This window comes from Meles meles, chromosome X (assembly GCF_922984935.1).
Source record: "Meles meles chromosome X, mMelMel3.1 paternal haplotype, whole genome shotgun sequence".
Lineage (NCBI taxonomy): Eukaryota > Metazoa > Chordata > Mammalia > Carnivora > Mustelidae > Meles > Meles meles.
The window spans coordinates 6,690,027-6,817,190 of NC_060087.1; the positions used below are offsets into that span (position 1 = coordinate 6,690,027).

At 51.9% G+C, this 127,164-nt stretch overlaps 1 protein-coding gene across 1 annotated transcript; it reads left to right on the forward strand.

Moving 5' to 3' along the window:
- Positions 1–2,724: 2,724 nt before the first annotated feature.
- On the forward strand, positions 2,725–114,489 carry WWC3 (WWC family member 3). The gene is given in 24 exon segments (XM_045996117.1): positions 2,725–3,156; positions 3,158–3,333; positions 42,527–42,636; positions 47,575–47,778; positions 56,685–56,761; positions 57,887–57,966; positions 69,007–69,136; positions 71,522–71,668; positions 74,466–74,539; positions 85,459–85,701; positions 88,325–88,414; positions 89,657–90,222; positions 95,479–95,599; positions 96,375–96,449; positions 96,810–96,896; positions 97,659–97,851; positions 98,963–99,130; positions 99,477–99,628; positions 100,433–100,598; positions 104,352–104,516; positions 107,131–107,223; positions 109,316–109,543; positions 109,976–110,103; positions 111,881–114,489. Coding segments are annotated over 24 exon segments (3,648 nt in total). The 5' UTR covers positions 2,725–3,048; the 3' UTR covers positions 111,948–114,489.
- Positions 114,490–127,164: the final 12,675 nt, after the last annotated feature.

Sequence of the window (127,164 nt, forward strand, 5' to 3'; positions counted from 1 at the left end):
CTCACTGTGCCCCCCTTTCCCGAACTCTTCTCCAGGGACGTGCACACGAAATGAGGAATATCCGCGGGTGTCGTCATGATGGTCAAATGATTTATATTTGCCAAGTGCTTGGAAGAGAGCAAGCACGTCTGACTCTCTCGGGTCAGGCTCCCTAGAAGTAGCGCCTGCGGGGACCATCACCTTGCGAGTGACAGGGGGGTGTGGACTGAAGGGGTTTGGGAGGCCGGCAAGGGTGAGGGATAGCTAGCAAAGCCACAGTAGCCCACGGGGAGCTCTGGAGTGTGGTGGCTTGGACTTTGTCCCCCGAAGGCAAGAGGCAGGACTGTCCTGCTGCAGAATCAGTCCCTGGGTGGGGGACATAAACCTCTCAGACGTCTGTCAGCCAAGGGTGAGCCTCCATGAATGGTGTGTGCCCAGCCAGGGAGATCTGGGTGGGATGCCGCCATCTGCTACGGGAATCAAGTGTTTGGGGTCAGCAGATCCACATGCCAAGGGGACAGGGCTCAGAACCAGGGAATCTGAAGACACGAGCCTCAGTTTCTGCACCCAAGATGTCTTCCTTTGACTCTCACGGGCCTCTCTGCATCCTCAGTTTGGGGTCGGAACCCGAACTTCATCTGTAGACAAATCATAGTTGTACGCGCATTGTGGCCCAGGCGGGGGGCACGCAGAATCTTATTCTCTGCAGCACGCCCGTCCCCAGCCCGGGGCTTGTACACAGCAGGTGTGCAGCGCGGTTCCACCGGTACGCGAGACCTCCCACCCGCAGGGAAGGCTAGTCCACGCCTGCCTCTCGGCACCTAACTGGATGGAACTCCCCCCCCCCCCCACCCCGCCCTTACTCTTTACCTGATGCTTTTCTCTTCTTGCCTTTCCTTGTACGAGTCCTTTGATGTGTGGGTGTTCTTCCTCTCTCTGGAGAGGCTGGCTTCACTGACACCCCGCAACTCCATTCAGGGCAGATTTGAGCGACAGTACCCAGATCTGTGAAATTCTGAAAGAACATGATGCCTGGGAAGGCGGGAAGGCAGCTTCAGCCCCGGCACGCTGGGTGGCAAAGTGACTGCGGGTGGGTGGGAAGAGAGAGAAAAGGCAGCGGCGGCTCCCTTGGCAATAACTCATGCCAATCAGGAGGGAAGATGTCAGAGCAGGGAGACTTGGCATCTGGGCATCCTCTGGAATGTGCAAGATCAGGAAGTATTTGCTTTTCTGTTCCTCTCCCTGCCTTTCTCTGGGACATCCAATAATCATCCATGTTTCACTAAAAGGACTCTAGTGGTGGGATTTCTGGCATATAAGTTTCGGGTGGGGGCAGATACTTGGGGAGCAAGGAAGTTTCTGTGTAGTGGTGAGAAGAGGGGAGGAAAAGACCTTCCTTAGGTGTTTCCCAGTTAGCAGTCTCCGTGCCTTCACAGTCTTTAAAAACGTTTCCCCCTCATAAAAGTAATATTGCCATTTTACAAACACTTTGGAGGGTAAATAGTTTTTTAAAAAACCATCTCACTGAAGGATTGCCAACTACTGTGAGCTGTTTGAAAGGTTTTCCTTTACTTTCTTCTATGTATCTAGATTTGGATCGCTGTTTGACTTTTTACTAGCTATTTTTATATCATCATAACAGTGTTTTAAAACCTTCCTGATACTTTCCTGCGTTTCCTGGCATTAAGTCTTGTGGCCAGGGAACTGGAGTACTGAGTAGCTGGGACACTTGGAGCAAGAGAGAACCCTAAAGTTGGACTTCAGCTTCCGTAGCTTGAGATGCGAGCAGAACGTAATTACCACGGAGGTTTCGAGGTTTCGGAATTGACCTGGCTTCCTCCCCAGCAGTGGCCGACTTGGGTCTCTGCTCAAACTGTCAGATCCTCCAGTCGGGAAGGTGGAAGAGCTCAAGGCAGGTCAGGTGGCCTGGTCCAGAGCGGGGACTCCGGATCAGCCCTTCTGGGGCTGTCCTGGCAGGGACGCATAAGCGCGCACCTGCCCAGTTCCCCGTTTCCAGGTGTGTCCTCCCAGCTCCACCGGAGATGCCCGGCCACGGGTACCTCTTCCAGCTACCCGAGCTCCCTCGCCCTCCCTTCCGGGGCTTTACCCCACTTCGCGGGACCATCTTGGGTATTCGGGAGACCCAGGGCACACTTCCCCGCATCCCAAGTGGGCGGAGGGGGGCCGCGCCCGAACTTCCAAGGCCTGGGAGTGGGTAAAGGGAGGTGGCCGCCCTCTCCCCCGGGAATTGTTTGGGTCCCAGGAGTCAGCCCTAGGCCGGGCGCGCCTGCTGCTCGGGTGGGGTGCCGTCCTCACGGCCCTCCTTCTTTTCCGCGGTGGCCCGGGGGCGGACGGACGCGACGGCGCCCATCCTGGCCCCCGCGCGGTTTCCCGGCGAGGCCGGAGGAGGGAGGTGATGGAATGGGAAGAGGGAGGAGCGCGCGGGGCGGGAGGGGAAGGAGAAGGAGGGGCAGCGGCTGGGGGGAGAAGGAGCCTCCGGCTGGGGAGCCGGAGGAGGAGCAGCAGGAGGAGGTGGGGGTCTGGGGGTAGAGGAGCGGGGAGCCGAGAAGCCCCGGGGGAGCCCCGGGGGAGCTTGGAGGCGGAGCGGCGGAGGGAGACTGCAGGACTAGCATTGAGCGCAGGCCGTGCCGCCGAGGGCTCCGGGCGGAGGGGGCGGAGCAGCGGGAGGGGCGGGGCCTGCGGGCGCCCCGCCCCTCCCGCCCCGGCCGCGCGGAGGAACGAAGATGGCCGGGCGCGCCGCGGGAATTGAGGGGCCGCTGGCAGCAGCGGCTGTGCCGGCGGCGGCGGCGGCTCCGGGGCTGTGACTCCACGCGTGGCGGCGATCCGAGCGACCCGGGCGAGCGGGCGGGAGACGCGGGCGACGACGCGGAGAGCCGGGCGGGCGGCGGGCGGACGCCGGTGCGCGGGCGCCGGGCGGAGGATGCACCGGGTGCGGCGGGCGGCTCCCCGCGGCTGCCCCCGCGCCCCGGGCGCCGGGCCTTAGTGCTGGCGGAGGAGGCGGCGCGCGCGGGGCGGCCGGGCGGCGGCGGCAGCGGGGCTCGTGCGGTCATGCCATGGCTGAGCGGCGGCCGGCGGCGGCGGCGGGGAGAGCCGCGGGAGGCCCCGCGGGAGCCGCCGCCGCCCGCGCAGCCCCCTCGGGAGCCACCGCCGCCCGCGCCCCCCCGCCGTGGCCCCCGCACCCCCCGCGCCCTCCGCGCCGCCGCCGTCGCGGGCCCGGGAGAGCGCCGAGCTGCCGCTGCCAGCCGGCTGGGAGGAGGCGCGCGACTACGACGGCCGCGTCTTCTACATCGACCACAACACGCGCCAGACGTCGTGGATCGACCCCCGCGACCGGTAAGGGCGGGGGGCGCGGGCCGGGGCTGGGATCCGGGCGCTCCATCCCTTGGGCTCTGGGAGGGGATCGAGGCCGCCCGGAGGCCTGCGGGTCCGGGCTAAGATTGCGTGTCTTCGGGGCCCCGGCGGGGCTCACGGCGCCCCTCGCCCCCACCCTGGGGCCTTGGACGAGGATCGAGGCGCCCCCTCTCCGGCCTCGAGGCCCCGGAGTGCGGAGCCCTGGCCGCCTCCCGGCCCCGGCTGCTGGGCCGGCACAGTGACTTGGTTCCCTCACGTCACCCGCTGACCGGCGCCTGGAAGCTGGGCGCCTGGAATTTCCTCTCCCAGGGCTGACGGATGGCCCTCTTTTCCTTTTTCCGCCGGGGCCTCGCCCATCCCTCCCGGGCCCCGGCGGCCCACCGCCCCCGGCCCCGCGGCGGCCAGATGAGCTGTCATCTTGGAGCAGAAACGTGCGCTCCAGCTTCGTGGTGTGGGTTCCTTGTCTGGCGGGCTCAGCCTAGTTTCCAACCAAAGACTGCTGCCAGATGGGCCACTTGAGGGATTCCCAGTTCTTTCGGAGCTGGGAGAGCCTGCTCCCAGACCGTGCTCGTTGCTCTTTAGCGCCTTTTAAACAACCGACTTGAAATTCTGATTGAAATAGCCTTGCGTACTGCAGCCAGAATGGAGTATGATTAGACCCATATGCTTTTGGAGTAAACGCAAAACAAAAGTTGAATTTCAGGTTTCCTTTTTGTGCAAGACGTGAATGGGGCATTAAGTTGTCTTATAATTCATGTGAATCTATCCCGTGGAGTAAAAAATGGATTCTTCTAAAAGCACTACCAGATTCCATTTAATTAAGTTCATGTAATGTGCTTTTCCTTAACTTTCTGTGTGATTGCTGCTTTCAGTGGTTCCGCTTTTTTGGAGAGATGCTTTTTGCGTGTGTGTGTGGGGGGGGCAGGGGAGGGATTGGGAATTCTGTTGAAACCGAGTGTTTCTAGTGGTTACCTGATATCTTGTGCTGTTGGGAGCAACTTTCTCACTGCGCTGGGCCTGGATGCTGGAAAGGAAATACTGCAGGCTTCCCAGTGATTTAAAGACTTGAAAAGGCTCAGTGTGATGACATTGCTCCTGCCTCCTCCTTACCTGCACAGGGAAGTGCTGCACGGCACTGAAAATAAACTTTGGAGGAGGGAAGCTGTTGAATTACTGCTTGAAGACTCTCTCTGGGTTCAGATAGGGAAAAACAAAGCAAAACGATCCTGTTTCCCCGACATTCTCCCTGAACACAGCTAGCCTCTGGACTCAGAAACTTAGAGAAATCCTAGCACAGTTTTATGGGTTAAAAAGATGCTTAGTTATTTTGAAAACCAGGTGAGATCATATAATAATTTTAACCAGAGGCTAGAGCCACAGCTGTCTGATCAAGCCATGGATGGTTCTGGAATTGGTAGAACTGCTTGGAACGTAGCGCCCCTTTATGCTGTATGTCTGTTAAAAACCCAAACAACTGGAAAATGAACCAATTAAAAATCTTGTTTGGCTCAGAAAAGGCTAAGGCTCATTTTATGAGGGTAATATAAAACAGTTGTGGTTACCCTGGAGTGGGGATTCAAGATGAAAAATAGAAATGTGCAACTTTCCATTTTAATGGTAGGACCCAGGACATAGTTGAGCAGACCCTACAGGAGTCAGCTTGTAGAATCTTCCTTTCTGTGTGTTTCATACACATTTCCTATGTTCTTTTTTTTCCCAGAAATCTGTTTGTGGTGCTGAATGACATTTTCACCCTTTTCAGACATCACTTACGTTATCGATTTGTTTTAAAGTCCCGTTTCTAATGCTAAAAGTGTCAATTGAGTGAACTAAAGTGCATATTTTACATTTTTTATAAAGTAAAAACATGTGTATACTTTATGAGACATTGTTTTTATAGTGAGTGAAAATTCAGCAGGGGACAGCTTGCACTTCAGCTCCCATAATACCTTGCCCGAAATATGTATGGAATGCTCAGCAAGCCGCAAACATTTAAGTGGGTTCTACCGAGGGGTGTAAATGGCGTCTGGTGTAATAGCCACTCTTCTTCCTCTTTCAAAACAGAACCCTGCCGATTTTTATGGGTGACTGATTATCCTTGAAAGTTGTAATTGATTTTTATTATATGGAAAAACTGTTCTTTGGAGCACATTTTCTCCTTGTGCATCTGCCACTTAAAACCCTTTTGGAGTTGTGTCTGATTCACACAGCTGGAAGACGGTGTTCAAGGACTTTCTCCAAATAGCTTCCAAATAGAGAACTGACAGGAGAGTGGCAAATAAATAAATAAGTAGGTCTTTAAAGAAAATGAAGTTAGGAAGGAATAAATGAAGGTAGTAGGCAAGGCAAAAATTGTTGTTGACTCAGAACATTATTTCATATACCATATAGTAAAAACTGTATCGCGTAAGATATGTCCTGTAAGCAAAGCAACTGAGAGCCAAGGGTTGTAAATGATCTCTTGTAGAGTTTTCTGGTGATTCCGAAATTCAGTGTTGTGTTTAACGGCATTCTGTGTTGGTGAATTGGTGGAGTTGTAATTTCTTCTTCTTCTTCTTTTTATTTTATTTTATTTTATTTATTTATTTGCTAGAGAGAGAGAGACAGTGAGAGGGAGAAGCAGACTTCCCGCTGAGCAGGGAGCCTGTTGTGGGACTCGATCCCAGGACCCTGGGATCATGACCTGAGCCAAAGGCAGACGCTTAAACAACTAAGCCACCCAGACGCCCCTGGAGCTGTAATTTCTTTCTCAGGTCACAACCAAAAGGTTGTAAATATAAGGAAATAATCTTTACAGATGTGGCATCAGATGTATAAAAAAAAAAAAACAAAGTGTTTTCCAAATGGAGTGTTTTTGGTTTGATTTTCAACCCACCTTAGGCTTCAGTTCACTATCTCTGCAGATCAGTACCGTCTGTATAATTTTCATAGTTTCCTGTGAATTGTACCTAAAGACCTTGTTAAAAGCTACAGAGTTGGTTGTTTCTGCGGCTGGTCGTTTCTGTGGGTCAGTCTTGCGTGCCTTCCCTTAGCTGCATATATGTGTTCTGTGCATCTGGACTCGGAGTTCCGTGGCCACTCTACACAAAGAGATTTGCTACTTAGGCAGAAAACATGGGAAAAACATTTTGTCTACTTCGGAAAAATTTCGTGCCTTTGACAGTTGTGTATATGTGTGCTTCCGGCGTGATTGTGTTGATGTTATCCTACAGATGGACTGAGTGATTGAAACTTCATGTTCTGTTTCTTGGAGCTTGGTTGCGATTGCTGGGACGCCAACCTCGAGCAGCTTAGAGATGGTGGACCATATCCCATTTGAGATCAAAGCAGATGGTGGAAGACCCAGAGTATATCATGACGCAAACTTGTAGGGACCCATTTGTTCTTGAGATGGGATTTCACCTGCTCCAGCTGGAGAAATTCTGTGGTATATTAACATTCCTTTGAACAGGCCATTGTTTTATGGAGAAAACAATCCATGGTTTGGGAATTTGCCAGGCCAGAGCCCCATATGACAGAGCCGGATGACATCATTGCCACCTTCTTGTGACCTTTATCTAGTATTAATTAGTAGGAGGTTTAATATATTTACTCCACAGAGTCTATTTCTGGATTATACAAACTTTGTGATAACAATGATTTCTCCATTTGTCATATTTTAAGATTATTGGTACTGTCTGCATGAACACGGGGAGTGTCTTGCTTTTAAGGCCATAAAGGGTAGGCTCCTGGAAGAATCTTTGTCTGTTTAGATTATCAACAATCATTTCTTGGCCTATTCTTGGCCTAGTATCTTTCTTTTTCTTTCCTTCTTTCTTTCTTTCCTTCCTTCCTTCCTTTTTTTTTTTTTTTTTTTTAAAGTGAATAGAAAAGTCATTTCTGAAAATAGAGCCCGGATGTTTAGAAATCTCAAAGTTTCCTTTCCTCCCTTTTCACTACACTGATTTCGGAAGTGGAAATAACGTGTTCCACCTTCTCTGGTGGGTTCTGCTTCAGGAACCACAGGTCAGCTGTTAAATGTTAGAAGCCACCTGGCGATCCTGGTGAGCTTCTGCTATAGCCCAGGTCTTTTTGCTAATGTTGGTTGCCTTTCTGATACATTCAGTAAAATTACTCTGATGGAATAAAGCACCGTTGAATTCTCCTGATTTCAGTTATTCCCATTTAAATCCACTAAAATGAAGAAATATTTATAGAGATTCTTGGCCTCCTGCGCTCTCTGGGAAGGTGGATGGAGACCCAGGTTTTCTGGGAGTTGGGAGACAGACGTATAAAATGAATACAGTGGTCACAAGGTGGTCGCGGTTTCTGAGAAAAGGAGGGAGGGCTCATTTGAGCCTGGTGGTGGGGGGGGTGTCTTTATTTTCTTCCATTGATTTCCTCTGTTAAGGGTTTCTCCTTGGCTTTCTGGGAGCTGGGGAGGAAGAGGAATGTGAAGAAAGTGCTGGAGGCAGGAGGTGCCTGCAGGCTATTTGGAATCAGAGGTCAGTTTCACTGAGCCAGCGTCTTTGTGTGAGGGAGGGAGGTGAGACTTGGGCAGGACCATGAGGGGCTTGGAACCCTCAGCTTGGGAGTTGGAAGTACTTGGACTGTCTCGTGCAGGCTCCTCATTTCGCACCGCAGGCCACAGCTATGGGGACGTCCTGCTGGCAGTTGGAAGGACAGGGACTCCAGCGGAGCCTTCTGGCGGGGAACCAGTGCTCCTTCTGGTATGTCACTCAGCTGTCCAAAGTCCACCCGCTTTTAAGCGTCCTACCTCTGTGTGTTTGTTCATTCCTTCCTTCCTTCCTTCCTTCCTTCCACAACTGTTGCACAGCAGCGGTGAGCACCAGGAGTCTAGTCCCTGCCCCACGGGGCTGACACATCCCAGCATGGTGAGGGTATCTCAAAAGGGTGCCTGCAGAGCGGTGGAATCTCCAGTGTTTTCTAAATGGCGGGGCCTCTTTTTATTTCTTTAAAGCTCAAGGGGCTAAGGAAGTGAGAGGGAAGGAGAAAGGGAGCAGGTTGGGGCAGCCCCCAGACAGCAAGCCCGGCTGGGGTGGGCGGGCCGGCCATCGTGCCAGGCTGGAGAGCCTCTGGGCGGCCGTCACGTGAGAGTCAGCACTGCCGAGGCCCGAGCAGCCTTTCCCGGCCACGTGGAGCTGGGTCAGAGCACCAGAGAGCCACGGTGCCCGGTGAACTGTCGCTGCCGCTTGGAGCCCTGTCCCACGGGAAGGTGCCTGTCTCCACTGTGCGAGGAGGACTCGGAGCGTAGGGATCAGCTGGATTCTCCCTGAAAAGTATCCTCACTTAAGAGAAAACAAATTTCCGTAGGATTTCCATACCACGAGGTGTACCATTTGAAAGTGCACAGTGCAGTGGCATTTAGTATATTCCCGGGGTTGTCCTGGCACCACCGCTATCTAATTCCAGAACTTTCCCGTCACCCCAGAAAGAAATCCTAGAGCTGCTAGCAGTCATTCCCCACCTCCCTGAGGTCCTGGCCACTGCTCCTGTGCTTTCTGTCTCTGTAGATTTGCCTGTTCTGGCCATTTCCTCTCCGTGCAGTCTACACTCTGTGGCCCCCTGTGGCTGGCTTATCTCGCTCAGCGCAGCGCGTCGCGGTTGGTCCGTGTCACGTGTAGATCGGTGCTTCGGTGCTTCGTGCCTTTTCATTGCCAAGTGCTGCTTGGCTGTGTGGCTAGGGCGCGGTTTGGAAGCCGCCCCAAAGGGCCCCCCTCATTCAGGTGTTCCCGCGGAGCGGAGGAAGTAGGCGTGGCTTGAATTGCGCTGTGTCAACTCGAGCTGTTCTACTCACAGAGAAGTGGGCCCTTCGTGTTCACAGCGACAGAATGTAAATGTGACCTCGTGTAGTCCTTGAGCAACACGAATTCTTGGACGAGCTTGGATAGGCTGTTGTCTGTTCCCATTGCTTTACAACTTGGTTTGGCTCCCCGATAGCTGGAGCCAACCTCTCTGGGGCACTGGGGGTCCCCCCGGGTCCTGGGGGCCTTTGCACACGGTGCCCAGGGAACCCCGTGTTTCAGGCTTCATGTTCCATTCCCTAGCACGAGCCTCGAGTAGATTGCCGTTTCTGAAGATGGTGTCACAACTCTGCAGGTTCCGATACTGACCCAAGGTGGACATTGGCGGTTCTTCCCTGCGCTTGGCGTTTCGGAATTGAAACAGATAGCTCTGGGTTGCGGGCTGTTTGGGAACTGCTCATCCTGGCTCTAGTGAGAATGTTTTCTTGCCTTTTTTCCCCAGGTGCCCGTTCACGTGGGGCCGCGGCCGTTAGCCCGCGGATGGACGGGCGAACTTAGGTGAACCAGTGAGGGCTTGAAATGGGAGAGTTCGGGGCTTCATGGCTCGGGCCTGCTGGTGGACCTTGGCTAGTGGGCCGGGGCCCCCCGATGTGCCGTGGTGGGGCCGGTCCCTCGGGGACTAGGGCAGAGCTGGTCTGGCTGTAGCTGCACGCGTTTGCTCCCTGCCTCTGTTCTCTCTCTCGGCCAGACAGGCCCCTCACGCACACTGGCCCACTTCTTAGAGAAGACGGTTGTTTTTAAGGCTGGGGTGATGCTGTCCTGACAGTGGCCCTTCTGCAGCCGCTGGGACTTGTTTGTGAAGTGATGCACTGCATATGGCTGGTCCACTGATGGGTGCAGCCAAGGCAGCGGGAAACGCTGTGCAAATTCATGGTTTGTCTTCATCGCAATTCTCTGTCCTCGCTTGGCGCTCTGCTCCCGTGTGCAGCTGCCCTTTGAAATGTTCAGGTCCGTGGGGACCTGGGTGTTTTTTCTATGACAAGGGGAGCCCACTGAAACATTCTTGCCCTATGAGAATGAAACAGTGCACAAATATGCAGAACACATGGAAATCCCCATCCGCTTCTTCCCAGAAGGAACCTCCCGTAGCAGCTTGCTGTGAGTCCTTCTAGTCCCTTCTCTAAACCACCTAAATACATGTGCATAAAGCTGGACCTTTGTCTTGGAGTGGGATCGTGCTATCAATTTTTTCCCCCCGTGACTTGACACTCTCATTTCATAGTATGTCTAGGTCCTCTTTCCACTATTGGAGTGCACAGATCGACCACCATTCTTTAAAAATTTTTTTCCTGAGATAAATTTCACATAACAGAATTACTCATTTTAAAGTGAGCGGCTCCATGCCATTTACTACAGTCACAGCAATATGCTTCCACCCCCTCTGTCCAGTTCCAGAACATTTCCTTCAACCCAGAAGGCAACCCCGTCCCCATGAAGCAGCCCCTCCCCATCTTTCCCTCCCCACAGCCCCAGGTGGCTTTCGCTTCTCTGGCTTTGCCGGTCCTGGACATTCCATCTAAATGGAATCGTGTGATATGTGGCCTTTTGTGTGGGGCTTCTTTCCTCTAGCCTGATGTTTTTGAGGGTCATTTTAGGGGTCTGGTTTTATACTTCTGCTTTTACTTTAATACAGGGACGTGCCCTCACGTGATCCTAACCAGGCCGCACGCTCTAAGAAAAATCAATTGACCATTAAAAAAAAGAGTTTAGCTTTTCATTTGTTCCTTCACTTAGTCTTTGATCTGTTACTTTGAGAAAGAGGGAAGTACAGATGCGTCTGCATTTCTTTTTATCATTAGGGTCGGGGAGCCAAAGCACTAATGTACGGTAAAACTTTTTAATAGTCTGGATACTGCGTTTATGCTGGGTGCCACAGAGAATAACAAATGAACGTCACCAGCCGTTTTCCTCAGGGAGCTGAAATGCAACGGGGGAAGCAGAGGGAACATCTGCAGAGTAAGAAGCCAGTGCCTGGTGGTTACCGGTGTGCTGCGGGGGGTCGGGGGGGGGCAGCCCTCAGGCCAGCGGCCAAGGCCCTGGCCCCAGCTTGGCTCCTGCCCCCTGCGTCACTCTGCCATGCAAGGTGCTGGATGTCCCTGTGCCTAGATTATCTCACAGGGACAAGGAGGACCATGATACTTGTTGTTAGTTAGTCGATGAACCAAGATTTCAGTGTGAGTTGTTTCCAAAGCACATGGCGGCCCCAGGAGATCCTAGCCCTGGGGCTGGCCTCCAGTAACCCACAGGCTGAATCCAGCCCACCTCGTGTCTGGTGTCTTTATCCAGCCTGCTGAAGAAGAATGGGTTTTCTATTTTTAAGTGGTTGAAGAAGAATAAAAAGAAGCAAAGTGTTTTGTGAAATTTATGGGAAATTGACATTTTGGTGTATATGAATAAAGTTCTCTTGGAGCTTAGGTCCACATGCTGTGGCTGCTTTCGAGCTAGAACTGACTACAAGGACAGAGTGAGGTTGCTGGACAGAGACTAGATGGCCCACCAAGCTGAAAATATTACTGTCTGGCTCTTTACAGAAAATGTTTGCTGACATTAGATCTTATATCTTAGAATTCATTAAGGTAACCGTTGGTCAGTGGGCATGTAGAGGGTTGGAGCACAGGATAAGACCTGAAGACCCCAGTGGAAAGTCTAACCAACTAGAGGAAAGGGGCTCGGAATCACAAAAGCCAGTGGGGATGTTTTAGTCAAGGAACCCTTCCATAGAAACTTCTTCAAAAAACGATGTTGTATCTGTCATAAGACAACCAGCGAAAGTTAGATTACGTCATTTAAATAATATGTGAATTAAGACTAAGAAGGCAAGAGAATAACCACATTTAGAAAGATTTTCCTTAGGGGCACCTGGCTGGCTCAGTGGGTTAGCGTCCGACTCTTCTTTTTGGCTCAGCTCAGGGTCTCGGGGCTATGAGACGGGTCCATGTCGGACGCCTGCTCAAGATTCTCTCTTCCTCTGCCGCCACTCCCACGTGCACGTTCTCTCTCTCTCTCCCTCCCTCTGAAAAAAATGAAAGAAAGATTTTCATTAAAAATATGTATTTAATTCTGAGTATCTACTGTGCAACATTGTGATTATAGTTAACTACTGTATTGTATCCTCAAATTGCTAAGAGAGTAGATCTTAAATATCAGCACAAAAAGGCAGTGGTAATTATGTAATGTGATACTTGTTAGTGATAATCGTATTGCAATATAACTATCAAATCGTCATGTTGTACACCACGAACTTACACAATGTTTTATGTCCAGTGTATTTGGTAAAGCTAGAAGGAATACACAGTTAAAAAATCCAAGGTTTAGGGGCATCTGGGCGGCTCAATAGGGTAAGTGTCTGCCTTGGGCTCAAGTCATAATCCCAGGGTGCTGGGATCCAGTCCCACATCGGGCTCCCTGCTCAGCCTAGAGTCCGCTTCTCCCTCTCCCTCTACCACTACCCCTGCTGGTGCTCTCTCTCTCTGTCAAATAAATAAATAAAATCTTAAAAAAAAACCCCCAAAAAACCTAAGGTTTAAAGGTACAAAAAGCTTTAGTTCCTAGGAGAATTTGAGTAAGGGACTCATTCTTTTGTGCTCTTGGGTAAATGGACCCCCGCCCCCCAACCTGTACTTTATGAACTTCAGTGGATTTTAAAGGCCCATTAAGGGAATTGTGTGTGCACATATGTGCCTGCTTAGAACATGCAGCTGGAAAGAAGAAATCCAGCTGTTCCCTACCCTTCCACAACCCCCTTCGCAGACCTCAGAGGTGCAGAAAATACCCTCTGGGACTGGTGTTATAGGGAGAGCCCTTCATTAGCCTGTTCCTTGTCAGAGCAGACCGAGAGGCAGTCAAACCCCAAACCACCATACGATTCCAGGCAACACAACACACAGAGGGAAACTGGTACGATTCTGTTTATATAGCATTCTTATGGAGAACCGACTCGTGGTTGCCAAGGCTTAGGGATGGGAGGCAGGGGTAGATATGGCTCTAAAAGTCGCTTGAGGGAGGCTTGTAGTGGTGGGATATTTCTAGATCTTGATTGCGGTGGTGGAAGCTACACGGGATGAAATGGCATGGAACTAGTATGTAACACGTGCAGCCGCTCACGCACACGACGACGTGTGCGCACACGCGGACTCGGAGGGAGCTGTGCGGGACGTACCAATGTCAGTTCCCTGGTCGGGCTTTGTGCCCTAGTTATGTAGGATGTGCCCCCCAGGGGGGAAACTGGGTGAGGGACGCTCCCCATACATTTCCTGGCAACTTTCTGTGAATCTATGATTGTTGTAAAATAAAGGGTTAAAAAAGAAAAAAGAAAAAAAAGGAAATCAGAGAATGAAGGGACCAAGCAGTTATTTATAGTTTTTTTTTAAATTTAAAACATCTCCTTTCCTTTAATTTATTTAGATTTTACTCTGCTTTTTCTACACAGTACCGAGCACATTGTGGGTCCTCAGTAAGTGTTGAATGCAATTATGCATGTAGAAACAGATTCTACTTATATGTGTATTTGTGTATTTCACTTAGTTTTTTCCCTATATTCTAGAGTTCTCAAGATCGGTCCCCTTTGTCAGCTGTCAGAGCCCCCATTTTGTCGGAGCGGCTACCCTTGCCTTGATTCAGGGGATGTGACCCTCTGCAGCTCCTGGAGAAGTCCTGCTTGCTCAGAGCCGGTGGCTCTCAACTGGGAGTGATTTTGTGTCATTTCCCACCCCCCCTCCGGCCCTGGGGGCCATTTGGCAACCTCTGGACACATTTTTGAATGTGGTAACTGGGGGCAGGGGTGGGGTGCTCCTGGCATTTAGAAGGTAGGGGCCAGGGATGCTGTGAAAAGTCCTACAATGCATAGGACAGTCCCCACCACAACAGACAGTGATTTGGCCCCAGATAGCAATAGCGTCTAAGGTCACTCTGAGCTCGGCATAGAGCAGCTAGGTCTGTGGCTGGCTGGGGCAGGAGCACAGGGCCCAGAGCCGTGCCTCGAGCACAAGGTGAGGTGGGACAGAGGCTTAGTGGAGGACAAGCCCTTTGCTCCTGCAGACCTGCAGGGAGGTAACTCCGCCCAAACCTGGAGTGGGGCAGCTAGGTTTACCGCAGAACCCAGGAGGGAGCTGGCTGAGAAGCCCAGGCTGCCGGAGGGGAGAGGCTGCATCCATGGTGTGGTGGGGGGGGGTGGCTGATTGAAGGTTCTAGAGCTACTTGCCTGCAGCCCCTTTTCTTAGGCGAAATGTGAAATGACAGCATCTGCTACTTCTTCGAAGCCGGCTGAACTGGGGTTTCTTACTTGCAGGCAGGGGAGGTGTCGTCGCTCAGGAGCTGCTTGCTCGTGGTGTCCGCAGCCCCCCCCCCCCGACCTTCTTGCTGGGGGTGTAGGCCGCCACCGCAGCTGTGCCATCAGTTATGAGATAGTCCTCTGTGTCTGACCGTGTGGATCGCCTCTTGACATTTATGATTATACAAATACTGTAATTTTAGCGCTGCTCACATGCAGTGGTTTTCTCTGTAGTGCTGGTTTTTCCACGATCGTTACAGGCATGGGATGCACGCAAACCAGTGGTTGGTTGGTTGGTTTTAATATACATGTATTTTGGAACGTAGAATTACAGAAAAGTTGCAAAGATAAGACAGTTTCCCCCATTGTTAATATCTTGTATCAGCCTAGTATCGTTGTCAACACTAAGAAGCCAGTTTTTGTTCTCTTCCTAGAACTCCAGACATTACTGGATTTTACCGGCTTTTCTACTAATGTCTTTTTTCTGTTCCAGGGGGATGTTTTAGAATTGTTGCGTTGTTGGTGTTTGTAGAGCTCAAACCTAGTGTTTGCAGCTTCCTCCTATAGCTCTCTTTTGTGGGCGTTCATTTATCTTTGGTGTGCGTGACAGTCCTGTCAGAAGTGCTCGCAGGCTTCATTTTGTTTAGGGCAGTGGCGTCCTTGGGCGTTCGCTGAGCGCTGGTTTGCGGAGAAGCCTCAACAGTTTCTCGAGCTCTTCCCCAGCCTCACGCGCACCCCAGCATTCACCGTGGTGTGCCCGGGTGCCGGCTAGATTTCACACGGAACGGGAAGGGATAGATGGACCTCGGAGGCTCAAAGACACGCAGGACAACAAATGTCCCCCAAAGGCAAATCCACAGAGGGAGAAAGCGGGCTAGTAGTTGCCTGGCGCTGGAGGTGGGAAAAGACAGTGACGGCCAGTGGGCACTGGGAATGTTACTGAGGTGCCGGGAATGTTCTAAAACTGGATTATGTCTCGTACAACTTGGCAAGTTTACAAAAAAATCACTGAATTTGACACATAAAAAGGGAGGATTTTAGGCTATGCAGATTATACCTCAATAAAATTGTTTTATTTATTTACTTTAAAAGATTTGTTCATTTATTTTAGAGAGAGAGCGTGCATGAGCGGGGTGGAGGAGGGGGAGAGAATCCTCACGCAGACTCCCTGCTGAGTGTGGAGCCTGATGCAGGGCCGGATCCCAGACCCTGAGATCATGACCTGAGCCAAAATCAAGTGTTGGATGCTTAACCCACTGAGCCACTGAGGGGTAGCCCCTCAGTAAAATTGTTTTTAAAAAATCTTTCAAAGTGAACTGTTTTTACATTCAGGTGGTTACCTTGCTTTGGTGGTGGGACAGACCAGGCTGTGCAGATTGGACCTGGCAGCCTCTAGCCGTGCAAGAGGCTTCTGGGCTTCTCTGAATGTCTATACTATACTATACTATACTCCTGTTTGTTAACTATACTTCCATTAAAAATAAAAAAAGTTTGGGGCGCCTGGGGGGCTCAGTGGGTTAAGTGTCTGCCTTCAGCTCAGGTCGTGATCTCAGGGTTCTGGGATCGAGTCCTGTGTTGGGCTCTCTGCTCAGAGGGAAGCCTGCTTCTCCCTCTGCCTGCTACTCCCCCTGCTTGTGCTTTCTTCCTGTCAAATAAATAAATAAAATCTTAACAAACAAACAAACAAACAAACTTGGGGCACCTGGCTGGCTTAGTCGGTTAAGTGTCCAATTCTTGGTTTTGGCTTGGGTCCTGATCTCAGGGCCGTGAGATCGAGCCCCTCGTCAGGCTCCGTGCTGGGCATGGAGACTGCTTGAGATTTTCTCTCTCCCTCTGTCCCCCACTCTCTCTAAAAAAATCGAAAATCAGAAGTAGAAAAAAGCTTTAAAACTTTTGGACGGTCAGCAGGTACACTTAGCAGGAAGCTGTGTGTTGGCATTGTCCAGGAGTTTTGCCCACTGTGAGGGGAGAATGTGATCATGAACCACCTCGTAACCATTACTACATCAATGAGATTGGTGGTTTTCGTGAAGGCAGCTACATCTTTTGTTCAGAGGAGTTTATCTTCTGGGACGACTCACTGGCACCGCTGTTTGTTTGAGAACAGTTGATGTGATGCCTGATGATGCGGCAGGGTTTGGAGTGAAATGAAGTTTGTGGCTAAAGGACTGATTGATACTTGGGCCTTTACAGCATTCTCACATTTCACACATTTTTTGAAGAACCTCTTAAAATTGTAGGACATGCTTTTCATTTCTTAGATATATTAAAATGTGACATTTTCTTGATAGGGTTTGGATGGGTGAACAGGGCATTGGTATGTCCCGCAGCGCCCTGCCAACCATAGGGACCGCTCAGGAGTGGTGACCCCCCACTTCAGCCATAGACAGTCTGAAGTCTCACTGCTGGCTCTGCCTAAGGCAGTATTTGGGCTCTCTGAGCCTCAGTTTCCTCTTGCATAAAATGGGGGCACTTAGACCAATGTCCAGTGTATAATAGACACGTTTTAGTTGTTTGTGTGATCGTAGTAAATAATCATTCCATGTTGCGAGTCTTCAGTGTCCATTTTCTTTTGCCTATCAAACTTTCCTCCCTGTCATATGACTTGTGCTTCCCAGTTGCTTCCTTATTTTCTTCGTAGCTCTGTGGCCCTGGAGGCCCACCGGGGGAAGACGGGCGCTCAGATTTCATGATACCCGTTCTTCCTTTCTGCTTGAAGCTGTTCTTTGCATTCTCTTTGGTTTGGAGGCTGGGTAAGTGAAGTTGCTGGAAACGAAATGTTACTAAAGAGCATGAACAGATGGGAGCAGAGCCACCGCACTTTTTTGGTAAAGGGCTAGAGAAAAAATAGCTTAGCGTTTACAGGCCACGGGGTCTCTGTCTCCACCACTCAGCTCTGCTGTTGTTTCCCAAAAGCAGCCAGAGACAGTCTGGAAATGTGGATGGGCCAGGCTGTGCTTCAGTAAAGCTTTATTTATAGAGACAGGAAGCAGGCCGGATTTGGCCCACGGACTCTACATGGCCAACCCGAGAATGACGTCATGCTCGTTTGTATACCATGTTAACACCCCCAAAGCTTTCGCATGTTTAACTTTCGTTACTGTCAAGCAAGCTTAAGATACAAATCTGAAAATACCCCAAATACATACGGAATTATTCATTTCCAGGTTTTGGTATCGTCCGGTTCTGCCACTTGGTATTTGTAGCACCCAGTGATGCTGGAGATCTCGAAGAATTCACATCCTATGATTAGACCTCATTCCGTAGTTAATGTTGGATGCTTAATATTGGACAGGTGTTAAGAACAGGAGAAGTTGATTGAAGGCCAAGATGGTCCGCTGCGTCTTCTCAGCAACCTTGTGCAGCGTCTGCAAGTGTCTGTGTGCATTTTAATAGCTTTTGGCTGTACGTTGAACGGATGAACTTACTTTCGGGATGAAATTAAGTTTACACAAATCACCGTGCTGTTTGGGCCTTGGAAGGGTTTCTCAGAGCACGGGTCCGCGTCCGTCCTGGCGCCTCAGCAAAGTTCTCATTCTTGCGGGGCTCACATGCTGGTGGGAGACGGGCAGGGGTGAAACGGACTGAGGGGGAGGCCGTGAGAAACAAGTAGCGTCACTTCCGCAGTTAAGGTCGATATTGTGTAAAATACAATCTGTAAAAGCTATTTCCACCCGTAGATTCACCAGGTCCACTAGAAGAAGCGTTGTCGCCTAGGGGCGGCTTTGCCCTCTGGGGGACATGTGGCGGTGTCCGGAGACAGGTGCGGTGGCGCCCGCACGCAGCGGGTGGAGGCCGGGCCGCGGCTCGGCAGGGCGGCTGCAGCACGAAGACCGATCCGGCCCGTGTGTCAGCCGCGCTGGGGCTGGGAACCTGGCCCGGGGGGCACCAGTAAACCATCCCGCGACAGCCCTCGCCCCTGTGGGGACCACACCGCGGTGGGGGCAAGTGGCAGTCACCGACCCCATCAGTGCTCACTCTGGGTGAGGCGGCCGGACAGGGTGGCGGTCAGGGAGGCCTTGCTGTTAAGGCGCCTTGGGGTGGTGCTTGCCAGAGGTGGGGGGAGCCCGAGCTGTCGGGGGCCGGAGGCTTTCGGGGAGAAGGAAGCGCAGGTGCCGTGGCACCGAGGGTGGGAGGAGCGCTCGGGGCGCGGTGGCTCCCGGTGACTTTCCGGCACACGGAGCTGTGCCATGGCGGGGACTCTGGCTGGGACTCTGAGCAGGCCAGGGAGCCTTCTGTGGGGGAGACGTACCACTTTATTGGGGTCCCTCTGACTTCTGTGAGGGGACTGAGAAGGGAGGGAGGTCGCAGTGGGGGTGCTCCCAGATGTAGGCGTGGTTTCTTTTCATTTTTTAAAAAAGACTTCATGTATTTATTTGACAGACAGAGATCACAAGCAGGCAGAGAGGCAGGCAGGGAGAGAGGAAGGGAAGCAGGCTCCCCGCTGAGCAGAGAGCCCGATGCGGGGCTCGATCCCAGGACCCTGAGACCATGACCTGAGTCGAAGGCAGAGGCTTAACCCGTGAGCCCCCCAGGCGCCGTGGCCTGGCCCATTCAGCCCTGCTCTGGGCGTCGTCCCTCAGAGCCCTGGCGGCCTTGGAGAAGCCGGTGGGCCGGGATGGAGAGTGTAGCTGGCACGTTTGGATCAGCACAAAGGAGCTGGGCCTTTTGCCTGTGCTGGTCCTCGGCTTTGCTCCTGGTGGCTGCGAGGGATTCTGTGGAAAAGGGACTTTTGTGCAGCGGATGCGTTTTCTTGTTATTTTAGCAGTTGAGCTGTGTGTGGACATAAAGAGTATGTCTTTAGAGAAGATTCCTCTGTGCTTTGGAAATGCCCATATCATGTTACAGATTCTTGTGTTTAGAACCTGATATTTTATTATGACTTAAAAAAAGAGTGGTGGGTAGTTGCTCGCTAACGGTTGGATGGTTTGGGATCTATAATAAGGCACGAGCCCACGGTGGCCAACTCCCGGGAGTTTCCCCGTCAGGACTTTTCTTTAGAAGCACCGTGGCGCCATTTAGTTTGCCGGACGTAGGCTGCGTCGGGAGGCATCGCACGCAGGTCGTTCTGTGATCGGTCTGGCCCAGGTTAGGCCAAGATCGTCATCTCCTTCATCGCGGCATTAAAAGCCGAGACATTAGAAACCAAACCCTCCCTCCTCCAGTATTATAAACCTCCAAATGTCACCATGCAGATGGCATATTGACAAAAATGTCGAGGATTACCAAGAATAGCTTCTTGCATTCACATGTGTATCTAGGGGAGAAGGGCAGAGCAGCATTTCCATTTTAAGTGCCGCCACTGTGGCCAGAACCAATAATTCCTCTCTGAGCCACTCTCAACACTCAGCCCTATCTTGGAGCTTTCGACATACTAACTTCCACCTTTGAAATACGAACTTGTGTACTTACTGTGCCTTTAAAATTATGAATATTTTCCTTATGCCATATATCACTGAGCTCCTTTAAAAATATAAATCACTCTAAAGTTTGATCTAAGCACAGAACAGATAAAACACATGTTTTCCCTGAGTCATTGTCAGCATCTCAGTCTGAAATCTCATGCCAGCGCAATAAATATCTGGGATCCACAGTCTGTTTCCTTCAGATGGGCTGATTTTTCTCTGATGTCAAGTGGAGAAACCGGTCACTTTCTTGCCGTCTGTTTCGGGGTGATTGGTAGCCACTTTTTCATTGGTTGGAGTGGCTATCATCCCTTTTTTACGGCAGTGAAAATAACAATCTGGCATGCCACTATGGGGACAAAGGCTGTTTTTGTCATTTTCAGGGTTATAAAACCGTGTGGATTAATCCCAGCCAGGTGGTAGGGAAAGGAGCAAGAGCTAAACTGGTTCTTCTCCCTCCCTGAGCTTCGAGATCAGTTCCTGGAACACTGTCCAAACTCAGGGTAGTTCAGAGATGACTTGGATCGCCCAGTAACTAGTCAGTGTTGCTGGTGAGCTCTTCATTGGTGAGTCTTGCCTCTTTTCCCTGTGGTCTTTTTTTTTTTTTAAGGTTTTATGTATTTATTTGAGAGAGAGAGAGTGAGAAGGTAGGGGGAGGAGCAGAGAGAGGGGAACAAGCAGACTCTGCACTGGGCTCGGAGCCTGACATGGGGCTTGATCCCATGACCCTGAGATCATGACTTGAGCCGAAGTCCAGCCAGACGCTTAACCGGCTGAGCCACCCAGGTGCCCCTCCCGTGGTCTTTTTTATGTTTCCCTGGGAGTTAGGCTGCTTTCCCTCTCCACCCAGAGTTAAAGGAGGTGCTTTGGCGTAGTCCAAACTACGAAAACAAACGGAAATCGAAGATTTTCCATGAAGCCAGTGACATCATGGTACCACAGGCATACGAGTTACTGGAATTGGTTTTGTGGAGCAGTTGGCCCGTCATGTTTTCATGTTTGCAAAGCTGGGAGGTGTAGGAAGTGGTTTTTTTTTTCCCCCTCACCAAACAGGTAGCCCTACAGTAAAGTTGATACATTCTTACACTAATTAATGGGTTTCAAAGAAACTCAAGTTCTTTTTTCCTCCTGTGCAGGGAAAGGTGAGACGGAAGTGTGACCTTCAGGCCGTCGCTCTTTTGATAATTAGGTCTTACATTTGCTAGAAAGATAGGATCAAAGTCAGAAGTCTCCAGAAGCAAGGAAAAGAAAGGGCTGGAGAAAAAGTGTCCATTGCAGTGCAGTTTGTTTCTGAAGGAGCAAAGGAACACTTGGTGCAGTGGTCTCTCAGGGTGGCCCCCTCCCGGCTAGGGGCGCTCCCTAACGCAGCAGCGTCTCACCCACTCCCATCAGCTTTCGCAAAGCGAGATTTCGGAGCTACCGACAGCGCGCTGGACTGGAGCAGCCTAGGCTTGAAGCCACGGGCCTGTTTCGAGGTGGCTCCTCAGCGTCCCTGCGGAGTCTCAGCCTGCGTGTGGCCATCGACAGGCAAGGGGCCCCGTTCGTTTCTGCCCGGCGCCCTCTCCAGCCACGGATGGTTAGCCGGCTCCGGGTGAGAGGGGTCTGTCTCTCGTGGGGCCGGCCTGGGCCGCAGCTTCCGTCTCACCTGCCCGCTCGGGTCCTGGTTGCTTCGCAGGAGAGCCACTAACACTTGCCCTTGTTCCGTGTTCGTAATGAGCACACCACGCGCGGTGCTTATTGAGGACACCCCCCGCCCCCAGTTTGCATTCCTCTACGAGGTCTAACCTCTGGACCCCTCCCATTGTTCTGGGGGCATGATTTTCCGTCCACACACGGCCCTGGTTACGTGGCTCTCGAGGGCTTCATAGCTGAGATTTGGGGTCACTTTGTGTTTCTGAGTGTTACATACCTGTTTGTATTTTTTTTTTTAAAGATTTTTTTTTTTAATTTGACAAAGAGAGAGATCACAAGTAGGCAGAGAGGCAGGTAGAGAGGAGGAAGCAGGCTCCTTGCTGAGCAGAGAGCCCGATGCGGGGTTCGATCCCAGGACCCTGAGATCATGACCTGAGCCGAACACAGAGGCTTAACCCACTGAGCCACCCAGGCGCCCCAACTGTTTGTATTTTTAAAAAAGCATTGATTTTTTTCCCCCCAGAGGGAGGGAGGACAGCATGTCATACTCTACCCGTGATGAGTGTAGCATCCGCTGAAAGCCTGCACCCTCAGCCGCAGGAGCGCGCTCATTCCTGCGTGAGTGTAGAGCTGCCCGTATCTGTGTGCAGTACTCTAACCCGCGGCTGTTCAGTCCTAGATGCCAGATTAACCTGGGAGCTATGTGCGTGTGTGTATTTGCATTTACACGCACACATGCACACGGCCCCACCTTAGGAGACTCTGATCAGCAGGGCCCAGGAAGCCCCATTACCCATTTTTCTCCCATTTTGAAAGACCGAGGTAAAATTGACCTAACATGAAATTAACCGCGAACCATTCATTTTAAATGGTTTAAGTCTGCGGCATTTAGTACATTCACCGTATCGCGCAACCCCTATCTCTTCTGGTTCCAGGATATTTTCACCACCAGAAAGAAAACCTTGTGCGCATTAAGCAGTCGTTCCCTCTTCTTCCCTCCTTTCAGCCGGAGGCTGCTTTCTGTCTCTCTCGTTTGCCAATTCTGGCCATTTCATACAAACGGGATCACAGAATATATGGTCTTTTGTGTCTAGCGTGAGGTTCGCAAGATTCACGCGTGCCGTAGCCCGTGGGGGGGCTTTGTTCTCTGTATGGCTGCTGCACACCCTGCCACTGCGTGGAAGGCACATCACCCCTTCATTCGGTGACGGGCATTTGGTTGTTCCCACCTTGTGGCTGCTGTGAACACACGCTGTAAGTGCTGGCCGAAGCTTGCTTTCGGTATCGCTGCTCACGGACCTGTGGTGGGATTCGCTGGGTCGTGTGGTAATTCCACGTTTAACCTTTTGAGGAGCCACAGAACCATTTTCCATTCCTCCCAGCCATGTAGGAGGGTTCCGCTTTCTCCACATCCACTTCAATTCTTGTCGTTTTCTGGTTTTTGTTTGCTTTTTAAAAAAATGGCCATCCTAGTGGGGGTGTGGTGGTGTCTATTGTGGGTTTAAGATTTTATTTACTTATTTGACAGAGGGACAACATAAGCAGGGGGAGCGGCAGGCAGAGGGATGAGGGGAAGCAGACTCCTCTCGCTGAGCAGGGAGCTGGATACGGGACTGGATCTCAGGACCTCGGATTCCTGACCTGAGCCGCAGGCAGACCCATCACCCAAGGAGCCACCCTCGCGCCCCCTAGTGTGGTTTTGATGTGCATTTACCTGATGATTAATGACAGTGAGCATCTTTTCCTGTGCTTGTTGGCCATTTGTATACCTTGGAGAACTATCTATTCCAGCCTCTTGCCTGTTTTTACATCGGGTTGTTTGCCTTTTTGTCGTTAAATTGGACAGTTTGCTTCCACATTCTGGATACTGGACCCTCATCAGACATGATTTGCACCTGGTGTCCGGTTTTGAGACGTTCTAGTGGTTGTGAGTAGTAGCCGGGCCCAGGAGCCACAGATCTAGAGCAGTGGTTCTTCTTGTTTTCTGTTTTTGTTTTTGTTTTTTTTAAGATTTTATTTGTTTGACACAGATACACAGAGAGAGGGAACACAGGGGGAGTGGGAGAGGGAGAAGCAGGCTCCCTGCTGAGCAAGGAGCCTGATGAGGGGCTCGACCCCAGGACCCTGGGATCATGACCTGAGCCGAAGGCAGCCGCTTAACCAACTGAGCCCCCCCAGGCGGTCCTGGCACAGTGATTCGTGAGGCATCCTACAAGGTACCTAGAAAGCTTTCTAAAACCAAACAAAACCTCTCCAAAACGCAGCCCCCTACCCTCAAGCTACCCAGGGGTTCCAATAAGCTCTCTCCTCCCCAAAGAACAAACAACTGCGTGACAAAGCAGTCGTTAGAGGTGACTGCCGCCCTAACTGAATGGGTAGCTGTCGCTAAAACAGACAGTCCTGCAGTCCTGTAGAGAATCGGCCAGCATCAGCTCCCTGCTCCCCCCTCTCCAGAATGTTCTATGTCGAGCATTTGTTCAGTGTGCGGTAGGCCGTCCTTCACCGTGCTCATGCGCGTCCCAGGATGGCCTGGGCCTCCTGAAGTGCCAGTACCGAGGCTTGCCCTGTTGTTTGGCCTCTTGGGGTAACACTCATCTGCACGTTTCTTCTGTGCCCAGGGGCAGGCTACCTCAGCATTGGCCTGTAGGCCGTGGAGCTGGGCACTTAGTATTTCTTTTTAAGTTTCATCTGATGGAGGGAGCCCCATTGGTGCTTGGTTGAAACATCATTTTATTTTAAATTAATTGATTTATTTGTCAGAGACAGAGAGAGAGAGCACAAGCAGGGGAGTGGCAGACAGAGGGAGCAGCAGACTCCCCGCGGAGCAGGAGCCGGATGTGGGCTCCGTCCCAGGACCCTGGGATCACGACCTGAGCCGAAGGCAGACGCTTAACTGACTGAGACACCCGGGCATCCTTGAAACATCATTTTAATCATGTTAATGTGGAATGTTGTTTTCCACTCTAAAATATATCATCAGCCAGTTCCCCCCTACCTTGTAGACCCTGAATCCCAAAGGATGGCTGGAGGCTTGACTTTTGATTCTGGGCCAGTTGGTGGGACTTTCTATGGAAAGAAGTTCCCATCTGATAGATCTGATAGGAAGCTGGGTGTGGGTGGGGAGGGTGGGAATCTCGAAAGAGAAAATACCTCCCCCTGATCTGGCCTGTGTCCTGCGGCACCCTTTATCACCTTCTGGGGGGGGGGGGCTTCTCGTTCCTCGTTCCTCGACTGGTAGGAGCCAAGAGCATGCCCTGTTCTGTGGACTTGGTTTTCCCTCCCTGTACCTTCTGCCCCAGGCCGTTGTCTGCCCTCTTCCTCCCATGTCTCCAGCTGGTCTGAAATGACTAACTTCTGAGCACACTTTGGGAGCCACGTAGGGGCTCCCAAGGATTTGATTTTGATGAGTGGGAAAGAAAAAGAGAGATCGCCTCGAAGGGCTTCAGTGCCGTGGAACTGCCCGTGTTTTATGAAATTCCAAGTTAGGGCACAAGGTGGTTTTACTGGGCAGTTTTTATAGGGTCTGTATGTGCTGCGTCAAGTTCAGCCTCAGAGGACGGTGGCCGCGCCGTCTGTTTTGCATAACTGCCTGGCCAGCCATACGTCGCCTGACTCTTAGCACGTGTTCTCTGCACCATGTCCCACATTCGGGACTGTGTCAGAACTGCCATCCCCCTGCGAGAAAAGGAGAAGCCGGCCCCGTGCAGAAGAATCCCCTCCCAACGGGGATGGCCGTCATTGGCTTTAGTCGTCATTTGTCTCTGGGGACTGTGATCCCCTGTGCCAGTTCTTCGATGTTCAAGAGAGTTAGAAATTCAGGTGTTTGAAATGAGATCTTCTGAGTTTAAATGTTGGCAGCTCAAGGGGGTTTTGGTACAACACTCCGAGGGCCAGCACCGCAAACCAGACAGACCACGTCTGCAGGCCCAGTTGGCCCCTGGCTTGCCCTCGTCCCAGGCAGAGAGGCAGGAACCCCAGAGGAGTGCGGTGGTGGCCACACTCGCCTGGAGGGATCATGGGACGAGGAGGGGAGACCAGGCTCTGTGGGATTCTGGGTAAACTCTCCCTTTATAGAATGATCTATTTGTATAAACGTACCACAATTCAGCCCAGCCCTCTCTCTACAAATACTGCTGTGCTCACTTGTCTTCTCTAGCATTTTTGCTTTTCGTAAACAAAGGAACCAAAACCTGATCGTATATCCACTGATTTTATAGCCGCTCTTCCTCCCTGACCAACAGTCAAAGCACTTGCAAGTCACTACAGTGTGTTAGTTTTTTAAAGATTTATTAGGTTTCAAAGATTGATTTTAGAGAGAGGCTGCACGTGCGCACGTGAGCTGGGAGAGGGGCAGAGGGAGAGGGAAAGAGGGACTCCTCAAGTCGACTCCCCTGCTGAGCGTGGAGCCCGGTGTGGGGCTCCATCCCAGGACCCCTGAGACCACAGCCTGAGCCGAAGTCAGGAGCTGGCACCGAACCGACTGAGCCGCTCCGGCGCCCTGTCGTGATGTTATTACGTATTAAACCGTCTTTAAAACGGTCCCCGATAGGCCTCACAAGGGCATGAATTCCGTTTTAGTGTTTGTTCCCTCCATCCGTAGCGCCTAAGCAAAGTCTGGAGTGGAGCGGGTACTCCGTGAACAGCTCTTGAACAATTGCTGGTGTACAGTAAGTTACTGGGTCCTGTCCTTACTGTTGACCATTTGGCTTGTTTCTTGTTTTCCTGTTACTGTGCACAGTACCGCGATGCGCCTTTTTATACATGAAGCTCTTCACATATTTTAGGTAATTTTTGTAGGCGGTACTGCTGACATGACAGGCTGCGGGGTGGGGCCGTCCCGTACCTTGGAGGACGTTTAGCGGCGTCCCTGGCCTCTGCCCAGCCCTTGCCAGGTATCCCTGGGAGGCAGAATGACTCCCGGTTGAGAGCCCCTGGGCTAGTGGGATTAGCAAACCAAAGAGTGTCAACGGATTTTAAGATATTGGACCTTAAAATATATGCTGCTTGGAAAAAATAGTTTAGCGAACTATTATTTGCTGCCGTTCTCTCCTCGCCTGTTTTACCCAGTGTCCTTCCCCCGAGAGAACAGTGTCTTCCCGCTGCCCTTTGACCGGAGCAGAGCTTCGGACAGAACAGTCAGTGACCACGGAAGCGGTCAGCGTTTGCCCTGTCGGGGATTGCAGCCACGAGCCATGTGTGGTTATGGCGTACTTGAAATGTGGCTAGTGCAACTGAAGGATGGGGTTTTCATTTTATTGAATTTTCATTAATTTAATGCTAAGTCGCCGCATGCCGCTAGTGGCTGCCGCTGTGGGCAGTGCGGGAAAGGCTCTCTCTGGCACCCCCAAACTGCCCGCCCTTTGCACAGTGGTCTGGCTGAAAATCAAATCAGTAACAAGTTTTGAGGCGACTTCTCTGTGGTCGGTGTGTGGTTACTGTTGAGTTCGGCTCCTTTCCTTATGTTCCAGCCTCCCGGGTAGGAAAGCAATCTAAAGACATAAAGCCTGATTGAGATATGAAGGAGCTGGGCTGCCCTCTGGCCTCCTGAGCCTGCCTGGAATGTGTTTGCCTGTAAATCCTGATGGACCTGGTTTGGGAATTCTGGCTTATAGTTCCCCTTAACTCATACCATTCACTTCCTCCTTTTCAAGATCTTTCCTCCCCACTGGCCTATATAGATGGGTTCTTCGTCTGTCTAGCCCTCCCTTTCTTCCTCCATCCCGCTGTCCACTCATTTGTCCGTCCACCCCCATCCATCCTTTCGTTCATGCTTTTCCATGCATCCATTCCTCTGTCCATCCATCCATTTTTCTATACACGCATCCGTGCTTCCACTGACCCCCATCCTGCTGTCTGTCCATCTCTCCGTCCCTTCTTCCATCTTTGTCTGTCCTTCATTCTATCCCTCCCAGCTCTCGCTCTCTCCCTTCATCCGTCTGAGCGCAGTCACTCCTGCTGTAGGGTCAGGGTCTGGGCGAGGTACTAGGAAGGCAAGACCTCTATGATCCTTGGCTTTGCGGTATACACAGACTAACAGGTGCGTCTGAAGACCCTTGTCCTTCAGCGAAGATTCAGAACAGAGCGCAGTGCTGGGACCAAGATTGCCCGAGCTTGCGGTAAAGTAACCTCTCCAGGAAAAGGGGGTACGGATGCTCAGAGTGAGAAGCTCAGTTAAGGGGGCCTGGGGGTCTCAATGGGTTAAACCTCTGCCTTCGACTCAGGTCATGATCCCCTGGGATTGAGCTGCATTGGGCTCTCTGCTCAGCAGGGAGCCTGCTTCCCCCTCTTTCTGCCTGTCTGCCCACTTGTGATCTCTCTGTCAAATAAATAAATAAAATCTTAAAAAAAGAAAAAAAAAGATGAGTTAAGGTCATTTCAGGGTTTAGAGCACTGGGCTGGTTTCGGGGAGGATAGCAAAGACCAAAGGCCTGTGTCCCTGCAGTCTCATTCTCTGCCACGGGATTGTCAGGCCATCATGCCTGACAGCCCCTTGGTCTTGCTTGTTTTCTGGTCCTGAGAATAGCTCCTTTTCTCACGTGACCCTCTGACCCCATGAAGCAGACCTTAGGCACCCAAGGTTTGCTTCAGCAAAAGGACCTTGCTGTCGGGTCCTGGTAAGCAGTGTTCCGGGGATCCCAGGGGCCCCCAGCAGTTGTGCATGTGTGATTAAGCAGGCACGATGTCCCGCAACTGCGCTCTTCGCCGGCAGCACTGAGCTCTGCGAGGGGTGCGGCTCCAGGGGCTGGTGGCCTGGTCTTGGAGTTTGGCATTGACAGGTTTGACAGAACAGATGTTTTTCTTCTCCTGAAGAGCCGGTGGCTTGCTCTAAGCGCCGCTTTCTGATTTGAGGACAGCCAGCAGCTAAGCTGTGGGGTAGCGGCCTGTCCTGCCCGGCTCTCCAGGCCGGTGCCCCGCGTGTCCACCGGGAGGAGGAGCCGCTGCCGGCCCCGCTGGCAGGGCCGAGGGATGATTCCGCAGGCTTCCCGGTGGTGGCTTTAGAGCAGGAGGAAGCCATGGAGAGGGCCGGGAGTGTGTCCTCGGAGGGAACTAACCCCAACCCAGCGCGCCCAGCTGGCGGGGCCGACCCGCATGTCCCTGCACTCGTGCCTGTGGACGCAAAGGCTCTTCCGGAGGCGTTAGGGTGCAGAGGTTTCCGCCAGGGTGGCAGGGGCCGCGAGGAAGAGGGTGATGCGCCCTGGCTCGGGTCCAAGTGGCGTCGCATTTCAGGTAGTTGTCACAACACGACATATTTCCTGTGCGTGTCCAGGTGGGAGGCTTGAGCTTTGTTCCGTGCTGATGGAGAATTGGGGCTCACTGTGAAGCCACTTCGTCGTTGCTCGCAGTCCCGCCCTGAGCACTTTTTATTTTTTACTTTTTTTACAAGTCTTGCAACTTGGTATCGAGCAAAATGACAGATTGCCGACTGCAGCGCCTGCTGTTTTGGGGGTAGCTTCTTATGGTGGGGGGGCGCAGGCCGTCCTGACCCCAGCTCGGGTCACTCACTCAGTCACGGGGTCGCTGGCCCGTGCCCCGGGTCCCGGCTTGGGACGTTGTGCTCTCAGGGCTGCGGTGACTTGTTCCCACCTCTTTGGAGAGTAGCGGGGTGGGGGTGGGGGGCGCTTGTGGAAAGCTTCCCACTATGGAATGAACCCTTGGATGAGGGTATGCCGAAGACCTCAAATGCCGCACCTTCCCAATGTGACTTCCCAGGGAGCCCTGCAGGATCACGGGAGCGAAGGGAAGAAGGGAAGCGGTGGCCAGGTAGGCGGAGTTACTCGCCTTGTAGCACATGGCCTCCGGGGGCGTGGCCCCCCAAGGTCCTGGCCTTGGCACTGTCCACCCCTGTCCCCCCCTCCCCCCACCCCCCACTCCTTCGTTTCTTCGCTTTCTGCCCGCCCCTCCAGTCCCTCCACCTGCGGTCCACTTTCTCTGCAGCCCCGGGGATCTTTCCAGACGGCTGATCTGATGGTGGCATGTGTGCCCCGCCTCCACTCCTCCTGATTTCCCACGGCCTAGAGACTGCACCCCTGCTTTGTCAGGCCAGCCCCCGCCTCCTGGGGAGGCTTCCTCTTGCCACACCCACCCTCCCACCCTCGTGACATCTGCTGGGGGCCAGGGCAGGGCCCTGGTTCATCGGGCCCTGGCCTGCGTGCGTGGCTCTGGTAGCCTCCTGTGCCTTCCCGGGCTAGGTCAGAAGCAGCCTTGGGTGCTCTGGTCTTGGGCTTTGAACCGACCGCTGGCTGGTGAATCTGGCCCTTCCCCCAGGAACTGCACTCTCTATCTGCCGCCTCTTCCCCTGGCTGGGGAGCCTTGGGAACAGGGATCCAGAAACTGGAAGGCCCGGAATGGCAACATTTTGCATACATCTAAGGGCAGTGTTCTGGGTGTATGTGTAGGCACATTTTTCTAGGGAGGAGATCAGTGGCTTATCTCTGATTCTCAAGGAGCTCCAAGACCAGAAAGACCCGCAGTCCCTGGGAACTTAATTCTTCCCCGTATGCTCTCCTGGCCTGTGTTTCTTCATAGGAGTGTGATGAACGGCTGGATGTCTTAGATGTTCTGGCATTTCCCCCTTTGCTTCTGTTCGTGGATTCAGTTGGTGATACATGCAAAGATGCGTTTAGAAAAGGAACGAAATTCTCATGCCAAAAAGAAAGCAGATTGCAGAAAAGTTGGCTGTTTCGGTGGGGGGAGAGGTGATTAGTGCAAGAAAGAATGCACGATAAAATCCTTTTCCTCTTAAAAGCCTGGCGCAGAACCTTTGCAACTGGGAACCACCCAAAGGGGTGAGCTTGATCTGGGCGCTGTTTGCAAAGCTGAGATTGAGATCACAGAGCCCAGAGGACTGTGACGTCACTGCTGCACGCTGCTTGTCTGAACTGATGGCCAGGACCCTCCCTGGTCGCCTCCCCCTGTGACGCCATTTCTAAAGAATGTTATTGTTGGGCTCCTGGCTCTCCTCCGCCTGTGAGGCTTTACTCTCCCATTTCAGTTGAACTTACTTCTTCCGTCAATTGTTACTATTTCTTTCCTTTTTCCCCCAAATCCTTCCTTAAAACCTCCCCTTTTGATTTTTAAATACCCCTTTCTGTCAGTGTATTTGATAGTGAGTCAAGAATCAAGCTTCTGTAGCACTACATTTTACTTTTAAAGGCGTAGGTTCCCTCCTCTAGCCTTTTGTCCATATTGAAAATAAGGCGGCCGTTCACCGCATAACTGCACTCCCATCCGAGTCATGACCCCACAGGTTTGTCAGGAGGGCGAGGGAGATAAAAATTACTTCGAATGGGACTGTGGCACATGTATGCTTATAGGCACACCTTGGGTTGGGTTCCAGAACGCCACCGTAAAGCAAATGTCGTTAATAAAGTGAGCCCAAGGAGCACTTGGTCTCTCAGTGTGCATGAAAGTTACGGTTATACCACACCGTAGTCTCTTAAGTGGGCAGTAGTGTGATGTCTAAAAAACAGTATATAGACGTTGATTATAACATACTTCATTGCTAAAAAATGCTAGTCATTATCTGAGCCTTTGGTGAGCAATGGTCACGGGTCACAGATCACAGTAACAAATACAACAATGAAAGAGTTGGAAATATTGCGAGAATTACCGTAATGTGACAGAGGCAAGAAGTGAGCAGACCCTGTTGGAAGACAGGTGCCGACAGACTCCTGTGCAGGGCTGCCACAAACCTTCCATTTGTCGACAACACGGTATTTGCAAAGTGCAGTAAAAGGAGGTAGACCTGTAGTCTGACGGCGTCTTTATTTTTAGCGTTTTCTGCAGCCCAGTGGGCATTCAGGGGGCCACCTGGTGACCCGTAAGGGCTTCCTCCCAGTGCTGGGACCAGTCTGGCCACGTCTTAGGTGCACATCCCTGAGCTCAGAGTCCTGCTGGGTGAAATGGGCGTGATGATAATGGACTCAACTCTTAAAATTGTGCTGATTAAAGGAGGTTCTGCCTGCGTGGCCGGAGGGCCGGGTGGGCTGGCCCCTGGCCCTGGTGGGCGTGGCCGCACACTTTCAGTTGTGTCTGGCAGACATGCGAGGAGGTAGGCGGTAGCCCTAGAGGTAGCCCTAGACGGGCTTCGCTCACCTCGAGGCGTGTCCGCGAGCACTGCCTTTCCAAGCACCGCCCGCTGCTGCAGAAGGGAAGGACACTTGCAGCACACACATAACCGGAAGAAAAACGTCATAACATGGCACGTGCCATACTACCCCATGAGGTGTGGTGCGCTCTCCTCTTTTCTCCTTAAACTAGAACACCGATCGGGACCCACTCCGTGGATTTCAGCACTCGCTCATGGGTTGTGACGATAGCATGAGGGCCCGATGCGGAGTAATGTGGCCAATGCGTGCAGAGCACTGGAAACGATTATTTTAGAGACTGCGCCAGCACGCGTCCCACTATTCGGAGGACGCTCTGGGACACTGATGAGCCATAACTTGGAATCTGTGGATCTGGATCACCAGATGTTAGTTCTAACAGCCTCAGGCGAGGTGACAGCAAAGTGTTTCCGCGTGTTTCATAGACTCGGACTCCTGAAGTTGTTTCTTCCCGCTGTAAGGGACCGACTTAGGAGGAATCTCAACGCATGTGTGTACACTTTTTTTTTTTAAAGGTTTATTTATTTGATAGAGAGAGTACAAGTACAAGGGAACGGCAGGGAGGGGGAGAAGCAGGATCCCCACTGAGCAGGGAGCCCGATGTGGGGCTTGTTCCCAGGACCCTGGGACCATCACCTGAGACAAAGGCAGTCGCCTAACCAAATGAGCCACCCAGGTGCCCCTGTGTGTGTGTAGATTTTTAACACACTTATAGTGAGGTGTAACTTACATCCCTCAGACTTCCCCATTTCAGTGTCGTGCGGTGCGTTTTAGTGAATGTTTACAGCTGCGTGAGCATCGCTGTGTGTTGGTTCAAATATTGCCGTCTCCCATCGTTCCCACCCCCAGCCCGTGCACCTTTCGTATTCTAGTCCCTCAGAGTCACAGATCTGCTTTCTCTCTGTGCGTGGATTTTGGAGTGCCAGCTTTTCTGGTTCCTCCTTAGAAAAGACAGATTCCAGGGCGCCTGGGTGGCTCAGTGGTTTAAGCCGCTGCCTTCGGCTCAGGTCATGATCTCAGGGTCCTGGGATCGAGTCCCACATCTGGCTCTCTGCTCGGCAGGGAGCCTGCTTCCCTCTCACTCTTTCTGCCTGCCTCTCTGCCTACTTATGATCTCTCTCTGTCAAATAAATAAATAAAATCTTTAAAAGAAAAAGAAAAAGATTCCAGAACCCAGACTCTCCTGGAAGTCGTCATCTGTCCACCCTCCCCACCGAGACCTGCCGGGGCTGGGGTTCTGCCCAGTGACCAGCCACCTGGTCTGGAGCCCAGGGAGGGGGAACCAGCTCGGGTCCGTCTGCAGCAGTTGGGCACCAAAGGCTGGACTGTGCGGGCACGGGGTGGGTGTGTGGACTTTCGAGGCAGCTGGGGAATCTCGGAGGACCCAGAGCTGACTTTGGGTCCCCTTGTGAGGGCCCCTCAGTGTGCACCGGCCCCCATCAGTTAGCACCAGGGGTCCGGGATGCCATTTCTAACTCGACAAGCCTGCGTTTCCTACTGCCCTAGTAAACAGATCCCGAGCACCTGTTATCCCGTCCCCAGGAGGAAGAGAGGCCTCCGCCATGCGGCAGCCCACTCCCTGGGACCCAGTCTCTCAGGCCTGAGCTCTGTGCGCCTGCCGTTGAGCTGGTTGTGTGGAGACAGAGACATCTAACAGTGGCTGTAGAGCTACTGTCCCCGTACATGCGGTGGCAGACTCCATTCACCGTTGATCAGGTCCAGTCCATGACTCCCCCATGTGCGGGCTGGCGGGGCACCTCGAGGACGCTCCCTGGAGCTCTGTGCGCAGGTGAGGAAGGGAGGAGACACGGTTCCTGTCGAGAAGGAACAGACACCCCGGCGGAGATGCGACGGGACGTGAACGAGTGATGGCGTTACAGGTGTCCCAGCGCGGGAGAGAGTGCTGCGGCTGGCAGCTGGCCGAAGAAAGGGCAGCTTGCTTCCTGCCGGGCTGGGCTGGGCCGCGCTGGCTGGATTTGAGCAGGAGGGGATGGGAGGGAAGCATGGTGAAGGGAAAGCACATTCCAAGTTGGGGAAGAGCAGTTCCCGCGGGTTCTGAGAGTGCAGGTGGACAGCGAGGGGTGGAGGGAAGCGAAGAGTTCCTTGCGTGAGACTTTGCGGTCTTAGAAACCTTAGTGATCTTTCCAGATCCCCACAAGGGGCTTGTGGGAGACGGCCTTTCAGGCTTGCTATTTCTTCAGGGCTCTCGGTCTCAGCAGGTGGGTCTTGCCGTGATCTTTCATAGAATCAGACGATGACAGAGTGAGGTGAGACCCTGGAGCTGTGCCGTCCAGCCTGTGGACACAGCCACGTGGGAGACAGCGCACGTCTGTCGTCTCCAGCCCGGAATGAGATGCGCTGTGAATGTAAAACATAGACACTGTAGGAAGCGATGCGAAATACCTGCTTATGATCTTTCTAATCACGTCATACAAAGTCGCTGTTACATGTTAGATCCCATGTCAAGTTGATGGCCCCTTCCAGCAGTCTGTAACGCTCCCTGGGAGCCAGGCAGGTCAGAAAATTGGAAGGGAAGTCGTTTTAATTTCTTGAGGATGGGTTTGGAACTAGAATGGAAACAAATGGTGTCCCCTCTGAAGAACATACTAAAAACAAGCACGGACTCGGAAGACCGAAATGAGCTTGCTCTAGGAGCCTGGAGCGGATAGTGCAGGTGCCGTGGGACCATCCTGCTCTCCCTTGGATGAGGAAAATCCGTGAAGACTCAGTGGTGAGCCTTCTCTCTCTTACTTCACCCTCTGCCGCCCACCCCTTTCCTGCCCCTCGCTGTGGTTGCTGGCAGAGCCCAGCCCCCTGCACCTGGCCGGGAAGGAGGGCACCATGTTGGAGGCCCTGGATCCCTACCAGCTGCCCTCCCTGGCGGCGGGTTGTGGTCGGCCAGATCATGGCCTCCCAAGACGTCCATGTCCTCATCCCTGGAAACCGCGACTGTGTTACCCGACGTGGCAAAGAGAGACTTCGCAGGCGTGACCAAGTTCGGGACCTTGCAGTGGGGGGATTATCCCAGCTATCCGGCTGGGCCCGGTGCCATCACGAGGGTCTCTGGGAGTAGGAGAGGGAAAACTGGAGAGGTGGCATCCTGAGAAAGACTCCACCGGCCGTGGCCGACGCGGAGATGGAGGCAGCTGGAGAAGCCAAGAGAACATATTTCCTCCCCATGGCCTCCAGGGGGTGGTCGTCTCCTGACACTTTGGGTTTAGGTCTGTGAAACCAAGCTGCGTGGGTGAGCTCCACACCTGGAAGATAATACACGTGTGTTGTTTAAAGCCACCAGGTTTGTTGTGACGTGTTACAGCAGCAAAAGAAAACAGAGTCTGAAGCAGGTCCGCTAGAGAACCGAGAGGGAGGTGGGAAGGGGAGCGGCCGGAGCCGGCCTCCGCGCTCCGACTGGAGAGGCCACGTGCGGCTGGCACGACCCTGGCAGGTGTGTTTGCTCATCCCCGTTTTGAAGATTGGGAAATGGAGGCCCAGGGAGAAACAGAAGGACTCATCCAGAGTTTCCCGGCAATAAATGGCTCTCTTGGAGCTGGCACTCACTGAGATGGTCCATGGCCGCTTCCTGAAGAGCCCTGCAGGGTGCGACAGGCAAACGGGCACCGCAAGAAGCCGGCATTGGCCATCCATCGTTCTCTCCCTTCTCGTGGACCGACTCTGGTAAGATTGGCCCGTGGACCGAGTTCATTTCCTCAGCCGAGGCCAAGGACAGCCGTTCATTAAGGGGAGATGCTGCATTGGGAATCTCTGTGAGGGGGGCTTGAGGGCACCTCTCCTGGCTGGGGTTGCTCAGATCGGGGGATGGTGAGGGGACTGGCGAGAGCTGGCACTGCGGGGGCATACTTTGAAGCGTGGGGACAGTGGGTACCCCGTTTCTCAGTTCATCACTGACCACGTTTCCCCGGCTCCCCCGCGTTCAGAGAATGCTATTAAACTTACCCCGTACTCCCTACCAGCATGTTCCTCGAAAGTAAGCACGCTTGTGCCGTGTGGATTTACTCTGAGCGCTTGAGCAAGTGCACTGAGGATATCCCCAGAGGATAATGAGAAAGGCCATCTTACTTCCCCGTGTGCGGGAGGGTAACTCACTTTGGAAGTTGATGTTAAATGCTTCCTGTGAGCTCATACTCATCCTTCACAATGAAGAGCAGAAAATTGGAACATACCTAAAGAGATGACCTGAGGTCCTTGGTAGATGAATTATGATTTACTGCAAATGATGGAAGATGCCATCGGGATGGAAAGTGGTGCTGACAGGGAGGCGAAGGGCACGGGGAAATATGCAAATTAAAAAAATCAGTGTATATGGGCGCCTGGGTGGCTCAATGGGTTAAAGCCTCTGCCTTCAGCTCAGGTCATGATCCCAGGGTTCTGGGATAGAGCCCTGCATTGGGCTCTCTGCTCCGCAGGGAGCCTGCTTCCTCCTCTCTCTCTGCCTGCCTCTCTGCCTAGTTGTGATTTCTCTCTGTCAAATAAATAAAATATTAAAAAAAATCAGTGTATGAAATTGTATGTAGTATGATATCAGCTGTGGAAAAATGAGCTGTAGGACAAAGGAGAGGAAAACAAAAACACGAATCCAGGGGTCTGGGTTTTAGGTGATTTTATTCCTGTTCCCTACACTTTACTGCGGAGGTTCCACATTGACCTGGAGATACGGAGAAAGGCTTCGTATTCTTCAGACTTTGTGTTCTTTGCGGACCCTTTCGAGGAAGGTAATTATAAATACAGATTATGAGCTTTATGATAAACAGATGTTCCTTTCATCACAGTTCTAAAGATTGGGATATGATTGACAGGTAACACGGGGCTCACCAGTTCAAGCATACAGTTCATTCGTTTTCTGCACATTCACGTTGGCCAGTGATTACCACTGTCTCATGTCGGAACATTTCTGTCACTCCCAGCAGAAGCCCTGTGTCTATTAGTACTCGCTCCCATTCCCTCTCCCCCAGGCCCTGGCAATCTCTGGTCTACTTTCTGTCTCCGTGGCTTTGCCTGTTCTGGACATTTCTTATAGATGGAGCCATGCAACACATGGCCTTCTGTGTCTGGCTTTTTTCGCCTGGCACAGTGACTTCAAGGCCCACTGGTGTTGGAGCCTGCGTTGGTACTCCTTCTTTTGTAATGGTTGTGTAATATGCCATTGTGTGGGTAGACTGTATTTTACTGATCCACTCGTCACTTGATGGCCTTTGGTCGTTTCCACCTTTTGGCTGTTGTGAGGAATGCCACTATGGACATTCGTCTGTGTGGACATATGTTTTCATTTCTCTTGGGTATGTACCTAGTTGTAGAATTACTGGGTCATATGGAAACTCAGTGTTTAACTGTTTTTTTTTTCCCTTAAGATTTTATTTATTTGAGAGAGCGAGGGAGAAACTATGAGCTGGAGGCAGAGGGAGAGAGAGTCAGACTTCCTGCCGAGCAGAGAGCCGGATCATGACCTGAGCTGAAGGCAGATGCTTAACCGACTGAGCCACCCAGGCACCCCAGTGTTTAACTGTTTTGAGAAATTGCTGCACTGTTTTCCAAAGCAGTGCTTATGAATGTTTTTATTAGCAGAGACGGGGAAGTAATGGAGGTGTGTCAACAATAGGAGAGCGCTTAGCTGAATTTTATCAATCCCCTTAGCAAGCTGTTGGTAAAAATGCAAGCTCTTATTCCGAGATCACCTCCTAGGGCTCAAAGGCAGTTGAGACAGGGTAATTGTTCTCAAGGAGCTTAACCTATTTAACTGTTCCAGGTGATCTTTACAAAGAATTTACGAGGGAGGCAGAATATTTAGGCCATAGTGTTAGACCATTTCTGGTAATTTTGAAGGAGACTCAATGTATGAATTAATCAGTACACGTATTACAACGTTAAGTGGAAAAGACAGGATAGAACATTGTATATACTGTGTGATCATGATTATGTCAGAAAAAAAATAAAAGAACACAGAAAAAAGATGGAGGAGAATGCATCAAAATAGGAATAATGGGGGCGCCTGGGTGGCTCAGCGGGTTAAAGCCTCTGCCTTCAGCTCAGGTCATGATCCCAGGGTCCTGGGATCGAGCCCCGCATCGGGCTCTCTGCTTGGCTGGGAGCCTGCTTCCTCCTCTCTCTCTCTCTGCCTGCCTCTCTGCCTACTTGTAATCTCTATCTGTCAAATAAATAAATCTTTAAAAAAAAATAGGAATAATGGTTGTATTTGAGTAGTGGTATGAATGGACATTTTTCTCCTAGATAAGTGCAGTTCCTAAACCCTCTGTAATGGAAACAGAAATGTCTGAGTCTGCATGTGAGCATGGGAAGAAGTTAGTTGGAAAAAATCTAACATCAGATTTCTGGAGAGGGGCACCTGGGTGGCTTAGTCGGTGAAGCCTCTGCCTTCAGCTCAGGTCACGGTCCCAGGGTCCTGGAATCAAGTCCCACCTCAGGCTCCTTGCTCGGTGGGGAGCCTGCTTCTCTCTCTGCCCCTCACCCTGCACGTGCTCTCTCTCTCTTGCTCTCGCTCTCTCTCAAATAAATAAAATCTTAAAAAAAATTTCTGGAGAGATGAGGACTCAGGAACTTGGGCCGGCATACCTGGGAGTGGGGACAGAACCCCGGGCTTGCCTTGGGGAGGACTAGGAACAGCAGCCCTGGGCTTTGCACCGCGTGGCCCTCAGCGCTGTGCCACATGCTCTGGAGGCAGAGTCCTTGGTCACCATGTCTCCCCCCACCTGGAGGGACAGCCACTAGCAGCATAAGGGGTCACGGGATCGTCCAGGAGGAAGCCCAGCACCGTGTTGAGGGTCCTGGTTGTCTCTGGCCGTGGATGGGATAGCGTCCAGGCGGCTTCGGGCCGCAGCCTGACGTGCAGGAATCCTGCTTTTTAGCCGGCCACAGCCAGAAAGCCCTCCTTGCTGAAAAACGAATACCGAAAGAACTCCACTGCTCCAGACTCCCAGACCTTGCCCTTCTCACAATGAAAAGGGAACCAGGGCGCCTGGGTGGCTCAGTGGGTTAAGCCGCTGCCTTCGGCTCAGGTCATGATCTCGGGGTCCTGGGATTGAGTCCCACATCGGGCTCTCTGCTCAGTGGAGAGCCTGCTTCCCTTCCTCTCTCTCTGCCTGCCTCTCTTGTGATTTCTCTCTGTCAAATAAATAAATAAAATCTTAAAAAAAAAAAAAAAAAGGGAACCAAGAGTTGTTCAGCTCTCGTCACTGTAGCAGCGTGATCAGATACATTCGAAATTGGAACAGCTCGTCTGAAGGGATTTACTTGTCACTGAAGCAGTGTTACCCACCAACACCTTTCTTGGGAGAAAAACATCATTTGATATTGGTACAGTTGCAGATGTTTATGGTGGCCTGTGCTGAAGTCTTTGTCCCGTAAACATGTTGCGATGATAATTAGGACAATAAATGTAGACATTCTCAATGCTGTGATCGAAAGTCATGCCAAAATGTGGGGCGCCTGGATGGCTCAGTGGGTTAAAGCCTCTGCCTTTCGCTCGGGTCATGGTCCCAGGGTCCTGGGATCGAGCCCCGCATCGGGCTCTCTGCTTGGCAGGGAGCCTGCTTCCTCCTCTCTCTCTCTCTGCCTGCCTCTCTGCCTACTTGTGATCTCTATCTGTCAAATAAATAAATAAATAAAATCTTAAAAAAAAAAAAAGAAAGTCATGCCAAAATGTGTCTCTGCGCAATGAGGTTGCAGCTCTTTGGAATCCGATGGATGAATCAGACGGGCAGTGTGGATGTTTCTTCTAATGTTCTCAAGTAGGATGAAGAACGCTTCTCCGCATTTCACTGCCTCCTAACAGAGGAGCCCGGGCTGCCAGCACAGTGTCCTCCACAGCGTCTGGGAGACTCGGCAGGGACGTGAGAGCTTGTGATTTTATTGGTTACCTGTTGTTGCACCATGAATTACTGACATCTGGTGCCTTCAGATGACAGGGCGCACATGATTTCTGTCGTGCAGGAATTGAAAAGTTTATCTGGGTGGGTCTTGCTTGGGTCTCATGAGGCGTCGTGGTCACGATGCTGCCCGGGGCGGCTGCCTTCATCTGAAGGCTTGACTGCGGCCGGTGGGTCCATTCTCGAGGTGGTTTACTCATGGGGCTGGCAGCTCGGTGCTGGCTGTTGGCACGAGGCCTCTGTTCTCCGCCGGGCTCTCTTCCTGGGGCTGCTTGTGTGAGCTCCCAGCACGACGCTGGTTTCCCCCAGAGCCGGCGGTCTGAGAGAACGTGCTCCCACCTCGGAGGCCACGCGCGGTCATTTCCACAGTATCCTGGGCGGCTCACGGCTCAACCCTCTTCGGCGGGGGAGGGGAGCGCACGAGGCCGTGAACGACAGGAGGCAGGGGCGCTGGGAGCCGTCTTCGGAGCTGGCTGTCATGGGGGTCCTGCTGCCGGTGTGCGTGTTTCACAGAGTGGTGGGTGAAGCCGGGGAGTGGGTGTTTGTGCTTCTCCTCGCTGTCTTCCGGCCCCGTTGCTGCGTTTGGCCTGCCCAAGCGATCCCTATAGTTGTCTCCTTGTTTACTTCTGTCCTTTGGGAGCTGGAACTCTTCATCGTTGAGCATGTTGAGACGACTGTCAGGTGAGTAGATGGGCTCAAAGTGTGGGGCCCTGCGGCTCGATGAGCCCAACAGCAAGGACTTGATAACTTCTCTGCGGGCGTAGAGACCCTGCTGCTGGTGTGAGCTGGACCGTGACAGCCGTGCCCTCTCATCGAGTGCCTTTGTAGTACGGATTCCTGGGTAACCGTGCGGACTCCGTGCTCTGTCTGGAGAGAGTGGAATCTGAGACATACAGCTTCTGTATGGAGCCCAAATAAAATTCACTGAGGGGTGCCTGTGTGGCTCAGTGGGTTAAAGCCGCTGCCTTCGGCTCAGGTCATGATCTCAGGGTCCTGGGATCGAGCCCCACATCGGGCTCTCTGCTCAGGGGGAGCCTGCTTCCTCCCACCCCCCGCCTGCCTCTCTGCCTACTTATGATCTCTGTCTGTCAAATAAATAAATAAAATCTTTTGACAGACAGAGATCACAAGTAGGCAGAGAAGCAGGCAGAGAGAGAGAGGGAGGGAGGAGGAAGCAGGCTCCCGGCCGAGCAGAGAGCCCGATACGGGGCTCGATCCCAGGACCCTGAGATCATGACCCGAGCCGAAGGCAGAGGCTTTAACCCACTGAGCCACTCAGGCGCCCCAATAAATAAAATCTTTTAAAAAAACTAAAATTAAATTCACCGAGACAGTAGACTGTGTCCTTTTGTTTATTTCTGGAACACCAAGTATGGAAGTGTTATTAGAATTACCTGCATTGTTTATTGGATCAAAAATTGAAAATAGGAGCTCAAAATCATTTTGTAACAGTTCTGACTTACGAAGTAAATTGGGCTCAGTAGGGCAGCAAGGTTAGGTTTCCCACCTCTGCTGATGAGATGAGGTCATAGATGTGAATACGCTTAAAATTTTCTTTTCTTTTCTCTAAGCTTATTTTTTTTTCCTCGAAGCTTCTATGTGACTCTGGAATGGCAGAATCTATGTGACTCTAAATGGCAGAGATGTGCTCAGGACTCCATTTATCTTAAAATAGCACTGTTCTTGTTGTGGTTCGGTCCCCTTCGGGACCAGACTCACGCACAGCACCCTGCTGTTACCGGCTTGACTTGGACCGTGCTGCCCTCGTGCCCTTCACAGCCCGAGGAGGACTCCTGCCGCGGACCGTGGAGTTGTGGATGGGGCGGGCGGCAGGCCGTGTACTCATGGTGTGAGGTCGCGCAGTTCGGAGTGCGTCGTATTTGCTGGGCTGTCTGCAGCAGATTTCACCTTTGGCATTTTCCTGTTTTGGTATTGACTCTAACGTCTTAAAACTATCTATAAAATGAAGACGAGTTACAATTTCCGCCATTTTGCTGGTGTTTACTGGCTTCTAAATGCTCCTGGGAGGTACAGAGGCTGGTTGTCGAACCAGTTTGGGGAAATAACATGTTCCGCGTTCATACTGGTCTTGTGAGGTTTGGCCGTCGTTGCGGTATCTCGCTTTCCTGGGGCCGGGGACTTGAGCAGAAGATGTGGGAGGACTGAGTTAGTGAAATTTAGGTTGTCGGATTCCCCTGCATACCGGTCAGTGTGCATTTATAGAGACAGCCGAGGAGAGAGCTGCCCAGACTCAGACAATTATAGGGCGTGGCCTATTTTATACAACAGCCGTCTTGTCCATCAATGTGATGGTGGGATGTGGGGGAGGGAGAGGTGCTTCCTAAAGACACCCATCTGGAAACCCTTTATCTGTGTCAAGCCGAGGTTTCCTGAGACACGTTTGCTTCAAAGGGAGAGGTCTGTAGACGATGTGCTTTTGTTGTTTTTCTCCAGAAAACAAAAAGGACCCTTTGCGATCTCAGACCCTTACAGTCTAAGGACCAATTGGTACCTCCTTGTCTGGGGGCCCGGCGTGCTGGGCTTTTTGTCTTTGGTCAGTGGTTAATGTTTAGCTCCTTAACTGATGACCTCTGGTAGATGAAACTCACCAGTGTTTTAGATAGATTCACGCTGTCCTGCTTGGAAACAGACCTGGGGGCGGGTGCCGGGGGTGATGCGGGGTGGGGACATTTGTCAGGGAACGAGAACAAACCACGGCTGTTCTGTTACGGAGGGTTCTAACACCGTCACCCCATTAAACGCACTGCTTGGAAGAAGATGTTGGTTTTACCTGTTTTGTAACTGTCCATATCTATTTTCGCTGCTATTTAAAGTTGCACTTTGAGATAGGAATGCTTTTAACTGCAAGTGTACTGATATTGTTGCTGAGTATTATTCAGGCAAAGCCAGTGAATTAATTTCCCAACTAAATAGTTGGAGCAGAAGCAGTCACTTAGATGAGATAATATCTAATTTCATATTAAGACCTAATTCTAGAGTCGATTCAGCAAACTTAATGAAATTGACCTTTCACATTGGCTCTCATGATTTTATTTTGCAGGATAACAAAGCCATTGACCTTTGCCGATTGTGTTGGGGATGAACTTCCTTTAGGATGGGAGACGGTATACGATAAACAAATTGGAATTTATTACATGGACCACATAAACAGTAAGTAGACTCCCACATTTGAGTTATATGTGAATGAGTTTTCATGTTGATCTCCGGGATGCTAAGAACTCTCTTTGTAGGCCAAGACACTCATTACTATCCACTGCAGCACTTAGCTGGATTTTACTAACGTAACCTGAGGTTGTCCTTTGTGGGGTTCTTCAAAAAGTGAAGCTGTTGTGTGACACCTTACCTATGCGTTGCCCAGGACTGCACGGAATATGTTTAGTGGAGGGTTTTAATGCCTAGTGAAAGGAATACGTTTCCCAGGCGGTCTAGAAATAGAAATATCTTTCATAATGAGAAGGTTATTTATTGCAAAGCGGAGCTTACGAGTTCCTGGAACAATAAATGCCCCAGTGATTACCTTAACTTCATTTTGTCTTACACATTCAGTTTCAACTTTAGCATACCAGCCCTTTATGATCTTTGTGAAGGGAGAAAGCTGGGTGAAGACGACAGCTAAAATAATACAGTGGGTCCTGAGCACGCCGGCTTTCTTGGAAGAATTGGGTAGAGCTGTGGCTCTCGACCAGGGCTGATTTTGCTTCCCAGGACCACTTGGCAACGTCTGGAGGCATTTTCTGTTGTCACGTCCGGGAGAGGAGCTGGTGGCATCTTGTGGGCAGGGCCTCGGGCTGCTGCCGAACTTCGTATGCAGCTCGGGACAGCCTGCCACAGAAGACGAGCTGCCGCCCAAGTGGCCGTGGGGCCGACCTTGGCACCCTGGTTCGCAGGCTCCCTTCTGCTGTCTGCCCCTCCCTCTTGGCTTGCCGCCCCGTCATCAGCCTTCCTTGATCTGGCCCCCCTGGGGGCCCCCTTCCCTCTCAGATTCCTACTTTTGCACTCACTCCCATTTTCATTCCAGCTATGCTCAGTGTTGCTGTCGTTTTCATTGGTCACTCCCGGGGACATGAAGTGTGACTTCCTCGGCGCGCTTTCTGTCCATCAGTGTATGCAGTGCAGGGGAGGCGGGGGCCCCGAGGCCGCACAGTGCCCACCACGTGAGTGATCCGAAGCTCTTTCCTCACGCCAGTCCCACGGGCCCTGCCGTCCCCTCAGCGCAGGCGACCCAGGTTGGTGTCTTTGGGGCTGATTCCTGCATTGGCACTTCCTAGCCAGCCTCCTGAGTCAGTGTTCAGAAACCTGAACGGCAAGACTTCCGTTCTCCATCCGGGGCGGTGGGATTTCTGATACTGGCGGTCAGCCTTGCACTTGCCCTGGCCCTGACCCGAAGACTGGGCAGTGGGGAGAGGAACCGCCCCGGCTCACCACCGCTCCCCGGCAGTTGTCTAAGGGGCAGGAGGGCTTTTGGATAAATCCCCCAGCCACTGGGCAGAGCGCGGTGCTCAGTGAGGCTCCCACGGAGGCCGCCCTCCCTATAGCCCCAGCTGACCCCATGCCTCACGACCTGAGTGTGTTCGAGGCGTCTTGCTGTCCGGGCCTCCCTCCTGGCTGCCGGTGGGCAGCTCCCATGGGGGATGACTGCTGCCCTGTGGGCCTGGGCACATGTGTGCCGGGGCTTCATCCCCAGGCTTCGGCCTCTCCGAGGCTAGGTGGTGGCAGTGAATGGCAGAGGAATCTACCTTACACGGCCTTTCTGGAAACTTTGCCTGCCACTGAAGCCGTGGACCGTTCCGGCTTCTAAAACCAACACTCGTCCCTCTGCACCCCTACTTTGCTGCGGGCATTCCTTGCTCCCCTGTTTTCTGTGACAGGGAATGTTCTAGAGCACCTCTCTGTGCTGGCCACTCTTTGGGCTCTGGGGACCCAGGGAAGTGAGACCCAGCGTCTACTCTCAAGGATTCCACATAATACTCTAGACGTGGCCGTGAACCCAAAAACTGAGTGATCACCAAGGACTTTGTTCCAGCCACTGAGTATAAGTGGGATGACTCCGCACTGTGAGTGATAAAGACATTAGAGAACACAACTCTCCCCCCCCTTTTTTCTTCGGGTGGGGGGGACAAGAAAGGTTATTGTTGTAATAAAATGTATGTGGGGACCAAACACTGCATTCCAGAAAACTTGCTCCCAAGAACCCAAGTCTTCATAGCAGCTCTAAAACTCTCTGAAGGCCTGACCCTGAGGAGTCAGACGTTAAACTGGACTGTGCAGATCGACCAGAGGGACCCTGGGTCGACCGCCTTCAAGGCCCCCAAGAGCCTCTGGTGCACTGGCCAGCGTGTAGGCCACGTCCGCGGGCCATGATGACGTGGCCTACACGCTGGCCATGGCGGGCCTCAGGGCTGCGCACACGGCAGCGACTCCGGTGGCCACAGCCGTGACTCTGCCCTGCCCCGGCCCACGGAGTGTGAACTGGGGCTAGCTCAGGACCCTGACTGTTGCTATATTTGGTTTCTTGTTTCCTGCTGAGAACTTGGAGGCCTGGAGGGGCTTTCCAGTACGGACCTGGGGTGGCAGCGTGAAGGCGGTAGGGCATGTCGGTGGAAGGCGGTTCAAAGGGAGGACTTCCTTGAAACATCCTAGCAAGCACTCGTGTGTGTGTGTGTGTGTAGTAAAGAAAACATGACATTCCTTTCTCAACCATTTTGAGGTGAAATCCACAGAACGTAAAATTAAGCCTTCTGAAGTGTGGAGTTTGGTGACACTTGGTGTGTTCTGTGTTGTACGCCCACCACCTGTGTCTGGTTCCAGAACATGTCATCACCCCGAAATCAAACCTGGCACCCAGGAGCAGTCACTCCCCACTCCCCTCCAGCCTCCCAGCCCCGGGCTGCCGTGAAATCTCCTTTCTGTCTCTCTGGATTTGCCTCTTCTGGACATTTCTTAGAGATGGACTCATTCACTACACGGCCTTCGATGTCCGACTTCTTTCACTGTACGACGCGTGTGAGGCTCTTCGTGGTGTAGCGTGAAGCGGGACTTCATTCCCCGTTATGGCGGGGAAATGCCATAGCGATGCCCCACCGTCGTCCCGGCAGACCGCGCTTTCCTGATCCACCCATCGGCTGCTGGAGTCAGGGTCGTTTCCGCCTTTGGCTGTTGTTAAAGTGCTGGTCCCGCGCACAGAATCAAATTTACATGCGTGCGTGCGAGCGTGTGCATTACCAGCTTTGGGAACTGGTTTGTGAATGAGGTAGCATCCCATCTAGCAAACACAGGAGAGCTCCCAGGTACATTTTAAAAGAATCATGTTTCTTTCTTTCTCTCTTTCCAGATGTTTATTTAAATTCTAGTTAACGTAGAGTGTGCTGCCTATTTATTTACAGGTCGGGCTGGAAGGAGTCGTGCTGGCACGTCTCTGAGCTCTCCCTAATTTTGTCTGGGCTGCCTGCGGCCCGCGTGTATTTACCAGCACGTCATCGTTACAGCGGCCGCAGCCCGGGCTCTCTAAGTTTGGAGCGGGCACGCGGCTTCGCAGTTTTTACTTCCAGGAGGCACCACTTGTGTTGAAATCTCTCCCAGGAGCTCTGTCGCGGTGCAGGAGGGGAGCCTTCTCCGGGTCTGGCTGTCTGGCCCGTTTGCTCAGTCTGCCGCCTCAGTCTCAGGACCAGCTTTCAGGCACATAGTTCCCTGTCTGGGGAGCAGACTGCCCCGTCCGTTCTGCATTCAGTGGGCTTGCGGCCCACAGTTACCGATTGCTTCTGGCTCTCCAGTGACTGAAAGGTCCCGGGACTGGAACGCTGACTGAGGCCGTGTGCCTGTCTTTGAGGCGCTTGGGAGTTTAGTAGGGGGGAGACAGAAACACGGGAGCAGTTACGTGCCCGGCGGTGAGCACTACAGTCCTCCCCATCACATAGAGGTATACGTGCTTGTGGGGGCCGAGGGGGCTTCAAAAAGGAGGTGCTTTCACAGAGGGACTGGAAGACAGTAGGGCTTCCCTATGGGCAGAAGAGACCAGAAGCAGCAGCACTTTGGAAAAGCTTGTCCTGGGGAAATGACAGAAAGGACTGAAGCTGGTGAGCTAGTTCCAGGACTCCTGTGTCACGTGGAGGTTGTTGCTTTAAAAGACACTCGTGGGCTAGGGAATTGCAAGCAGGGTTACAGGGTTACGAGGGCAAACTTGGCGAGCGCACCTAGTGTGGCCTTTGGTGGGGTGCGGCGGGAAGCCCGTGTGGTTCTGGAGAGGGGTCCTGCGGGTCTGAGTGAACTTGGGGAGTGGGAGTGAAGGGTGTGTCGCCGGTCATTATTACATGTAGGGGCAGGAATCACCCGTTCTTGATGACCCACATGGAATGTTCTGGGTGAGGGAGAAGAGCAAGCACTCTCTGAGGACAAGTCCCAGGTGGGCTAAGCGGGTACACGCAGATGCTGCTCGCTTCGAGAAGGGAGGCGGAAGGAGAAGCACGTGATGGTGCTGTCACTTCTCTGCTTCCAGTTTTGGTGAAGAGGGACACTGCGAGAACGAGTTCGCTGTGGATGAACGACTCAGGATCGCTCTGGGGCCGTCCAGGCGGCGCGGCATCTAGGGGGCATTGGGGAGGAGAACCTGAGCCCAGGAGAGAGGCTGGGGCTGGAGGGAGGCATGAGCCTCCCTTGCAGAGTGAGAAAGCCGGAGGGGGGCAGGGGCGGGTGTACCGGTGGGACGGGAGGACGCTGGCAGGTGCCACAGGCGGGCTGCAGGCCTGGTGCCGAGGCGAGGGCAAGGGGAGCAACCTGGGTCAGGGGGTGCGTCCCAAGCCACCGAAGTCAGCGAGAAGGTTGGAAATAGCCACCAGTTTGACCGAGACGCAATGTGAGAGGTTGTGTGGCAGCGTCGTGGGCCCCGCCGCGGCTCCTGCTCCTCTCAGCCGCGCCTGTGCGGCCGGAAGGCGCTCGTCCCGCGCTCTAGGAGGCTTGGTGGCACAGGTGCTCCCGCGGCGCGCGCCCTGGCGATGAGCGACGTTCGCGTCTTCTGGTCGCGGGGCTGCGTGACGGTCGGCCAGCACCAGGGTTTCACTGGGAAGCCGCTCACGCGCGCCCTTTCCATTGCAGAGCTCACGCAGATCGAGGACCCCCGCGAACAGTGGCGGCGCGAGCAGGAACGGATGCTGAAGGAGTACTTGATCGTGGCCCAGGAGGCGCTCAACGCCAAGAAGGAGATCTACCAGATTAAGCAGCAGCGGTTCGAGCTGGCGCAGGAGGAGTACCAGCAGCTGCACAGGCTGTGCGAGGACGACAGCCGCTCCCACGCCAGCTGTGAGTCGTCGCCTCCCGGGGCGCCCCTGCGTGACGTCGGAGGCCCCCCACCCCCGCCCTAGCCCCTCTAGGTCACCTGCACACACCGCGCTTGACTCGGGCGAGACCACCTCCCGGGGTGTCTAAGCACATACCCTTAGGGAGGGAGCCCCCGCAGTTCTAGAGGCTGCCGCGTGCCGGCCTCCCTCTAAAGCAGCAGCGGGTGCTCAGGTGTTGGAGGAACCCGCTCCCGCCTCAGAAACCCAAGCGTTTTGTAACGGACGCAGCCAGTCACCGTTGGAGCCTGTCCGCTCCCCGCCGAGTTGTCACACTGAACAGCCCGCCACGGGTGCACAGGGCCGTGACTGTTGGGGGTGCCGCTCGGTCTGTGTGACAACAGCCTGGGTCCGCTTGAGACACGGACAGACTTACCTGGGACATGACTGCCACGGTGCCGGGTATTTGGCTCTGGTGACACAGCCTTGAGCGTTAAAGACACGGTCAGAGCTTTACTCTGTGTTGCAAGTCAGAGTGGAGCTAAGGCCGAGGGGCTAGAGGTCTTTCTTTCTGCACCTGCTGTTGAAGGCGAATACGCCTTTCAAGCTGTGGGGAGGAGAGGGGGGCGCGTGTCCCCCGTAACAGGAACGGAGGAGCGTTCTGCTCTCAGCGTGCCCTGACAGAAGGTCAGGACTCGGGTATAATGGTACGTTGTTTCCAGGTCGTCTTACCTCTTGTTCTTCAAATGTAGGTAACTGCTAGATTTTTGTGGTTTTGGTTTAAGTGTCTGTCAGAATGCAGTGGTCAGCTCAGTGCTGCTTTTTAGAGGCTGGTTTCTTGTCTCCAGTTTCTTTTCTTACACTGTCTTTCTCTGATTCTCGTATCAGGCCTCACGGAATGAATTGGGAAGTGTTGCCTCCTCCTCTCTTTTCCGAAAGAGTTTGTGTGGGATTGGTATTTGCTAGAACTTGATAGAATTCACCAAAAAGCCATCTGGACCTTGAGTTCCTTGTGGGAATGTTTGTAACTATAAATTCAATATCTTTAATAGATACAAGGCTATCCAGATATTCTGTTTCTTGAATCAATTTTGGTATTTGTGTGTTTCAAAGAATTTGTCTATTTCATCTAATCCAAAAGTCAGTAAACTTTTTTTTTTTTAAAGCAAGGCTTAGAAAGTAAATACTTTAGGCTTTGTGGGCCATATGGTCTCAGTTGCAACTACCCAACCTGTCTTCATAGTGCAAAAGCAGCCAGAGACAATACGTAAACCGATGTGTGTGGCTTGCTCTGATCAAAGTGTAAACACAGGTAACAAGCCCGATTTGGCCTGCAGGGAATTTGCAGACTAAGTTGTCAAGTTTATAAAGTTGTTTGTAGAATTTCCTTACCATTTTTTTAGTATCTAGACACTCTGAGGTGGTGTCCTGTCTTTCATTCCTGATACTAAAAATTTGTTTGTTTGTTTTCTGAGTCAGTGTAGCTACACTTTCATTGATTCTATTTATTTTTACAATAAACTGGCTTTTTCTTTCTTTTTCTATTTCTTGTCTGTTTCTATTTTATTGATTTCTGTTCTTTATTATTTGCTTCCTGCTTCTTCGTTTGGCTTTACTCTGTGCTTCCTTTTCTAGCGTCATAAAGCAGAAACTTAGATCATTGGTTAGGGCTTTCTTCCTTCCCCACATAACCTCTGAAGGCAGGACTTCTTCGTCAAGTGCGGCTTCTACTACCTGCCACGGATGTTGGCATTTTTGCAGTCAATTCAAAATGGTTTCCCATGTCCTTTGTAGTTTTCCTTTTGAGCCATGGGTTCTTTAAAAGTAAGTTGTTGGGACTTTGTAAAGATGTCATGTTGTTGATTTCTAATTGAATTCCGCCGTATCAGAAACTACACATGTCAGATTTCAGTCTTTGGGAATCTACGATTTAGCGCCCGGCATATGGTCTCTCTCAGGGGCCTTATGGGATTAGCAGCCCATGGACTTGGTACCTCGAGGTCACCCCTAGCTGTAGTGGTGGCTTATAACTTTCTGAGAGCATATGGTTAGGGATTTGGATGGTTATGGTTAGGGACTTTCAGAAAGTGCCTTGATAGACGCTGGCTTGAACCATATGAAGTTGGTTATTTTTGTAGCTTCAAAAGGGCCGAATACTGGCAGTCTCGTGTGAGTCAGCCTAATAGAATGTTTCTTCCCAGTACCCTTTAGGGACCTTATCTGTCTCCTGGTTGGGTTTGGTTAGGTCTCCAAAGGCTCTTCCGTTGGTTTTTCTAAGAATGGAATGGGAGAAAGACATAGCAGAAAAACTTGGCACGAAGTTTCTTGCCAGTGATTGAAAAGAAAACTTGCCTCACGGGAAGATGGCCTATTACCCATGTAGCCAAGACTTCGGTCCCAGCAAATGTGGGGGTTCTGGACGGAGCCCTCTGGACGGAGGATGCGGGGATGGGAGGGCCTTTGAGCACCCAGTTGGGTTCCACACTCAGCCCTGGGGGAAGCAAGGACAGAGGAGGCCCGCGGCAGAGCTGAGCCCGCACACGAAGAGCCCTGAGAACCCGTAGTCCTTCAATGCTGAGACATCCCTCTGCATCTGTGTGGGTATTTCCATGGGCTTTTCGCGTCTCCCTTGACATTCGGCCAAGTAGTGAATTGCTCTCAGATATATTCCTTCCTGTGCTCCATAGAGTTTAACGAATTTCAAGTAAAAAAGCGATCCTCGAGGTGCTGAGTGGTGATGAGGAAACCTTTAGTAGAGGAAGAAGCACATGACTGTAGTGTTGACTTGAGAGTCTGACACACTCACCAGAATCCCGACCAGCCTAGAGGTCTCTGTGTAGACGTAGTCCCTGCGTCCACTTGTCTGAGTGGCCTCGGGGGCCAGACTGGGCCTGCCTGTTTTCACGAAGGGCGGGAGACGCGGGTGGATTTTGCTGGTGCGTATTGGCTTCTGGGAAAAGACTCTGAATGGAATCTAGGACTTACTCTGAGTGCTTTACCAGGTTGCTGCTGTCTGGCCCTGGGGTTCCGACCAAGCTTTCAGCTTGCCATTTAACCTGAACTACCCATTATGATGAGGAAAGCTCTGTTAGATGACTCAGAGGAGTTCTTTCTGGCCGCACGGGTCTCCCTCAGCCCAGATTGCTGTCAGGGCTAGTCGTCTAAAGCAGAGAGGCGCCTCCGTGCTCCGGGACTGGGAGCAGAATAACGCTTGGACGCAGTTTGCGTTACTTCCTTCATCGGCAATGACTTGAAGTGAAAAGAGCCGGGGTTCAGTGGGCTAGTGTTATCTCTGCATCGTTGGGATTGCAGCGTTCTGAGGTTCATGATGCCGTCTGTCTTTGCTGTACACGTGAGAAACAGTATCGGGAAGGCTAAGTTACTTTTTCAAGGTCACATACCCAGTAAATGGTAGAACTTGGCCTTGAACCGGGGTCTGTTTGTATGTGTGGCCTTTGATGCCTTGTACTGTTTCCTACACGTGGGAGAGGCAGCGCCTAAGAGCTAATCATGTTTTTGAAACAAGTTGCCTTCCCGTCGTTCGTCGTTCGAGTAATCCAGAAATAAAGACCTATTAGAAACGGACAAGTCACCTGGCAGTTTTGAAACTAAAAGGGGCAAGTGGAAGGCAGAGCACTATCTACTTCTGAGTATCTGAGTATCTGCTGTTGGTATATAGTAAATGTCGGGGACACGATTTATCCCTAATGGCTGATTGTAGGGAAAAATAAGACCGTGATGGTGAACAGAGGAATGAACTGAAACAGCCATTTTTAGGGGCGCCTGGGCGGCTCAGTGGGTTAAGCATCTGCCTTCAGCTCGGGTCATGATCTCAGAGTCCTGGGATCGAGCCCCACATTGGGCTCTCTGCTTGGTGGGGAGCCTGCTTCCCCCACTCTGTCTGCCTCTCTGTCTACTTGTGATCTCTCTCTCTCTCTGTCAAATAAATAAATAAAGAATTAAAAAAAAATGAAACAGCCATTTTTTATACTGAAGCAGAAGGGGGAGGGTGGGAGGAAGGGACGTGTGTTTCTCCCACACCCTTCACGGATTCTCGCCGGAGTTATGGAAATCACCAGAATAAAACTCCATTCACTGGAGAGAAAAGATTTTGTGTCGATATTGGGCCATCTGGTATCTAAGAATATCCACGCCTTGACCTTTTTTTTTTTTTTAAAGATTTTATTTATTTATTTGATAGAGATCACAAGTAGGCAGAGAGGCAGGCAGAGAGAGAGAGGAGGAAGCAGGCTCCCCGCGGAGCAGAGAGCCTGATGCGGGGCTCGATCCCAGGACTCTGGGATCATGACCCGAGCCGAAGGCAGAGGCTTTAACCCACTGAGCCACCCAGGCGCCCCACACCTTGACCTTTTTTAATTTAATTTTATTTCATTTTTTTGTCCCTGAGCAAAGCAGATTCAGATGCCAGCTGGATTTGAGCATACATGTCCCCACGAGACCAAGAACCCTATTCTGCTGTATTGCTGGCGGCTGCTCGGGACCCAGACCTGTTTTCTGCTCTGTAGAGCACGGGCACGGAGCTTCTTGGGAGCAGACGCACTGTGACACGCACCCGCTACTTCCCTGCAGCTCGCTTTGTGGTGTTCTCGCACTTTCTTCACGTGTTGTCTTGTGTTGCTGGCAAAGGAGGTTTATTAAAGCCATTGTAGTGAAGGAATTTACTGCAGCTCTCAGGATCACTACAAAAACGGAAAACTGAAAGTACTTCCTGACAATCAGAGACCTTTGTGTTTCTTGACCTGGGTGGTCACGTTTGTATTGGCTTTGCATTAAGTCCTTGTTCTGTACGTTTTTCTTGATGGGTGTTATTCCCCCATCCCGAAGGAGAAAGAAAAATGAGGAGGGACTGCATTAATTTGTTAACGTTTGCTCATGTCTCGAGGTGGAAAGAGGGAGGTCTTTTTCTTTCTTTAAATTTATTTTAAAATTTGTCTCCCAGTTCCATGTGTTTATTTCGTATAGTGAGCTTACTTCTCTCTGGGCAAAGAGTGAACTGATTCCTCACCTAGAAGAAGATACTCTGCTTTCTGCATTGTTACGCAGTCTTCTCTTTGCCTTTTCCACTGAATACGTTTGTTGTGTCCGAAGCTTTCATTCTGGAGCTAATCGTTCAGTTTTCCTGAGAACCTTTAGCTTCTGGATGCATTCGGATGAAGCCTGTGACCATTTGCAGCGTCAGTTATAGTCTAATCCACAGGTCAGACTGGGCTGACTCTTGTCCACTCTGGCTGTTTATAAATAAAGCATTATTGGAACACAGCCACATGCACTCACTTACCTATTGTCTATAGTAGCTACGGCAGCAGAGTTGAGGATGAGACAGAGACTGTATGGCCCCCGGTCGCCATAAGTATTTACTGTTTGGCCCTTTGCAAAAAAAGTTTCCCAACACCAGGTCTACACCAGTAGCTCTGAACTCTGGCTACAGGGTATAATCACCTGAGGGGTTTTTTAAAAAACTGCTGCCTGGGGCGCACTCTCAGAGATTTTGATCTCCTTGGCTTTGGGTGGGGCCAGGCATTTTTTGATAAAACTTACCAGGTGATTCCCAGCATTGGGAATCCAGTAGTCTGGATTGACTTGTGATGGTCTCTTCCAGCAACAGGTGCCTGACTTTGTTACCCTGGCTCCTAGGAAGTACCACAAGTCTGCACCAGGAGTCTGTCTCCTTGGGTAGTTGGGAGAGTTGGCCTAACCTCGGTGAGAAAGTGCTGACCCACCCTGAATTCCTCGGTTGGGTGGTGGTGAAGCTGGACCTTATCAGTTATCAGTTTGGCCGGCATTCTTTCTGAGGCTTTACGCCCATCCCACAAAGACTGTCTTGCCCCGGTTATCCCCGCGGAGGGTTTCTCCCCTTCTGTCTAGGTTAGGGTCACGGCCACAGTCCATCCATTCAGCCCTTTGTTTTCCTTCCTGCAAGCATGTTGGAGCTGGCAGGAGGAGAATGGATCACGCAGCATTTTTCACAGGTCTTAGTTGGCAAGACTCAGTCTCGAAGGCCCTTGTGGAGCATACGTGTCTGTTGAGAAGTAACCCCATAGCCCGCCCCAGAGAACATTTCCGAGAGGATTCTTGGTTTGAATTTGGCGACATCTTGTGTCACTTCTGCGGGGACCTCTTAGTGGGCCTGTTTAATTTTTTTCTTCCATTGCTTATGGCGCCTTTAAAAACAAATGTCATGCCCTCTGTGGGCCTGGGTTGTGGACATGCGTGCCTTTGTTGCTGCTCTGGTAATTAGTACCTGTCAGCATGGGAGCTGTCGGGGCTTGCCAGCCTTTCTGCTGCCGTTCTCTTGGCTTCCTCGAGCCCTCCCTGCAGCGCTGACCCACCTGGAGGCGCACACCCGGTCCGAAGGCACAGTGTGCCCAGAACACGTCTTTGGGGAAGGACTGTTGGTCTTCTAAAGCATGTCATCCCCCTCGGGTGACCTCAGGTTCTCACAGCACAGAGGAGGCCTGTGTGGAACAGAGCGACGGGGAGGCAGAGACAGACACACGGGCGTACATGTTTTCCCTTTTCAATACCCCATAAAATCCAAATCCAAAATCAGGACTGGGTTCTGCAGCGTCTCGAGAGCTAAGGACACAGGTGACATTCACCTGTTGGACAGTCGGCCCTGGGGAGCTGGAAGTCCATGCCTTCTCCGATGGGGAAGTGAATCTGATGAAAGAACCCTGGGCAGCTGGCCCGCAGGAGCCCAAGCTTCAGGCGGCAGTCCCTTTTTGACTGATGTAGAGCGAGTCACTACAAGCTTAGGCTTTGTCAAGTGGGGAAGTGTAATCATCATTTCTCAGAAGATTTTTTTAAAAAGATTTATTTATTTGGGACACCCAGGTAGCTCAGTTCGCTAAGCATCTGCCTTCAACTCAGGTCATGATCCCGGGGTTCTAGGATCGAATCCCACATCAGGCTCCCAGGGAGCCTGCTTCTCCGTTGCTCCATGAGGCCATGGTTTACCGGGCTCCCCCTCCAGGGCTGGGTATACACTGAGTCTCTGGGGGAGAGGGGCGTACCCGACAAGCTCAGGGTCCCGTTAGTTCAGCAGGGCAGCTGGGGGACAGTCGCTGCATTCGTCCAGCTCTGTGCTGTTGCTTCAGGTCTCTGCTCATTTTCCCCATGGACTCGCAGAGGAGTTTCGTGGCAACGATTTCAGACCGTGGTCACTGCTGTTTAACATAGCAGTTAACACTGCAGGGCTTGGGTGACGGGGCTCCTCTCTGCCCCAAGTGGGAACAATCCCAGGTGATGACTGTGGGCATTGTCTTCCTCAAAGGCCCGGGACACACAGGGAGGTGAGGAGTCCGCGAGCCCGGGGCTCCTTGGCTTCTTATCCGGGTCCAAGTGACAGTCCCTTCGGCTCAGGTCTGGGAAGCCTTTAAGTCCCAGGAGTTTGATGTAGAGATGTTACAGAAATGATTTCTAACTCTTCAGGGCTTTGTCTAAGGTGTGGCTTTCAGTACTGCTCCTCCGTAAGGCCGAAGAGCCCGCCTGGACGGAAGCTGTAGGCTTGGAGATAGATACTCGTTGTCTAAGAAGGAAATCTGTTTTAAAAATATCTCACTCCGTGTCTTCAAGAGATTACGATTCTAAATCTAAGAACATTTGAGAGAAAGTTGGCAATTGCTTGGTTGATGCTTATTTTTAGTAGATTCTGGTGGTTTGAAATTCTGACTGATAAGGACTTGAATAGCAAATGTCTTCGAGAGCTGGTTTCTTTTTTTCTTTCTTTCTTTTTTTTTTTGTTTTTTAAAGATTTTATTTATTTATTTGACAGATCACAGGTAGGCAGAGAGGCAGGCAGAGAGAGAGGAGGAAGCAGGCTCTCTGCGGAGCAGAGAGCCCGACGCGGGGCTCGATCTCAGGACCCTGGGATCATGACCTGAGCTGAAGGCAGAGGCTTAACCCCCGAGCCACCCAGGCGCCCCGAGAGCTGGTTTTAAAGAGGTGTCCAAACCGCTCAGATTAACGTCGGACTTGCAGTGTCAGCTGCCTGGTGACTTTGAGCCATCCTCTCCGTGATAGAGTCAGGAAATGGATTTGAACTAGTCTCCGGCCATTGGCACCTAGTTATCCAAAGGACAGTCACCGTCCAGTAGCCAGATCACAGGAGTCTGGGAAAGAGAGAGGCTGGGCTGCAGCTGGGCCTTCTGAGCAGGTGACGTGACCGTCAGGGCCCCGGAGGCAGGTCCCACCAGGGCGGGGTAGCCGCAGAGGAGGACAGGGGAGCGCCCCACCTGCCACGGCCGGGCTGGACCACGTGGTTGCTGTGCACCAGCTCATGGCTTCTGGAGCCTCAGAGAAAGGAGGCAGAAGCAGCAAGGAAAAGCAGTGTGGGGAGCGCTACCCACAAGACACAGACACTCACCACCTGAGTAGCTGGCTCGCTGGCCCGGGCTCGTCGCTGGCCGCGCCACCACCAGTCAGCCCGCTAAGCCCGGCACACAGCTCCGCAGCCCTCCGGCTCGCGTTCACCCCCACATGCGGGCCCCGCACACTCACGATGCCGCAGGCCTTGCCAGGAGTTTGGACCCCGGAATGGATTCATACTGCGTGTACTATTTCCATCGTGAGAGCACTTTTCCAGACCACAACCCCCCACCCCACCCCCGCCTGCCGAGTGTATTTGTGGTTTTTGACCCTAGTAATTTCGCAGTCGAAGTGAACACAGAGTTTTGGTTTACCGACAGCCGTGGATTTTTCTCATGTGGAATCACGTAGGAAATCCATGCAGAAATCCAACATCGAGATTCGAGGATGTGAAATGTTAATTCCTTAGGAGCCGGTGCTGACTTGTAAACTGATTATTGACAAGAGACTTACAATTGATTATTGATTCACAAGTTCCTGTCTGTGTGTATTGCCTTATGTTAAAGGATTCATTATAAAATAAAATATTTTCCTTCTGTTTAGCCTTCTCTGGATATTCAGCAAATACAAAGTACGACCCATACCAAATTAAAGCAGAAATAGCAAGTCGTCGGGATAGGGTGAGTAGAATGAGTGCTTTTGTAACTAGAAGCCCCATGTGTGTTTCTGTGTAATATTACCTATCGTGGCTCATTTAATGCCGGTCAGTGTGACTACCACTCAAATTTTGGTTTTAAGATTTTCACTTACGTGGATTATTGTTACATTTGGTTTTACCCTTCACTTTTTTCTAAGAGGACGGGGAAAGTTTCTTTTTGAAACTACAGCGCATCTAACAAAAAATCGCCTGTATCCCTCTGTGTTTTTCTTAGAGCTAGACTCCTCCCGCCCAATTTGTTAAGATTTGGTGACATTAAGCCCTCATCAAAGGACTGCTTCCCTTTCTTAGTGGGATGCCAGCCTTGACCGGCGGCAGCTTTAGCACCTGCCCGTGTCCCCTGGTTGCTGTATTCCTAGGGAGAGCCTTCCTGCAGTGCCGTTTGACCAGAAGGTTCTGAGGCCCCTTGCCAGTGACACGAGTTCGCTATGTGCCGCCCCGGGTCATCCCTTCAGCCCCGTCCTGGGTGTAAGGGAAGGGGGACCGTCATGTTGCAGTTGCAGCAAAGCGTGGCAGACACCTTGGAAACGAGGCCTCCTCCTCTGGTGTCTCGTTCCCGAAACCAGAATGTCTCAGGGCAGTGGTTCTCAAAGCCCGGCGCACCTGAGCAACACACGTGGGGCGTCAGTGAGACCTGGGAGCTGCCAGGCCCAGCCCCTGAGTCTTGACACCTCCAGTGGGTGCTGGAAGCTGCCGGCGGGGGCGCTCAGGGGACTGACTTTCCCGGGTGGGACAGCATCCTTTTAGCGACAGCGCTGCAGGGCTGGATCTAAGCAGTAAGCAGAGGGAAGGTGAAAACAGCGTGACGTGGTTTGCTGATGGTAACGGGTCATCAGCGCCTTGAAAAAGAGAGCGGTGGCCGCTTCCGCAGAGGCAGAAGCCTGTCCGGGATCCGGGAGGTTCGCATCTCCGCGGGACACTTCTTCCAGGATGGCCGCTGGGTGTAAGCCAGGGAGGGAAATCCGTGGATGGGGGAGGCGACCTGGTGGGTTGTGAGCTAATCCGGAATGTAGGTGACAGTGCGGACAACCGCCGACGTCATTTTCACCACATTTTCTTTGAGAAAAAAAATGTCATTTGTCCTCAGCTTTCCAGACTGAAGCGCGAGCTGACGCAGATGAAGCAGGAGCTGCAGTCCAAGGAGAAGGGGGTGGAGACCCTGCGAGAGTGAGTCGCCCTGATTGCGGGAGGGGCGCCCTTCCGGGCACTTCCTCCTGTTCTCCCCAGTGCGCTGCCTGGCCTGGCGCTCCAGCGGGGCCGGCGTTCCCTTTTATGCTTTTCTTTATGCTCCTTTATTTCCCAGTCTTAAAGCCTCAGTCCTTTTTTTCCTCAAGGGTACTCGGTTCCTTTAAGTGGAGAAACGTGGGAAACAAGACCTTTATTTTCTATTTATGCACGTTCTCTGTAGCTGCGCTGTCCAAGGCATGCAAGGCTGTTTAAATTTGAATTTCACTCTTGTTTGTTTTAGTCTCAAAGCTTTTTGTTCTATAATTCCAATATAAATTAATTAAAACGAAATACAATTAAAAATTTAGAACCGCGTCACATAGCCGCATCGGAAGTGCTCAGCTGTCACTTGCAGCTGGTGTAGATTTTCTCTGCCTCAGCGTGACATTTTGGACCTGGTGACTCTTCGTGCATCAGAGGGTGTTTAGCTCCGACCCCCTGGACGTAGGACCCTCTCACCCGGTTGTGACAGCCAAGACTGCCTCTAGATGCTGACGCTGTCTGATGTTTCCTGGAGGGCACATGAGCTCCCGGTTGAGAACCATGGGCTGGAGGCCACTGGCTTGGAAAGCACAGATAATCGAACATTTCCACTGTCACAGAACATCCTGTTGGACAGTCTGGTCTGTAGGTCTTCCTCCTGTCGGCATCTTTACGGTTAGAACTTCATCTCTACTAAGAGCTTGGGGTTGAATTTCTTTTTGTGGGAGCTATGTTAAGTCAGCAAATTCAGTGAACAAAAGTGATTTTATAAATGGTGATACTGTTCTTTTGATAGAATTGATGTTCTTGAGAAAGGGTGGCGTATGCCTGTCGGTCAGCCGAGAGTCCATTCTGTCTCGATTCTGAGCCCAGCTTCACTTGCCGAACTTGAGCATGACCTTCACGAAACCTTCTGGGCCTACTTTTCTCATTGGTCAGTGGGGATGGTTTTCACTTGGGCTGCTATGACAAAATACCGGAGACTGGGGGCTTAAACAGCAGACATTGACTTCTCACAGTCCTGGAGGCGGGAGGTCCAAGATCAAGGCATTGGCAAATTTGGAATCTGGCAAGGGCCTGCTTGCTGCCTTCTTGCCCTGTCTTTACGTGCTGCTGCTGCTGGTGGTGAGCTCTGGTCTCTGGGGTCTCTTCTTTTAAAGACACTCATTCTGTCATGGGAGACCCCACTCTCACGATCTCTTCTGTCACTGCCCCCCACAGAGGGCCCCCCTCCATATAACATCACAGTGGGAGTTAGGGCTCACCTTGTGAATTGTGGAGGGCCAGGCACATTGGGTCCAGAGCAGCGCTTATTGGGCCGAATTGTCCAGAGGGCAGCCCCAGACAGAGCCTGCTCTGGTCTGCCTTCAGCAAGTGGCAGGGGTCGGTGCCGCTGCCTTCTTGGGAAAGGTGGGCCTCATGCCGCTCTCTCGAATCCCGTGTGCAGACGCGACGACAGTATGCCGCATCTGACCGAAGGATTGCTCTTTAGAGGGGAGGGATACTAGAACGTCAGTGTTTGACAGGTGTAATTATCTCAGCCTCATATAAAGGGTGATTACCGGGCATGTCAAACCCTGTTGTTTAATGCCAGGTTGAGATTCGCTTTCTTAATCATCCAGGATTGTTTTGGTTGATGATTTGTTTGCCCATTTTTATTTTAGGGCTTATTTATCAAGGACTTACTATAGGCACCAAGGGAGTCACAGTAGAAAGGGGAGCTGGGTCATGCCAGGGGGGACTTGGACTTGGCTCTCTCTGGCCCTCAGACCCAACGGTGCCCTGTGCAGGCCGTGGCACATGGCGGGTTCGGTAGTCCTGTCCACAGACTTGGTGTGACCTGGACTCTGTCAACCTGCTGTCAGCTTTCTGCTTCTCTGCAGTCCCCGGAGCCGTGCGCGCACGTGCGCGAGTGCCCACGTGCTCTCCTGCGATCCAGCCCGCCGTGGGGGTTCCTGTCCTTAGTCCTGGTCAGTACAGCTTTTGAGAAAAGTTTTGCTTAGGCAGAGCCATCTTCTTTCTCACTATCGGCTCCTGGTTTTGTGGCTCATCTTGGCCCTCTGCTGCGGAGCCTCCCAGCGTGCTGATACGGGTCCTGTCACTACCCCGGCCTCCGGGTGCTCAGAAGTGTGCGCAGTGGCATCTGGGCGTGCTGTGGCCACACTTGCCCGTGTCACTTCTGCTCACAGGCCAGGTACGATGTAGGCAGAAGCAAATCGTTAAATCTGGGAGGGCTTCTCAAGTTTCTAGGGCTGTCTGCTTGAATCAGAGACTGACTTCCTCCTCCCCTTTGGCCACACGGTGACTTTCTCTCATTACTGCGGAGGAGGGCGGACTCTGGCAGGGTCTCCAGATAAGATGGCGCAACCGAACGTGAGCCTCGTGCCGGCTGCCCGTTGCAGTTAGGACCCTTGTCCCTTGTAGAAGCTCTGGGGAAGGTGGTGGAGGTTCGGCGTGCTTCGGGAACACTCTGAAGCCACACAGGACCCCCCAGCCCCGGCCCAGCGCCTTTCCCCGCCGGCTCTGGCTTTGGTAGTGAGATCGAGGGGCCCAGGGCCCGTCCCCTTGGCCTCTGTCACCCTGGCGGTGGCCGTTCCCTTCTGTGAACACAGAGATTCCGCCGCCCCAGCAACTGAAGGCTGAGCGCTAGAAAAGCAAAGGTGCCGGGGCTCAGGGAGGGGGGAGCGAAGAAACCTCTTCTCTTGGCTTCTCTAGGAAGTCTGTTCATTGCTCGTAGGGGAACTAATTTCAAGAAAAGGAAGAGGCAGCCTCGGCTTGTCCAGATTTATGGGATAGGAGGCAGCCAGTGCAGGCACAGCTGTGACCGGAGCCCTGCGGGGGTAAATGGGTCCCTGCCCAGGGGACCATCCTTCCTCCCTGCCTGAGCCTGTGGGGATGCCCACCCCTCTCTAGGGGAGGCCGAAGAGGAAACATAGGAGAAGGTTCTGGACCCAGCCTTGGTCCTGGGGGACTCACTGCAGCTTTCCAGCTAGAGCCACCTCGAGAGGCTGTTTAACTGTACATGCTCGCTCCATCCTCCCGGGAAGGAGACAAAGCATGGGCACACGTGCCATGCTTCAAATTCTTTGCAAGTGAAAAATAATCTTGTAGCCTTCCCCTGAATTATACAGGCTACGTAGGAGACGTAAACAGCCTTATTATTTTTCTGGTGTTGAAGATCGGCTGTTACGCTTCTGTCGAATCTTGCAGGTTGGTGTTATTATTGAGGAATTTTGAAAACCTTCGGTGAGCATGGATGATGTGATTACCCTTCCTCTACTGTGAAATCCTAACTCTAAGCAGATAATACGCGAGCTGTGGTATGGAGAATGGCTTCTTGGATGTTGTTACCAACGTTGATTTAAGGCAGAGACCCTAGGTTTTCCTCCAGAAAACTTTCTGCTGTTCTTGCTTCCCAGAATATCCAGGATATTCCTTTCCAGAGCACCTTGCCAGGAGTTTAGCCGCTTATAACATTTTAAACTCTTACTTGTTTATCTTGGTGAGCTTTCCTGGCTAGCAAGGAAATCCATCATTACGCTTGCGTCCAAGTGAAGTAAAAAGAACCTTTTGTATTTTTTTTTTTTAGGTCTGTGTGTGTTGTGAATTTTTGTAAATGGGAGCTGGCCGTGGACACAGTCTCTGGGTCAGCGGTAGAATAGGTACGTGCGTGTGTGTATGTGTGATATATATAAACTTCTACTGATGGAAAATGTCAAATACACACAAGAGTAGAAAGAACAGTAGCGTGGAGCCCTCCTATACCCTTCTCCCCACCTCACCACCCAGCCACAGGGGGGCCAGTCCTGTTTTGTCTGTCAGCCGGCCATGTCCCCCAAACTCTTACTGCCCTATGGAGGCAAATCCCAGAATCATATTGAATCCACAAATAGCTCTTCTAAAGTTAGGGATCCCTTGTGAAACCATAACTATAATGCCTGTACCCCACTTAATAGTCGTCTGTTAACATTATCCCTTCTTCAGCAAGTTTTCCCATTTCTCCGGCGTGTTTGGGTCCAGCTTCGGACGAGGTCCAGGCCCGCACAGTACGCTTGGTTGGTGTGTCTCTGAATCTCTCGTCCCCTATCCTTTTGTTTTTTTTGTCCTCCCCTTTCTGACAACTTACTTGTTGAAGAAACCAACTTGCTTGTCCTGTAGAATTTCCCTGACTCTGGATTTCGCTGCCTCACTGCTTTGACGTGTCCCTCTCCCCCCCAACCCCCAACTTACACAGGTGAGTGCGGTTGGCTCGAGAGGCCTGATCTGATTTGAGTTCAAGTCCTTCCTCTCTTCTTTTTTGGGGAAGGGGCAAAGTCTGTTTCGTAGCTGGTGGTAGCGTTCCTTCTGGCGGGAGCCGCAGACTCTCCAGGGACGTGGGGAGTGGCCACGGCTTCCAGCATGGTCAGCCACATTCGTCCGTTCCTAGCGTTTCCCATCAGCTCCACACCTGACGCTGGGCACGTGCACATACGAAATCGCTCAGGATACGTTCCTACGGGGCGTTTGCAGGGTCAGAGGGCAAACGCATGGGTCATACTGAGGAGATGTTGCCAAATCCCCCTGTTGCCTTCTTGCCTCTGACCGACGAGTTTCTGTTCCACGGCTGTGCCAGCAGAATGTGTAGCTGTCATTTGCATTTCTCTTGAGGCCTTTTATAAACGTCTTCGGAAAGTAGGAGCAGCATTTATGAGTATGAGAGTCTTTTGAAAAACGAGCTTTTCCCAGTGAAAATGCTGTCGGGCTCCAGCGCCCTCAAGTTTGCGAAGGTTGTTTAGGAAAATGATCTTCCTGTAACCTGTTCACCTCATCCAGGGCCAAGGGCGGGGGACTCGGGCGCAGAACGTGCGCGGTTTCCCTGATGGGCGACGGACGAGAATGTGCTGAGTGTGCCAGTAGGTGTGGGGGATTTCCCTCTCGAGTTATTCTAAGATCTCCTGGAGACAGGGAGTACACCTCGTGTCAGATTCCGAGTTGTCCCGTGGCCAGAAAGCTCACGTAGCGTTGCTTCAGCCCGAGTTTCCCATGCTTACGTGCCACCGAAGCCTCTTTCCACCAGGACACCCGTAAGGTCCCCGTGTCCTGGCAGGATGGCCCGAGATGCCCTGGGAGGGAGGCACCGTCCTGCCTGCCTTCTTAGCATCTGTTTGTTGTTCATGGCATGCTGGTGCCACCCCTGGCCCCCGTTCCCTTCTCGTACCTTCTGCCGTGGTCGCCCGTGCAGCTCACCATTCTCATGCCGAAGTCATGGGGGCTCTTTGGGTGTCTCCCATGCTTGTGGCTCCTGGGCTTTCTCTCTCGCTTAGAATACGGTCCCCAGTACAGAATGAGGTGAACCCCATCCTGACCTCATTCCCCTACCCCCCGGTATCCCCCCCCCACCCCCACTCACCTGTGTCTACCCCCGGCCAACCTGTGACTCTCCCCACTGGAACTTGTAGCTCCCTGTGCTTGGGACACCCTTTTCCCCACATTCCACACACCTGTTCCCTCCCTGCTGTAGTTTTCTGCTCATATGGTGTCTCACCAAGTTCCTCGCTTAAACACTGGCTGGAAAAAGGACTCCTTTCTGTCACACTCTGTCCTGGAAACTGGATTCCTTTTCGTCAAAACACCGATCACCGCCTGCCCTAGTGAGTTACTTTTGGTGGTCGGTCTTCTGGATGGGCACACCGCGCTAGAAGGAGGACTTTGCTTTGTTCCCGGCGTGGTCCTCGGGACGCAGGTGGGTTGCAGGCAGAGGGCCGGGCTGAGGGGTACGTGTGCCCGCATGGACGCTGCCCCAGTTGCTGGGCTGAGGGGCCGGGGTCGCGGCTCCTGGGTGCCGGGAGCTGTTGTGCGGTCCGTGTCACTGCTGGACACCGGGTGCCCCGTACCATGGGTTGGGGGGGGTCCTCTGTAAATCGGCCCCGTCCTCGTCATCTTCTGAACTGCCCTCTGGTACTGCTTCTCTTCTGCAGACATGCTCCGCTGTGGTGTAAGGAATCCTAGTCCCTGTTGCTGCTGTGCAGATCCTAGAAAGGGGTGTTGGCTGGACGTTCCGATATTCAGTGTCCGCACGGCGCTTTCCTCGCCACGAGACCAGAGCCTTTGTGCTTCGAGCCTCGCCGTTGCCTGCGGCCTCTTCCCCGGCCACCAGTGCGAGGAAGCGGAACCCGTGTTTCTCCTCCGGCAAGAGCGGCCCCCCTCTCCCGAGCAATTCGATCTGGGACTTAGCGATTTCTGTGCCAGGGGGATTCGTGCTTTCAGGAGACGGGGGGCTGCTCGCCGTTGGGACAGGCTCGGACCCATGGTATCCCAGGCCCCGGCCCGCCCGGTGCAGCCGGGCTGCGACCCCCCCCGCGCTGCGCCGCTGACTGTGGGGTCCAGGGCGGCGGGGGCAGGAGGGGCACGAGCACTGTTCCTGGCTGTGGGCTGGGTCTGCTGCCCCACGCACGACCTGCTGCTGACAGAAGCTGCTGGAAGCTGCCTGAGGAGCACGCAAGGCCGCCTGCCAGAGCTGGTGGGGTAGAAGATAGAGTCGGAACCAAACTTCGCATTCTTTCGGGGTGTCGTGTGTGGCATTAGCGCAGGCTAGCCTTAGACGCTTGCTGTGGCTTTACGGGGCCGTTTGGTTTGGGGGCCTTCAGGGTTTGACACAGTGTGAGTTGGGAGGCCTTGACTTTGAGTGTCTTGCGAACCCGATGAGGAAGAGGGTGAGTGCCAGTGTGAGGCCTTGCTGTGAACCCCACATTGTGCCCCTGACTGGCTCTGTGACCTCGAGCCAGTCACCGAATCTCCCCGAAGCTGCTGCGGATGTCAAGGGGTGAAAAGCAAAGTGCCTTAGTCCCCGCGGGCTCCTCTAACCAAATACTACAGACTGGGTGGCTTCTAAACAACAGAATTTATCTCTCCAAGTCCTGGAGTCTGAAAGTCCAAGATCAAGGTGCCCGCATGGCCGGGTTCTGTGTCTGCGGAGGGCCAGCTTCCCAGTTCCCAAATAGCTATCTTCTCGCTGTGCCCTCACGTGATGGGAGGGGCAGGGAACCCTGTGGGGTCTCTCTTAGCACTGATCCCCTTCATGGGGGGCTTCTCCCTCATGACCCGAGTTCCTCCCAGAGGCCTCAGCACCGAGTACATCCACACAGGGAGTTAGGGTCCCAGCGCGTAATGGGGGGCTGGGGGAGCTCAGGCGTCCAGGTCGTAGTGCACTGTAGAATAACCTACATTTTTATTGTACTGCCTTTTGTTCAGCGGTTTTCGCTTTTCTGTCATTTTATTTCAGATGTACAAGCACTCGCTTGGGCTCTTGGTTAAAATTAAAAAGAAGAAAAGACTGTTCTTTTGGCAGTAACAGATGTTATTGTTTTCTTTACGAAATGGAATATATTGGTATTTTAGAAAACACCAAATCACTGACCATATCTTCTGAATTTGATCAAAGCTCTAGAGGGAATTTTTTTTTTCTCTCTCTCTCTCTTTTTTCTTTCTCTAGAGGAAATTTGAGCAAAGGAGGAACATTCTCAAAGAAATGGATCTCTCAGATGTAAAGGAAGAGGTTTCCTACCCTTTGCCGTTTTTATTAGATGAAGATTTATCATAGTTGAAAATTGGAAGTGGGGGCGCCTGGGTGGCTCAGTGGGTTGGGCCACTGCCTTCGGCTCGGGTCATGATCTCAGGGTCCTGGGATCGGGTCCCGCATCGGGCTCTCTGCTCGGCGGGGAGCCTGCTTCCCTCTCTCTCTCTCTGCCTGCCTCTCTGCCTACTTGTGATCTCTCTCTCTCTCTCTCTCTGTCTCGCGTGCGCGCGCTGTCAAATAAATAAATAAAAATAAAATCTTTAAAAAAAAAAAAAAAAAAAAAAAAAAAATTGGAAGTGGTGTGAATTCTGGGAAACATTGCTTATCCTCGTAAAAGCACGCGGGCCTGACCTTGGCCGCTGTGAGCAGGTGCGCTTCTGCAGCGTCAAGGGCCATCTCTGCCCTTGCTGCCCAGCGCTGACTTGAGGACTGGGGGATGGGCCTTGAACCCTGGCAGCGCTGCCAGGCCTTAGCTTGTCATCCTGGGCCACTTAGTGCATCGCTCTGAGGCTCAGGTTCTGCATGATAAAATCTGGGAAGGTCTTGCTTATCCCATAAAGCCGGTGAGGGGGTTCCAGGGGGCGACAGATGCAAAGCACACAGCCAGACCCTGACACCCAGTAGGTGCTTCACACATCGAGCTATTCTAATGTACTCTTTATACAATGTAATTACGTAATATGGTCGAGTAGTATATGCTGTATAAAATGTCTACGTAAGGTTATGTTTAATACATGATAATCTTTTTGTAGGAGTATGTTCTCATATAATGTAATAGTAATATACGGTGTTATTAACGTCATACGTAATGTATACATATATACCGTAACAATACTATATAACTTTTAAACAACAGTATTCTGTCTGAAATACCAGGACTTCAAGATCATGTTCCCTGGTAGCTTTCATGCTTTTTAAACAGTGGCATCTTCTCCCCTTTCCTTTCCTGCAAACGGCACCTTCTGTGCTTCGCAGACGTCCCCTGTCTGAGACAGAGCAAACAGAAGGTGCTTGCTGAAGCAGGGGGAAGGGTCCCTAAGCCTAGGCCTAGGCTCTCCCTTTAGCTGCTCCTGCTCCCGACACCAGGATGCCCTCAGAACGGAGTGGAAACAGCCGTTCTCGGCCAATCTGCTTTCTCTTCGAGGTCTCAGAGCCACTTGGGTAGAGCTGAGAGTGCAGGTCCGTGGCCTTGAAGTTGAAGTGTCGTCCTCCGAGGTGCTCTGCGGTGTCTGCTGGGCGGATGAATGATGGGGCTGCTGATCCCCCCTCCCTGAGGAGATTTGGAGCCCAGTCGTAGAAGTTGGTGGCTCGACGGGCTGCTGCCTCAGTCCCTGGGTTTGCTGGTGGCCCCACTTAGGCTTTATTGCTACCAAAAGCCAGAAGGAAGCCACGACACCAAGGTGTGACGCTGTGGCTGACACGTGGAGTGGCTCGAGTCCCCGCCTCAGCACCACCTGTGTGTGTCCGCCCTCCTCTGGCTGTTTGATGAGCCTCGATTTTTAAGCAGTTGCAAACGTTTTGCTCCGTGTAGTGGAATTCCTTTTCTGCGCGTGGGTGTGGGTGTCAGATGATGATCTGTCCGCTGTGGTCTTCGTTCTGGAGGAGCAATAGATCTGGTTAGCAGAGGGGCTGGTCCTTGACTGTTAGAGAAAAATCCGCTTTCTCTGGCCCCGGGATATTTGTCTGAGAGTGATCTAAATCCTTTTCTACCGACTTGATCAGCCTTTGTGGGCTGTCGATTGTGACATTAAATGAGACGTATTGGAAAGCCTTTTATCAGAAGATGAATACAGGGAGGCATTATTACGTAAACGAGTCTGAATTTTCTCGGCAAGAAAAATTGGGCCACTTCTTTGGCTGATGGGCTATGAGCTAGGTGACCTTCTATGTCTGCCTTCCGTTAGAGACTCTCGGTTCTGTGTGAAACAGCCAAAAGGGGAAAACACGTGGCCCGGCCATGTTGGGACGTAGGGATGTCATGGTGGCTTGTGTGGGGACCCACAAGGCACCTGCATCCAAGCCACAGAAGAGGACTTCGGACCGGTTTTCATAAATACATCATCTGTAGCTGAGGCAGGCCCAGGAATGCTCTAGAGCCCTGGGGTCTGATTCCAGATGGAGGGAACGGGTTCTTGCCTGTTTCGTTTGTCCTTCTCTTCTTCCATGGGTGCTGATGGCTCAGATCAACTTGGGGTTTTGAGTACCAGAGCTGGTGAGTGTTTTACTTTGTGTCCCGTGAGTAGGCAGCTTCAGCGTTGTCCTGACAGTCAGAATAATCCTCGCAGACATTTCATGTAAGGTGCCCAGGTAGGCCTTCTCCTGACATTTTCTCCGTAAACGGGGAGAACATTAAATGGAGGTGTGAAGGGTTGAAGCGACTTGCCCAGGGTCCCGCTTTAATGCTGCAGTCTTGCTGGTACTCAGCGGCCTGCCAAGATGCTTCCATGAGCGGAGAATCAGGGAGTGCGGCCGGGCCATTGTCGAGGATCCAGATTCCCCGGTCACGTGGGGGAAACAGTTTCGTGTAAGGACCTGTGGAATGGCGATCTGGAATCTGAAAGGCCTGCTCACGGCTTTCCAGAAGAGGAGCTCATGGCGCTTCTGGACCAAAGTATTCCAGCCTCCCAAGCCCTGAGGGCCTCCAAGGCTCAAGACTTGGTAGGGAAGGTGAGACAGAGGGCGTGCTGTAGGAGGCTGCCGGCTCTGTGAAGGCCCGAGCCAAGCCTCGGCTTGGTCAGCAATCCACTTCCACCACCCAGACCGGGCCTCGTGTGCATGGGGGCAGATGGGTCAGAAGGAGAGAGGGACGGAGGGCGGGAGGAAGTTGGAGTGGATGGAAGGAAGGATGAATGGGTGTTTGGATTGAAGGAAAGAACTGAGGAGGTGAGTAGTAGGGGGAGAAAGAGAGAGAGCAGCTGGAACCAGAAGAAGTAGAAGAAAGGTAGAGGAGATAGGGAGTTCGAAGTTTTTTGTGCGCGCCTCATTATTGCATCATTCACAACTTTTCTTCTGTCGCTTATGTGCTTGCGTGCGGATGTCATTCGTATGTTTATTTAATAGACATTTTTGACCACTCACCCAGGTGCTGGGACTAAACAAATAAGACATGATCCTCTGCTCAGAGAGGAGTTTAAAATCCCAGGAAATTACTCAAACCACTGTCAGTTGTGTCATCATTAGTAGAGGTCATGAGAATCCAGACCCGTGAGTCCTCACCTGCGCTGGCTGTTCCTGGAGCAAAGAAAGTCGTCCGCGGGTCGACTCTCATCTCTGTGTATTACCACAAGCAAGGAAGGTTTCCTGGGATCTTTATTTTTCTCTGCCAAACCAGTGTGTTTAACTTGTCTCCCACCTTTCTAGAAAGCTTCTGAGTTTTTCACTGTTGTTCAGCGGATCGTTGGACTCTTGCATGGAATAACTCTTGCGTTTTCGTTTTAAACCAGGATTGATCGGAAGATGTCAAATGCTCACACCAGCTACAAACCGGACGAGGCGCAGGCAATAATGTCTGAGCTCCGGACCATCAAGAAAGCCATCTGCTCCGGCGAGAAGGAGAGGCGGGACCTGATGCAGGTAGGGGCTGGCCCTCTGCGCACCCTGTGTCTGTCCATCTGCCTGCCTGAGTGTCAGTCTGTCTGTTCGGTAACATGTTAGGAAACTATGGGTTTATGATATATATTATGTATTTGTCACGTATACAATTCATATATACTTTTAAACATACATATTATACATGTATGTATGTTCTTTATGTGTGTATGTTTCTGCATACTGTGTATTAAAATATTTAGAAGTATGGGTGTTAGTTTCCTAGGGCTGCCATGACACCGTGCCATAGACTGGGAGAGAGCATCTGAAAGTCTTTCTCTCAGAGTCTGGAGGCCAGAGGTTCACGGTCAAGGCACCGGCATGGCCACGCTCTCTCTGAAGACTCTAGGGGAGACCCTTCCTCGCCTTTTCCAGCTTTGGGAGCTGCTGGCGATCCTTGCCATTCTTTGGCTCGTTGATGCCCTGCTCTGGTCTCTGCTTTCATCATCCCATGGTGTTGGCCCTGTGTCTCTGTGTCTACATGTTTCTCTTCTTATAAGGATGCCAACCACTGGATTCAAACCCACTCCGATTCAGTATGACCTCACCTTAACTTGATTCCATCTGCAAGGACTCTCTTTCCAAATAAGCTCTCTCACGGGCTCTTAGCACTTGGATGTATCATTGGGGAAGACACAGTTGAAGCCATAATGATGGGCGACACAGATTGTTCAATAATCAAAATAACTTAAAAAGTCTCTGATGAGAAGTCTTGCTGCCACCCCATTCGCTCATCCCCGGTAACTACTTCTGTTAGCTTCTTGGGTGGCCTGCCAGACACGGGAGAGCATGAGCACATGTTCCACTGTCCCCACAGGAAGGTGGGGCTTCCTCACGTGACCCTAATGCCCTGTCCCCTTTTCCGCACCTGTACACGCAAACTTCTGCCTTCCTCGATGTGGCTGTGTGGTATTCCAGCTCGTGGGCAGATTTTAGTTATGTGGCTGCTATTGTTGGAGCTTTCTACTGCTTTATTTTTTGGTCCCTTGAACTTCTGGGGATTTTGGTATTTTTAGAAAAAACTTGATTTTTTGCATGTGGAGGTACACTGGTGTTTTGACTTGGTCCTGGGATACACTCCAGTGCTTCTGTTACGGCTTTCATATTTTGCTCAACGCCCCGAGCGCCTAGGTAGGCGTGTGTCTAGATTCTGCAGAAGGACATGTGAAGCGGAGCTTGGACTTGTGGCCCAAAGGAGACAGGTGCACACATGACTGCCTTGCATGGCAGTGCTTCCGAAGGTCAAGGTCAGGAGACTTGTGGAGTGTCCCCACAGTGGTTGTTACTGGGCCCTACGCCAGGCCTGCTGGATTAGGCTCTGGAGGTGTGACCCACCAATCGGTATTTTCAGGTGCCCTCCCAGGTCACAAGAGTTAAAAGGTCAACGGTTAGATTTTCTCCAGGCATTGGTAGCAAGAACAGCACCTGCCACTGACTGCAGCCTCTGAGGGCAGCGTTGGACAAGGCGCGGTATGGTCTTCCCCCCTTTAATCTAAGCCCAAACTCCAGGGGTGAACCAGGTGGGAATCGGGGGCTTGGAGGCCTTGCCCCAGGAGGTTGAACTAACTTCTCTACCTTGGCCTTTCCACGTGTGCTGAGCTGGGGCAAGCCACCCACTTGCCTCGAGTAGTTTCCCCACTGAGGACGCTGGATATAGAATTTCCATAAGAAGCTTCGGACCCCAGTGTCCTCTCTGAGAAGCTCCTGGGAGAGGCCTGGGCAGTGTCCTCTCTAGGAAAATCCAAGTAGTTGTTCTGTCTTTTATGACCTTGACAGTATTGGCCCATTCCAGCATGCCTTCGTCTGGATCCAGAGCCAGCTATGCATGTCACGCTGCACCTGCGCGTCTGGTGTCTATGGAAACATCTGCTGGAGAGATATATTCCAGAGTCTTCTAGAAAATTGTAGAAAATCAGAGTTCTTTTTTACTTCCACCCAAAGGAGTTATGTACACAAGGAGATACAGTTACTCTAGTTTCTGGCACACTAACATCCATACGCAAGGACTCTTGACCATGTAGCATTACAACTGAAAAATCAGGCTCTAAAAATACGTAAACCTCACCTGGGAGTGGTTTTCCTTTTGTGTGGTGTATCGAAATCTCAAGGCGGCATTCATCTCTGTCAGACTCATTTATCGATACAACATTTTGGATGGCAGTGCTCCCCCCCCAATTTTATTGAGGTACAATTGACAGATAAAATTTTAGAAATTTAAGGCGTACCCCCTGATGATTTGCTGTACACATAGAAAGTGGAACGATGACCACGATAAAGTTCATTAACACACCCATTGCCTCACATTGGTTAGGGTTAGAAAGTTTCCATCACACACAAAGAACTCAAGCAACTCGTTTCCTTCTGTTGCAGAGCCTGGCCAAGCTGACCGATGGCTTCAGGAATAGCTTTTCTCTCAGCGACCCTCCGCAAGACTTCCCTCACAATCCAGGTGTGCTCGGCGAGTCCTTACCTCAGCAGTTCTGCGATGCTGGGTCTCAGACTGACATCATTGGAGAGGTACGCCAAGAACGGAGGCACGAGCCGAGGGTGCCGGGACAGAAAAGAGCTGCTTTCGTGCTGCCATCACTCAGTCGTTTGATTTTGCCACTTTCTCTTCAGAAATGTTTTCCCTTTTGTACCATTAAGTTTGAAGGAAAAATCCAGCTGTGAAGGCTCCATGACCTGGAAGGCGATTGAATTGCTTATTACCTCTGACCTTGTGATTTGGGTTCTTTAAAACAGCAGACTCCTTTTGAGAATTGAGTTTAGATGTGTGTGGTTTTTTGTTTTTTTTTTTAAGATTTATTTACTCAGAGAGAGAAGGAGTGCGGGGGTGGGGGACACAGAGGGAAATGGAAAAACTTAAGCAGACTCCACGCTGAGTGGATCATGACCTGAGCCAAAGGCAGTCGCCCAACCAACTGAGCCAACCCAGGCACCTCTCCATGTCCTTTTGATAGACAAGGGGATCGAGGTGCCAAGTCCCCTGAGGTCATGTGGCCAGAGAGAGGCAGGTCTTCCTGGGTTTGAACTGACATCTCTGAGGCCTAACCACCTGTGCTCTCTACTACATCACGCACTTGTAAAAAAGTGTATTGAAAGGCTGAACTGGATTGGTTGGCTATTGCTGCATAACCAGTTACTCTAGAACCTAGCATCTTAAAGATTTTATTTATTTATTTGACAGAGAGAGATCACAAGTAGGCAGAGAGAAAGAGAGGGAAGCAGGCTCCCTGCAGAAAGCCCGATGCGGGACTCAATCCCAGAACCCTGAGATCATGGCCTGAGCCAAAGGCAGTGGCCCATCCCACTGAGCCACCCAGGGACCCCAGAACCTAGCATCTTAAAACAACACGCCTTTATTATCTCCGACTTACACCATAGCTCAGGAGTCTGGGCAGGGTCCTCTGCCTCAGGGGCTCTCCTGAAACTGCCAGTGAGGAGTCACCCAGGGCTGCGGTCTCATCTGAGGGCTCGACTGGGGAAGGGGCCACCCTGAAGTTCACATGACTGTTGGCAGGATTCACTTCCTCTTAGGTTGCTGGACAGAGGGCTCTGCTTCTTTACCATACCAACCTCTCTGGCACAGTAGCTTGCTTCGTCAAAGTGCAAACTGAGAGAGTCTGTTGGTAAGGTGGAAGTCATCGTCTTTTATAATGGAATCACAGAAATGACTTCCTGTCATCTTCCTGTCATGTGTTGTATTCTACTGGTTACAGTCAAATCATGGCCCTAGGGCATTCTCAAGGGGATTTCACATGGGGTGAGTCCCAAGAGGCAGAGACCATTGGGGACCATCTTAGACATCTACGCAACTGACTTCGTTCTCACTTCCGTGCTATAGGATTACACTGGAACCGTGAAACAGGAACATGTTGAATCCATTGGGCTGTAGATTTCTCCTTTTTTGACCAAGATGTCCATTTTGTTCTCAAAGAAGAGTGCAAAAACAGACCTTAGAGATCTATAGACAGCATTGAGAAGAGGTTTCTTTTTTTTTTTTAAGATTTTATTTATTTATTTGAGAGAGGGAGAGAGAGTGAGGGGGAGAAGGTCAGAGGGAGAAGCTCTGCGGAGCGGGGAGCCCAATGTGGGACTCGATCCTGGGACTCCAGGATCATGACCTGAGCTGAAGGCAGTGGCTTAACCAACTGAGACACCCAGGTAACCGAGAAGAGATTCTAAGAAATGACGTTTCTTGGTCTTGATGAGGGGTCAGCCGCTGGAGTCTCAGGGTGATGAGGCGACCAGTAGCCATTTCCAGTGTAGGCAGTTTCTGGAGGTGTGATGTTATAGCCTAAAGATATTTATGTTAAGGAAACCCTGGAGAAGGGCTTTGGACAAGGCTGTTAAAATGTGTACAATGGTGACCCATCTCACTGGAGAACGCTCGTTCCATCCCTCATTCAAAGCAATAAAGATGTAAAGAAATTCCTATTGACTTATATCAAAACTGGTATCAATAACTTTAGCACTAGTCACTAATATAGAATATTTTCAAATGTTTGTTGACATGAGGTGACTTAAAAAAAAAGACTTAGTGGCTATAACATGTGGTCTAGGTAAGGTCAGATCTACAGAGATAATTGATTTAATGAACTAGTGTTATATGTTTCTAGGAATAAAGGAAGAGGTAACCGAGGTGAGCTACAGTTACCTCCCGTACAGGTCTTTTTGGTTTTGTTTTAGGAATTTGTCTAGTTCAGCATAATTGGTATGAAAATATTTAAACACAGCTAGTGATCACGTCAGAGTGCCACGTTTCAGTTCCAGCTCCTGGGGTGACGGACCCCATCAGACTCTTCCACACGCTGCTTTCCTTCCTTTTGACCTTTAGTTCTATGGTCGAAGGAGGCCTGGAGCCCATGTCTCACCCAGCTAATCCATCTTCTTCAGATCTCGTGACTTCGTAGAACATTCTTCTGCATTCACTGAAGAACAAGAGAACGTACTGTATAAAATGGGATGAATATTTCTGCCTTTGTGTCAACTTCTACTAAATAATTCACCATTTTTTAAAAACTTAATTTGTTGTTGTTGTTAAGAATTACACAATAGATGAATACACTTCCACTGTTAAAAAAAAAAAATCCGCCAGTGTTGGGGAAGCAAAGTCTTCCCAGCTCCACTTGCAGCTTCCACCAGCCAGGGTGGTAGGCGGGCCCTGTTGGGTGTGTTTCCTTCCAGACCCTTGAGAAATGCGAAGACAAATTAAAATATTCTCCATTGTCGCTGAAAGTTTAATGAATTTTCCGTTTTGAAAATATGTCTTTCATATGTCTCTTCCCCCTTTTTTTCCTTCTGTTCCGGAAAGTTTGTCTTTGATGATAAAACGAGACTTGTGGACCACGTCAGGCTTAATTGGCAGTATGAGGAAGCCAGAAAGAGGTAAGAAGCTCCTTTCTCAAACCTCGCCTTCTGCCTCCTTCCTTTCTCCCCTGGGAAGTGGTTTTGTGGGGCTCCAGGGTGGGACTGTCCACTTTTTATCAGAAAGCAGTGTCTGCTAGAATGCAAAATCCACGATCTTCCTTTCTGGCTAAGGCTCTTAATGCCCATGACAAAATTTCATGTGCATTTAAAATGCGTAATTCTCACTATTGTGGATGGTTCTGAAGCCATGACTGAAAAAAAAACTGAGACTTCTCAGCTTTCGTCTCCGCCCCCCGCCCTCCCTGCCTCCCGACCAGCCGCCGTCCCTCAGACCTGCTTCAACAGAATTGCCTTATCTTTTATATATGTCGTTCCTAACTGCAGAGGTTAATGGAAACAGTCACATATCTTGGTTTAAAAGACAGTTTAATATGGACCAGGTCAGCAGGTGCTCGCGGGACTTGGGTGGAGAGAATTGCAGCCCAGCCTTTTCTGTTGACTTTCGCTGTAAATCATCCACCTTCGGAGAACCGAGACTTGAGCCTGTCTGTACATGTTCAGAATTTGTCTTTCTGTCCCCCTCTCCCAGACCTAAGCATCAGACAAGGGCAGAATGAAGAGGCAGCGCGGAACGCTTGCAGGCAGGCTGGATGTGCGGCATGGCCCGTTCCTCCCCACCTTCGCAGGACCCTCGTTCCCGTATTCTGACCCTGCCCTCGCTTTTGGGTCCCCTTGCTAGAAACCCTCTCTCTCTTTTGTGTCTTCTGAAAAGAGCCTTAAAACCAAATTATTTCCACATATGTGCTTCAGAAAGCTATGAAGCATGTCTTTTTAAGAAAAAGTCTTTTAGTCACATGTGAACTATTTTCTGAGAGGGTGGGGGAGAAGGAGTGCAGTGCCAGGTGGGGTCAGGGCTCCTTTCTGGAAATGAGATAGTTGGGCCGGCTGCAGAGTCGGCTGCGGATTCTGTATCGTTCATGGTGTCTGCAAATCCACTTTGTGGCCTTTTTAGAAAATGTAAAAATAGCAACAAAAGCGGATCAGATGACTCCGTGCCGGAGGGCCGGCATGAGCGGACACGGGCTTTCTGATTGCTCAGAGCTCGAAGCCCTGCTTCTTCCTGGCTTCTCACCTCGTATCTGGGCTGGGCCTTACGTTTCCACACGGACCACTGCCAAGTGCAGTCAGCCGCGCCGCGTATCACTGTGGTCATGTTCTCCGTGTGCCCTGCGTGCCTTCTCCTGAGCTCGAGGCTGTCTGTCAGGGGCCGTTGTCTGCTTGGAATACGCCTCTGCTCGTTCTTGCATGTTTCTGCTGGACTGCACAGTGTGGGTGCTGGAATTTGCTGTGTCGCAGAAAGTAGTTGGTTGCTATGCTTTGCGACATAATTGTTACGTGTTTTGCTGTGACATTTACTAAACATAGCAAGTGATTTTTTTGTTTTCTAGAGGTACTATGGGTACACAGTGAGTAACCTTTTAAATGTTGAGACAAGACATTTGGCTGAAAAGGCAAATATTTAAGAAAATTATTCAGGGGAGGACACTGCATTTCCTGGGCATCTTTTAAACGACAGTGCTATTTCAGGATGACCAGGACCTTGTTAGGAACTGCACGCAGTTGCGGGGGTGGTGGGGCCAGGACCCCGGTGGGCCAGAAATGCCATTCTGGGCTCCTTTGGCCACATTTAAGTATCAGGTACCCGCGTGGAGATGTCCCGGATTGGCTTGCACAAGCACAGCGTTTCCTTTTCCCATGAGCACGGTGGTTCCCACCAGGTCGAGTGGGGGCGAGGGGACTTTACCCCCAGGGGACTCTGGCCACGTCCTGAGGCAGGTTTGGTTGTCACAGCTCTGGGGGACCTGCTCGGCCGCTGTTCAGCATCCTACGGCGCACTGGCCGGCCCCACACAGAGAACAAACCCCCAAACGTCACCAGTGCCGAGGCCAAGAACCCCTACTCCGGCCTGAGGACTGTGGTGCCTCAGCGGGGCCATCCCTGCGGGATTTCCTGCCGGCCGCTGTGCGTGGGTGACCCCACTAGCTTCATCCGCACCCCCAGCAGGGGGCAGAGGAGCCGCTGGGAGAATGGGAGATTGTACTCCTGTCTGTGCAGTACCTAACCTTGTTCTGGACATTTCAGAAAAAACAGTGTGCTTTATGCGATGCAATGACGTATGGTCTTCAGCCTGTTTGGGAGATAAATGCCCCCCAGCTAACAAGAGTATGTCGGTCTATCGGTGGCTCTCCCTGCGGGTGACGACCGCTCGCTACCCCACCCCGAGACCTGTTGGGGCTGTGCGTGCGTGCGTGTGTGTGCGCACTCTTGTTTTCCTCTTCGTCTTTATTATAAAAATAGTACACGAGTACATTGTTTTTGTCACAGGCGCACACAGTGGAGACCACCCACTTCCCGTTCTCTGATCCTGCTTCCTACCCTTCATGGTTTGGTGTGACACCTTCCAGGCTTTTACCTAAACATTTGAATAAAGGAAGCCCGTGTAGTTAAACGGAGGATGTGATGGGTACCTGGCTTAGAGTGCATAGCCCTCCCTCTGTGCACAGGCATCTTAGACGGGGTGTAGTTCTTCCCTTTCACAAAGAGCGCACATCTCTTCACAGGCCCCAGCCTCGCAGAAATGACTGTTTCCTCGGACTGATACTTAGCGATGAAATGTACAGATCGTAATGCACATATGTTGAAAGGATTCGGAGGGGCGCCTGGGCAGCTAAGTTGGTCAAGCGTCTGACTCTTGATCTCAGCTCAGGTCTTTATCTCAGGGTCCTGAGATCGAGCCCCACGTGAAGCCTACTTAAAAAAAAAAAAGAAAGTTTTGATAGATAACCCCACATTGCCTTCCAGAATGACTTAGCCACCCTGCACTGCCACCAACGCCAATTAAACATCTTCATTCTTTGTCAGTTTTACTAGAGTAACAGGCAGAGACCCTCTCTCAGTTGTCATGTGCTTCTCCCTGGTGTGAATGGTGCATTTCCTCGTGCCGTTCAACATAATTTTGTGTGATTTTTGATTCTTTTAATTGCTGGGCCTGAATTCTTTTTTCTAGACAAGTGATCCTTTCAAAACATCTTAGATGCTGTCATTCCCCTGTTCCACATGGCTCTCAAGCCTTGAAGGAGGCTGCTTTTGCTCCCCAGGGAACAGTTTCGGTCCTCAGGACTAGCGACGGTACTGCCGGCGGCCAGTGGGCGGAACCCAGGGAGGCCGCCAACCAGCCCACAACGCACAGTGCGGCCCCACGGCAAAGACTTCAGCCCCCACGGTGCCAGTAGTGCCTCAGCGGAGAAACCTTACTCTTGGCCTTCTGCTTTGGCTCCTAAATCCCTGCTGTGAGGACAACAAGGGCCCACGGGAGCCAGTTTTCCACTAACCCCAGGTGTCAGCTCACTCCCTTCCGTGTCCTCCCTTGCCCGGTTCTGGACGGACACGCCGGGTCTCCAGCCTGCCAGGCACACTCCTGACTTGTGCCCAGAGTTGGCAGAATCACGTCCCCTCAAGATGTTCACGTCCCAGTGCTCAGAACCTGGTGTCTGTGTTGCCTTCCGTGGCAGAAGAGGCTTTGCAGAGGGGATGAAGTTAGGGACCTTGAGATCGGTGATCGTTCTGGATGACCCAAGAGGGCTCAGTGTCATCACTAGGGCCCTTAGAAGGGGGACAGTGTGGGAAGGAGATGTGAGGAGGGAAGCAGAGATCAGAGAGGTGTGGGTCACGAGCCGAGGCCTGGGGGCAGCCCTGAGGAATGCCAGTGCCATGGATTCTTCCCTGGAGCCTCTAGAAGGATCACCGCCCTGCCCACCCATTTTTGCCTTTGGACTTCTGAGCTCTAAGGTAATGATGTGTGCTGTCCGAAGGCACTGGGTCTGTGGTCTTCTGTTACAGCAGCACGAGGACACCCACACCGTGCCCTTGGCCTTCGCTGTTTCCTCTCCTACCAGTGGACTGCTTTGTCTCAACTCGGGCAGGTGGCTTCTGCTCTCCTCTTGGTGCCCTTGTCGGAGATGCTTCCTTGATCATCCGGAACAAAGTAGCGTGCCCCATTCCCGCCCCCATCTCCCCGATGCTCCTAATGTGACCACCTAACCCATTCTCTGCGTGCGTGTTTTCTCTTTTATCATCTGTTTTTCCCTCCGAGAACGTAAGCCCCACAAGGGCAGGGAGTTTTGTCTGTTTAGGTCACTGCTGTGATTCCAGTAGCTGAATACCACTGAATAGCTATTGGATGAGTAAACGAAGGCCCCGTCTGGTCACACTTGCTATCTGGCCCTTGCTTCTGGCAGCGGGCAGGCAGAGGGCATCCTGGGGGCCCAGGGCAGTTCCAGGCGGACAGCGCTGCTCTTGGGTCCCTTCTCCAAGGCCCACGTCCTGATGGGAGCCTTGAGGTACTTCCCCTTGAGCTGAGGAGACAAAAGACATCAAGATGTGCCTGTCTTTAGGGATCTAACAGGTGGGGGAAGTTCTCTCCATTTCAAGAACCGTGTTTGCAGGATCTGTAACCACACCAGGCTCAGCTTAACAGCTCTTGGGCCTTCATGGACATTTGAAGAGGCTTGTGATCTTGACTCTTTCTATAATGATTTCTGTCCCTGGGTGCTGGAGGACATGGCATTGGTGCTACACCCTGAAAGATGCTGGGGTTCTGGGTGCCCATGCATTTGGGGAGCAGGGATTAGGGCAGAAAGTTGTGGGATCACAAGTCTCTGAGGAGATGGGGGGTCGGTCTGTGGCAGCCGGACTGGCTTGTAGTTGCAGAACAACGGGGAGCGGGGATGGGGACGGAAGATGCTCGAGCAGGGAGGCAGGACTGCATTGTGGCGGACCACTGGTGCCTTGGAAAGGAGTTGAAATTGCTGGGCATTCTAGGACCTTTGAGTCGGGAATGTTCAGTGTGAGCCATCCCAGTGGGGAGATATCCAAGAGGGCGGGTACCAGTCTGGGAATCTGGCGCCTAGGTGATACTGATGTCACGGGGTGGCAGAGCTCACCTTGGGAGACAGCGTGCACTGAGAAAGGAAAAGAATTCACGATGGAATCGTAAGAAAGTCCCATAGCTATTGGCCTAGTGACAGTGAAGTTTGCCGGAGGAGGGAAGGAAAAAGTCCTAGAGAGCCTGGCTAGAAGTGAACAGAAGAGAGAAGAGGAAGTAAAACCTCAGAAGATGCTCCCCTGCAGGGACCCGCAGCGATGGAGGAGATGCTGGCGCAGGGCGAAGGACAGACCGACCTTCCCAAGCCCTGCCCCGAAGTGTCCCTGGTCCACTGCGGTCCACCGTGCGCAGGGAAAAGGAGCACAGTGGCGGGTTTTTGTCACACGGATTGGCTTTTTTTCCATTTAAAGAACTCTTGTTCTGATCATTTTTTTTTCCCTGTTAAAATACCTTCCTCTTACAAAATGATAATGATAGTTGATGTGAGTAGGTTTTTGCAAAAATCTCTACTTGGGAAAATAAAAAGTCGGCTGCCCTTCATCAGCCCCTCCCCCTTCCTCAAGTCGCAGGGGCCTGTGTGGCTTGTGACGTGGATGGCGCTCCCTGGAGCCTAAAGGAGGCGAATGGCCCCAAAGAGAGAGTTCTCAGAGGCCCACTTCGTGGCCGAGGATCACTTAGAAGGTGGATCTGGAGTTTTGATGATGGGTTGCTGTTCTCATTAGACTTGAAGCTGCTTTAAAATGTCTGTGGAGCATTCTTGTCGGCAGAGCCCCCGACTCTGTCCAGCAAGGCTGTTGATCGCGGTGCCCTCTGTGGGGCACCTGGGGTTCTGCTCCCCTGAGGTGGCTGCAGGGCACCTTTCCAGACCCCGCAGGAGTAATTCGATTTTGCCTCTAGTCACTGAAGTGAGTTTTTCTAGATCTGGCTCGATCCGGTGAGCGAGTGAGCGAGTGAGCGCCTGGCTTGTAACCTACTCGGCTGTGGGTCACACAGTTGCCCGCTGCACCTGGCAAGGCGCTCGGCTGGCCACACCTTGGAGCCGTGGTCAGGACAGCCTCACGTCCCCACCCCGCTGTAGACATGTGACATTAGGGAGGATCATTCCTCCACGAGAAGTTCAGCTTGCCTACCCTCTGCAAAACCTCCTGGACTTTACCACTTCTAAGCTGGGGGGGAGGGGTGTGGGTGTATTTCAGAGATGTCTCCCTTGCATATCTAGATTTGAGATGGTTTTTCAGAGTCATGAAATTGTCCTCATGCAGTGTTCTGGACAACGAGAAGTATCAGGATGTATTCAGATCTAAAGGAAGTTTGTGGAAGTGGGACTCATAATTCCAAGTGGTAGTGATTGCTGGAGAATTCCCTGGACCAAACCGCCACTCTCGTGGTGACTGGTTTTGTGTTTTCAACTCCGGCTCATGTGAAATGTACCAAACAAGTGCTTCTTTGTTTCCCTTCAGGAAGTCACTTTGGATTCTCAAGGCAGACCTTATGATTGGAATATTTTCACATTATTGGTTAAAAATTTTAGACTTTTTCTTTTCTTTTTTAAGATTTTATTTGAGAGAGAGTGAGAAAGAGAGCATGAGAGCAGAATGAGGAGCTGATGGAGAAGCAGGCTCCCTGCTGAGCAGGAGCCCTATGCGGGTCTCGATCCCAGGACCCCAGGATCTTGACCTGAGCCGAAGGCAGACACTTCATCAACTGAGCCACCTGGGCACCCCAAAATTTTAGAAGTTTTCAAAGCCAATTTGGAAGAACAAGGCTTGAACCAGTCCTGGTGACACATAGTTCTTTATTTTTTTTTTTTTTATAATTTATTTATTTGCCAGAGAGAGAGAGCATAGGCAGGTAGAGTGGCAGCAGAGGCAGAGGGAGAAGCAGGCTCCCTGCTGAGCAAGGAGCCCGATGTGGGACTCGATCCGAGGACGCTGGGATCATGACCTGAGCTGAAGGCAGCCGCTTAACCAACTGAGCCACCCAGGTGTCCCCATAGTTCCTTATTTTTAACCTAAGAGCACTTGTTCCAGAACTGTGCACAGACTGTAGCTGTTTCCATAGCAACACTCACAGTCCAGCTAGGAACAAAACATTTGGCCCCTCCAGTTTCTCCGTGTCTTAGCATTTGTTGCCAGGATAGGTCCTGCTGTTCCTTCACTGTCAGGAATCAGTGTCGTGCTAGGGTTCCAGGCGGCTCGACATTTAGCTCAATCAGTAATTTTATCACCCACCTGACCTTGATCTCAGCTGAGGATTTCTTGAACTTCCGCTGTTCACTTACATGGATATTTACGAAAAGAAAACTAAAGAGAGAAAACATAAGCGGTATCAAACCTGTAGCTGCCATTGACATCTGAAGGCACGTGTCTCAAAGCTGACACCATGTCCCAGAATGTGGCCTTGCCGTCCTGCCATGTCTCAGGACCATCAGATGGGACCGTGGCTTGCCTGGAGTTCCGTCTCCCTTCCAGAAAGCAGCCATATTTTAGGAACACGAAAAGTTATATGGTAGACTGCAGACTTTAGGTATAAATTCAAATAATTAAGGATTATTTGGGATATATAAAATACACCTCAAAACTGTGTTATATTAGAAGTGCATTTTTTACAGTCAAAATGCAAATCACATTTAGGATTTCCGTGTGAATTGTGAGGGTCTCGGTAGTTTCTGCAGCATCAGTGCAGGTTTCCATTCATGGCTTTATGGTGCGTGGGTTGTAGCAGAAAACCTGTTCGGGGAAACGCAGTGATGGAAAATGATTCCTCTTTTACTTCTGCCTGCGTCAGACCTGTTCAGGGGATCGAATTTGGAGATCACATAATAAATATGAAACCCGAATGCTTGACTTAAGGATTTGCTTTTGTTTCTTCTCTGTCATGAGCACACAGACATCCGTTTTAAAGCTTTTAAAGGCATTTGCAAGAGATTTTCTATCTTCCGCTAATCCTGACACACCAAGTGTCGTCCTTGCACATGGCTTGTTTCCAGGCCAGCAGCAGAGCAGACGAGGCACACTGCATCACAGGCGAAGCCGGCTTGCCTGTCCCATGGTGAATGCACGAGAAGTCACTGCAGGAATCCTTCTAGAGCTTTTGGCCTCCAGTGCAGACAGACAGGACGTATGTGCGTCACCCCCGAATGTCTGCGTCTGGAGTATGGCCGTAGGGAAGGAAACAGCACTGGGCAGTATCTTTCCGCATTCTTCTAGATTCACAGCTCTGAGACGACCATGCAGTCACTTGCATCCTCGTGAGATTTAATTCTGTGAACAAGCACTCCTCTTCAGCCTAGAAACACTTGCCCCGTGTTCAGCACAGCCCGAACAGCTTTTCCGGGTGGGCCACACGAAGTCGGCTTCGTCCTAATCTTGTCTGTGCCGCCAAGGTGGTCCCTTGCCGTGTGTCTGTGCATACTTGTCTCGTAAGCCGTGCAGTGTCACGGTACACTGGGTGTCACTTGGGCCACTGTACTATTTGTCTTGGGCCTGCGGTGGACAGACCTTTTGAAGTCGGCCCTTTGCCCCTCTTCCCACCTATAATTCTTCTCTTCCCGCATTCTGTTTTGCTGGTAGCGGACGTGACTTGAAATTTGCCTGCAAAGAGGAGGATTATCTAGGGCTGCATCTTCTGCCCCCACCCCCCCCGGCAACTTGAACGCTTATAGAGCGGCAGCTGACCAGCACCGGGCCGGCTCACGTGGAATCTTGATCACCTCCCATGTCCACCTCCGAAAACTCACAAGGAGTGCTTTTAAAACGTGGGCGCTTGTAGCATGCGAATGAGAATTAGTGTATGTTACAGAGTAATACCGCGAACGTCAGCTGGGTTCAGAGAGGCTTTCCTGCGGCTTGTTCGGATAAATGACATGAAAAATTATGAGGACACAATGGATTTGCTCAGTGTTGTTCTTCTCTTTCACATTCATTCTTTACTCTTGACTTGTCTTGATCTCCAGTAGAATGTTCCAGAAATGTCACTGGGTATAATGTCTGATTTGGCACCAACTTATTTATGGGCCGACTCGGAGTATGTTTTCCTTGGGCTTCAGTTATATGGCTGCCATAAATTTTCATTACACTAATTAGACATAGATGGATGTTCCAGCCCGCTTGGATCCCCAGTCCCGGTCAGCCGCCTCTGCCAGCAGTATTTTCAGTGACATGATCTGGCACCATTTTCCAACACATTTTCAGGAAATTAGTTTTAAGTTGGAAAAGAACTTGACTAATAAAGCTACTGACGTTCAACTGTTTTCTTTACCTTCTTGGGGAATTGGACTTGAGTAAATGTGCACATTTAAACTATAACTTGTATTTTTTTAAAAAAGATTTTATTTATTTCTTTGAGTCAGAGAGAGAGAGTGTGCAGAAGCAGGGAGGAGGGGCAGAGGCAGAGGGAGAAGCAGGCTCCCCTCAGAACAGGGAGCCTCACGCGGGGCTCGATCCCATAACCCCAAGATCATGACCTGAGCCGAAGGCAGACGCTTAACTGACTAAGTCACCAGGCGCCCCTACTCTTCTTTTTTTTATTTTATTTTATTTTTTTACCATTGGTTTCCTCGATGGGTTTGGTACTTGAAGAAGGCGTCTTACCCATCACTCCAGCTAGGCTGCCCAGTCCCTGTGCTCATGTCTAGCTCAAGAGGAGCCTGAGCTGCTGCGGGGCTGGCCCCCAGACTCTAACACGTGGGCCAGCACCCGCTGGTTGGTGGGATCTGCAGGGAGCACAGCACTGAGAAGGATTCTGAGGTCCAGACCTAGTGGGCAGGATGCCAGCTTTGATGAGTTTGTGTGTCTGGGGCAGGGGACAGGGTGGGTCAGGAGCGCTCCCGCCATTCCTGTCGTAGTGAGGATCGTCAGCCGGGAGCCTAACACAGGCCCCTAAGAGCTCCACAGCCAATTAGGATCCAGCAGGCCAGGCTGGGCTGCCTGACTGCGGAGGGTTTTCAAACTGAAGTGAGTGTCAGGAGTACCTGGCGGACTTGTTAAAGCTCAGGTTGCCCATCCCCATCCCCAGAGTGTCGCGTTCAACAGCCCTAGAGCAGTGCCCCACGTTTCCATTTGTAGCGAAGCTCCTGGTGGTGCGGAGGCCGCCTGCCGGTCAGGGGTCCCACTTTGAGAATCGCTGTCGTAGAGGCTACGGGGCCATGCACCCCTGCTGCTTCCCTGTCTTCACAGCTCTCTGTGACCCCAGAGGAGTCCCTGGGTTTTGTTTTTGGGGCATATACGCCAACATCTGCCCTCCACAGCGCTGGGCTCAGGGGGATTGTGGCGTCCCTCATTTCTGTCTGAAAACAGATAGCCCTCCTAGGTAGCCCCACTTAAACTCGAAGGGCTGAAACCATTCTCCTCCACCCGTGAAAGGCTGCTCTGAAAATATAAGCCACATCCATCTCATTTAATCTGCATTTGGCGACAACTCAGGACACAAAGCCACGCTGCCTGTGTGCCAAGCAAACACGCAGAAGGTGGCGTGGGTCGCCGGGCGCTCGGGTTTCTGTTCCAGAGCCGCGTGCTGGGTGCACTGCTCTCCCGTTCAGGTGCTGTTTCGAGTTAGGCCCGGCAGAGCAGGCAGGAAGCCAGAAGCATCCCTCGGGGATCCAGCGCTGTGTTTAGCTCCTGATGATGGCAGGTGGGGACAGAAGAACTGGTTCCGTCTTGCTCTGGGTCAGTGCCGTGGAGGAAAGCACTGATCAGAGCAGCATGGGGCTGGGGTGTGGAGGGTGCCAGCCTTCCCGTCGGTCCTTCGAGGCAGGCCTGCCATGCTTACTGCCATCCCTAGTCTCCTAGACCGGGGCAGGCGATGCAGAGGGTCCACACGTTCTTTTTATCACCCATCGTTTCCACATGCTTTCTTTTTGTCATGTAGGGTTCACTCGGCGATGATTTCCGTACTTACTCAGCACAGGGAGTTTCCAGAATCCGTGCGATGGCGTGGAGAACGTGCGGTGCGATGTTGGCCTCATGGATCTTTCTGGGCCCGTCTCTTGCAGAGTCTCAACGATCCAGCAGCAGCTGGCCCAGCTTGAGAACGAGTCGTGGCCCGGCCTGGCGGAGGCCGACAGGGACCGGTTGCAGCTCATCAAGGAGAAGGAAGCCCTGCTCCAGGAGCTGCAGCTCATCGTCCAGCAGAGAAGGCCGGCGGAGGACGTGGCGCGGCTGGAGGCGGAGAGGAGGCGCCTGGAGGAGGAGATCCAGCGCGCCCGGGCCACGTCGGTGCAGGGCGCCACGGAAAGGTGGGCGGCCTTGCGCGGCTTCGGGAGCAGGCGGGACTCAGCGTCTGGGCAAGATCCAACCAGAAATGCGAACTCGGAGAACTTGCCCGTGACCCTCGATTGGTCCTGGTCGTTAAGACGCAGGGCCCGTCTGCCTGGGAGCAGAGGGAAGGCTGCTGCTGGAGGGAGCGCGCGCCTTCCCTGCTGCGGGAGGTGCCCGCTCCGCCCGGGGCGCCCGCGGTTCCCCGTTCCCTGTTCGGAAGCAGGAGGGCGTGCAGCGAGGGGAGCTGGGAGCCCCTTGCTTAGCACCCCCCCTTCCAGCATCGGGGTGCGTTCCCCTTGTCTGCGGGACGTCCGGCAGGAGGCTGGGAGGCAGGCTGCGGGCCCGGAGAGGGAGCCCCGTTGCTGGCCCGGCCGGCGTGGCGGCGAGCCACCCCTTCGTCTCTTCTGCCACTTGGGCCTCCCCAGGAGCTGCCGGCTCTGCGGCAACACGAAGCCGGCGGCCTGGCGCCTGCCCGCTCCCAGAGGTACCTCTCCGCGGCCCGTCTCGGGCTGTCTGCGGGCGTCAGAGATGTGCGGCCGGCCGGCAGCCCGAGTCCTTGTTGCTCGGCCTTTTGGCGTGTGCCGGGCCACCGCCTTCCATTTGCCGCGCGCGGTCCCGGGCCGTGTCGGAGGCGGCTCTGTTCCGTATTTCGTGGCTGTCAGGAGTGTATCTGCGGGGACCCGCTGAGCTTTGGAGAGCCCCCCCGGGGCGATCACCCATGTGACCGTGTACTGGACCTTCACATGCGGTGCGCCAGGAGGGCTGTCCACTGTGCGCGTATGAGCCTTCGTACATAGCGTGTCACAGCCGCGTCACTGCGTGCGGACCGACGCCCTTCGGGCTGTCATCTAATCACACGGGGGTTTACCCGACCGAGGTCCGTGTTGGGGTTATCGATGCTTGGATAGTCATCGTTAATGTCTGTGTGGTGACATTAGTGGCTGATGTCATTGCTGGCGGGAAGTGGTGGCCAGGGGAGGGCCCGGCTCACAGGAATATAGGAGCGAGTTTTAGTTTGCTTGAGGTGATCGCATGCCCTGTCACTTCACTCAGATTAAACGCGGAGTTGATTTTGACCCTGGAAAGGGACCATGAACTGAAGTTTTCATCTGTGCGCCTGCACTTCCGCTCTCCCCTGGGTACTCTGTGGTGTGTGTTCTGGGTTGGAGGGCCTGGGAGTCCATTGGCTGGGTCGTCTCTTAAGGAGGGTGGACTCTGTCCCGTGAATGCCCCTGCTGCTCAAGACCCCACACGCATGCACCCTTGACTGTTTTTGCCCTCGCCACATGGAAATCCCAGCACACACGAGTGCCGGGGTCCCAGGGTACAAATCCACAGAACCCCATGGAGCTGGTGGGACTCTCGGTGCCCGGGTTCAGGGACTGGGCTGGCAAAGCTCACCCAGCTGATGGAGTCTTTTCCGGGACCCGGCCAGGCGCCGAGTCCTGGGACGCAGAGCCCTCCCCACTGGGGCTGAGTTGGCCCACGTGTATCTCCTGAATCTGCCGCTAAGTGGCCTTGGGCCGGGAGGGGCGTCCCCTGCTGCTGACAGGCACTTCCATGGCGGCCACTTCTGCCAGCGGTCACTGTCTGCGACCCATGCTGCGCAGCGAGGTGGGGTTGGGGGCGGGGCTAAGTGCCCCCCTGGGGCTCCCGCAGCCGGGGCGTTCTGGGCCAGGCGGAGGTGGCCTGTTTCTCTGTGCACCTCCCTTCATTGGATGCACGCTTGAATTGGGAGTAAGGACCCAGAGGTGGGAGGCTTTCCTTGGAGCGGGCTGAAGGCTGTTAGACCCAGTGTGGAGACAGAGCAAAGTGGCCGAGGTCGGCGTCTTGGGGCTGAGGTGGGCTAGTGAGTATCACTGGGGATTGGGATGTGGTCAAGCCTTTTCCCCATCAAAGGACAGACCTGTTTTAAGGTGCCTACTTGGTCACATGTTAAATGCCATGGTTTGATTTATAAACAAGGACTATTTCGTTCTGAGGCAAACACATTCATTCATTCATTCATTCATTCAGCGTTGAGTGCCTGGATGTGTCGGGTTCCATTCAAGGCAATGGACTTAGTGCAGTGGACAGAGTTCATTTCAGAAATCCTAAAGTTGATAGTGGAAAGAAGAGAAAAAATGCCCTCCAACCCTGTGACAGTTGCTGTTTTCTTTTATTTGTGTCTAATCTTAATTCTATGGATTTTAGAATCGCATGCGTTTTTGCCCAGAGGGGGGCTTAAGCAAGGGACTCTGATTGGTTCGCAGGAATTCCAGCGGATTACTGCGTGCTGTGCGTGTGAGGCCCGTCTGCAGGTCTAGTCCAGCCTCTCATCCTTTCTGTCTGTTAGTGCACCTGTCCCCCCCCATCCGTTCACCCACCACCCATCTCTGGAGCTTCTACGGTGTATCAGGCACTGTTCAGGCTGCTGGGGGGACAGCGTCAAGCAAGACCCAGGCAGTCTCTGTTATCGTGGTGTTTGTGACCTACAAGCATATTCTAGAATGGAGTCATTCAGACCTAAATCATTTCGGGGAATTTACAGTCGAATTTCTTGTTGGGAAAATAAACTCACCCTCTTTGAAATCCACCAGTGGACTGTCTTCTTACCTACAGGATTCTGCTTCAGGAAAAAAGAAATTGTCTCCTTATGCAGCTGGAAGAAGCTACCCGCTTGACATCCTATCTGCAGTCCCAGTTAAAAAGGTGGGTAACTTTATTTATTTTTATTTTTTTCGGCGGGGGGTGGGTGGTGCAGAGGGACAGAGAGAATCTCAAGCAGGCTCCACGAGATCGTGGCCTGAGCTGAAATCAGGAGTTAGAGGCTAACTGACTGAACCACCCAGGCACCCCTGAAAAGACAGATAACTTTATTTTATTTTATTTAAAAAAAAGTTTTTTAAGACTTTATTTGAGAGAGGTAGAGAGAGAGCACAAGTAGGCAGAGCAGCAGGCAGACGGAGAGGGAGAAGCAGGCTCCCTGCTGAGCAGGGAGCCCAGTGTGAGGCTCGATCCCAGGACCCTGAGATCATGACCTGAGCTAAAGGCAGAGGCTTAACCGACTGAGCCACCCAGGCACCCCAAAGCAGGTAACTTTAAAAGAGCACACTATGCGTAATTATCATGTTATGATGGCATGTCCAACTTCATCATTCCCTTGAACGTGTTTTCCTCCTACCAGAATTTAGAACCAGAAGTGGTTGTAAACACAGAGGCGGGAAGCGGCTACGTTGTATTTTTAAGAGGAGCTGCTGATGTAGGGTGCAGGGAGCGGGAGGAGAACCAAGCTTGACTGCACGACAGAGGGTCTGAAGTCAAATTCGCCCAGTGATTTATAATTTACAGCTTCTGAGGTGTATATATCCATCTCCATATGTACGTGGATAGTTTTAATTTGTTGTTGGTTTTTTTTTTTTGCGAAACGATATAAATATTTTTAAAGTAAGATTTGATTGCTCAGTGGTAGCTTCCTTTTGAAGTATATATATTATATACACATATATACATATATATATATATAAAAAACAGGCTTTCCATGTCTTATTCTCTCAGTAATTCCTCCTCACACCACCACGAGGTAGGCATGATTATCTTGCAGCCCCCAGTGAGAAAGCGGGGCTGGGGGGATCCCGAAAGGGCAAGTCACTTGACCCAGTGGGCTCAGCTGGTCAGGCTTGGGAGCTGGGACCTGAAGCCGGGCATGAGACTCCGATGTTACCTACCGCTCTTGACTGACGGTCACAAGAAGCAAAGGAAATACAAGGGGAGGTGCCTCACGAATGCTGTGAGTGGTTAGAGACACGCTCTGTTCCGGGGCGGGGGGCGGGGGAGCAGGATTCTGTTCCCCCTGGAACCGACCAGCTGCTCCACTTCACAGTGGACAGCGGCGGGGCTCAAGCACGGGCCTTTGGGGCGCTTTTCTAAGAGCATGGGCATCTCTCGTTGCAGCCTGTCCGCCAGCACCCTGACTGTGTCTTCAGGGAGCAGTCGCGGGTCCCTGGCCTCCAGCCGGGGCTCACTGGCCTCCAGCCGCGGGTCCTTGAGCTCCGTCAGCTTCACCGACATCTACGGCCTCCCACAGTACGAGAAACCCGATGCCGAGTATGGCCAGCTTCTGCGCTTCGATCTCATTCCCTTCGACTCCCTGGGACGAGACGCCCCCTTCTTGGACCCTCCGGTGCCCTCGGGCTTCCACAAGCAGAGGCGCTCCCTGGACACGCCACAGTCCTTGGCCTCCCTGTCCTCCCGCTCCTCCCTGTCCTCTCTGTCTCCCCCGAGCTCGCCCTTGGACACGCCCTTCCTCCCGGCCTCACGTGACTCGCCCTTGGCCCAGCTGGGGGACGGTTTCGAGGTGCCTGGCCTGGGCACCCTCGACAGACTGCGGGCCCAGGCCTCTGCTTTGGGGGATGAAGACTTGCAGGGCACGGCCTCCCTTCAGCCGCACGCATTCCCCGGGGATGGGGAAGGACCTCGCGAGCGAGGACCCCAAGCAACCGTCACTCCCACGGCTGCCAGTGAGTACTGAGGAGTGCTGTGGGTTTTCTCGTGCTGGGGAAACGGGGGTTTCGGGTTCGGGGACGAAATCGTGTGCAGTTGCACTGCCGTCAGCCGGCTCTTCGACTCCATTGTGAGCTTTGGTTTCAGACTGTTGGTGGGGTCACCCCTGCCGCCTGCATGCTTTCCTCCTGGGGCCCCGGGGCCTGGGGCCTGGAGAGGTCGCGGAGCTGACCAGGTCATCTTCCCCAGGTGTTTGGCTTGTCTTCAGAATGCTCTCCATTGTCCACCACCGCCTCCCGCAGTCCGAGGCCGCTCAGGAGGTCCTGGGGCCTCTGTGAGCTCCCTGGGCTTCGCACCACCAGAGAGCAGCACGGGCCTGGGTCTGCTCGTAGCCCCGGCGGAAAGCTCTACTTCCTGTGTCCCTGTGTCCCTGTGTCCCTGTGACTTCGTCTCGTCAGCCTTTGTCCTCCCAGTTTTTAGAGGTGTAATTTATCAAACGTGGGAATGAAAATAATTGGTGTTGTTTCAAAAGACACGCCGGTAAGCATCTGTCATTTCTACCCAAGCGATGTCTCTGGTGCCCCTCAGATCGAGCCAGGCCGACCTCGTGCATCCCATCAGTTACCTCAGCTTGTCCTTGGTGCCCGGGCCTGTCCAGTGGGAGCCCCCGTGGAAAACGGGTCTGTCGCTCCAGAGAACGTTCCAGCTGATGGCTTATGCACAAAGCAGGTCTTAGGCTCCGCCCCTCCTCATCTGGACCCCGTGTGCTTTTCTGAGCCAAGTTGCAGCAACTTTAACTCCCTTAGAGTTCTGAGAGGGCCAAGAGCAAGGTCTCATTCCTCAAGTTCGTGAACTTTTATATGCACAGCAAGGTTTTAGACCTTCCATTTAGGCAAACACAAGATATTTGTGTAGCTTAGTGGATCTCAGCCGGGGAGTATTTGAACCCTGGAAGGTACCGGTCAGTGGCTGGAGACAGGTTTGGGTTGCTACAAGCGAAGGCCGTGCGAGGGGGTGCTGCTGGCCTCTAGTGGGTGGAGGCCAGGGGTGCGGCTCCCCATTGTCCAGTGCCTGGCACGGTCCCCGTCATAAGGAGCCATCCGGCCAAGAGGTCAGTAATGCTGAGGCGGAGAGACCTGGTCTGGTCGTGTACCGATGAGCGGTCGTGTACCGATGAGTGGTCCTGCAGCAGGGGGCAGAAGCGACACGGTGAGGACAAAGCCAGGGCGGTGTGGGGGGAACAGCTTCAGACACACAGCTTCGAGGCCCAGACTCTGTTGCCCGGCCTGCTGGCTGGCTAGCTGCGAGACCTCGAGTGCACGTGCGGACTCGGCTGAGTCTTGGCTTCCCTGCCCACAAACAAGGCGGTCTTCACTCACCACCGTCGTGTTTGCCCGAGTCTTATGTATGTAAGCACGCTGGTTACTGTGGCTCTAATCAAATGATAGGCTCTGTTAGCACCTGCCTGCTGGACCAGGGACGTGTGAGCTCGGGAGGCCGCCCTGTGGCTTTGTGGCACCTGTGACTTTGCTGTCTCCTCTGTGTTTACGAGCACGCCTTTCGCATCCCCAGCCACACGGTTTCTGGCATTCGCGTGTGCAGGTGCTCTTCGTCCCCTTTGTTCTTTATAATCACAGGTTCAGCGCTCCATGTTTACTCCTTTAATTCAAAAAAGAAAACACAAAATCGGGACCAAACGGCACATCTGTTGTTGCTTAAGCTGATTGCCCTCAGTGCCTCGCCTCCCTGCCAGCCTGGCTTTAAAGGTTGAGGCATGAGTATCAGTCTTGTTAGGCAGAAAGTCCCAAGGCCCAGGGGCCCTTTTGGGAAGGGGAAAGACAGGGTGAGAGGGGAGAAGAGCTGATTGAGTTTCCGATCCTGATTTTTTTTTTTCTTCCCACTCTGGCTAACGTTGTGCAGTGGGTCAGTCCCTAGACGGGGAGGTATTTGGTTATGCTATCTATGTTCGGGTACTGCCACCTCGTGGTCAGTTCTTGTATGACAGTGTCCCTTGACTTGGGTCTTTATAGATTGGAAATCGTTAACTCCGTGAATGCATTGATCCTAGTGGGTGGCCCCCTCCGAAGGCTGGGTTGGGGAACCAGCTCCAGGCGTAGACACGGGGTGACTTCTGGCCTCTCTTGATGTTTGTGGGAACACTTAAGCCTAGAGTCATCGTAGCTTCGTAAAGATGGCAGGGATCTTGGTACTGCTTATTACTCCGCCTGCGTTTGTGACACCTGCCGTCACGTAGTTCCCCCCGACTTTCTAGTTTCCTTTGGAACAGGACAGCATAAGTTTGACCTCCGGCACGTTTAGTTGTTAGAAAGATAAAATTGTGGTACGTGGAAATTCAAAATTGCCCAAACCTATAAAGCAACCTCTAGGAGTCACTTCTTCCATTGTGTTTTAAATCAAGCTGAGGAGGCAGAAGGTGGGCAAGGGGAGTGGGGGAGTAGACTATAATCGTGAACATTTTTAAGATTTTTACTACACTTTTATTTTTCTGGGATTTCAAAAGCCAACTGTGTCGGCACACCCGGCTGACTCAGTCTATGGAGCGTGTGACGCTTGATCGCGGGGTTGTGAGTTTGAGCCCCACGCTGGGTGTAGAGATTACTTAAAATCTTTTTAAAAAGCCAAATGTATCATGACTTTTGAAGTCTTTTCCTGTTTTCTTTTTCCATTAGTATTTGCTAATCTAAATCTGGGAAACCTTGATTTTGTTCATCCGCTGATTGACTTTTTTATGATACTCATACTCTGTTTAGAACTGTTGGCTTAAATTCTGCAGTTTTTTCACTTTGTGCTTTTTTCTTTATCTCCTTTCTCATGCGGCTCGACAGAAACGTTCACTGTAAGTGACCTTGGGATCCCTCACCTTGTTGGCCAGGCAGTAGGCACATCTTTGTGCCATGAATCTGTGTAGTTAGCGTGGGAGGGCTGTGGCCAAGAGGGGTATACTGCATAGCTGTGCCTTAAAGAAGCTTGCTAGTTACCGTTATCGTTCTTATTAATATTATTATTATTCTTTCAACGTTAATATTTATCATGCCTACTAGAGTTGTATAAGAACTTGTCTAAAAGCTTGAAGTACTTCTTCCTCTGTATTTTCCCCCAGATACCAGCGGCTGTCATTATTTTACTAATAGGCCACCTGGCAGCTTTGGCCACAATGTGACTTTCATTGTATTTTCTTTTCATCAAGCAGTGCTGATGTCTGTGTGTCTGTCTGTCTTTAATGGTGGAGGGGTCAGCGATGTTGACAAGGAATGTCGGGAGGGCTGTCGGTTCCTTCCTTCCCTGGCCTTGCACCCCGCGCCCCGTCGCGCCGTCTGGAGGCCCCGGAGCAGATGGCCGCGGATGTAGCGTGGGAGCTGCTGTGCGCTTTTTCTCAGCCCCGGCAACTGCTGATCGTACTTCCTTCCGACACCTGCTGCCAGTTGCCAGTCGCTCTGTGATTGCGGTGACTAAGCCTGGGATCACTGAGGATTAATTCCTTCCTTTCCTTTTTCTCCTCCGAGACTGGCCCTGCAGTGAGAGAGAAACAGTGTGAGCGCTGCACCGCCGGCTTCGCCGGAAGTGCTCAGGCTCCTCGCTTGCCGGGCTGGTCTTGAAGGGGCGCACGGCTGTGCCCAGGAAGCCGAGCGGAGTGCTGGGCGCAGGGTGCAGGCAGGGAGCGCTCTCGTTTGCTGGAGAGCCGCGCAGCAAAGGGCTTCCGTCTGGATTCCCAGCTGGGGCCTTCGGGGCCTCCCGTGGGGCAGGAGTGACAAGAAGAGCTGGGCTCTGAGAGTCCGGAGCCGGCTTTGGTCCCGGACCAGCCAGGCGCCCAGAGCTGCCCGGGCCGGGCACTGCAGACCGTCGGAAGGACAGCGTTCGTCTGCGGCCGAGAGCTGCGGTCCGAGCCCCCAGCCCGTCTGTCTGGGCGCTGTCTAGCGTGTTTGGCTTGGATCGGTGTGTGAATGACGATTTGGTTGGAAAGCGAGCTGGTGCTCAGTGGCCTGGACACTTCCCTCAACGTAGGGCTGCGCAGGTGCCTAGATTGTCGTGTTCAGAGCTGAGATGGCTGAAGGGAAGCGCAGAGAGGACAGGGGGACCCGCGCTGCTAACAGGAGGCATTGCGATGTCAGAGGACGGCCCCGTTCGGGGCTCCGTGTTTACTTCCCATCTTCTCACCAAGTCTGCCTCTCTGGAAGGTGCTGACACGCCCGTGTGCACGGTCACACCTGGCACGGGAGGGTGGCGGCCTGGCTTTCACCGGCTCTGTGAAAAGGAACTTGTGAGGGAAGGAGCGAAGACAGGGCATGAAGTGCTAAAAGGAAGAATGTCGATGGTTACTTTTGGCTTTTGATTAAAAGAGAGATGAAGCAAAAATAAGCTGCCTAGTACCAGTGGCTTGCTAGCCCCGGGAAAGCAGTTTTAGAAAGCAGCAGATCTGGCCCCTGGGCTGCCAGGAGGACGTGGCCCTCAGAGGAGCTGTTTCCAGAGGCTGAGTCTGGGGTCAGCTGTGTCCTGTGACTTGAAAGTCACCATGTCTTTTTAGGGTTTATTTGGATAATTAAAAAAATTTTTTTTCTGCTTATAAAATATAGAGTATATGTTTATTGTATAAAATATGGGAAATACCAAGCATCATAAAGAAGGAAATGAAAAACACCCCGCCCCCTGCTCACACACATTTAGGTGAGAGGTGCTGTCCACATTTGGGGTAACCTTTCGTTCCTGGTCTTTCAGGGATGATGGTCTTTCTCAAAGTGTGATACGAAGGGGCGTCCCCCATCTTCTTTTGTGTGCTCATTAAGGAGGTGAAGAGAGATTTGTGACTATTTTAAAGAGATTTTAGGGGAGCCTGGGTGATTCAGTTGGTTAAGCATCTGCCTTCGGCTCAGGTCGTGATCCTGGGGTCCTGGGATTGAGCCCCATGTGGGGCTCGCTGCTCAGCGGGGAGCCTGCTTCCCTCTCCCTGTTCCTGCCGCTCCCCCTGCTAGTGCTCTCTCTCTCTCCAATAAATAAATAAAATCTTAAAAAAAATAAAGAGCTTTTAAAGAACTAGCCAGAAGTCTATTTTTTCAATATTAAAAAAAATTTTGAGTGCAGCGAATTTAAACATACGCATGTATGTATGGTGATGTCTGTGTATAGAATGGCGTGTCTTTGGAACATTTAGTAAGTCTGTATGTGCCCTAACATAGGGTGTTCATTTCTTGGCATCACGGTCCCTGGCCCCCCTCTTGCTGTCACCTCCTGACCCCAGGTGTGTCTTTTGTTTATAGCAGTGACTCTTCGAGAAGACAGTGCCAGGAGGCTGGAGAGGAGAGCGCGCCGAGTGTCCGCGTGCCTGTCGGATTATTCGCTAGCGAGCGATAGCGGAGTATTTGAGCCTCCGAACAAAAGGTTAGAAGCTGATCTTCTTCCTCAGCAGACTTCCCGCCATGTTACTGTCAGGCACAAGACGTACGCGTACGGGGACTTGTGTAGTGTCGCAAACGTGTGTCTCCAATGCCGGCATCTCCTCCGGGCTTCTCTCCACTTCGGTAGTTGGGCCTTAGCAACCCGCCAAGAAAAGTCCTCTGGCTTCTGTGTGGCGGCTGGAGGATGGCCCTCCTTCCGTGGCTCGAGCATGACTTCCTCCTGTCTGGCCCTGGCCAGCTGGAGGCCCAAGCCCCTGCTAGCTGGAAAAGGAGAGCCAGTGGACAAGAGAGACCTGCCCTTCTAGAAAGGGCATTTGTTAGAAATGAATGTTCTCTCTCCTTCTTCTCTTTCCTAAGCTAGAGGAATCCCTTTGTAAGGACAGAACACCTCTTTGGATTCTGGGCTATGTTTTGATTTGACACGTTAGACGTCATTGTTTCCTTCCTGGTGTCCGTCACACATTTCACTTGTCACAGATGGTGTAAGAGTTAGTTCGGAAGTTTGCCCCGAGTAGCGCCCGTGGTTTGGAGCGGTATCCTGAGCTAGTTTGCTCAAAGACAACAGCACTTTGTAGGCAGGTCCCCATGGAGGTATGTCGTGGGCCTGTGTCCTTTCAGTCACAATCAGAGGCCATTGAAGTCACAGTATAAGAAAGCCCCTGGCGGTAAGAAGCGCCCGGAGCACCAGAGAGCTTCTGGCGAGCCCGCGGTCACCTGTGCCCTGGGCGGTAACGCCGGGGACCCTCCGCTTTGTTCAGGAGTGAAGATGCTGACGAGTCTGCGCCTGGAGACGCCTGTGGGAATGAAGGGCCCCAGATCCACGTGGGATTCTTGTGAGTACAGGACACTCCTCCACTGTCGCTCCTGGAACTGAGCTGTAGACCGGCACCCACCCGGTGACCCGCACTTCCAGGCCGGGAGGGATGCGGGGACCCCTGCCCTCTGGGCACTGTTCCCGGCCCAGCCTGGCCTGGCCCGCTTCGGTGGCTCCCAGGAGGGGACAGAGGTGGCGGGAGGAGGGCTAGGCCAGAGCGGCTCTATGGCCGTCCTCCAGCACGGAGCGTCGTGGCAGGGAGCTGTCCCCTCACGGGGCCGGGACGCCCAGGGAGGTGGCAGCAGCGGCACAGGCCCTCCCGGGAGGTCTCCACCGCGGGGGCTGGGCGTGCCAGCTCGAGCTGCTCTTTACTTCCCAGGCTCGACAGCGCCAACGAGTGTCTTCTCGTGAACGTGCTCCAGCTGAAGAACGTGGCGGGGCTGGTCCCGAAGGAGGACTGCAAGATGTAAGCCAGCTTGGCGACGGCGCTTCTCCCTGGGGTCCGGGGACCGGGGACCACCCCGCCGGCAGTGGCGGCCCCTGTGCGGGGAGAGGATGCCCGGGGCGCATGTGTGCCAGGGCTCATTCCCGCTGAAATGCCAGGCAGCGTCTGCCCGGGAAGGCTCAGCGGCGTTCAGAAGAGTGGGTGATGCGGCGGCGCCCCGTGCTGCGGTCGTGCAGAGCGAACGGAGAGGCTTTGGGCGGGAGCCGGGGCCCTTGACTGAGCGCAGGACAAGGGAGAACGCAGGGTTGTGCCAGGCAGGCGCCGCCACTAGGAGCCCCGTGGCCCGGGCTGGCTGCGCGGCGGGGCCCCTCACCTGGCGGCCGAGTGCACCGCTCATGGTTTCCTTGAGCCCCAGGGTGCAGGCCCTTCCAGGAGTCTTTAAAGCTTGTTTTCGGAAGGCCTCGGGAGCAGCCTGGTTGTCAGTGGCCGCGGGCTCACCCTGGGATTTTGCCCACCGTCATGCTGTACTTCGCAGCTGGTGTTTGCGCTTCTCGTTTGGTCCGTGCTGGGGAGGACAGGGCGGGAAGCCCGGGCTGGTGTGAGTGGTCTTGGAGGCCAGGCACACGGAGCTTGAAGAGGGAGCCAGGAGGCCGTGGAGAGATCAGTGCAGGTGGCTTCCGAACGGGGGAATGTGAATACACATGCACGAAGTTTGCGTATTTTATCACACAGATCTGTCAGGAAGTGCCGCGTCTCTGTTTTTTCTTCCCTCTCTGGTTCCAGACACATCCGAGTCTATCTGCCACCCATCGACTCTGGCACCCCGAACACTTACTGCTCTAAGGCTCTGGAATTCCAGGCCCCCCTGGTATTTAATGAAATTTTCAGCATCCCTGTGCATTCAAGCATGTTGACGTTGAAGTCACTCCAGCTGTACGTGTGCGCAGTGAACCAGCGGCTGCAGGAGGAGCTGCTGGTACGTCCTGCCCCTCCCCTGCTCCTCCCCTGCCCATCCCCTGCCTCTCTGTGTTCCCAATAGCTTTGTCTCTCTCCCGCCCCTGCTCTTCTTGTCCTTCTGCCTTTCTTTTTTCTTTTTTTTTTGGTCTTTCATTCTTTCCTGTTGCTCCATCTTTTGTCCTTTCTCTTGTTTTTGTCTTTGTCCATCTGCCCACCTCTCTCTGTCCTTTGTCTCTATCTCTGCCTCCGCTCATTCCTTCCCGTCTCCCTCCTGCCCTCCCTCCCCTCCTTCCTTTTTCCTGGGGTGGGCTGCTTAGAAGTTGTTGTCCTGTGAAGTCATCTCTGCAGCTGGGAGTACAGACAGGGATTTGTCTTGCCGAGTATGCTTTACATATATTATCTCAACTAATCCTTGCAGGACTTCTATAAGACCCCCATTTTCAGTTGAGGGAACTGAGTAGGGTTGAAAAATTGGGCAAATAAAATTTGGATGGTCGGTTAAACATGAATTTCAAATAAGCTGTGGATTCTTTATTAAGATAAGTATGTCCCATGCAATATTTGGGACATACTTACACTTTAAAGAAATCCATTGTTTATTCGAAATTGACGTTTACAGGCTGCTCTAGGTTTTACCCGGTCCTCCTTGAACTAGGACTGCGAGCAGCTTGTGTTCAGTACCCCAACCATGCCCTGTCCGGGGCCGTGACCCTGCAGCCAGGATGGTTTCTTTGTGAGGTTGGAATTTCTCCCCTTGGTCTCACCCCTCGGCAGTAGAATTAGATGGTGGAGTTCAGCCAGCCCTCTCTTGTTTCAGAAATCTCTGAGTGACTCTGCAGCTCATCAGTGGGCGGACCCTGAGCCTGACGTCCCCTCCCCCAGGTTGTCCATCTCTGCCCCCGTCCCTCTCCTGGCACCTCCCCATGGGGGCCGAAGCAGTGGTCCGGGAGCCTCCCTCAAGGATGCCCTCTGTTACCACTTTATTTCACTGCAGTCCTTCGGAGAGCAATGACACATTCTGCCTTTCCGGTTACAAGGTTACAGTCGAAGGGCAACCCCGATGTTTTTTGAGATTGCCCTTGGTTGTTACGGTGAAATCACTCTGCCTTTTTTTAAAAACACCTGTGCAGGGCATTGCTCAGATCAACCTGGCCGACTACGACGGGTCCAGCGAAATGCAGCTGCGCTGGTACGCGGTGCAGGTGTTCAGCAGCTGCGGGCCGCCCAGGGCGAGGGAGAGCGAGCAGCCGGGGGGTGCTGCTGGGGACCTGGCACAAGCCGCCGCCGCCGGGAAGACGGTACGTGTGCCCACTTCTCACACCGCGGGTACCCACCATCACAGGGGCTGCGTCTCTCGCGAGCGTCTCTGTGCGCTTAGTGTGGGAGCGCAGCGGTGCCCAAGAGGCAGATTCAAGGGAAGGTGGGAATGGGAGGTTTCGGTGTGTATGGCCGTTCATGACCGTGGCTGTAATGTAGACGAGCTAGTGATGGGGGGTGACGCGTTGGTGGTTTTAAAACTTGAGCCCTCAGAGCTGCACGAGGTGGCCCGGGCCTGTCCCACTGGCGCGGTGGGCTCCCCTTGCCCCTGGAGAGTCGCAGAGGGTCCCAGCCAGGGTTCAGGCACTGACCTTGTACCCTCCGCAGGACGCGGTGACGGCGCTGCTGGCCAGAACCACAGCCCAGCTGCAGGCCGTGGAGCGCGAGCTGGCCGAGGAGCGGGTGAAGCTGGAGTGCGCGGAGGACGAGATCCTCGAGCTGGGGCGGAAGGAGGAGCTGGCCGAGGCCGTGTCCGAGAGGTACCGGAGGCGGCTTCTTGGCGGAGCCTTGACGCGGCGGTGGCCGCTGTGCAGTGGTGGCGCCACACAGTAGATGGGCCAGCGCCGCGAGGGAACGGACTTGTGTCCGATCCCTTCTGGAAGCACCGTGGTACTGCTCTACTTCCACGTTTTCCACGAAGAGCGTCCCGTTTCCAAAGCTTCCTGCTGCTTCTGAGTGGCTTTGCCTGAATTTACTGTAGGCACGGAAAGTGCATGGCCGAGGGCTAGAGCGTGGTATTCAGCGGCTGGCGGGAAGCCAGGCGGGGGTGGGGGAGGCCGGGAGCGAGGGCTCAGGGTGCTGACCTTGGGTGCTAGAGACACACAGGCCCTCTTACTGAAAGGCCTCGTCGCGTCGTGTCCCCTAGAAAACAGGCCCTTTGACCTGATGGGAAGAGTGCCTGTGTGCGACCACCGACAGTGCGTAGGTCTCGCTGGGTGCGTCCGCGGCAGGGCACCCGGTCCCGTGATGTGCTGTTTCCCCAGTTCTGTAAGAAACAGCATCTTTTGTTTTTGTGATACGTCCGTTCTGGCGAGGGGTTTTTACCAAATTCAACGGTGGTTACACAGAATGTTTTAGGTATGGGATGGGGAGGAAGGGAAAGATCCACAAAATGCAAAACAAACAGGAAATCGGTTCCACTCGCCCCACACTAGTAAAATTCACGGGAGAAGTCCTGGTAAAGAACAGAGGGCAGGGCGGACGGAGGCAGTTGGGGCAGAAAAGAGGAAGGGGAAGAAGGCCACCTTGACCCACACGGGGGCTTCTGCAACGTCCGCCCGCAGGAGCTGGCAGGCCGACTCGGTGGACAGCGGCTGCGGCAGCTGTGCGCACACCAGCCCCCCGCACCCCGAGCCCTGCTGCGCGGCCGGCGACCCCCTCCACGGACAGGCATTTGCTGGCCAGGCCGACCCGTACAGCCCCGAGAAACTTCAGCCCCTACCGCTGAAGGTGAGTGGAAAGGACTTTTGGGTTCCCCCGATGGTCTGCCGCCCGGCCCCGAGCACGGCCCTGGAAGGAGGGCGTGCGTGCCGCCGCCACGCGAAGCGGGAGGGGATGGGTGGAGGAGCCGGCCGAGATGAAGCTGCCAGGCTCCGACGTGAGAGCAGAACGCCGTGGCTTGCCTGCAGACTCTCCCTGTGACAGTGGCCGTGGGGGCAGTGTGGCGTGAAAGGGACCGTGCTGTTGGATCAGGGGGCTGTAGCCCAGGGGCATTTCGCGGAGAGCCGAGGGAGAGAAGGGAAGGGCCTAAATCTGTGGATGGCTTAAAACGGGCACAGCAGGGACCGCAGAAATGTCCCCGACTCTGAGTTGAAAAGAAAGAACAGCTTCAGCTAGAGAGGGCAGATTGGGACTCCGTGTCGCCCGGCGGTGACCCGCTCTCATCTTCAGCGCCCCATGTGGCTGAGGAGGTCTCTCGTGTCATCGCTTGGACGCGTCTCCTCTCTTTGCTCCCCTGGTGACATTAGGCACTATGACGTGGCCCCATCGCCCCTTCTGTTCACCCGATCTTAGCTGTGCCCACGGCCAGGTTTTCAGCGAGGATGTCTTTCACGTTTGCCGTGACAGATGTCTAAGGAAGCCCGTGAGGTTGGGAGACGCCACCTCCGTGCTCTGGGGAAAGTTTTCTCCCAACCGTTCAACTCCTCGAACCGTTTCATCGTCGTGACCCCCACTGTCACCCCAAAGCACAAGTCCCGAGAGACATGGTGTCAGCTTCCCACCTGTGCACGTGCGGCCGCTCTAGACGCGCGGTTCTGTGGCCCAGCCTCCCGGTGGTTGGGGGGGTCGGCCTTTTGAGACCTTTAAAGGTGTGGGCTTGAACGGGGCAGGGGGCTGTGGGAGGCGAGTTTGGTGTGTGGTCGTCATCCCCACCCCCCAGCCCCGATTTTAATTTTGAAACACTTCGAACCTACAAATTGCTTGAGTAATGAAACAAATACCCATATGCCCTTCACCGGAACTCCCAGCTATTTGTTCTTGACTGCATTCTCTCTCTGCATGTGCACGTGGGCGGGCGCTGGGCAGTGTAGATGCGGCCATGAAGGAAATGAATGGGAAATCCTGCCCTGGTTGTGGGGGGCGGCAACACCGTCACTCAGCAGACGCAGCCGTGCTTGAGATGAGGGCTGCTGGAGGGCAGGATAGTAGGGAAGTGGGGTTTGCCTTTTTAGAAAGATTTCCTGTTTTAGAAGGGATTTACCTTTAGAGATAGAGATTTGCGGAGCGCCTGGCTGGCTCAGTCATTCTCTGCCTTCCACTCAGGTCATGATTGCAGGGTCCTAGGATCGAGCCCCGCATTGGGCTCTCTGCTTGGTGGGGAGTCTGCTTCTCCCTCTCACTCTCCTCCTTCTGTGTTCCCTCTCTTGCTGTCTCTGTCTCTCTGTTAAAAACAAACAAACACACAAACAAATAATAGATTTGCCTTTATATTTTATTTATCTCTTTATTTTTAAAAAGATTTTATTTATTTATTTGATAGACGGAGATCATAAGCAGACAGAGAGGTAGGGAGAGGGAGGGGGAAAAGAGAGAAAGGAAAGGAAAGGCTCCCCGCTGAGCAGAGAGCCCGATGCGGGGCTCCACCCCAGGACCCTAGGATCATGACCTGAGCTGAAGGCAGAGGCTTAAGCCACTGAGCCACCCAGGCGCCCCTGCATTTATATTTTAGATCGAGATTGTAAAATGGTGCAGCCTGTACAGATAAAAGTATGGAGGTTCCTCCAAAACTTAGAACTGCTGTATGATCCAATAATCCCACTTCGGGATATATATCCAAAAAAGTTGACCTCCGGGTCTCCAAGAGATGTTTGCACACCCTTGTTCCTAGAGATAGAAGGAGCCCAGTGTCCATCGTCGGATGAATGGATAAGGAAAAGGTGGTCTGTCCATGCAGCGGAGTATCATACAGTCTTCAAAAAGAAAGAAATCCTCTTAGATTCTATACACAGGCAGACCTTAAAGACACTGTGCTCAGGGAAATAAGCCAGCCATGGAAGGGAGAATACAGTACGATTCCACTTACAGGTTCATGTGGACAGGAAGTATGAAGGTGGTCACTAGGGGACAGGAGGATGGGGAGTTGTTTAATGGGGGCAGAGGCCGTTTGGGAAGATGAAGAACTTCTAGAGCTCTTGTTTCCCAAGCACGTACATGTATTTAACACTACTGAACTGTACACTGAAAACTGGTTAAGCTGTATTTTACGTGTTTCCTACAATAAAAAAGGATGAAAGGTCGTGGAAGCCTCACAGGAGAATGCGGATTTTGAACAGAAGCCTCAAGGCAGGAGACTCCGGGGCCTTGTGGGGGGCGGGGAAGAGCACTCGCGGGCAGGGAGCTGCGAGTGCAGGCCCACGAGTGGGGGGTTCAGCGGGCTGACGACAGAAGAGCAGCGACGCCAGTGGGGGGCAGAGGGGCAGGGCGGTCGTCAGAGCCGAGCACAGAGGGAAGCGAAAGGACCAGGTCATGCAGGCCCACTCCAAACTCTCCCTTTCCTCCGAGATGATCGGGAATGTGGTGGGTGGTTCTGAACGCAAGGTTGACATGATCTGGCTTAAGGTTTTCTGTGGGTTTTTTCTTCTTTCTTTCTTTTTTTCCTTTTTAAATTTGAGAGAGTGTGCACGTGAGGGGGTGGGGAGCGGGGGTGGGCAGAGGGAGAGAGAATCCCAAGCAGACTCCGCATTGAGCGCAGACCCCGGCACAGGGCTGGATCTCCTGACCCTGAGATCACGGCCTGAGCTGAAATCAAGAGTCCACTGCCTAACCGACTGAGCCACCCAGGCACCCCATGATTTTTCTTTTTCTATAATTGGCATGAAATGTACAGAAGATGCAGGGAACTTCCTTCACACTGAACACTTCAGAGGTGTTTAGCATGTTCACAACATGGGCGGCCACTGCTCTGTCTAGTTCCAAAAGCTTTCCATCATCCGTACGTAAAGCCTTGCACCTGTGAGACTGTCGCTCGCTAGCCCCTCTCCCCCAACCCCTGGCAACCCCCAGTCTGCTTTCTGCCTAGGAATTTGTCTGTTCTGGGACCTTCCCTCTGCTCCGTGGCTGAGTAGTATTTCCTTGATTGGTGGTCCGCTCTTTGGTTATCCATCCATCCATACAGGGACGCTCGGGCTGTTTTTACCTTTTGGCTATGTGAACAATGCCGCTGTGATTGTTTGCGTGCAAGTGTTTGTTCGAACACCTGTGTTCAGCTCTCTTGAGTGTCTGGGAGTGGAACTGCTGCCTCTCACCAGCTTCCCCAGGCTCTCCCTCCTTGCTGGGTTGAGTGGAGACTGCAGCGGGGAAGGAGTTGTGGGGCCGGGGAGGCCGGTCAGAAGCTTGCTGTGCCGATTAGGCACGCGATGATGGTGACCCAAATGGAAGGCTGGTGACAAGTGGTCAAAGCATGCATCCGCATGGGCGCCTGGGGGGCTCAGTCAGTAAAGCGTCTGCCTTTGGCTCAGGCCATGATCCCAGAGTCCCGGGATCGAGCCCCACATCCCGCTCTCTGCTCAGTGGGGAGCCTGCTTCTCCCTCTCCCACTCCCCCTGCTTGTGTTCTCTCTCGCTGTCTCTCTCTGTCAAAATAATCAGTAAATAATCTTTTAAAAAAAAACAAATCTCTAAGTGGAGAAGGCCAGGGGTGTTCGTGTGAGGCTTATCACTCATGTTCTTAAACAAGTCATGGTAATAACGAACTACTCTCTAGGTCGATAAAGAAACCAACACAGAAGACGTCTTCCCGGACGAAGTGGCAAGTCTCCCGAAGGAGAGGCCCGGCCGCAGGGCCCGAGGGTCGCCTTTCGTTCGGAGTAGCACAATCGTGCGTTCGCAGACCTTCTCCCCTGGAGCGCGAAGCCAGTACGTTTGCAGAGTAAGTTGAAATTCCTTTGCCGCTTGTCTGAGATGTTTTCTTTTTTCTCCCCCCACCCACCGTCATGTCTCTTTTTTACTGTTCATCCTGAAAGACCTGTGTGTTCCCTGAGTGCCGGTGACCAGCACGGCGCGCGGGGGCTGTGCGATCCGCGTGGCCGCTCCTTCTCGCCCCTTGCCCATGCCTGTTACCCTCTGGGTGTCCTCAAGAGTCTCATACATTTCTCCCTGGACTGTCATTTCGTGTGTGCCCCAGCTCACCGTCGGGAAGCCGGGCGAACCGTGTCCACAGTGGTCTGCAGGGTAACAGGTGGAACAGGGCGTATCCTGAATGGGTTGAGGTTGGGAAATCAGGCCACCAGCGGGCAGGAGTCCTGAAGTGTCACTCAGCCGGGTCCCAGGGCGGACAGCAGCGCCGAAGACTTGGGACACAGAGGCTGGGTTCGGACCCCCCAGCACGTAAATTCTCAGCTCGAGGGGACAGCAGGCGACAACGGTGGTTCTCAGCCGGGGCTGCGCCCTGCAGTGAAGTCCTGCCGGTGCCGTGGAGGGTGGAGGTGGGGCCTCCCAGAATGCTGGTGCCCAGGTCCCACCCCGGGATTCATGGTGCTTCCCGGTGCGGCTTGGGGAGGACCCTGGGGTTCTGATGTTGAGAACCCACTGTGGTCCTTGAAGATAGGACCCCATGTTGGAGCTTGGCTGGCCGTGGTGGAGTGACAGTGTCGGGACGGATTAGGAAAGAGAAGGGAATTTGAAGGATAAATGGTCACGATTCAGGGGCCTGATGGGGCTGTTTGGATCGAGGAGAACTTTGACCCTTCCCACCTCTGAACTGGGGCGTTGAAGCAATGCGCCTTCCCTTGACAGGGACAGCCGGGGAGCTGGCTGTGTCTCAGTCATGCGAGAGAAACGGGCTCGGGCGTGTGTGGGAGACGAGACACTGGGAGTATGGTTCGGGGGTCTCCTCGCCCACACTCAGTTTCTGTAACTTACTAGGACCCGCAGAACTCAGCCAAGCCGCTATATTCACAGTTGTGGTTTATTATGGTGAAAGGATCTAGACCAAGGTCAGCAGAGGGAAGAGGCACATTGGGCAGCTCTCAGGGGAGACCTGCCGCAAGCTTCTGGGTCTCTCTGAGCGGCATTGTGCGGACGGCTCTGGTCACCCGTCCCTGCTGGGAGAGGCCACCCGCATGGAGCGTCGCCAGCCGGGTTTTGTGGGACGCAGTCACAGAGCGCTGATTGCCTGCATGCCTGACCTTCCTCTCCAGCCCCTCCACAGGTCAAGCTGATGGCCTAAGGCCCCCACTATAAATCACATTGTTGGCAGAGACTGGCCTGGCCCGAGATCCCCAGATAAACAGACTCTCAGACAGGACATTCCAGGGGCTTATCGGTCACTTCCCAGGAGCTGGGTGAGGACCAGACCCTTCTTCGAGAAAGTTAATCCTTTACCTCGAGGCATAGGGAGGTGGGGGAGGGGTGGGGGAACAGCAGGGGGCAGGGCCACGAGGCCCAAGCTGCCCGGGGCCATTTGCAGGACCTGCCTCGCTTGTCCCAGCAGAAGCAAGTTGTCACCTCAAGTTGTCCCCTCGTGGCTGCCCTGGGTCCCACGCATCAGGCTTGGGCACTGTGGCCCCATCAGGCCGTAGCTCCATGGGGGCTTGTGCTCAACCAGACACCTGCTTGGAGGCTCTAGACCCAGGGCTGCCCTCGCGTCCCTTCCTCACCGGAGGCTGTTGCCGACCCAGCGCAGAGCGGGCCCGGGTCTGCTGTGTGGCGGAGCAGGAGACCTTCCCCAGAGGAGGGTGTCCAGCTCCTGTGCTGGCTCCCGTGCCCTGCGTACAAGCATTTGCAGTTGATGCTTTTAGAGGCTTCGTTGTTTTTCTCTGTTGCTCGCGATCAAGTGAGGGGGCACGGACGCTGCCGTGCCTCGGCCTTCCCTGGGTCTCTGGGCTTCACTGGCGTGGGAGAGCAGCCACGAAGCCAGGGGCCATGGCTTTCTCACAGATGCACACGGACCCGGAAGCAAGAACCCGCCGCTGGCTGTCTTGGCTCCCATGAAGAAGGTGTTATTTCTTGTTCTCTTTAAAAGCAGACCTTTCCCCTTGACGGGCAGAGTGGCTGTTCGTGGTGTTGGCTTGTCCTACTACCAGCAACGGGTCTCTTTTTGGAAAGTCATTTTTTCCCCAGCTCTTGGCAAAACCAGGAATAGAGCAAACTAGAAGGACTGAGAGCAAGTGAGAGGCACCAAGGCCACTGCTGGCTCTGTGAGGGCTGCAGAGCCCCAAGAGTCCCTGCTGGTGCTGGCGGGGCGGGAGGCTTGTTGACGCCACCCCCCTGGAAGCTTCCCACGGTTCGGGTGACATGTCACGTGAGGGACAGTGCGGGGTCGGTTTGCTTACTTGGTTTGTTCGGATTTGTCTTTGATCTTACTTGGTACTCGAAGTAGATTTCATCCTCGCCGAGCCCAGAAGGCTGGGTTCAAGTGCCCACCTTATCAGTGCCTTCATGCCCCCATGAGGCAAGGGGGAATCACGCAGTTCGGATACACAGAAAGCATGAATAGTGCATTTCTGAGAAAGTGTTTCTAAACATCATTCTTTTTGGCACAGCTTTACCGTAGTGACAGCGACAGTTCAACGCTGCCCCGGAAGTCCCCGTTTGTCCGAAATACCTTGGAAAGACGGACCCTTCGCTATAAGCAGGTACATGCCACGTAAACTCAAATGGAAACTGCCCTTACCCTGGGAGTTGTATTATAGAACTTAGATGGTAAGAGTTTAGGTAACATTAATTTAAAAGGAATATATTTTGTAAAAAGGCATTTATTTTCTTGTTTCCTGAGGTATGATTTTCAGGAGCCTATATAATGTCAAAATGTTACCAATATTTCTTAATTTCCTAGGATAACATCATGATCTAAGATAATTCATGATCTTTACATCTTTAAATATAATAGATTAACAGCCAACCAACCTATAGGAAAGACTGTCTTTTCTTTTTCAACAAGAGGTTACGTACAGTTGAGAAATTTGTGTTTTTCAGCATAGGGCGGTCTTCTACATGGGCCTGTTGTTTCCATTTACTTTATCCGCCGAGTGTTTTCTCCACACGGCATCAGTTTACAGAGTTTTGTTGCTTTTTGTTTGTAAGCAAGCGGTTCTTTGTCTTTTGTAGGCTAAGATTCTTTCAAAGAAATAATAATAAATCCAGATTTCCTTGTGGTGCCTATATTTAGAGCAGTTGCCGACTGGGAATGAGAAGAAAAGACATAATTCAGCCACAGAAGTGTTTCTCAGCAGCAGCGCTGTTGACACTTCGGACCGGGTCACGGTTGTGGGGGGCTGCCCTGTGCTCCCCACCCGGACTTGTGACAACCAAACATGTCTCCCGACACTGCCCAGCACCCCCTGGCGGGCCAAGTCACCCCTGCTTGAGAACCCCTGAGCTCTACTAGGAACTGAGCAGGGCTTTTTTTTTTTTTTTTTTTAAGATTTTATTTATTTGACAGAGTAGGCAGAGAGAGAGGAGGAAGCAGGCTCCCTGCTGAGCAGAGAGCCCAATGTGGGGCTCCATCCCAGGACCCCAGGATCATGACCTGAGCCAAAGGCAGAGGCTTTAACCCACTGAGCCACCCAGGCACCCCCTGAGCAGGGCTTTTTAAGTGAACTTGGTTTCTTAAGTCAGATCATGAGTTTGCGTTCCAATTCTGTATGTGTGCGGAATAGTGTTACGTGCATGTAAAAAGCCTACAGTTATCCAGCCCACTGAACAGCGCTGGTGTGGGTTAACTGCCTTTCCTGGGGTCATTTCCCATTGGGTGCGAAGTGCTGTTCTCGGCAGCACACGCAAAATTCTTCTCTTGTCTTAGGACTTTTCTTAAACGTGGCAGGTTTTGCTTACTTGAGGCTTATATGGGAAGGAAAGATTTGACAGCTTGCATGTGGGTACGTGTAATCTTTTAAACAAAGGCACCCAGATGGTTTATGACATGCTTTTCCCCCTTTATGCCATGGATCATTTAAGATTTTCCAATATATTTTTTTGACTTTTTACAGTGTGGCTGTATTTTCTGCTGGCCTTATAATTTACTTAATCTGTTTCCTCTTGTTATGTATTTAGGTTTTCTCTATCCTAAACTTTAATTGGATCACTTCTGCATGTTATGAGTTGTGCCTTTCAAATGCAAATCAAAATGAAATTTCAGAACCAAAGAAAATGCACATTTTGTCGCTTGATGTGTATTGGCAAGTAGAACTTGAGAAAGATTGTACCCATTTTTTTAAAGATTTTATTTATTTATTTGAGAGAGAGACAGTGAGAGAGAGCATGAGAGGGGAGAAGGTCAGAGGGAGAAGCAGACTGCCCGTGGAGCTGGGAACCCAATGTGGGACTCGATCCCGGGACTCCAGGGTCATGACCTGAGCCGAAGGCAGCCGCTCAACCAACTGAACCACCCAGGCGCCCTGTACCCATGTTTTATTACTTATGCTTTTTAAGACCAGACCCATTTTTGCCACCAGCTCCGTATGAGAGGATCTCTTTCTCCACACTTTTTGCAAATGCACAGGTCGCCATTAAAGCAGGCCGTTGGCATCACTAACTTGATACTGCACTAGAGACTTAAATTAATCTCGCCCAAATCTCTGTCTGCCATCGGCCACCATGTCAGGGAGAAACACTGTCCCCACTCATCATGGAAGGACCTCGCCGTTGCGGAGCCCGCTGGCTGCACCACCCCCCACCCCAGGGCCAGCTCAGCGCGAGTGCTCACAGCTCACAGCTGCTGTCCCCCAGCCCTGCAGGTCCTCCCTGGCCGAGCTCATGGCCCGCACCTCCCTGGACCTGGAGCTGGATCTCCAGGCCTCCAGAACGCGCCAGAGGCAGCTGAACGAGGAGATCTGCTCCCTGCGGGAACTGAGGCAGCGGTTAGAAGACGCGCAGCTCCGAGGCCAGACCGACCTCCCACACTGGGTGCTGCGGGACGAGCGGTTCCGGAGCCTGCTGAGGGAAGCCGAGAGGCAGGTAAGAGGCTCGGGCCCCACCTGGCGGGCCCCGCTACGGAGTCGCTCCGGCATCCTGGGCCTGCCTGGTCACGGTGATGAAGCTGTGCTTTGAACACTTCCAGGGCTCCTCTGAAGGGACTGCGTTTCTCCCTCCGTGGGCCAGGCAGCTGGGGGTTCCCTCGGGTGGGCGGCTGCTGGAGGGCAGGATCCCCAGACCCTCCTGCTGGCATCACCACCCTCTGCTTTGTCAGTGGAATGTTCTGGGTCCGGTGTCTGCCAGGCACGACCCCAAGGACCCCGGGAGCGCCTGTGACGATCCGCCGTTGCCGGGGTGTGTGTGGATGGGGCCCCCTTTCGCCCCTCTGGGAGCCCGGAGCCGGGAGTGGCTTTATTCCTTCTTCCTCAAAACTAGAAGTAAAAATATCTCGTTCATCCACTGTTGCCATTCCAGACAAGACAGACCAAACTTGACTTCCACCAAGAACAGGCAGCTGAGAAGATGCTGAAGAAGGCCTCCAGGGGGGTGTGCCAGCTGCGCGGCCAGAACCACCACGAGCCGGTCCAGGTGCAGACCTTCAGGTAGGGAGGGCCGCGACCCGCCTCCTTGCTTGCGTCTTACTGTCCTGCCGCTGTCACTATAAAAAGTAAAGTAAATATTTTTTTTTTTTTTAAATATTTTATTTATTCGACAGAGAGAAATCACAACTAGGCAGAGAGGCAGGCAGAGAGAGAGGAGGAAGCAGGCTCCCTGCGGAGCAGAGAGCCCGACGTGGGGCTCGATCCCAGGACCCTGAGATCATGACCCGAGCCGAAGGCAGAGGCTTTAACCCACTGAGCCACCCCAAAAAAAAAAAAAAAAAAATTAAAAAAGTAAAGTAAATATTAAGAAATAAACCCCACAGGCAGTCAAGAATAAAACCAAAGTCCCCACTGCTATTGGCATTTTGCCTTTTGATCCTTTTGTCTAGCTACTAGTTTGGTTCATGCCGCCACCGTCGTTGTGGGTTCAAGTGGGCGTTTAGCTTTTGTCTTTTCTAAATACAAATGTCCTGCATTGCCACAGAATCTGTTCTCTTTTTTGGCTGTAATGTTTCACCTAAGATGTAATTTGCCTAACTACTCTGTTTTGTTTTGTTTTTTAAGGTTTTATTTATTTATTTATTTGACAGAGAGAAATCACAAGTAGGCAGAGAGGCAGGCAGAGAGAGAGAGGAGGAAGCAGGCTCCCTGCTGAGCAGAGAGCCCGATGCGGGGCTTGATCCGGGGACCCTGAGATCATGACCTGAGCCGAAGGCAGGGGCTCTAACCCACTGAGCCACCCAGGCGTCCCATAACTACTTTATTTTGTAAACTTCTTTCCAAATATTTGTTATCGTGAGCAGCACAGTGGTTTCACACACATAGATTTATACACACACGTGTCAGCTTTGCCTTTTTGCTTAGCTTTAACAGAAGCACAACAGACATTTAGGAAAGCATGCATTTTGTGTGTACAAGACGGTGGTAAGATGTCACAACCCCACATGGCAAGAATCGAACATTATTCCGCCCCCCCCCCCCCAATTTCCCACACCAGAACAATCACTGTCTTAAATTTGAATAGTGTATGGTAGTTTTCCCTGTTTTTGTTTCTCGTATGAGGAGAGTTACGGTGACATCTATATTCTTTTGTGTATGACTTTATAAAAAATCAAGGCAAAAGTTACATAGCGTTACAAGTCAGCGTTTTAAAGTGAGCGGCTCCGGGGCGCCTGGGTGGCTCAGTGGGTTAAAGCCTCTGCCTTCGGCTCAGGTCATGATCCCAGGGTCCTGGGATCGAGCCCCGCATCAGGCTCTCTGCTCTGCAGGGAACCTGCTTCCTCCTCTCTCCCTGCCTGTCTCTCTGCCTACTTGTGATTTCTCTCTGTCAAATAAATAAAATATTAAAAAAAATAATAATAAAGTGAGTGGCTCCATGCCTTTTAGTGCAGTCACAGCGATGTGCACCCATCCCCTCTGTCCAGTTCCAGAACATTTCCTTCGCCCCAGAAGGAAACCCTGTCCCCATAAAGCAGCCCCTCCCTGTCTCCTCCCCGGCCCCACAACCCCTGCCCCTCCCCCCCAGGCTTTGCCGGTTCTGGACGCTCAGTGTAAGCCGGGTCCTATGCTATGTGATCCTTTGTGCTTGGCCGCTCTGCCTTAGGATAATGTGGGGCTTCATAACTCGTATTAAAATTTAGAGAATCCGTATAGAGACGGATGTGTTGTGAGGAACGGAAGTTCAGTTTTCTTGTATGAGTGAGAAAAGCTGTCATGGATCTGAGAGCTTTTGTTGCATTTGCGTCCACTCCTAACCTGTAACCCTTTCCCGTCCCAGGGAGAAGATAGCATTTTTTACAAGACCAAGGATTAATGTGCCTCCTCTGCCTGCCGACGACGTTTGACATAATGCTTTGTACACATGAAGTATTTATCCGCCTGTTTTATTTTCATGAAGTTCTTAGACTAGCTGACTTTGTCCTTAAAATATTTGTGCAAAGCTATTAATATACACACTTTGTAAAAAAAAAACACACACATATATCTATACGTATATATTTTATAATAGTGACGGCAACAGGGCTTGGTTTTTCCTTGTTGTGAAACTGACATCTCTGAAAACAGGTTATTTTGTAAAAGAACAGCTGTCATGTTAAGAATGTACAGTTTTTACGCTGTTTTATTTGACTTAAAGGCTGGAAGACAGAAACAAAGTGAGTTCAGGCAAATTCACTGTATTGTAATTTATTTATAATACTTTTTTTTCCTTGAAGGAAAATACTGACGTTAAGACTAAACTTTTGTGCTTCAGTATTTGTCATGCGGTTACAATGGAGCTTTGGGGCCAGTTCTGTTTCTGCCACCCAAACCGCAAACACTCTGTGCTGAGCGCGTCACTTGTCTCCGTTTCCCGCGTGTACCTACGGTGTATCTCGCACGCTCCGCACTCTGCCTTCACTCAGGGTCGCGCGCGCTGCGGCCCTACGGGCGGCCCCCAGGCCGTGCGAGCCGAGCTATCCCCCCTGCGGACGGCACACCGGCCGCCTCTCCTGTCGTCTACATCTTTGTGCGCTCGCTCGACGTGAGTCTGGGGCAGGCTCCCGGCCCCTCGCAGCCTGGCCTCCGGCCTGCCCGTCCAGGGTGGCCGTCTGCACCTCCCGCCCTCGGCAGACCGCCAGCAGCCCCCCTTGGAGCCTGCCCCATCCGATGATCCTGAGGGACGAGGCCACGTGGAGCTCCCACACTACGGCTCTGTCACGATGGGAAGCCACGAGAGCTAGGAGAAGGAAGCGAGCACATGCGGGCAGCGACATTGCCCAGGGAGTCACTTACGGGAGAGTATTTGATTTAAATCAAAATCCGCCCCCCAACCCCCGATACTGGAGTCTGTCCAGTATTTCTTAAGAAATCTTAGAAAGTAGTTCATGAGCAAAAAAAATTTTTATGTAATAAAAATATACCGATATTCTTTTAAAACGTCAAATGATCTGAATGTTTTGCCGAATGCCTATTTATTATATAAGCACTGCGCTCTCCTTTCCGAGGCCTCAGACACGCAAACAAGGTGGGTCACACGAACCGCAAAGAAGACAGAACTCTTTCTCGATCTTTCTCCCCGTCCCTGGGAAACTCGCACCTTGAATTGGTGTCTCGCTCTCTCCTCATTAGTCTGTAACCAGCCCCTTGCATAACCTGCCCGCCTCTTTCCATCGCTAAAATGCATTTTGTAGAAGCATTTCGTGGACGTGAGACCTCTGACGGACGGTAGGGCCTGTCACTGGCGCGGGGACCGAGGACGCTGTGCTTTCGCAGCACGGCCCTTGCTCCCCTTCCCGCCGCCAGTCGCGCTGCCTCTGTTGGCTGATTGCCCCGCGCCCACGGCGGGGGGGGGGGGGGGGGGGACAGATGCGCCGAACCTCAGTCCCTGCCAGACCTGCCCCGCCCCTCCCCCAGCAGACCGCATTGCCAAGCAGGTGATCACAATGGCAGGCCTTCCCTGTGGCCCCAGCTCAGGACACCTTGAACTCCAACGAAGAACTGTCTGCCACCAACTTGCGCGTGTGGAGGGCGAGTCATGCCCGTCTCGGGGGCCCTGCTCCCGGGCTGCAGAGGAGTCCCCGGGCTGCGTTGCCCGGCGGCTGTTTCTCAGCACCTGCCACGTGGAGCGCTCCCCACCCGGGATGGGGGCTCGAGGCAACTTTTCTGCCTGCCCCTAGCAGTAGCGGTCACGCCGGAAGGCCCTCAGCGCGGCGGTTTCAGTTGACCTCACTGCCCAGTGGATCCAGGCTTCTGTTTGGGGCGCTTCCCCCCCACACCCCAGGGTTTAGTTGGGTGTGTGCATGTGTGCGTGCGTGCATGTGTGTGTGTTAAAAGCTCTTCGCCCCCCTAGACTCAAATACAGTCCTTCCTCCTCTGTCAGTCCAAGGAGCGCTTGGATTTGCCACGACTTCTCCCTCTGCACCTGAATGGGACCAGAGTGAGCGGGAGGGAAAGGCCAGCCAGACGGGGGAGGTGGAGGGTAGGGGGCTCTGTGCTGCTCTGGCCCGGCTCTGTGAGGACCTCCCACAGGAGGTCCCATGATTGGCTTCTCTCTCCTGACCTGGTTTTGCAGCGTCTTTCTAGTGAAGACGCCCCCCCCCTCCCCACATCGGGAAAGTGAAGTCCTGTTGTCGGAAGGGCTGTTTCCATCTTCTGCTTGAACTTGCCCATAACCGTGCCTTGGGATACGAAAGCTGCCGTGTTTGACCAGCGCTTCTGGCCCAGAGACAATCCCAAGTCCGCCACCAGGATTCTTTAGAAACCGTGCACCGAGTAGAAGGGAGTTCGGTCTTCACGTCATGCCATCACTCAGTTGCCACTGCTGAGGTGACCTGTCCTGGGAATGAACGCGCTAGAATCAGTCTCCATCTCTGTTTTGCCACTCTTCCCTCACGGTGCCATCTGTAGCGTTCGAAAGTCCTTCCGTAAAATTAAACCTGCCTTAAGAACAGAATGGAAATGTGTGATTTTTTAAAAGAAAAATGTAATGACATGGGCTTAAATATATAAAAATATACTCCCGTTCATTTCCTTCTTTTCGGGGGAGGGAGGACAGGGAACAGGTGGTGAGAATCGTACGTTTATCTATCAGGTGGCTTACAGTGTTTGTTTTTTTTTAAAGATTTTTAATATGGTTTCTTTTTTTTTTTAATATTTTATTTATTTATTTGAGAGAGAGAGAGAGATCACAAGCAGGCAGAGAGGCAGGCAGCGAGAGAGGAGGAAGCAGGATCCCTGCAGAGCAGAGAGCCCGATGCGGGGCTCGATCCCAGGACCCTGAGATCATGACCTGAGCCGAAGGCAGAGGCTTAACCCACTGAGCCACCCAGGCGCCCCCATTTCCTACTTTCTATATGTGTTTTCACCCTTGTTTTAATTTGGTCAGGTCATTGAATTATTTTTGAACTTTTTTTTTTTTTTTTAAGAGAACCAGCTTGGATTCTGGCTGGCTTAGTCAGTGGAGTGTGCAACCCTTGATCTCCCAGGTCATGTGTTCGAGTCCCACGTTGGACGTAGAGTTGATTCAAAAAATAAACAAATAGAACCAGCATTTGATTTTATTTGTTCCATTGTTTTTCTGTCTTATGAAATACTGCTTTGGTTTTTATGAATCCTTAGTTGCCTTATTTGGGTAGTTGTTTGAGTTGGGTGTGTTTATATGAAGTTTTATAATGCTAAACCAATTTAGTGCTATATATTTTCTTTGTGAACTAATCTGTTGAGTTTTCATTATCATTTTTCCTAAGAAATTCTATAATTTCGCTTTGACTCTTTGACCCAAAAGGTGTTAACACATCTTTTGCATTTTTTCCAGATACAAGGGTCTTGATGGATTTTTATTCATGTCTACTTTCATGCCAAAATAGTCAGAAAATCCTCTTTGTGTTGTTTTTATTCTTTGGAATTTACGGAGGTTTTCTTTGTGGCCTATTATTATCAAGTTTTTAAATTAAAAGAAAAAAGATTTTATTTATTTATTTAACAGAGAGCACAAGAGGTCAGAGTGGTAGGCAGAGGGAGAGGGAGAAGCAGGCCCCCCCTTGAGCAGAGACCATCCCCCCTCTCCCTGCGCCAACGCAGGGCTCCATCCCAGAACCCGGGATCATGACCTGAGCCAAGGGCAGACGCTCAACCGACTGAGCCACCCAGGCGTTCCTGGTCCTTCCACTTTATGTATTGGTCTGCTCAGGCTGCCGTAACAAAATGCCATGAACCAGAGGGCTTAAATAACAGAAATTAATTTCCTCACGGTTCTGGAGACTAGAAGTCCAAGATCAAGGTGCCAGAAGGGTTGGGTTCTTCGGAAGCCTCTCTCCTTGGCTTACAGATGGCCGCCTGTCCTTTTTCCGCCTCCTCCCATGGCCATCCCTTGGTGCCCTAAGCCCTGGTATTTCTTCCTCGTCTTGTAAGGACACCAGTCATGGGGTTAGGGCTCAACCTAATGAGCTCATTTCAATGTACATCACCTCTTTAAAGACCCTATCTCCAAATGCACTCACATTCTAAGACCCTAAGGCTGGGCGTCAGCATATCAGTTTGGGAGGGGACGCAGTTTGGCCCCTAACACTGTGTTTCCCCATCACCTGGGCCTTCTCTCGTTAGAGTGCTGCCTACTGTCGATTGGAAAGGCTCATTTCATGGCTCTCTCCCCAGAGACCGGAAACTCTGAGCTCAGAGGCACCGGGTCAGTCCGAAGCATTGCTTCCTGGGTGCTGCGCACCCTGGGTGTGTTCGATCAGGATGAACTGGGTGACTCAGCAAGTCACGGCTCTATTAGGTACCTATTGCCACTGTAACAAACGTCCAAAAACTTAGTGGCTAAAACAACACAGATTTATTCTCATACATTTCTAGCTGGAGGTCAGGAGTCTAAAGGCTGCGATCCTTCTCGAGGCTCGAGGGGAGAATCTGTTTCCGTGTCTCTCCTAGCGTCTCCGGGTCACTTGTGTTTCTTGGCTCCTGGCCTCTCCCTCCATGTTCAAGGCCTACAGCTCCATGTCTCTGACTTCGACCCTTCAGGCCTCCCTCTTGGGATGACCTTGGGCCCCTCCCCCCACCAACCAGGGCCACCTCCCATCTCAGGAACCTAATCACAGCTGCCAAGTCCCTTGTGCCGCGCGCGGTGACCCTTGGAATCAGGGAGTGAATGAACATCCTCGGGAGGGTCGTTCGTTACTCAACTGACTACAGAAGCGCTCGTCTCGAAGACCCTGTTCCTCTGTTCTCAGGTGCATGCCCAGGTCAGGCACCGAGATTTCTGCTTTGAAGCAAGTGACCAGACACTGTCCTCTCACTCTGGAACAAGATTTGCAGGCCCCGAGTGAAGTCCGACGGCAGAGGCTGCCCATCCTGCAGCATTTGGGACCTGCTTGCCCCGGACCTGTGGCGGGAGGCACCGAGCCTTCTGGAAGCCGCGCTTTTCCGTCCTTCCCACAGACACTCTGGCCAGATTGCTTTACCCACCCTGCAATTGCAGGCTGAATGCCCTGGGCAATAAACGTAAATTGCCTTGTTGAAACAGAATTAGTTTAAAAGAAATGCTTTACAGCACGATCTAATAGAACGATCGGTGGTGGTGAAATTGTGCTCTATCTGCGCTAAAACGCTGTATCCATTAGCACTTGTGGCTATTGGGCACTTGACAAGGGGCTAGCGTGACTGAGGACCTGACCTTTGACATTTTGGGGGGAAGGATTTATTTATGTATTTATTTTTAAGATTTTATTTATTTATTTGACAGAGAGAGAGTACGCGCGCAAGCAGGGAGAGAGGCAGGCGGAGGGAAAGCAGGCTCCCCGCTGAGCACGGAGCCAATGGGGGACTCGATCCCAGGACTCTGAGATCATGACCTGAGCTGAAGGCAGACGCTTAACCCACTGAGCCACCCAGGCGCCCCTGACTTTTAAAATTTTATGACTTTAATATAAAAGTAAACAGCACCTCGTGGCTCCTGGCTCCCATACTGAAGCAGCCCAACTGACGAAAATCATCTACCCGATCTAAAGCCCTCGGAAGAGGAACAGTTTTTCTCGAAGACCCGGTCCTGGGTGAGAAAAGCTGTCCCTTGCCCGGGCGCACGCAATAAAACAGCTTGCTCGTATCACCCATGCAGGAACGGTGTAGACACTGACTCACACTCTGGGCGTACCCTCGGTGGCTGCAAGCTGGCTGTGGCGGGAGGACTTTGGCCTTGGAATTCGCAGGATTGCGAATTGGATTCGCGTGGACTGCGCTGCAAATCAGGGCGCCGCACCGCCCATCTCCCCGGCGTGGGGCTGCCTTCCTGAACCCTGGCCTGCACGCCGCTGTGTATACACCAGTTTGAGGGGACAGTCCTACCAAACTGTCCGAGCACCATCTAAGGTTCCTGGCACCAAAAAAGAAAAAAACCCACCCTGCCAGCTACACGGTCTCCACTGGAGTGATTTCTCAGGGCGGAGCGAGGATTCTCTTAGCTGCACGGGACCTACTCTCAGGCTTCCCAGAATGACAACTGCCTAGACAACAGCTCTAGGGCAAGAGCGCAGAGAGCTTTCACGGCGGCGGTTTGTCACGTCGTTCGAGGTTATCCCTTTCGATAGATGTCAGGGGAGTAGGGTCCACATTTGCAGCTTTCAGATGCCCGCCGGGAGCTACGACCGCTGCTCGGAATGCCAGGGAGAGGCTGGAGGGCATCTACTTAGAGTCTACACTGGTCACTTTTCCCTCTCATCTGGTTTTTGTTTGTTTGTTTTTAATTTTTAAAAAGATTTTATTTATTTATTTATTTGACAGAGATCACAAGCAGACGGTGGGGTGGGGGAGCAGGCTCCCCGCTGAGCACAAAGCCCGATGCGGGGCTCGATCCCAGGACTCCGAGGTCAAGACCTGAGCGGAAGGCAGATGCTTCACTCACTGAGCCACCCAGGCGCCCGTCCTTCTCATCTCTGATGACACTGACCATGTGTGTAGCACTGAGCTAGGTGTGAAGGGACACATTCATTCATTCATTCGGAGAAGGTGTTCGGATGCACTGTAGCTCAGGACAGAGAGACAGGATGAAACAGGGTCCTCAGCTCCAGGTTTCTCAGACCCACCATTTACAGAATAATTTGCCAGTCACTCAGGGCTGGAATTCGGAGGTGAGGAAGGGACTTGACTCGGGTGCAAAATTTAAGTGGGCACCAAGAAAAAAAAATCGACGATCAAGATAATATGTATAAAAATCAAAAGTAATGCAAAAAACACAAGGAGCAAAATCTCATAATTAAAAAGTGAAAACAGGCTGTCGTTCAATGCCCCCGCATTACCGTGGCAGGGGAAGCGAGAGGTCATGCGCCCTGCTTGGCCCCACCGGGTGGGTCTATCTGGATTAACAAAGGTGTGAGAAGAAATCCGGCCACGTGGGCTTTAGAGATAGCCGTGGGTGTGTGTGTTTGATTGAACACTTTCTGTGCAGCCTTTCTCCGGGACTCAAAATATTGAAGGCTCGTTTGATGAGCATTTATCGGCAAATAGTTTTCTTTGTGTCTCCGGTTCCAACGAGGCTTTGCAAGGCACTGCTTTCGCATTCCAGATCCCTAACTTAAGTGTCACAATGCCCTCAGATGGCGGCTACTATTATTACTGTCTGCTCCTGCTGCCCACTTTACAGAACGGAAAATCAAGGCTTGCAGACCCTTGGCAAAATAGCACAGGCAATTGCAATACGGTCATGTAGTCCCTCCAGATGGTGCTTGACAAAAGGTGCTAGTCTTTGGCTGAGGATATTCAGAGACAGTTGTGGTTCTGGGATAACATTGCATCCCAGAGACAGTCCTCAACACCGGCCGTGCAAAGCCCGGTGGATAAATCCAGCTCTCTTCTCTCCCTTCAGGAACTCGAGGCGAATGCGGGCGCATGATTTGGGTATAACCTGGAACGTGCTCTGTAGAAAGACGCAGGGCGCTTGCCTTATTACCCTGCCAGCAGGCTGCTGCGGCAATCAGGTGACATCTTCAGACCAGCGTGCCAGCCACTGGACACTCATGTCATTAATATAAGGAGGCTTGAAAACTGCTTTTTTTTTTTTTTTAAACCATGTAACTAATGTGTTTCCGTGTCTATGAAAATTTCCCTTCACGGCGCCTGGGTGGCTCAGTCTGCTGGGCATCTGCCTTCGGCTGGGTCGTGATGGCGGGGTCCTGGGGTCCTGGGTTCGAGCCCCACGTCAGGCTCCCTGCTCAACAGGGAGCCTGCTTCTCCCTCTCCCTGTGCCCCTTCCCCTGCATGTGTTCTCTCACGAGCTCTCGCTCTCTGTCAAATGAATGGATAAAATCTTAAAAAAGAAAAGAAAAGAAAAGAAAAACTTCCCTTCTATCTCTGTGTCCCAGCCTCCAGGGTCTCCTCCTCAGACAGAACAACCTCCTGAAGTTTCCTTCACATCCATTCCAAAATAATATGTGAGGATATGCACGCAATGCTTCCCACCAGCCAGAACGACCACATTTAAGAGACTCAGAATGAAGCAGAGTTTCCAGCACGTTACACAATGGTGGACTTTTTTTTTTTTTAAAGATTTCATTCATTCATTTCACAGAGATCACAAGTAGGCAGAGAGGCAGGCGAGGGGGGGGGCGGGGGGAGGTTCCCTGCTGAGCAGAGAGTGCGGGGCTTGATCCCAGGACCCTGAGATCACGACCCCGAAGGCAGAGGCTCAACCCACTGAGCCACCCAGACGCCCCACAATGGTGAAGTCTTAAAAATGGCTGGCAAACGGAACATTTTTGACATCAGATTATACTTTATAAGTAATTTCCAGCCAGGGTTTCCTGTGGGGCTATTGAGCCGCACCTCCAGCCTTTCGCCACTAGATGGCAGTAGCGCTCCTCTCCCAGAGCCTAGGCAGCCAAAGTGGTCCCTGTCACAGATAGGAAGGAGAATGTCAGGGATTCAAAGGGATACAAAGTAGAAATCTGTGAAGGCAGAAACTCATAGTTTGCTACCCAAGTATTTGGAGGATGTTCTACAGAAGGCTGGTAATGGCTAGCTTTCTATCTCTACAGGAAGCAGGATAAGAAGGGAATTTATATGGACGAGAAATTGGGACTGACCTGCAGAAGATTTTTTTTTTTTTTTTTTAACCTGCAGAAGATTAACACTAACGCTGGCTTTGGCTTGGCATCTTCTTTCCTGACGATTTTTATGAGCAGAATCATCTAGGGTGACTAGGAAGTGTTCTCTCGGGGCTTTGCAGTTAAGTTGTGAGAACCTGGGGCACCACCGTTTCCCGTGGGCACCGACCCGTCCTTAAGCCCGAGAGAGGGACGGACCGGCCCCCTGCAGCCGCATCTCGCGTTCCGGTCGCACAGGGCCCCCGCCCCACGCCGAGCTGCGCCCCGGTCCCTGCAGCGGCTGCGCAGCCTGGGCTGACTGGGCCCGTCGCTAGGGCGGATCGGTGCGACGTGTAGCTTCACGCCGACCTTGGCGTACGGGGAAGCGGGAGACAGGACGCTCCGGCGGATGCAACGTCCTTAGCGGCCGGGATCGCAGAGGCTGGCCGGGGAGGGGACCCCGGGATTCCGGGGCTGAAAGGCTCAGGTCACGAGCTGGGAGACCCGCCCGAGAGAGAGGAGGGGAAGCCTCTAAAAGAAGTGACCTCAAAAAACAGTTCTGAAAGGATCTTGACAGCATGCAGATAAAAACCATTAGTAGAAACTTCGGTCATCTGGGGCGCCTGGGTGGCTCAGTCATTAAGCGGCTGCCTTCGGCTCAGGTCATGAACCCAGGGTCCTGGGATCCAGCCCTGCATCATGCTCCCTGCTCAGCGGGAAGCCTGCTTCTCCCTCTCTTACTCCTCCTGCTTGTGTTCCTCTCTCACTGGGTCTCTGTCAAATCAATCAATCAATAAATAATCTTAAACACACACACACACACACACACACACACACACACAGACACAAAACTGGTCATCTGAGCATGTAACCTTAACTTAGTGTATCTGCCAGAAACACAGTTTGGATCTAACTATTTTTTTGAGTTTTTGTAACTGACACATGGCTAAACTTTTTAAAACAAAAGCTGTAATAGCTCTGTGTCTTTTGTATGTCCGTGTTGTCTGCATGTCTGTGTGTATATTATAGATGTTTTTCCACCTCTGGATGGTATTAATGAATTTTTAAAGAGGTCTATTTTAATTGGCTTAAGGAAATTTGTTTATATAGATCAACTATACTCTCAGAAAGGAACCCAAAGGGATGCCTGGGTGGCTCAGTTGGTTAAGCCTCTGCCTTCGGCTCAGGTCATGATCTCAGGGTCCTGGGATCGAGTCCCGCATCGGGCTCCTCGCTTGGCAGGGAGCCTGCTTCTCCCTCTGCCTGTGCTCCCTCTCTCTCTCTCTCTCTCTCTCTCTCTCTGACAAATAAATAAATAAAAATCTTAAAAAAAAAGGAACCCAAATACTTTTTTCAAGTTCATATGATCTGTGATAATCTTTGATAAATAAAAATTAATTTAAATTCGTTGGTTTAATAAAAGCAAGCATGTCTTCAAATTTGTTAACAAAAAGATAACTAAGAAAATAGTTAACTATTTGATGTCGAATCTAACATCATTGTTATTAGAAAGAAGTAATTGGGGGGGGCCTGGCTGGCTTAGGTGTTTGAAGGTACAACTCTTTCTCGTGGTTGTGAGTTTGAGCCCCATATTGGGTGTAGAGATTACTCAAAAATAAAATCTTGGGGCGCCTGGGTGGCTCAGTTGGTTAAGCATCTGCCTTTAGCTCAGGTCATGATCCTGGGGTCCTGGGATAGCGCTCCCTGCCCAGCAGGAGTCTGCTTCTCTCTCCCCTCCCCCTCCTGCTCTCTGTCTCTAGCTCTCTCTCTCTAATAAATAAAATTTAAAAATAAGTAAAAGTAAAATCTTTTTAAAAAGAGCGATTTAAACAAACATAAATAAGGTCAAAGTTCATGCTAAGTTCAATGAAATGATGGCTGCACAGTGAACCTCTGACTCATTTCCAAATAAGGTGAACATTAAATGTGAAACCCAAGTTTATCTGCTTTTGTTCTTTTACTTCTTACAGAGAGAAACGAATATGCGGGCCTATTGATAACCGTGTCTTAGGCCACACTGGGAAGAAATTATTATGGGAAAGAATACACTTCCGATCGTTTTGAAATGTATTTTTTGGTTTGCTCACGTACCACAGGATCCTGTCATATGCTGGACAGCTCACAGCGGCCTGCTTCTTAGTTTTTCCTGGAAAGCAAAGATTACGAACAGTTTAAAAAGTTAGGAGAAGGGCTGCGACCGCAGAATGAACCAAAAAGAGAGTAAGTCAGAGCACTGGGAACAGGAGGGAACTGCGCCCAAGCCCGGGCTTGGATGCCGGGCGAGCTCCTTCCTGCTGTGCGAGGATTTGCTGTAACTTCTGGTTCCCAAACTGGGCTCCCAGACCCAGTGGGGAGTGAGCATTAGCATTCGTTTAAATAGAAGAGACACCTGTAACTTGCATCTCTCTAGATACATGGATGATATATCTCTTCAATTTTATCTACAATTCATTGACATTTGTCATAGATGGATTTATTAGCTGCATATAGATAAAAGTATCATTTCACAAAGTACGAAAGAGAGAGCTTGCGTGGCATATAATCAAAATGGGAGATACGTGTCTGCTCCCGAAACTTTTCTTTCGGTTACTCACATGGTTTTATCGGTGCAACTTTGTGCTGGGCCCTAATGCCCCTTCTTTCTGGCTGTGGAATGATCTAGAGTGTTTGAAGGCCGCCGCTCTTCTACCACAGAAAACTGAGCAACAGACGGGTCTGTGTGGCCTTGCTGACAAGGCCAGTACAAGAATCACTACCCTTGGAAGAAAAAAAAAGAAAGTAAAAGAAGGACAAAAGGGGGGGGGTGGGGAAGAAGGGAAAAATTCATTTAAAAGCATTTCCCACATTTCCTGTTAACTACTTGCGACGCTGGGAATTCTGATGGCGGCTTCCCAGCAGTTTACAGGCCTGCCCTCAGGTTGGATTTTTATTCCGTCTGCTCAGCTTAGAGCAAACGCCTTCAGCAACAATGCGGGGTCCCGTCGCCGCTGCCTGCCTTATCACCCGCAGCCTCCCAGAGCGATGTCAGGATGAGCCTGGACACGCGAGTAAATCTCGTGCTGTGAGTTTTAAAAAGCATGTGTTTGTTTTAAGTGCGTTATACAGAAGGGAGGTTCATGTAACTCAGTGCAGAGGTGGCTTTGGCGCCCTCCCTGAGTGTGTCTGTGCTGATTTCCTAGCGCCGGCCTTGGGCCATTTATTTCCAAGATAAGCTTTGTAAGTTTTTGAAATTGAGAAAATGACATTTGAACCGATAAGGTGGAAGTTGTCAGAAAAAAAAGAGGGTTTCGTTTGCTTGGTTTTGGGGTTTTTCTTTTGGTGTTTGGTTTTACAAAACTCCCAGAAATAAGAAGGATGAAAGAAAGTGACTGTATACAGAAAGGAGATGTATTTTGGGTAAAAGAAGGTTTGAGAGACCGAGATACATTTTTGGTAAGGGGGAAAAAAGCAAGTAATTTCATCCTAAAGGAAAATCAATATTCCAGAATAAGAAGGGAAAAAGATAGGATGAAACCCAAATGGATACAGAAAGCTGTAGAAGGCTTACAGAAAAGGGATCTTGAGAAAGGAATCTTGTGTGTGGCCAGGCAGACCAAGATTAAAATGGATTTATTTAAATTAAAAAGAAAAAAGGGAAGAATTTTAATATCAAAAGTGCAGTGGTGCACAGTTAGAATTTGCTTCTCTCTTAGTTAAAAGGATGAAGTGTTCTTAGATTATTGGTCGGCTCGGCTCTTAATAAGAAATCGCAAACAAAGGTTTTTCTTTACCTTTTATGTAATCTGCCTCGAAAACAAAGATTCTGTGTTTTGGCTTTATCAGGTTACTAAAGGAAACTGTTTTCTTTATGTAAAAGGCTAAGAGACAAACCATGAGAGACTCTGGACTCTGAGAAACAAACTGAGGGTTTTGGAGTGGCGGGGGAGGGGGCGGTGTTGGTGAGCCTGGTGGTGGGTACTAAGGAGGGCACGGATTCCATGGAGCACTGGGTGTGGTGCACAAACAATGAATTTTGGAACATTGAAAAAAAATAAATTTTTTTTTAAAAAGCTAAGATTTTTTTCTCAACGAACTTTTTTTTTTTTTAAGGGAGGTTTCTTTCTTTTTTCTTTTTTTAAAAGATTTTATTTGACAGAGAGAGAGAGAGAGACAGCGAGGGAAAGAACACAAGCAGGGGAATGGGAGAGGGAGAAGCAGGCTTCCTGCCAATCAGGGACCCCGATGTGGGACTCCATTCCCAGGACCGTGGGATCATGACCTGAGCCAAAGGTAGCAGAGGCTGAACGACTGAGCCACCCAGGCGCTCTCAACTTTTTTTTTTTTTAGATTTTTTTATTTATTTGACAGAGAGAGATCACAAGTAGCAGAGAGGCAGGCAGAGAGAGAAAAGGGGAAGCAGGCTCTCTGCTGAGCAGAGAGCCCCGTGTGGGACTTGACCCACTGAGCCACCCAGGTGCCCTCTCAACTAACTTTTTAATGTTGTGTTAAATTTCATGGGAAGCATTGTCAAATAAGTGATGCTAAACTTTAAGTGATTAATATAAATATTCCAGAAATTATCTGAAGTTCATGGGGATCTGATGGTACGGACACAGTGTTATCTGTCATGATTCCAGCTATGGTCTTAAAATATGGTACATCGGAGAAAGAACCGAATTTTCTTGTCAATTGCATTATAAAGACTTCACGTCTGAGCTTTGACCATTGCCAATTTTTAAGCCTTTTGTCATTTACAGAAGTTACTGTTTTATTCTGATGCTTTTGCAAAAAATGTTCCCGCAAAAATGCTTTATTTTTGAGAAGATTCATGAAAAAGACCCCTTCTCCCCACAAGTACTCTGTAGAATACAGGCTTCTGATGACTTAAAGATCATAACACAGAACTGTGTAAGAATTTCTAAAACTTTCATGGAAAAGTGATGAATTTCTCAAACTAACAAAAGATCGAGATCAACAAGAATTGATTACAGGAGACCAAATAAATGAATGAAGATGATTAGAATTTTTCTGACTTCATTTCAAATGTTGCTGGTTCTTTAATGTTCTGTTTGCAGATTTGTTTATTTATTTATTTTTAAAGATTTTATTTATTTATTTGACAGAGATCACAAGTAGGCAGAAAGGCAGGCAGAGAGAGAGGAAGGGAAGCAGTCTCCCTGCTGAGCAGAGAGCCCGATGCGGGGCTCAATCCCAGGACCCTGAGACCAGGACCCTGGGACCAGGACCCTGGGACCACGACCCGAGCGGAAGGCAGAAGCTTCAACCCACTGAGCCACCCAGGCGCCCCTGTTTGCAGATTTAAAAGGAACGGAAAGAACATGATCAATCACTTTTCCTGCTTACTTACATAAATAATCAGGCCAAGTTTATTAAAAGTCAACTTAATTTGCAAAACAAATTAGTCTTGTCATGGTTGTCTTTGATGGAAATGGAAATGATTATGGAGAGAAATTTGTTTCAGTAACACACCCCTGTGGATATTAGATTCTAGGGCTGTTGATCATCTCTGAGTTTATTTTCTACTTGTAAACTGGCCTGGATCTTGAGCTCTAGTTTCCTCCAATATCTGGCTAAAACTCTCCAGACCAGCATTATCAATTTTCTCCCACTACTTCGCTTGGAATCACTATGAAACTAAACCTGCTCCCCCCTCCCCACAAGCCATGCAAGGTGAAACTGGACAACTTGAAATAAACATCAAAGAAATCACAGCAGCGCACTGCGGAGGATGTTTGTGCCTGCTTGTATGCGGCCATCTGGAAAGATACTGGGGACCTTCACGCTGCAAACAGGAAAATCTGTCTGATTGCCTGACTGTCCTGCTTGCACTCAATGTAATGATACTTCAAAACCGACTTTTTGAAATCTCAACTGATGGCTCTCCAAACTCAGAAAACGGAATTTCTAATTTGCTTGAGCTATTAGTCTTTGGTTTTCTTTTGTTTCCATAGATACACTGCTCGTTAAATTACCTGATGGCTCACACCATGTAGATGTCTAATTCAGAGGGAAGCCCACGTTCATCAGCATCTCCCGAAATACATTTTTTCAATTCATCCCGCACCGGGTCATCATGAGGATATGTGTTTGCTGATAAATCATGTTATGCTTATGAACATAACTTAAAAAAATTTCTTTTGTAGATTGACTTAGTAAAGGGAAACCTGAATCTCATTACAATGCATTGGATTTATGGGGTTGGTTAAACGATGGCTCCTGGGTGTCTCTGCGCCAGGGAAGTCTTCAATGTTTGGCTGTTGTCTTCCCTACAATCATCCTATTGACCTTTCTAGGGCATTGTATATTCTGGAAACTTTAAATGCTTGTTGGTGGCTAATCACACGCAGACAACTGGATGAAATCAACAATAACCACATGAATGATGAAGCTGATGCGTACATGGCTCTCTAGCCCGATGACTCAGCTAATGGAAACCGCAAACCTGAGATCTTCAGGCCTGACCCCGTCAATGGTGGTAACCGAGAATCAGGCTCCAATGGCTGGTCCTAAG